A 144179-nucleotide genomic window follows, 5' to 3' on the forward strand; every position below is an offset into this window, starting at 1 on the left:
GGAAAAGATGTGTGCGGACAATTGCATAATTTTTTGTTACCTTCTCTTTCTTTGTTTTTTGCCACCTTCTCTTTCGTTGCTTTTTGCCCTTTCATGGTCTTGGATCTTATCGGCTTCGTATTGCTTTGGTGTAAAATCTGGTTTGTTTCACATTATATCCATTTGGTAGTTATCTGTTATTTTTCGGTTCTGTTTTTCTCTGTGAAGGATGGTTACTTCTTTGGTGTAAAGATGTGTGGGATTGAAATATGGAGGGGGAGGAGAGGGCATCCATTGTTAACTTGCAAGAGTGTGAATAACGTTTTTTTTTCCTGGGTTTGGGGCACGGCCTTAACTGAAAGGTGCCAGGACGGCCGTAAGGTTGGGAGTGAATGCCCCCTATGGGCGAGGGGGGAGATCTCTGGAGATTTGTGGTTTTTGTGGTTATTTGTTCAAGTTAGGAGTAGTGGTTAGTTTCTTAGTTCTCGCAGTGTTTGTCGGAATTGTTTTTAGATTTGATAAAGTCTGTGTTTTTTCTCCACTCGTCGCACATTGAATGGGCTTCTTCCGCTTGGGAACCACAGGCTTCAGGGTGCGGTCATGGCAAGCGATCTGTTCAGGTGGTGCACCTGGAATATAAGGGGGGAGCCACTCCCTCATTAAAAGGAAAAAGTTACTTTCAAATTTTAAGAAGAGTTGATATCGCTCTGTTGCAAGAGACACACTTAACTGATCGGGAACATCTGAAGTTACAGCGGTTGGGGGGGGTTACAATAGAGTATTCTTCTCCTCCTTCAACTCCAAAAGCAGAGGAACTTCCCATTCCACGTTATAGATCAAATGAAGGATGAATATGGATGGTTCATCATTCTCAAGGCTCTGATACACAGAGACGAGTATGGCATCCTGAACGTTTACTATCCTCTGGCGCATCCCCTCAAATTTTTAGTTAATGCTGTTTCTAAAGTTATGGCGCTTGAGGTACACTGTACGATTATAAGAGGAGACTTTAATCCATGGACCCTGGGGTAGACAAGATGCCAAGGGGTCTGCTGGGTACACCTCTGTAATCTAGACAGTTAGTGGACTTGTGTGAGGAGTTGGGCTAGTGGATGTGTGGAGGTGTCTCCCCCTAATGGGAGGGATTTTACCTTATACTCCAACCCACACAAGAATTGATATGTTCTTTGTTCCGTCGGTTCGTTGGACTTGGCCTGCAGGATTGGGAACATAACTATTTCAGACCATGCGGCAGTGTACTTGGATGGTAAGACCAAGGGTAGTGGAACAGACACATGGCACTGGCACATGGATCCATTTCATGGCAACTTTGTACAGTACATTACAATGGAGTTCAGGGTTCTTTGGGACATCAATTGGGGTACGGCCAGTAATCCAACGGTGCTTTGGGAGACCACCAAGGTATATTTAAGGGGTCTGATTATTTCATATTCAACATCGAGAAAGAGACAGAGAGGAGAGCAGCAGCAGAGGCTTGAGGTTGGTATATTAAAACAGACCATCTGTGGTCAAGTTACAATGGGCATGGCTCTCTGGGCTGCTCTGGACTCAGGGCTCACACAAGCGGCAAAGAGAGGGGCCTCCTTTGCAAAGCAAAGGCTGTTCAAATACGTGGATTGGCTTATCCGGCTAGGATGAAAAGTGCTCCGCGGTCCATTGTGTCTGTTAGGGAGAGAACTGGCAACATCGCTCGCAAGCTGAAAAAGATAAATGCCAGATTTTGGGAATTCTCTGCAGACTTATATGGTCGGAGGGCTGCGGGGATGGACTCGTGAGACTGGAATCCTTTTTTGAAAACCTGGACCTCTCCGGTATAAACGCAAATCAGGCCTCCCTTTTAACTGCATCGCTGATGATACAGGAGGTACGAGTGGTGGCAAGGCACCTGGTCTAGACAGGTTCCGAGTGAGTTTTACAAGGAGTTTATACACGTTAGCTGAACCGCTTCTGGAGATGTATAGTCACTCATATAGCCAGGACCACCTGCTGCACTCTCTTAGGGAGGCCAATATCGCCCTTATTTTAAAGAAAGGGAAAAACTCCAAGGATTGTGCATCATACCGACCCATTTTGCTGTTGAGTGTAGACTTGGAAAAGGTGTTGCCCTTTATTATAAAAGATGACAGACGCGTTTCATCAAGGGCCGGAGGTCTTCCAATAATAGCAGGAGGGTATTGAACATAGTGCAAGTATGGCAGCAGAGATAGATGCCAGGCTTGGTAGTGTCCCTGGATGCAGAAAAGACTTTTGATTGGGTGGAATGGTCATATCTCTGATGTTCTAGATCACTTTGGTTTAGAGGGACCTTGGCCAGGTGGGTGGCAGTGTTATAGAGAGACCCCAAGGCGGCGGTTATCACAAATGGTGTCAAATTGAGCAATTATACTGTGGGGAGAGGCAGTCTACAGGAATGTCCCCTCTTGCCACTATTATTTACCTTGGCAATTGAGCAGTTGGCAGAGGCCATCTGAAAGGATCCTTAAATAGTGGCACCAAAGGTGGGAATTGGGGAACACAAAATTACTCTTTATGCAGATAATGTCCTTCTGTTTCTAGCTAATCCGGAAAAGTCCATACCCCAGCTAACACAAAAAATTATTCAGTGGTTTTTCAAGATACAGGATAAATTTTGCAAAGTCGGAAGTCATGCGCGTGGGGGGATTGGTGGAAGTACTGAAGCTGGAGGACGGAATGCTGTTTCCTTTTTAGTGGTCACAAAGGTTTTCTCAATCCGGGAATTTTTATTACTCCCTACCTTCCGTCAGCTGTACAGAGCTAATTTTGTACAATTGTTTGAGAATAAAACATGACTGGCAGCAGTGGGAGGGGGTACCCATATCAGCCATATAGCCTTGATTAAGATAAATGTTCTTCCTTGGTTATTATATCCTATAAGGATGCTTCCGTTGTTGTTCCCCAGACAGGTGCTGTGGAGGTTTATCGGTTGGCTTGGATCCTTTATTTGGTGCCAGACGCCCCCTCATTAAATTTACCAAGCTGCAACTTCTGTGGAATATTGGGGGGGGAGGGGGGGAGGGGGTGCGGGGCACCCTGCTCGGTGACTGGGTGCGTAACAACCCGAGGTTGATATGGCTTTATGTTGAGGCCTTGCAGGCACAATGTCCCCTCATCACCTTTATGGACAAGATGAAAGCTGGGGCTGTGTACGGTGAGAGCCCAATTATCATAAGTACGGTGAAAGTATGGAGGATAATGCAGCAAGCAGAGGGCAATTTGCTTAAGACTTCGCCATTTAACCCATTAGTGGGACCCCCAATGGACTCCAGGTTTAGAGCATAGGAGGGTAAGGGAATCTCCTGTTTGGGAGATTTGAGAGAGCAGTCTTGATGTTTTTCAACCAGTTAAGTCAGAAATACAAGATTCCTAATAGGGACCTTCTCCTACACTTCCACGTTAGGGATTATATACAGAAGACGACCACAGTCTTGGCTCAGCCCTATGAGTCAGATATAGAGAGAAGAGTGCTCTGATTGGGGGGGGGGGGGTGGGGGGGGGGGAGAAAAAGAGATGCTCTCTCAATTAGTACCATATACCATCTGCAGAGAGGGAGCGCCTTGCGGAATATGGACAGACACCATGGCATCAGGAGTTAGGGGAAGAAATCTCATCAGAAACATGGGAAGCTGTATGGAGGAAATGTAAAGAAAGTTTCAATATGCAATAAAGCACAAACTATGCAATTGAAGATCCTTCATGGGGCCCATATGACACCAGAGAGACTAGCAAAGTTTAAGAAATGTCCCAAATGTAAAATCAGCATAGGCACCCTGACATTGCTTTTGGACCTGCTACAAGATTCGTGGAGACTGGGTTGCCATAGTGAATGAGCTGGAGAAGATCCTGGGAATTGATGTTAAGGAAGATCCGGTATCCCTTCTTTTGGGACTACCGAATCTGCCCTCTTTGGGTGAGCACAGGAAGAGGTTACTTAACATTCTTACACACTGTGCAAGAAAGAACATTCTAATGAACTGGATTATCAGAAAAACCTCCAGGTCTTGCAGGGTGGTGCAGACTTGTAATGCAGCATGTCCCCCAAGAATACTTGACAAGTATGGTACACCATGGAACAGAGCAACTTTGTAAAGACATGGCAGCCATTTCAAAATTACATAGACATGGACCTATCGACAGTACTGATTAGGGACTTTCTAGAGTCATGAGGGCCGTATATGGTGGTCTGGGGCCCCATAGAGGATGAGGCCTAGTAAATACGGGTATAATAATTGTTGCTCCTGCTTCAGTGGATGTGCGGCAAGTGGAGTAATGTAACGTCATGCAAGATAAGATAAATTTAATTGGATTGTAATTTAATTTACCACTATTTCATTTAATTAGAGTTGGTTTTAACCTGGGTTAAGTAAATGAGAGGATTGTATATCAAAGAGTAGGAGGTAGTTTATCATTAACATTACTGAAATATAATAGGAATATTTCTACTTTTCAGTATTTTTGTACTTTTACAACTGTTTTGTAAAAGAGTAAAAAACGTTCAATAAATATATATAAAAAGCTAAAAAGACTTAAGACTCAAAAGTAAACTGTTCCTAGTGCTCTTGTAGCACAGTGGTAGTGTCCCTATCTCAGGCAGATGGCCCAGTTTCAAGACCTACAATATCTCTGAAGAGGTTGATTAGAAAATATCAACTAACTGTTCCTTAAGTGATGGGCTATCTACACAAAAGTTGGGATGTAGAATTCGAAAAGTAGAGACATCAGGAATGGAGGAAGCTCCCAGAGTTCAAGAGGGTGTTCACATTAATAACAGTGATAGCTGTGAAATGGGCAGGGGGGGTTGGTGGGGTGGGGTAGAAGAGACATATTTTAAAGAAAGGTACAGAGAGGAAGAAACACTTCCAAAGGAGCATCAGCACAAACTACACCCACAGGTTTGGAGCTATTGCACCAAAACAAGGATATTTAAAGAAAAGTGGTTATATCTGCTTAATATTTGTTAACAAGATAAAATTTGTAATTTTGTAACCTTCAAATTTAGGTTGATCAATGTGATTTATGTACTGTAAAAGTTGTAAATAATCTTTCAAAGTTTCTCTTATTGTGATCTGGAGATAGGTCTTGTATAGAAAAGATTAGATTTTTTTAAAAAAATAGCAAATGCATTTTATTACCAAAGATTGCATAATTTTTATTTTAAGCTTTTGTCACTGGCACTTTGCTCCCATACTCAGGGCAGAGCGAGTAGTCAGTATCTCAAGTCGACCTCAGATAGAACAGGAATCGAACCTACACTGTGTCATTTTGAACTACATACCAGCCAGCAAACCAACAAGGTTACTAGCATCCATTTTATTTCGATATGATATATGGTGACAACTTACAAAGTAAACGAAGTATTCGTGCAGATTCAAGTGTATGGTTATTGAATGGATTGAATTTGAACGGCGTTAAATTCTTTGCTCAAGGTTAATATATCTACCTTGCCTAGTCATTTAAACCTGAGGGTTTGTGGTTTGATTACTGACTTTTCAACTTTGCTTTTTCAGTTTCTCCTTAATCAACTTATTAAATATTGAAGTAATAAGTAATCAAACACAGCTTTCTTTAGCCTCTGCCATTCATTCCTCTGCATCAAAAGGTGATGCTACTTTTGAAGTTCTTCAGCTGTGATGTTGTCCTGAGATTTCCTAGGGCTGTTTTTGGTCATTCGCAAACCCTGGCCCATTTTCAATTACTTTCCCCTCAAGTAAAGTAGTTTTAGGACGGTTTTCCTCTGGAGGGTGAGGTTTGGGTGGTGAAAGACTGAGATGATACCTTAAGCTTAATAAATGTTGAGGCCTCGGAAGCTTACCAATCAATTGTGACAGCCAGGTGGAGCTGAACAGGATATATGACTGTAGATTCCACTTTCACTGTGAACACTAATCACACCTTCACTATCATAAAAGGTGTTCCATTACCTGGAATGCACATCCATACCTGCTTGAAAGCATCTTGTTGTGTTCAATCCAGATTAATACAATTCACTCCTTAAAATGATTAGAAATACTTAGAAGCAAACTGTCACCATGCAAGCAAAATAGTTATCATACTTAACACCCAACTTCCATATCCATTCATCATCACTTCTTTCAGTCCCAATATCCAATATAATATTCAATGTTAACAGCTAAGGGATATGACCGCATGATGGTTATGTTACTGAGTTAGTAACTGGGAGTAATGATCTGGATATAGGAATTCACAGCCCACAATGGAAGCCAAGGAATTTAACTAAATTAACCAAATAAATCTTGAAGGAAAAGCTTGTGTCAGGAACATGAAACTAACAGATTCTGGTAAAAAAGATAAAATAGGACTACAGATCCCAGAAATCTGAAACAGTGCTGGAGAAAATCAGCAGGTCAGAGAGCATCTGTGGAGAGAACACATTTTAAGTCTAGTGACCGTTCTTCAGAACTACTTAACTCTCAGTAATTACCTTCAGAATGGTACAGAATGCATCAAGTTATACCCACACACTATTGCCTCATTGATGCTTGGTGAAACACTTAGTTGTTCCTGCTATGAATTCACTAAAAGAACCGTGGGGTCACATCCTCTATCCTAACCTAACACTTGCAAATACATAAATGTTTGTCAATGGATCACTGAACTTAAAACATTAACTGTTTTCTCCCTGTAAGACCTGCTAAGTTTCTCCAGCAATTTCTCTTCTTGTTTCTGACAAAAGACTTTGATTTTCTTCCCACAAATAAATGAATGAACCATCATTCCTGGCTTGGCCTACATAATGACTCCAGACTCTCAGCAACATGGCCAACTCCTGTGTTCTGAAATGGTCCATAAAGCCTCAGTGTTAAGAATTCTGTGCCTCCATCACTTTCCATAAAAATGGGGATTTCACAAACTCCTTAACAGAGAGGTTTCTCCTGCTTTAAGTTCCAAATATCTCATTTACTTCCTGTCAAATTCAAACAAAATCCCAACATTTGGGCATCATTTTATCAGAATACTTACCAGCAGAATTTGGCTTGGATTTTGAGTGAGCACCATAATTCTTTCCTCCACTTATTAACCAACATGCACTGTACCATAGATTCCATGCTTTTCAATGCCTCTGTCTTTTATAACAGTTCACAATAAAAACAGCAAACAATGGAAGGTAGACAACCTTTCCTGAGACATCTGGTCCTTCTTACTTCAGTTGAAGTTTTTGGGGAAGGCACAGCAGTAGGTGCAATTGGGCAGGTGTGTGTCAGTTAACTCTTTTCTGAAGGTTTACATCTGGTTCAGAACCTCTGTACAACAAAATTATCCATTTTGGTGACATTCAGTAAGGATTCATTAACATGGTGGCACAGTGGTTAGCACAACTGCTTTACAGCACCAGAGACCCAGGATCAGTTCCAATCTTGGGTGACTGACTATGCAGAATTTGCACATTCTCCCCACGTCTGCAGGGTTTGTGCTGGGTGCTCTAGTTTCCTCCCACAGTCCAAGGATGGGCAGATTAGGTGGACTGGTCATGTTAAATTGCCCATAGTGTCCAGGGATGTGCAGGCTAGGTGGATTAGTCATGATTAATGCAGGGATTGGGTGGGATTCTCTTCAAAAAGGGTCAGTGCAGACTTGATAGGCCAAATGGTCTTGATCTGCATTGGAGGGATTCAATGATTTACAACAAGCAAGTGCATATGGAAGTCCTGTTCTAATTACTGCTTCCTTTGATAAATACTCTTCAATCTCAAGAGGCAACAGAAGAGAAACATCAGTTTGTCTGCACTTACCGTTGTTATGGTGATGTACCCACTCATTTGCAGGTGTTAGGATAGATGTCTAAGGGCCCGAAGGGACTTCCAGCGAGTTCACTGCAGGAAATAGCTAAGTATTTCAACAGTGTGGTCAAAAGCAGTAACTTCCATTTCCCCATTGTGGGTACAATTCAATGCCATCAGAACCACACAAAGTAATTACTGGGAGTTAAATAGTGTACCTTGATTTCTAATATGCATTTTTTGTAGGAAATCTGCTGAGCACACAGTCTCATTACAGCATAGCAGTCAATTCCTGCAGCAACATCCTACAAATATCAGACAGCAGGAAGGGATCAGGACTCAAACTCTTAGTTTTCCTTGAAAAGTTTAATGGAATGCATTTGAAGAGGCAGAGTTGAGAATTCTTCATGCTGTCACACACAAAGATAGAACATCTACGTTCTACAGGATTAATTTGTGCCACATTTACCGAACACTGGCAAAGATGGGACAAGCTCCCAAATAGTTCTGGTCCTACTACTGAATCCAACTATTGAGACAGAACAAACTCATTCACCAGGCCCAATGTCCCCTTAAACACACACTTCACAGCCTGCTGGATATGCCAGCCAAGTTTCAGTAGTACACAGAAGAGACTTATAAATTAACAACTCAAATGTCATTAATAGAGCATGCATCCCCTGCCTTTTCAGCCAGAAATATATAGATGAAGCACTCATTTCACACACGCTTTGACAATTCATTCATTTAGAACTGTTCAAATGTTAAACCTCATGGATCCATTCCTTACCAATTCCACCACTCCTCCAGAGGTAGGTCTTTGTTCAGAAACAGATTATTTGTCACCAAAGTAGACTTGGCAAATGAAAACATAAGCTTTTTATTTAAAGGGCACAAAAGGAGTGCATGTTTGTCTTCAATTTATATATTATTTAATGTCTCACAGATAAATGATTTAATAATTGCACTTAAACCCAATAAACAAATTTACTTCTCTAATAATCACATTAATAAATTGAAATTAGCATATAATGTAAGGGAGCACACACACAATAATGAGACTCAAATTATGCAAAAATTAAATCAAACATACTTTGAATTCACAAAAGTAAACCAAAGTCACTGACAGGAGGTATTAAGCTCAGAACCTAACCAAGGAGGCATTTCTGCTGGATATAGCCAGTGAAGTGAAAGTAGCCTGCAGCGTAGTGGAATTGACTCCATGGTGATGGCAGTGTTTACCAGTCTTTAGTCTTTGACAGATCCACACTCTGGAGGTAATCCTTCTGCCTGTCTCCACTTTGCATAGCGCTCCTTAAACCATTGCTGAAGAGGCACAAACAAAACAGATTGTTACTCTCTAACAACATAAGCACCATTAACACAGTAAAACAATTCAAGGTGCATTAGCTAACAAAATTTAACACTGAACCATTGAAGATTATCTTAGGGCAGATGACTTATTGGAGGGGAGTTTTAAGGCATGCCCTGAAATAACAAAGCAGTAGCAAGGCAAACAATGTGGGAGGGGCTTTTAGTGCAGTGTAGCTGAAACTCAACTATCAAACAGTGGAGCATTTAAAAATCAAAAGATACTCAAGTGCCAAGAATTAGAGGAAAGTAGATCTGAGGACTGTAGGTCATTAGGGTATTGGAGAAAGGGCATTTTAAATTTCAGAGGTTTGAAAACAAGGCAGAAAATTGCAAAAAGGGAAGCATTATTTAGTTAGGTCAGCAGCAGGTCCAATAGGTGAACGGAGAATGGTGAGAGTTATGAAATGGGTAGCTGTGGTTTAGCTGTCCTTATTTACATAGGCTAGGGAGGTAGTTAGGCAGGAACACGGCAAAGAGATATGTCCAGAAGTAGCCAAAAAAAGGTATGAATCAAGATTTCAGCATCAAATGATCTCAGCTGGCAGCAGAATTGGCGAACATGGTGTGATGGTGCAGATAGATGATCAAAATCTCAAATAATTCAAATATAACATTAAGTTTTAGAACAATCTGGTTTAGCATCAAATAATTACCTTTAAATAATCATTAGAAGTAAGGCTTCAGTCATGCTAATATTTAGTTTGGGAAATTTCTCCCTCAGTAGGACTGGGTGTCAGACAAGCAGTAGAACTACTTATCGATAGTGGAGAGAAGGTAGTGGCGGTGAGGCAGAGTTGGCTGTCACCTGTCTAGTGGATGTTATGTTTTTGGATCATGTTGTACAAGTGCAGTAGATGTGAAACTGGAGGGGAGCTAAGTATAGACCTTTGTAGAGACACCAGATAGAACCGTGCTGAAGCAGAAAATAAGCCTTTGTGATTCATTTTGTAGTTAAAATTAAATAGAAAAAAATGAAACCAGGTGAGTACGATCCCTTAGAGTTAGATAACAGTGGAGAAGTGTTGCAGGAGGAGGATTAAATGATTTATGATCAATTGTCAGCTCATGTTACTGTTAGATTCAGGTTTAACTGTGAGTCATCAGTTAGTTCACACTTGGATTCAACCATGCAATATTGTCAGAGACCATCATCTACAGGTATTACAAATCTGATAGTGAAATCTCTCAAATACATTTTAAAGTCATTAATCCAATCAATGCCCATTGACTTAATTTGTTTGCATGTTAAAAATTTAAATTGAACGATATATTGTAATCCAGTTCAGACAGTTCCTTGTGAAGACTGAACAGTACTCCCATATAGGGTATATATTTGGTATTTACTGGTTTAAAACGGGAATTAAAACATATGAATGAATAAGGCATTGATTGGTTTAAACAGGAATCAATAATAGCTGGGCATAACATATACTTTACCGTTAAATAATATACTATGGTAGTCTGGCTGTCATGGTAAACCACAGAGGCACTTTGGCTAAACCAGTTCCCTGCATCACTTCTGGTGTCTATTTAATAGCCTAAGTCACTGCCAATTTATCTAAAATAAGAGTTTCCTTCTCTGTTCTGAGCATCTAATACTGGTGCCATTAAGATTTTCTAAACAACTGGATTCTCCCAACTTTCATGGAGGTTTCTGAACTTTATTCTCATGGATATTTGCAGATATTTTTTCCTCTTAGGTGTATGCACAATAATGCCTCTGATGCCACCTATGGGGTGATTCAGTTACCTGGAACACCTACTTTGGGAAACATCAGGCCTGCAATCTATGGTTTCCTGTCCACTAAAAAAGTGATGTATTAAAATTCAATGGATGGATAATTACAGCCTCCTTTGATGCTACAAATCATAAATGCCGTTCAGGTTTTGTAGACTTTGGGCAATAGTTTACCTTAAAGTAAGCAATGGTTTTAAGAACACCAGCTAGAACAAAAAAAAAGGGTGGCATAGAACAATGCCACTGAATTCATCATCTGATGTTCTGAGTGGTAAAGGCCTATGGGTTCAAATCCCACTATAGCAATTGATTCACAACTCAGATTTAAAATTGCCTCAGCAATAACACTTCTTATTGATTGCTGTTAAAAAATAATCTGTTTTACTAACATACTTTAAGAAAGCATATCTGCCATCCTTACCTGACCTGCAAATGACTCCAAAACCACATCAATGTGATTGATTCGTAACTGTCTCCTGAATCCTAGCAAGTCACTCAGTTCAATGGATAATTAGAAATGCCTTGTTTTTTTTCTCCCTCAACTGCAGGAAATACCAAATCTCAATGTTTGCTGAATAGTCATGTGTAACGACTATACAAAAATCTTCAGTAACTGTGCATGCTTTTGTTTAAAAGTGAATCAAGTATGTTTTTGCAAAAAAATTATTATAAACAGGCGACAAATGCTGGTCTTGCTAGAGTCTTGCAGAATGGGACCACTCCATTGAGCCACACGTGGGTAAGACACATTCCTTGAGATTTCATCCCAAAACAATCCACCTCTGACCTGGTCAGTCCTCCCTCACCTCCAATATTTTTCTAATATTAGAAAGAACAATGTTAATAAACTTAACATGATATTTTATTGTTCCTGGTATCCACCGATTCAGAGCTAAAGCTTAACTTCCTGTAAAAAAAAATCTGACAATCCAAAAGGAATGGAGAGGTTGTGATGAAATGGGTAAAGTCCCTGGAATGGCTATCGAGAAGCCCAAGCTAATGCTTTGTTTTGATTTGATTTATTATTGTCACATGTACCTAGGTACACAGTGAAAAGTTCTGTTTTGCACAGGCATATCATATAAAGATCATAGAGCGATAGAACAGAGCGAGGAATGCAAAGTTAGACAAAAAGCACGATCAGCATTAGATTTGTTCTGGGGACATGGGTTCGATACCCACGAGGGCAGATTATATAAACATCTGGAATATAAAGATTCCCTAGGGGAAGCTCTGTGACCACTTCTGATTATCTTAAAAGCTCCCCCATCCCCAATATGGTTCACTAATATCCTTTAAATGTGCGCGATCCCAGACTCAAAGCTCACTGGGGGAAAGAAAATAGTTGATTTTTTAAAATAAAAAGTTGATTCTAAAGACCAATAATTAAAACTGGTCAACCAATAATCTAATCGACCAATTAAATACTGAATATGAAAATTCAAGGCTAGAAGAAGTTTACTAGAAAAGTTGGTGGACAGATAGCCAACTGTATTCGACTTGGATTAATTGGGAGCTTCCAGCTCTCCCCCCTCCATGGGATTTTGAGGTGACTGTTCACTTACCGCTGTCTCCTTCTCCGATAGGCCAATCTCCGCCGAAATCAGCATCACGGTCGAGGAGTCTGGCTGCCTCATTCGGGTGAAGGTCTCCTCCAGCAGTTGAATCTGATCCTCTTTCAGGTCCATAGTGCCTGCTCCGTGCTGCTCCATCGGGGCTGCCTGTGAACGGGAACAGAGAGGGGAAGGTTGCACCCTGATGAGTATTTACTGAGCAGATGACACCGCCCTAAAAGCAAAAGCACCGACTGCCTCTGTCTGGCGACAAGTCTCCACACTAACAATTATCACAACCTGGCGAAATACTTCATATCGTGTGTGTGTGTGTTTATTGAGAGACATGGGAAGCCACCCAGAAACTGCCGGAGGAATCTCACAGGCACATATTAAATTACAGCTACCTGGCTCTGCCGTCTAATTCCGCAGTTAACCACCCTTCCCAATAAAAACAAGGAGAGTTGGGAATCTATGTTGTCGAGTGTCCAGACACGGAACAAGTTAATTGGCTCAAATTTTGCATCCCAATTAAACAAAAACCGACTGCCTTCATTTCACGTTGCTAGAGCACGACAGAAGCCAATAGCAGAGGACTACGGTTCCCTCAGCTATTCCCAGATCGTCCCGGTTACCAGGCAAAACTGTTTTTGTTTGTTGCAAAGCTTCAATACAACATTGAATGGGGTGAGGGGGAGCTAGCTTAGAGCACAACTCGGCACCACAGGTAGCAAATTTGAGAGCGAAGTCAGGTTCATCAGAGATTGGACCTCATCCATTAGAAATTATACATTTCATTCCACCAGGCCCTTGATTCTCCTCCCAGTGGCTGAACGATGAGTGACCTGAAGTGAAAAGACAGACTTGCATTTATGTAGCGCCTTTCAAGACGTCAGGAGGTTCCAAAGTGGCCAGAATACCAGTGTTTCATTTTGAGTTGCTGAAAGAAAACTACACTGGAATAATGATACAGCTTAGGTCTGGATAAATATTCTGAAGACCAGGCTTCAAATCCTACGAGGCAACAGGGCAAAACTTAATAGACCTAGAATGAAAACTTTGCTTTTTTATTAATGTGAATGTCACTGGGCAGGCCAGCATTTACTACCCATATTTAATTGTCAAGAGGGTGGTTCAGAGTCTTAGAATCCCTACAGTGTGGAAACAGGCCCACACCTACCCTCCAAACAACCTTCCACCCTGTAACTTTTCCATGGCTAATCCACCCAGCCTGTGTGTCACTGGACACCATGGACAATTTAGTATAGGCAAACCACCTCAGTTGCACATCTTTGGACTGTGGGAGGAAACCTGTGCACATTAGTGAACCAGATTCTTGTAAATATTTGTAAATATCCATCTTGTTCACCTAGTAGACCTTCGAGTGAAATCAGCCAACCTTGCCTTGCCTGGCCTATGGGCGACTTCAGACCCCCAGCAATGTGATTTAGTCTTGACTGTTCAGAATTGGCCCAGTGAGCTGTCCAGGCCCTCATCTTAAGAAAAGCTTTTGCAGTACCTTTCTAGAACAGTGATGATCACAGACAAACAACTGGAAATGTCATGCACAGAAATGGAAGGAAAATAATTTGGAAAAAAACAAAAATGATTTTAAAGGGCTGGACGTATTTACTGAATACTTTGCAGAGTCTGAAAACCTTACCACCTGCTGACTTGCTCCGACAATATTAATGAATCTGCTGGATACTTCGCATCTAGTATATCCATAGACTGAAATTAGATTCATTTATCCTTCCCCTTTATATGTGCATCTTAGTGATGAGTTATGTTCCGTACATTGGTATGGAATCCTTTTACTTCCCAAGCTTCCATCATGAAGAAATAATGCCAAATGCCATTCTCAGAATCAAGCTGGACAATCTCCCACTTCCCCACATTGAACTCCGATCACTATAGTTTTCCCACTCACTTACTTTGTCTTTGGCTCTGTTACTTCCTGCTCTGCACAACATACAGTGCTATCTTATTTCTATTGCTTCATCTAAGCCATTAATAAGCATGATGAATTCCTGAGAGCACTACTCAGTTTACTAGGTATATCACTTCATACTTGCCAATTAGATAATGAACCCTTTATCTACCTGTGTCTGCGTGGGTTTCCTCCAGGTGCCCTGGTTTCCTCTCACAGTCCAAAGATGCGCAGGTTGGGTGAATTGGCCATGCTAAATTGCCCATAATGTTCAGGAATATGTAGGTTTAGTGCATTAGTAAAGGGTTAATATAGAATAGGGGAATGTGCCTGTGTGGGTTACTCTTTGGAGGGTCAGTGTGGATTGTTGGGTCAAAGGGCCTGTTTCCACACTGTATGGATTCTATGATTCTTTATCTCCACCCCCTGTCTCTGATACCCAACAACCAAACCAAGGCACAAGGTCATCTCCAACTCCTTGAGCTGTCACTTTTGTTAATAATCTCTTGTTCACTGATCCACTGAGTGGCCTCCTCAAGAGATAAAACTAGGTGAGCTTGAGATGGTTTTAAGCACAAGCGGTGGCACCACCATGAAGGTGGCAAGACCATGAAGGCCTTTCCGCCTTTGAGTTGTGATATAGCGGGCCCAGACGTAGAACAAGCAGTTCTGTCCCTACAAACGGGATTGAGAGGTTACAAGAATTGCTGAAGATATGGAGATATTTAGAGAGCGAGACTTTTGGAGAAGCTGGATGTTGAGGCTGACCTTTGCTCATAGACAGTAGCACATAGGAGCAGAATGCAGACAGGGAGGTTATCTTGTCGCTGTATAGGTTGCTGTGAGGTCACCCCCAGAGTATTGTGTACAGTTTTGATCTCCTCACTTGAGAAAGGAGGTACTTGCACTGGAGGGGATGCAGAAGAGGTTCACTAGGTTGATATTGGAATTGAGAGGTTTGGCTTATGAGGAGAGATTGAGTCGACTGGGACTATACGCATTGGAATTTAGAAGAATGATGGGGGATCTTATAGAAACATAAAGTTATGAAGGGAATAGTTAAGAGAGAAGCAGGGTTTAAAGAAAACACAACACCAGATTGTAGTCCAATAGGTTCATTTGGAAATACAAGCTTTCAGAGCGCTGCTCTTTTGTCAGGTAGCTAGTTGACTAGGATTGCCCTTTGGGTTTAAATACAAACTTGTATGATCCTCCTTTTGGAAAAGCAACCTTGATATCATTTTTTTTCCCATTTGTTTTTATAAAGCAAGGTTAGATTGTGGTGTTATTTGCCATGAATGTATGTTAATCGACATTTCTGTTACCTTTTGAAAGGGAATTAGAAAGTCGCGTTATAAAGAATTTCAAGGGATATGAATATCTAGCAGAAGATTGGGTTTCATGGACATCGTCCATTTACCTTCCTTGCTTTGGCTGGTTGAATAAACACTTTTTTATTCTGGGTCATTCTATGACTTTGTGCCCAGGATTTATTATGTAAAGGCCCAACAGATTCCACAGTTGCTATAGAAACCGCAAAGTGAATGTTCAGAAGCTGTCTCCCCATACTTACTGAAAGAAGTTGTCTTTAGTGGCAGAATCATCATCCCACATCATCACGGGTCTACAATGCCTTCAGTTCCGAAGACATGGGATATTTTTCAAGTATAAACTGTGACCATGGGATACCTCATGCATTTGGCTGTTTCTCTGAGTTGAAAAGCATTTCTGGAGAGCCGGAGAGAGGGAGAGAGATGATGACCAGCTGATTGAATCTAAAGCATATGAAATAGAACCTGCAAACATTGAGTCGTATCACAAGTTTTTCTTCAACTTTCTCATTCTTTGAAAGACTGCATTATCCCTTCAATTGAACAAATCTGCTGCCAATGGTGTTGTAATTGTCTAGTTTTTACATAAAGCTTCCGGAATCCAATGAATGAATAGCCATTAGATCATTTAGTTTTCCCAAGACATACTTTCAGTGAATGTTTACAAGAAAATCAAACCCATTGTACTTGGGAAATGTTTCAGAAATCTGCAGTGCTAGAAATGCGACCCAGTTATTCTGCTTCTCTTGTTTCAGGGTGTGCCAACAGTGAAATGCAAAGTATGATAGTTTAAATAAATTGCTTTGTGGAAAAACCTGCAGTACAGGCTGAGTGTGGACCTTGTCACAAATAGAAAATATCTAGAAAATTTAAGCACTGAAGGATGGTTCAGAGACTCCATTTCAGGAACTGGGGTGTGGTGACAATCAAATGTTTTGTGGCTGCTCAATAATCGAAGTGGTGAACATTTTAAAAGTGATTGCACAAGTTGAAGAATAAGCCAGTTAAATGTCAGCTGTGACCCCTGGCATTCACACCCAGTGAGGTGGAAATGTCAGAGAACTTTAACATAGCTGTCGGAACCAATGTGGGCATTGCATTGGACTGAAGACCAACCTTGTAGTGAAATAAATACTTTTCACAATTGCAGGACATCTTCAAGGCAGTGAAGCACTTTCTGCCATTTGTAACACAGCAAACTACCATAATAGCAGAGAGTGATGTTACTTGAATAATAAATATTGGCTGGGAACTGGGGTAGTTCGCCTGCTCTTTTTTAAACAGTCTCATGTGACCTTTTACGTCCATCTGCAAACACAGATAGAGTTTGGGTTTCATTAGCCATCTGACATACAACACCTCCAATGTTAATGCACTGAATTCAGAATAGATTATGTGCTTGGCTCTCTGCAGTGTTGCCTAAGTGCTATGATTGAGCCAAGACTGAAACTTATGGAGGTTGTTGGGATCTCCATCAGCTCATGCTGAAGAAGATGCTAAAGGCCAATTAGTGCAAGTATAGAGTCCAGCTCTTGAGGCAATCCATGGCAAAGCAACCCAGTTGAATGGCACTTCATCCACTAACTTTCCCTTCCTTCAGCACTGACACACATTGGCAGCATTTTATACCATCTACAAGATACAATGCAGCAACTCATCAGGGCTCCTTCAGCTACACCTTACAAACCTCTTAGCACCTCACCCTTGAAGGGCAGCAGATACATGGGAGCACTACCATGTCCACCAGGTGCAAAGTCTCCCCACCATCTTGACTCAGAACTATATTGTCATTCCCTCATTGTTGCTGGGACAAAATCCTGGAACACACTCCTTAAAGGCATTGGAAAGGTAGCTACACCATATATAACAACCTAAGCTACAGATCTTCTCAAAACTAGCTAACATTATATATAACTTACCAACACCTTCTCAAGAGAATTTGGGAATGAGTAATAAATGCGGTCCTAGACAGCTATGCTCATTTTCAATGAAAGAACAAAATAAAGGGACAATTTGAAAGCTTTTAGATGTGTCCAAAATACACTGCCTTTCAAGGCATTCAGGATCTGACAATGTCAGAGAAGAGATCCAAATGATGTTTTTTTGGGTTGGGGAGGGGGGGCAAGGAGTAGGGAGGAGTAATCCCTACTCAAGTAAGTAGATAAATTCCTACTCAAACTTGAAGGGATAATTCTCCTCAAATGCTATCCTTACACATCTCTTTAATCCCCTGTTGCTTCTTGTTCTTCATTGTTGTGAAAGTTGACTGGAACCTCCATGCCTCGAACTTTACAGGTGGCAGTGAAAGTACCTGTAGCTTTCACCTTCCTTTAGGTGGGCTGCTTATGCAGCAGTCTTGACCCTGGGTTCAGTTACACCCCACTGCAGCAGCATATAACCACTGCATTGCTGCACATTTTACATTGCAAAATTGATAATGAACCGAGGCCCGAAATGTCTGACCAGGTTCAAGTTACCGAGAGCTCTTTCCTAGCCCCACGACCAGTTCTGCTGATCTTCCAAGGAAGTTATAGTAGATAATTATAAAACAATCTCCCTACTCCTCCCAATTCTTGATCCACTCAAATCATGGAAATCCGAGGCAGCCATTCTGTTTCCAGTGCATTGCACGTGTGTAGAGTTTCAGTGCCTTGGCACTCATCTAATTTATAGCAATGAACGCTGCTTGGGATTTATTTGATGGGTGGGGATCACAGAGTGAGGTAATCTACAATTGCAGATCCTGCTGCATCACGCACTTGGCAGAAAACTAACAGCAATGCCTAGTGCTCCAATTTCCAGGTTAAGATATGCAACGCAGCTGAATGCACACTGAAAACAGCAAGCAAGAAACATTTAGCTAATAGTGGTAGGACCTTTTATAGAGTGAAATTCTAGGAATCTTGATTGCCTAAATAGCAAGACTAAATTATTTAGATAATGCCAGAATCAAGCTGCAAATGACTTTCTTCTGTGAGAAGCAGGTGGTCGCCCCACTCATTGTGCCTTCTATTTATATATAGTAGATAAGCCATTATTCCTGCCAGGAATTTGCATTGAAAGCTCTCAGTTGGAATGCCATTTGATCAGTGTATAAATATATTGGATTGTTGTTCCAGATTGTGCAAAAGCTAGATGAATTTCAGCAACTTCTTGGTTCTCATGATTCTGCCAAAATCTGCTCTGAATTTCTTATCTCCAAAAGAACCTTTTGTTGACGGAGATGCTGAAAACCTATTTCTGCCTTGTTTAGACTCGTAAATTGCAATAAAAAATGTTTGCACATTGACATTCCCCAGCTGTGTTTGTGAAATAATTATTTTCTACATTCTTTGACTGAGTTGTGTATTCATCCACTACTTGTAAACCCCCAGGAAAACAGTGCAAAGCATTAATATTTATTGTTCCACAGGGTCACTTTTCACAGGAAGAGTAGGGGCTGATCTTCCCTGCGGATCTTTCCAAATTTACCCGGTAATTTTCAGCAGGAAATTGCTGAGACAACAGGAGTCACATGATTTCCCTGTGCCATTTTGGTTTACCTGAATCACTGTTTTCAACTTTAGTTGAGTGTATTCTTTGGTGATTTTATCTCTCTGTCAATTACCCAAAGCACTAAAACAGCATTTTCCCCCTTCGCTAATATTTCTGTACACAAGCAATGAGAGAAAAATGAAAAAGGGCTCATGTTTTTCAATGCCCCAGTTGATTTTAGTTTTGCTTATTCTGCTTGTAGCAAAAGGCAGAAGATTAATCTTTAATTATTGAGAACACCAGGACATCCAGCAATCCTAACCTGAATAGGCAAATGGAACTTGAAACATAGAATCCCTGTCATGTGGAAACAGGCCCTTCAGCCCAGCAAGGCCACACTGACCCTCTAAAGAGTGACCCACCCAGACTTATTCCCCTATATTAACCCTTAACTAATGCACCTAAACAGTATGGGCAATTTAGCATGTTTAATTCACCTAAACTGCATATTTTTGGATAATGGGAGGAAACCAGAGCACCCAGAGGAAACCCATGCAGACACGGGGAGAATGTGCAAACTCCACACAGTCATCTGAGGCTGGAATCGAACCTGGGTCCCTGGCACTGTGTGGCAGCAGTGCTAACCACTGAGGCACTGTGCTACCCCAACTTATTATCTCTTTGAAGGACAAAATGTGGCACTTCAGCCAACCCTTCAAGCTGCTCTGGAATATCATCTCAGATTAGCAACTACAAACCTCACAATATTCTCAAACAAAAACAGAAATTGCTGGAGACATTTGGCGGGCCTGGCAGCATCTGTGAGAAGTAAGCAGAGTCAACGGTTTGAGTCCGGTGACTCTGCTGATATTCTAATGAAGAGTTGAGGTAGGAGGTAAAATGAAACCAAGGGGAAAATACTAACTTGGACTCTTAATGTAATTGGATTGCAATGAATAAAAGAGCTGGAATTTTTCTAACACCTCTCTGATTTCACAAGCATGTTATAACCAGTTAAACCAGTTGAAAAGTAATCTTTAAGACATCCTGAGGTCATGAAAGATGCTATAGAAATGCAAGTTCTTTCATTTTAAATGTACCATCGTAATTGCAGCCAATTTATACACAGCAAACTTCCACAGACCAAGTATTCTGTTCAAACAATGTTGACTGAGGGATCGATATTAGCTAGGTGTATGATCACAGCTGATGGTAATACTGGAAAAGCTAGATCCCAGTGTGAAATCTGGCTTGATAGTTCATAAGTTTCATAACACTTAATCAATTAACTCCATTGTTAGTTTGCTAACCATTTAGCTTCAGTCATAGGCTTTCTTGGAAATTATGTTTTTGGGTCACTGTTCCAAATTACTTTCTGATCCTTTCTTTCTAACAAAGTTACTTTCACAGAACTGAAAAGTAAAGTCTATTTTTCTTCCACTTTCATATTCTGGTTTCCAATAATAATGTATTACAAATCTTCATTGCAAAGAACTCTTGTGAATAATATAGCTTTAGGCAATTATTTGCATCACGTTGATATGATGAATTAAACACACCAAAGAGATGTACAGGATGAGTTTGGGTGTTCCATTGGGCTTATCCCAGACTGTCACAACACATCTAAGTGTACCAACACCCTTCAGTTTCATTCCATCCATGCTAATATACTGTAATCTCCTGGGAGAGGCAAAACAAAGGCGGATGAGAAACATCCTAGCCTAGAGCAATTCGAGGGAAGAAAATGTCTAGGTAATAATTTCCATCTCTTTAAAACAAACAGAACAAGCTCTAGAGATTGTAGTGAGCAGAATATACATAACCAACTTCCCATTGAGCTTTTGTGGACAGTGCCATTAGCCACATAAGCAACTTATCCAACTCCTTTTTGAACTGATGCAGTGGATCAACATCACACAAATCAACATTGCTCCCTATATTGATAAAGAAACCTACTTCAAATACACACACAGGCACTGTCTGCTTTAGTCCTTTGTTTCCTTGACTTCTTGTCCCTATTTCACATTTTTAAAATTTATCTTTCTATCAATCTTGATCCTTGTCTTTGCAGCTTTTGGCTTTAACTTCTCTATACTTGCTTGTTCTTCCTTGAGTCCCCTTTCTCCAGCACATTTCTCATCTTTTCATAAGCACTTGGTTCATGAGGACCCAACCTTGACCCAGCATGAGTAACCTCTTATCTCTGAGCCTAAGGGTCATGGACTCAAATTCCACTCTGGAGAATTGACACATGATCTAAGTTGACACTTCAATACATTTATCTTATTGCTGTTGGGGCCTTATGGTCCATAAATTGGCTGATAAGTTTCCTTTTGTTACAACAGCAACCACTTCAAAGGCTGTGAAGCACTTGAGACATCCTGAGGTTAAGAAAGATGCTATATAAATGTAAGTTCTTTCATTTCTCTGTGGTTCCTTGTAATACTTCCAACATCTCTCTGCTGTCGTGTTTTTTTTGTGTTTCTGAATTGGTGCACCCCTATTGAGTTCTACAGAATAATTAATATTGGGGGAGTAACTTTTGACTGGTTGATCATTAAGGCTTCTTAGCCAAGAATGTGCCTACAATTATCTTCAAGTACTGGGCTCCTGGGACCACAGCTGCAGACCTCATAGTAGGAAGTTATAATTAAGGTTAACACGTTAACAAGGAGCAGATGTGCCTCTTGACGGTACAAAACACCAAGGGTGGATAATTGGGATGTGCTGATTGAAAAATCAAGACTTATGATGAATTGGGTGAGGTTCAGACTTGGGTGGGGCTGCAGCGTGTACAGACTCAGCACAATACTGATTCACAGGAAGATTTATAAATCACAGGTATAATGGGGTTGCTGACAGGAGAATATATTTGCCGGAAGTTCGCTCACTCATCATTTTCTTTCTCCATTTAAGAATCTAATGGTTAACACGAAGTCTCAGACCCGTTTCCATACCTGGTTGCATTTTCTCATGAGTGAAATGAATGGAACCACATATTCTCAACTATGTAAAGCAAGGTATACATTGGAATAAATAATAAATGTGTTGATTAGACAACTTGAGCAACTTAACTTTACTCAATCCAAGAGGAAGATGGTTTTCAGACTAGCACTTTGTTATCTCAGCTGGACCTGAAGTTACCTTGTGATTCCCTTCAGGATATCTTCTCAATCTAGGTGTAATCCAAATAAATGACACTGAAGATTTTAGGCCTCTAAGTGCAAGTGAGGTATAACCATACCACCACCTCATGGAATCATCATGTTCTTTTCCATTGGCTTGTAAAAGTCCGTTCACCAGACATAGTCCTCATGCCTAAAAATGTCTCACGTTATTGGATAAGGATGACACATTTTTACTGATTTTAGTGATTCTTGCACATTGTACGCAGATCCTTGGGTGAAGAAGGGTCCCAGTGGTAAGAGTCGAGCATGTGGTGCTGGTGCGTGTGCAGCATCCGAGGAGCAGGAGAATCGACATTTCAGGCACAAGCCATTCATCAGGAATGAAGCCTGCTGTGCTTTTCCAGCACCACACTCTCGACTCTGATCTCCAGCACCTGCATCCTCACTTTCTCCTAGTGGTCACATCAAACATCTGGGCTGCAGTGACAAGCAGTCAATTGAACCTGGGAACATAGGAATAAGTTACTCAGCCTCTTGTGCTGTTCTGCAATAGGCCTGTTTTCCCATTGCTGTAGCAATATCTTCAAATTACTTAAACTTCCCTTGGTTTAGTTTAAGTTCAGTAAATTGATCTTCCCTTAGTACATCACAACCTTATGTCCACCAGCCTCTTGGAGCCACACTAGTGAGTCCACCCTGCTGCAGTAATTACTTAATTGAAGGCAGCAGTGACTAGCAGTCGATTGTAAGCATCTTATTTTATAAACCTCTGAAGGAAATATTCTTTTTCCTTTCCCTTATGTACAACCTGACTCAGCACATGAGACCCTATTGGCCCGCATCCAGTCACAGTTGCTTGAATCATGAGAAATCGTACATGCAGGTTTATGACAGTGAATCCTCACAGAAACTTTCACATAACATCACGCCTGCAGGACTTGGTTTGGTGCAGAGTTGTGCTACCAGTTGCGGCCAAGTGAAAACTCCACACCTTGATGTCTTTGATTGGCTCTACATGATGAGGTAGATATGGTTCTGCAAGGAATACTGATGAGGTGTCACAGTGAAACCCGAAACAACTTCACCCCTAATACTAATGATTATAACAGAAAGAAAGGACTTAATTTTGATTGCATCTTATCTTTATTGTATAAAATGTTTCAATACCAATACCTTGTAACAACTCTGAATATTGCTGCAAAGAGAGAAATGTTACAAAGCTTTTTAACTTTGCACACACTGAGACAATTACATGAATGCCAAATTTCTAACGATAATAACAGTTTACAGTGCAAAAGAGTGCTGATTGGTTGGCAGGTTAACTCAATTAACTCAGTTAACTCAATTCCTGATGAAGGGCTTTTGCCTGAAACGTCGATTTTCCTGCACCTCGGATGCTGCCTGACCTGCTGTGCTTTTCCAGAACCACTCTCTCGACTCTCCTCTCCAGTATCTGCAGTGCTCACTCTCGCCTGGTTAATTTAGTTAACTGAAGCTTTGCTGTGGAGAAACCATTGTTAGCTGTAGGCTTCCCAAACTCAAAGATTATTTTTTTTAAAAGATATATAAATTGGTAATACATTCCTTTTATTTGCCAAGAATGGGTCCTCACATATGAACATATATCACCTCAAACAATTGTAAATGAGCCATATTAGGAGGTTAAATAATTATTTTAAATTGGTTACAGTGTAGTTATGAGAACACTCAGGCTTGTTCAGCTAGTGCTGCCTTGTTACAGAATCACATCTAACAACAGATTGCTTAGCCTACAGTTCCAATAACATTGCATTATGGGTTTAATCAACAATGCCACCATATGTAGGAGGGTGATTTCTACTGGCAGGTTTGAGTAGGACTTGGGGGCATAGCCTCAAAATAAGGGGGAACAGATTTAGGATTGAGTTGAGGAGGAATTCTTCATCCAAAAGGTGGTAAGTCTGTCAAATTCCCTGCACAGTGAAGCAGTTGAGGCTACCTCATTGAATGTTTTGAAGACAAAGATAGATTTTTGAACAATGAAGGAATTAAGGGTTATGGTGAGTGGGCAGGTAAGTGGAGCTGAGGCCATGAAAAGATCAGTCAGGATCTTATTGAATGGTGGAACAGGCTCGATAGGCCAGATGGCCTACCCCTCCTCCTATTTCTTATGTTCTTATGTACGTTTCTACCCAGCCCCAGCTTTCCACCTCAATCTTTTCTTCTTCATGGACCTCCCCTCTCTATACAAGGCAGCAACTTCCAGAACCGCGATCAAAGCCGTGATTTGCATTAACACGCTACTCGCCATGTGCAGAATGTCGGAGGAACTGTGCGTGCATCATTTGTCTTACAGTGGACATTGCCCAGCATTGCGAGGTCTCATTGGCCCAGGTCCAGTCACAAATTCATGATCATTGAGAGATCTAATTCATTCTACGTTCGAAATTCATTCATAGGCTGAGAGCATCACTGGCTAGATCAGCATTTATTGTCCAACCCTAGTTTCCCAGAGAGTATTTAAGAGTCAACCATATTGCTATGTGCCAGGAGTCATATGTAGACCAGGCCAAGGAATGATTACAAGTTTCCTTTCATAACGAATATTAGTGAAATAGACAGATTTTTTAAACGACAATCAACAATGATTATATGATCAGCATTAGACGAGGAGATAGTGGGAACTGCAGATGTTAGAGATGTCAGAGTGGATAAAGAATGGAGCTGGAGAAAGCACAGCAGGACAAGCAGCATCAGCCCCTCTCCTTGTCCTAAACCTCTGCCATATCTGTTCCCAGGATGAGCGATTCCACTCCAGGCCATCCCAAATGTCCTTCTACTTTGAGGACTGCAAATTTGCCTCTCTTGTGATCAACAATGCCCTCAACTGCATCTCCTCCATTTCCTGCCCTCTGCCCTCCAACCAAACCCCCCATAATTACAACAAGGATAGAGTCCCACTGGTACTCACATTCCACCTCACTAATCTCCCCCCAAGTCCAAAGCATCATCCTCCACCATTTCCACCACCTGCAGTCTGATCCTACCACCAAAATGATATTTCCCTCCACACCCTTACCTGCAATTCGCAGGGACCATTCCCTCAGCAACTCCATTGTTAGATCCCCACTCCCCACCAACCCCTCCTCCACCCCGGCAGCTTCCCCTGCAACTGCAGGAGGTGCAAAACCTACCCCCACACCCCCCACCTCACCTCCGTCCAAGGCGCCAAAGGATCATTCCAAGTCTGGCAGAGAATCACCTGCATTTCCTCTAACCTGATTTACCATATCCATTGCTCCCAATGTGCACTACACTGGAGCGCAAACTCAGGAACTGGTTCAGGGAACATTATGGCCCGTACACTCCAATCAATCCCACCTTCTGGTTGTCAGCTATTTCAACTCCCCCGACAACATGTCCATCCTGGGCCTCCTCCACCATTAACACAAGGCCACACCCAAAGTGGAGGCAGAATACCTCACCTTCTGTCTTGGGAGCTTACAATCATATGACCTTAACATAGAATTCACAAGCTTCCAAATCTCCACCACCCTTCACCTCATCCCAGGCCCAGCCCTCCCTCTTCACCACACCCCCTTGACCTGACCTAACCTGTCCATCTTCCTTCCCACCTCTCAGCTTCACCCTTCCCACTGACCAATCACAGCCACCTCCTACCTGCATCCACCAATCACCATCCTGCTTACCTTTCTCCCAGCCCCACCCTCCTCCCTCTAATTATTTTTCAGCCCCCCTTTCCTCTCCCCCATCCTGATGAAAGATTCCGACCTGAAACATTGTCTCCCCTTCTCCTTTGGTGCCGTTTGACCTGCTGTGTGTTTTTTTCCAGCTCCACTCTTTATCCAGCATTAGACTAGCCCTTTTTGATAAATTCCAGATTTTGTTTCAGGCTTATGCCAATGAATTTTCACAGAAAAGTCACCATCATGTCATCTATGCAAAACTGGTGCACTGTCCAGAACATTTTGAGTGCCCTTCACCACTTGCATCCCAGTGAAATGACATAATGTCAACGCCATATTTTAATTTTCACTTGGATGGATTCTAATTGTTAGAGATCCAAGTTACCCTTTTATGGGACATTGTTGTATGCACCTGTCATATTATGAGCTGTCCTCATGTAAAAAAATGTGACAGCAACAATTTTGCATCCTGTTATAACACCTCTGACATAAAAACAAACAAGGAACAAAACTAGGTCACTTGACCCTTAAGCCCGCTCCACGATTCAATAAGATTGTGGCTGATCTGATCTTAACCTCAACTCTATATCCCTGACAATGTTCCATCCCCTTGGTAATCAAGAATCTATCTATGACTGCCTTAACAATATTTAAATACTGTATATTGTACATGAAACAAAGAGCTACGTGACTTGCAGTCTGCAACATGGTGCCTCTGCTGAGTGGTAGAAATGGTTGCAACAATGTCAGAACAATGAACCTTTCAAAGCTGTTTTTTTTCTGGAAGAGGTGTAGTAGGAAGGATGGGGGTTTTGAACTAGAGTGGGCCCCTCTTTGGAGTGTGTCTAGAATAGATGGGGTGAGCAGAAAGAGTGAATGCCTAGCACTGATTCTAAGAGTAGGTGTGGAACAAACTTACTGATCTCTGGAAGGTCACCAATATATATGGAATCAAACTTTGGTTAGCATTAGTGTGTTGCCTTGCAATGCCTCCTAACCACACTTCACTGATAGTTTATGCAGGGGGTGATCACTTAGCTCTCTGACAGCTGTCTAATTGTATACCAAATCTACAGATGTACTATGCTTTAGCATTGTATTCTGTTTTTCTGCTGTGTCAACTCAGTTTTCATTGTGGCCATGCAACGTAGCAGAAAACAAACAGCAATGTCAACAAAAGTAGCTATAAACAAAACAGAAAATACTGGAAGCACTCACACAGCAGGTCAGAAGCCTGTGCCAGCAATGCACATTGTTTATTTCATGCTGACCTTGAGCTTCACTAGTTTCTCCTCTTTACATCTACGTCACCTTGTTTACTGCATGTTCACAGGTTCTCACGAGGTGGATGATAGCTGTGTCCATCTGGGATTCAAACTGAAGCCAATTTTTCTTCTTACACTCCTCTATTCCAATGCCCTGCTGAATGGCATCATCATGCATCATAGAGTCAACGAGTCATAGGGATGTACAGCACGGAAACAGACCCTTCGGTCCAACCCGTCCCTGCCAACCAGATATCCCAACCCAATCTAGTCCCACCTGCCAGCACCCGGCCCATATCCCTCCAACCCCTTCCTATTCCTATACCCATCCAGATGCCTTGTAAATGTTGCAATTGTACTAGTCTCCACCACTTCCTCTGGCAGCTCATTCCATACATGTACCACCCTCTGCGTGAAAAGGTTGCCCCTTAGGTCTCTTTTATATCTTTCCCCTCTAACCCTAAACCTATGCCCTCTAGTTCTAGACTCCCTCACCCCAGGAACAGACTGTGTCTATTTATCCTATCCATGCCCTTCATGATTTTGTAAACTTCTTTAAGGTCACCCCTCAGCCTCCGATGTTCCAGGCAAAACAGCCCTAGCCTATTTAACCTCTCCATATAGCTCAAATCCTCCAACCCTGGCAACATCCTTGTAAATCTTTTCTGAACCCTTTCAAGTTTCAAACATCTTTCTGATAGGAAGGAGACCAGAATTGCATGCAATATTCCAACAGTGGCCTAACCAATGTCCTGTAGAGCCACAACATGACCTCCCAACTCTGGAAGCATACCAAATGCCTTCTTCATTATGTTATCTATCTGCGACTCCACTTTCAAGGAGCTATGAACCTGCACTTCAAGGTCTCTTTGTTCAGCAACACTCCCTAGGATCTTACCATTAAGTGTTTAATTAAGCAAACTAAGGTTTGGTTTCCCAAAATGCATCACCTCACATTTATCTAAATTAAACGTTACCTGTCACTTCTCAGCCCATTGGCCCATCTGATCAAGATCCCATTGTAATCTGAGGTAACCTTCTTCGCTGTCCACTACATCTCCAATTTTGGTGTTATCAGCAAATTTACTAACTCTATCTCTTATGCTCACATCCAAATCATTTATATAAATGATGAAAAGTAGTGGACACAGCTCCGATCCTTGTGGCACTCCACTGGTCACAGACGTCCAGTCTGAAAAACAACCCTCCACCACCACCCTCTGTCTTCTACCTTTGAGTCAGTTCAGTATCCAAATGGCTAGTTCTCCCTGTATTCCACTATATCTAAACTTGCTCGCCTCTCTCCCATGGGGAACCTTGTTGAACGCCTTGCTGAAGTCCATATAGATCACATCTACCGCTCTGCCCTCATCAATCCTCTTTGTTACTTCTTCAAAAAACTCAATCAAGTTTGTGAGACGTGATTTCCCACGCATAAAGCCATGTTGACTATCCCTAATCAGTCCTTGCCTTTCCAAACACATGTACATCCTGTCCCTCAGGGTTCCCTCCAACAATTTGCTCACCACCGAGGTCAGGCTCACTGGTCTATAGTTCCCTGGCTTGACCTTACCACTTTTCTAAAACAGTGGCACTACATTAGCCAACCTCCAGTCTTCCGGCACCTCACCTGTGACTATCAATGATATAAATATCTCAGTAAGAGTCCCAGCAATCACTTCCCTAGCTTCCCACAGAGTTCTAGGGTACACCTGATCAGGTCTTCGGGATTTATCTACTTTTATGCGTTTCAAGATATCCAGCACTTTCTCCTCCGCAATATGGGCATTTTTCAAGATATCACCGTCTATTTCCCTACATTCTATATCTTCCATGTCCTTTTCCACAGTAAATACTGAGGCAAAATATTTGTTTAATATCTGTCCTATCTCCTGCGGCTCCACACTAAGTTTGCAATATATTTGGAAATCTAAGCTAGCCTGCATTGTTTGTTCTGATCCCATCATTCCTTAAATGAAAGTAACATGTCCATCAGATTGGTTATCAATTTAACTGATGCAGTGCTCAATCAGAAATCTACTGGCTCACACCTTACAAATGGTGACCACCTCTAAGAGAGTGTGGATAGCACAATGTGGAAACCCAAGGATATGATGAAATAAGCAGTGAAATGCCAGGATCAACCTGCAATAAATCACTGGAACTGGACTCCTCTATGAAAAGCTGAAATATAGATGAATGAGGCAACCATGCAATATTTGTTTTATGTGGGTTCTCAGCTACAGCAGTGCCTTCCACATCCAGATTACGTTGTGTGAATACGATGTCTTATTTATAAATTTTGTCTGGGGCCTTGGTAAGTGTAATCCCTGGTGAAGAGGCACATTCCCATCGCAGTGCCAAGTAAGTGATTGCATAGCTTGCCTTAGCACCTGATGGCCCACGTTATTAGGGCCCAACGCACATCAGCTCCATGGGTTTTGAGCATAAGATCACAACCTTCAATATTTTAAAATTATGAATTGCAACTTGCCCACTTAAAGCTGAACTCACTGTACGATGGCTTTATTTTACTTAATGCATCCTGGAACAGATAAAGATTTAAAACCATCCGATTAAGCAATTAAGTAGGTGACATGTTACGCAAGATTCACCACGATATTACTTCCAGTACATTGGTCTTATGCTATGATTGTACCAAAATTAATCAATTGAACAAGAATTTGCTTATGCCAGCCACCTCCTCGACCTCCCCAGGCAATCTTTTCTATATATCAACTCCACTTAATAAAATACTGCAAAACTGAGAAACTGTAATTGGGCATTTAGCAAGGGTAAGTGGGTAATTAATGGTGATAATGGAAAGAGGTGAATGCCACTGGGAAAATTTACATTGAAATGTCTGCCAGCAGAAGAACAAAAAAAACACATTACAAATTAAAGAATAAAGCTTGTTGGGAACATTTCCAATTTGGATAGTATTCATAGATTGAGAAGTTTCTTTTTATGATGTAGCCAAAAAGTTAATAATAAGATCTAGATGTATGGAAGAAATAGAGACACTCACCCCATTCTCTCGAAGTTACCATGTATAATTTGCAGTGCTATAGTCTCGTCTATAAAAAATCCATATTAATCTCCCTTCCATACTTTGCAATGTGTAGCATCTCATCCAGCTTACTGTCCTTATAAAAATTAATTACATTTGATGCTGTGCACAGCTATAGGTTTATCTTACGAGCATTTTGTTCCATGTGGTCTGTAAGTTCAACCAAATCCTCCTTTTTTAATCAACCATCCTGTTCAAGATGTTATTAAACACTTCTGGAAAAGTTGGGACCTGAACCTGGGTGTCCTGACTCAGACGTAGGGACACTGCCACCATGCCACAGGAAGCCTAAGCGAATCTTCCATTCTTACAGCCATCATTGTTAATCACCTGTTTTTCAATCATTGACGGATTTGCCCTCTTGTGTAACAACGCATTGTTTTTATTCTTTCATGTAACATGAATATTGCTGATAGGACCAACATTTATTGCCTGTCTCTAATTGCCTTTGAGGTTCTACTGCTCTCTTGTACTGCTGAAATCATTATAATAAAAGTTTTCCCATTGTCCTATTAGATGTAGAATTCTGGATATTTCACCCAGTGACAGTGAAGGAACAGTGACACATTTCTCATTCAGGACAAGTCCGGTTCAGATATATGGGAGCACCATGCAAGTTCACCTTCAAGCCACTCACCTAGCTGACTTGGAACCATGTGACGGTTTCTTAATCTTGGAACTCCCTCCCTAATGGCACATGGGTCCATGTACATCATATAGACTGCAGTTCAAGAAAGGAACTCACCACCAACTCTCTAAGGCAATTAGGGATGGGCAATAAATAATGGCCCACCAACAGCCAAGTCCATATCCACTCAATGAATAAAAGACACTTTTGTTTCTATTTGCTAAATTTCATATTTATTATTCATTCTATGATTTTTCATATAGGTTAATTTTAGCCATTTATATCTTTAAAACATAATGGCTCACATCAGCTCAAGCCTACCAAATTGATCCTTTGCAATTCACCTACCGGCGCAACAGGTCCACAGCAGACGCCATTTCCCTGGCCTACACTCATCCTTGGCGCATCTAAATAATAACAATACCTACATCACCTCTGACTTATTGACTACAACTCCATCTTCAACACCATAATTCTAAACAAATTCATCTCTAAACTCTGAGACCTAGGTCTTGGCTCCCCTCTCTGAAACTTGATCCTCGACTTCCTGACCCATAGACCACAATCAGTGACAACACATTCTTCACCATAATCCTCCACACCAGTGCCCCAAAAGGCTGCATACTCAGCCCCCTACTATGCTCCTTATGCAATCACCACTGTGTGGCCAAATTCCACTCCAACTCCATTTACAACAGCGACGCAGAATACAGGAAAGAGATTGAATATTTTGTGGCATGGTGTAAAGACAACAATCTCTCCATCAACATCAGCAAAATGAAGAAGCAGGTCATTGACTTCAGGAAGTGGATTGGAGGGCACGGTCCTGTCGGTATCAATGGTGGAGATGGTTGAGAGCATCTAGTTCCTGGGAGTGATGATCACCAACAATCTGTCCTGGTCCACCAACGCTCACTTGACGGTCAGGAAAGCACAATGTCTCTATTTCCTCAGGAGGCTGAGGAAGTTCAGCATGTCCACAAAGACTCATATCAGTTTTTATAGATGCACCATAGAAAGCATCCTATCACAGCGTGGTTTGGCAACTGCTTTTCCCAAGACTGCAAGAATCTACAGAGAGTCATGAGCGCAGCCCAGCTCATCACGCAAACCAGCCTTCCATTCATTGACTCCATCTATACTTCCAGCTGCCTCAGGAAAGGAACCAAAGACCCTTCTATCCCAGTTATACTCTCTTCCATCGGGCAGAAGATATATAAGTTAGAATACATGCACAAACAGATTCAAGAACAGCTTCTTCTGGGCGCTATCAGACTTTTGGATGGATCTCTCAAATGTTAATGTTGATATCTCTCTCTGCATTCTGTTCTGCTACCCTGATGCACTTTGTATGGTCTGATCCACCTATATAGCATGCAAAACAACACTTTTCACTGTCTACATCTCGGTACATGTGACAACAGTAAATCAAACTCAAACTCAAAAAAGTTCAAATACTTTATAAGCGAACATCTGTATTGATGCAGTATTCCTGGTCTCATCGGCTGCAGCCTGTAACAGGGATTCAATGAGTGTAATTTTGTTCGTGTGATGGTGCAGAGCAAGTGATAGCAACTCGGCAGCCTGCTTTCAATTTTTCTGATTCATTTTCATCCAATTCAGTCAGCTGCCAATTTACTGTCACCTACTTTATCGCACTAAGTGAAAATGACTGCAATCAGTGTATCTGTAGAAGCACAGGCTAAAACTGTGAAACAGTCAAGGGTATCCCTGCAGTTCTCTTTGCAGCGAACTGATTATTCTAACTAACTGCAAGGCAAAACAATTGGTGTAGGCTGTTAAGTAGACTCTCTATCTCCACTTCTAGCCTTTGAGAATTCATAGTTTGTGAGAAGATTTGTAGCTCGGGTGCTCGTTGTTGTGGTTGTGTTCGCCGAGCTGGGAATTCATGTCCATGGTAATATGCAATATATGGCAACTTCTGACAGCACAGTATATTTACTGTTTGACATCATGGTTCTTGGGATTAATTCTTGCAGCTCTCTCACTGGTGAGGGTCAGACGTATAATGTAACCAAAGCTTTCCATATTGTTTAATTGTTTTTACTCATTGAGTCATGTTATAAATGATACTGATTTCAGTGGAACTAAAGCTAAAGACTCTGGGTTCCAGAAATCCAAAATGATATCACAAGATACTGGAAGTACTTAGCAGCAATGATAGCATTTGTGGAAGTGGGGTGGGGCGCGGTGGGGGGTTGCGGTGGTGGAGATGGGTAGAGAGAAAGGAGGAGAGAGAGAGAGAAAGGGAGACTTATTATTTCAGGTCTTGGGAATTGAAGGATTGTGGAAATATGAAATGCTTTGAGCCAGCAAAAGTAGGAGGAGTGGGAGGAAGAGAAAAAGGAAAGTCTGTGTAGAGGGTGGTAGGGATGAAATGATAAAAGATTCCTTGGGATAAAGGGAGGGGTAACACCTCTAGTAAAGACAGGAAAGCTTTGTCCAGAGTAGGTAGGAATGGCAGAGTCATGGACAGTCATGTCTGAAGGCAGCAACTTGAAAACAAAGTTAAGACAGAACCATGCGAATAAAAATAAAACAAAATGAGTAGATCGTTTACAGTTGTTGAACTCAGTGTTGAACTTAGAATGTTGTAACCTGTCTCATGTAAATGTTAATTCTCCACTGTGCTTTCATGATGACCTCTTTGTCCCTTTCCCCGCTGCTATGTTCTATTGATATTCAATCCAAGCTTGAGGAACAGCATCTCATCTTTCGATTAGGACATCAGAGCTCTCCGGGAACAGCCAGCTGCTTTTTTTGCATCACAAGAGATTCGGTTCTATAAACATTTAAGTCATCTGCAATTATAGAAAATGTACAATGCAGGTGTCTGCACAATTCCTGAGCTCTCATGACTCATGCATTCTTTAGCACTCACAGCTCCCAAAGTTATTTAAGGTCCCTGCACAAGTGCAAGGTTGGATCTAGGATGACAAGCGATATCCACTGAAGACATTGCCTCATGACACCAGTCCAGCATGCCCAGAGACCCACAGAGGAGTGTTACCAGGGCTGTTATTGAGCAATGCATTGGTTTCATTAAAATGCGATTCTGCTGCTGGGCTGCTCAGGGAGAGCAATCTATGCACACCACATAGGATGCCTTGGCTATTTGTGGTATGTTGTGCATTGCTTTTGATCTTTTGGCAGGAGCTGCAATCTTCCACTAATGAGCAAGAAGACACAGAATCTGAGGAAGAGGCCATAAATGTCAAAGCAGTTTTTTCCAGATGCTAGGGCAATGGAGAGATAAGTCAGAGAAGTCTGAGGAAACTTAATTTTTCATTGATTTTCACAGAATGAGGCAATTAGTTAATTTATACAACATGGCTCCAACTTGTCCATGCCAATCAGATATCCTCAACTAATGTAGTCCCATTTGCCAGCACTTGGCCCTTATCGCTCTAAACCCTTTCTATTCAGATGACTTTTAAATGTAATTATACCAGCCTCTAACACTTTCTCTTGCAGCTCATTCCATACACACACCATCTTCTGTTAAAAACGTTGCCCCTTCGGTCTCTTTTATATCTTTCCCTTCTCACCTTAAACACGTACCTTCTAGTTTTGGACTCCCCTACCCTGGGAAAAAGACCTTGGCTATTCACCGAGTGGTCTTAGCTAAGACTTGTAAGAAAAAGTTACAACTGAGGTTACAGTCAAATATGAACTTATTCCCCCTTTACCTGCAATGATATGTGATTGGTTGCAAGACATTTAGGAAAAACTGGAGCTCACATGGATTTTATTGTCATAGTTGATTTCAATACCTTAAAATGGAATTGAGTCCTGATTGTGCGAAATTTATTTCCTATTGAATGACATTCCACGAGAAATTTTGACAGGCCATCTTTCCTGGTGTTTTCTCCATCCCCTGGGCTATGCAGCTTGGTTTCAGCTCCTGTGTCCAGTCCTCACAGACAAATAAACCAGATTGATGAATATGATTCAAGAACATAAATTGAAATTGAAAAAGCTAGTGTTTTGAGTAACATCCTCTTGCAAGCTGATCTCTGCATTGTTCTAAACATCTCAGTGTAGAATGTTTCACTTTGCTGCATAAAGTATTACAGCCCTGCTAGTTTAGAGTTAGTCCTTATTAGCACCAAACCTGGCATTAGTGTGTTCTATTCTAAACATTTATGGCATGAATTTCTAGCTTCTGTTACATAAATTGTTACTCTATTTCTAGGTGTGAGTTTTATCCTCTGAATTAAAACTTGGGAGCAATACTGGATTTCCCCAATACTGAACAGGTTTGGTTTTTCTGACGAAGGGCTTATGCCCAAAATGTCAATTCTCCTGCTGCTCGGATGCTGCCTGACCAGCTGTGCTTTTTCAGCACTGCACTCTCGACTCTGATCTCCAGCATCGGCTGTCCTCACTTTCCCCTGCTTTTTATGACAGGCTGACAACACCAATGGTCCTTTTTACTGACCCCACCTTTTATTTCTATGATTTATGAACTTAATTCAAAATACTGCTGAAGAGAGAGACATGACACTGAAGATGTTTGCCTTGCACTCATCAGACCAAACACAAAGCAGAAATAGATTACATTTTATTCAAATTCTCTTTTATTTACTTTTGCAAAAACAATGTACACCGTAGAAACATGATCACAAGGATATAGTGAAAAACAAAATGCTGGACTTAAGTCAAATTAACAAAATACTTCCAAGCTTCCCAAGGCGTGGCAAGTGGAATAAAGTGTAGAAACAGCATAATACTTTTCATGTTGCAGCATAATGGACGCATTGTGTCTGGATCATTGCTCAATCCTTCCAGTTCCAGGGGTAGCCCTGAAATTAAGTATTTCCCAAATCTTAATGAACATTTATACACACTTTGTTGCACTGATGAATGCTGAACTGCACCAAGTGCATGTTTGAAGTAGGTCACAAGACACTCCATATCCAGTGTTAAAGTGCACCCATCTCCTTCTCACACCCACCTTCAAGTATTGCTGGCTGTTAGCCTTACATTGAACTCTAACATGGGTGAGGAATGTTTAGTTCCAAATGCAAGAAAACGGAATTGGGAGAAGTGACCTGCATGGTCAGTTTACCTCCTCTGCTCTACTCTGGGACATTCCGTTTCTGAAAGGGTAACAGGCATTCCTAAGCCTCCTGTCACATGATCCTGAACAAATGTGTGTGGTCCTTTGAACCAGTACCCAGCCCACTCAAATTGAATAATTATAGAGAAGGATTTGCCATTGGGAAAATTACACTCTTTAAGAAGGCTTCAAGAACATTTTCAAGCCTGGAGGGTTTCTGGTTTCTGTGTTTGGATAGCAGCGGGAAAGCACATTGTAACAATGGCTACATTGCCTTTCTTCCCTCTCCTCCTGATACTGAGTGTTGCTAGACTCCTTCAAGTGATACTTACAATAATGGTAAAGTCATGAGTGGACTGAGATGCGACAAAAATTTGCAATTTGAAGCTTGAATATACAAAATGCTCACAAACATTGTATTTGAGCATTAAGCGCTCTCATGCAGAGAACGGAACTGAATCAGTTGGTTGCAGCTTTATAAAATTGACCATCTCTATGGCAATCCCAAAGGAGATCCAAGAATGTCTTCACTGCCTTTGTATACCCAAGTCACTGGCACTGAGTTTAATGTGCATTTTTAAATAGTAGAAAGAGCTTTCTTAGTCATTATCACTTATGTATCTTTCTATTCACTTTGAATGTTCTGCATACATCAATATCATTGCCCGGTAAATAACGGATGGGTAAAGTCTCATTTTCCATCATCAGTTAGGCTATGTTAGTTCATCTTTGCAGGATAGTAATATAGTTCTGATAATGGACCTCCATAACGCTGGGTGAAGGGGAGGAAGATTAAGATTCCTCAAATCACTCAGTTCAAATCTGAGATTCCTGAAGAAGGGCTTATGCCCAAAACGTCGATTCTCCTGTTCCCTGGATGCTGCCTGACCTGCTGCGCTTTTCCAGCAACACATTTTCAGCTCTGATCTCCAGCATCTGCAGACCTCACTTTCTCCTCAAATCTGAGATGGAAAAGTCATGGAATCTCCATAGTGTGGAAAGAGGCCATTCAGCCCATCGAGTCCACACCAATCCTCCAGAAAGAATCCCACCCAAACTCAACCCCAACCCTGTCCCCATAACCCCATGGCTAATACAACTAGCCTGCACATCCATGGACACCATGGACAGTTTAACACAACCTAAACAGCACATCTTTGGACTGTGGGAGGAAACCCACACAGACACGCGGAGAATGTGCAAACTCCACACAGACAGTCACACTATGCTGACTTGATCCCATGTCCCTGGCATTGTGAGGTAACAGTGCTAACCATTGACCCACCATGCTGACATAGCAGTATTGGCAAATGTTGCATCTTATTGATGACTGTTTGACTCCAATCATCATTCTGACAACACGAGATTGATAAAACCTTTTCAACTTCATGGCAGCTTTTGCAGTTTTTTTTCCCCCATATTTTCCTCTAATGTTGTCCATTTTCCCACAGACTGGAGTCTTCCCAATTTTTACATCACAAACCCTAGGCTGCCTTACCTGTGAATCACAGAACATTGTTAGCAACTTGATCCATCATGTCTGCAATGGCCCTTTACTGTAGCAATCCAAAAGCATTGCCATTCCATAATCAAATATCCAACCAATTGTTCTTTCAAAATTGCAAAATGGAGTCTGTCTGAACCATTCCTTGTGATTAAACATTCCATTCAATTTTTATCTCTGTAAAGAAACTTATTTTATTCTCTCCTCTTATGACAATTTGACGTTGATAATCCCTTATCATTCACTTACTATCCATCCAAAATACTTTTGACTATTCATTAATTCATTGTATCAAGGTACACCAGACTGTTTGGAGCCTGTGTGACATTTTTGACCCTGAGGTAAATTTCCAAATACGTATCTGCACCATCACGATAATGATCTATTTCCACCTCCATAACACTGGTCAACTCTGCCCCTGCTGTTGAAAATTTTATCATCGCTTTTTTTTAAACCACTAGACTTGACAACTCCCATTATTCTTCACTAGCCTCTCCCATTCTCCACAAACCCAACACCATCCAAAACTCTAATGCTTGTGTCTGAACTCATGCGATGTCCCATTCTCCCATCACACCTGCCCCTGCTGACCTACACCAGCTCCCATATTTTAAAATTTTAAACTTTATTGTCAAATCTCTCCATGGCATGGCCCATTGTTATCTCTACAATCTCTTCGAGTCTGATAGCCCTGTTGTTTATCTCCCTTCTTCGCCTGAGTAGGACTAGAACAACAATTGTTCCACACAAACCAAGGAAATTCAGGTATGTCTAGGGCCCATGTGCTTTCTGGAGATACACAAGTAATTTTGAAGCAGGTGTGTACAGTCAAAGAAGACATTGTTCAATGGGAAGGCAGCTTAAGCCAGGGAAAGGGTAGGGTAATAGGGAGATGTTGAGGGCCGCTTGGGTCTTCATTTAAGGTCTGGGGCTGTAGTGGAATTGGACATTTATGTTGCACATTAAATGACTGGGCCAGGAACTGAAAACTTAATGTAACAGAGGGTGTCGGAGGAGTCACAAATGTAAAGAGGCAGATAGTGGACAAAGGGAAATAATCTAGAGTTGAGATAGGAACAAATCAGTTCCTTGAAACAAGAGGCTTACCAGGGCATCTTGTTTGTGGATATTATAGATGTTGGGAAGGAGGTAGAAGTGAGCCATTTGGTGTTGAGGGACTGTGAGGTTGAAAGCCATGGAGGAAGATCTTTGGAAGAGGTAAGATCATTGGTGACAGTCTTGGAAACAATGGCTTGACATTTAGCTGTGGAGTCATGGTCGTTAGGAACGATGATTCTGTTTTGGTCAGCTTACTCAATAGGCAAGATGAATGCAATTAGCATTATATATTCCAGGACAGTTATAAATGCCCTCCAGTTAACAACAGGTCTTGAAGTCTACTTTACAAGAGTGACCCTATTTGGCCCTGTCATATTTCTATAGCTTTGCCTAAATATGATTATTCAATGTGAGCAGAGTTCCTTTGGTTTTGGGTTGTGATTTTTACCCACTAATTAAGACTATTTTAACTGATTTTAAGCAAATGCTTTTCACACTCAGCTGACTGTAAACTTTTGTTGTGTCCTGGATTAACCCAAATTTCTAAAGAGAAATGGCAGTGTACTAACCAATTCCTCCTTAGTGTTCACAATATAATGTTGAGTTTGAAAAATATATGGACTCTGCATAATTCCTTGAGATAGCAATTAAGGTAAAGTATTGGCAAAGGTAGCAGCTGATGGATAGCTTATTACACATCTTCAATAGCCATTGTCTTTGCAGCAAATGGATAAAGCCTTCTCAGGTCGTCTTCAGTTTCTGCTTGTTCTCCCTGTTTCTGTAATGTTGCCTGTTTCTCACAACCAGGGAGCCTTCCCATTGTTTTCGAATGCAAGCCCAAGGCTGCTTCATCTGTGCATCACAACACATTGTTAGCTTTATAAAGTTAACAAGCTGAAATTCAATCAGTTCTCAAATTGACACAAAACATGAATGAAAAGCAATAATCATACTGAATTATTCCAACCTGTCAAAAGAATTTTGTGGTGATCCTGCTGCAGTCTTGCCTGCGTATCTAAAGCTGTCAACTAATGAAACAAGCTGTTAGAACTCACAAAAAGGACATCTGTTACTCAGAGAAAATAGGACATTAGAAATGCTGAAAATCCTGCTTGTAGGCACATTGAGCTTCATGCACCTAGTTCTTGATAGTTCCCCAGTGCATTATTTGTGGGCAGCACGGTGGCACAGTGGTTAGCACTGCTGCCTCACAGCACCAGAGACCTGGGTTCAATTCCCGCCTCAGGCAACTCTCTGTGTGGAGTTTGCACATTCTCCCCTTGTCTGCATGGGTTTCCTCCCACAATCCAAAAAATGTACAGGTTAGGTGAATTGGCCATGCTAAATTGCCCGTAGTGTTAGGTGAAGGGGTCTGGGTGGGTTGCGCTTCGGCGGGTCGGTGTGGACTTGTTGGGCCGAAGGGCCTGTTTCCACACTGTAAGTAATCAAATCTAATTTTTGGATACTGGATTGTTGAGCAAATTTCTGATATTCAAAACTTTAATAAGCTTTGGAAGAGGTTTCCAAGAATGTACCAAAGAAGAGTAACAGAGAATTACAATGCCTGTCCCATCGTAATATAGAAATTTACCATAGAGGTGAGCTTTGCGAGGAAAGTTAATGCTTTGGAAAATAGCTATCATTATTAGTTTCTAGTTTTAAGAAAGCCTCTGTTTGGGAATTTATCATTTTGAAGCAATAGGGATTAGTACTCTGCTGCAGTATTTAAAAGCTTGCAGCAACTTACAGAAAGCATCAGACAATGCAATAGCTCACATGAAAGGTTAAAAATATATAAGGTGAAAAATAATGTCTTTTTAAGGCAGAGGTGATGAACGCCCATTTCAAAGGCTTCAACCCACCATTGCTGGTGTTCAAACATTGGGGGTTCAGATTGTTGCTGCGTGGGATGTTCAAAAAGGATATTCTGTTGAACTTGCTTGGGAGCTCCCAGCTGTGGGAGTCACATCCTGATCTCACTCCACTGTGGCTTGGGGTCCTCACTGATTCTGAGCAACACTCATACCTCCCACCCATTCCCCATTCTGAGTGTACAGCAGGACATGGAGTAGGAGGGCAGTGGGTGGTGGGGAGATATTCCTGGGTCGCTGATTGTGGGTCAAACCCACAACTCACCACTCACTGCTTGGGTTTTCCTCACAGGAGGCAATGTAGGGCTCTCTAGCTGTTGCTTAGAGTAAATAGTGCCCATGCAGTTAAAAAGTATCGATAACGTCTGGAGAGAGCTCCATACTGCCAAAATGAAGCTGCCGAAGTAGTTGTGCAGAAAGTCTGGCACAGGAAGAAATTGTTTGCCTCATTCACCAAAGATTCTTAGAGAGCATCTTCCAAATCTACGATCACTTCCATCCACAAGGACAAGGGCAGCAGATTTTTGGGAACACCACCACCTTCAAGTTCCTCTCCAAGCCACACACTATTGTGATTTGGAAATATATCGCCGTTCCTTCACTGTTGCTGGGTCAAAATCCTGGAATTCCCTCCCCAATGACATTGTGATCAACCGACAACGGGTGGACTGCAGCAGTTCAAGAAGGTAGCTCACCACCACCTTCTCAAGGGCAACTCGGGATGGGCAATAAATGCTGGCCCAGCCAGGGATGCCCCACAAATGAATTATAAAAAAAAGTCTTAAGAAAAGCATCACAGTAAAAGGGGTTTGGCAGGTAAGATGCAGGGCAAATAATGTGCATGCGTTAAACTGGTACAGTTACTGAAAGCTAATGTAGTTCAAATTTTCAGAAAGACATAGACACACAGTTTGAGCACTGTGTGGACTCTGTTCACACAGAATATCCTTTTTGAACATCCCACGCAGCAACTATCTGAACCTCCATGGAGAGTTGGGAATCTTTGGGTAAAGGGGGTTGTGTTCTTTTACTAACATACAGCATTTTGCTTAATATTAATGCGAAGAAATGCTAAATAAATGAAAAGTTCTATCACTAAACTTTATTTTGCTCCTGGCTATTAGAGTGTTTTTTGCTGACCTATGTCTACACCTTGTCTAATTGGGACAAATTCCCACTGTTTACTAGCTGTCCCTGAGACACATACAAGGTGAAGGCATTGGTTATCATTCTGTGCTGTTGACTTTCTGTCCGCCCTGATAAGTCTGCGATTTAGTATTTGGTAGCTTTGCCAGCTCTCAAACAGTTGCTAACTGCCAATCTGATATTCACCCCAGCAGCACCTTCTGTTGATGTATTCCAGAAGTTTCCTTCCCTGTTCCTATTGGAGGCCATTGTTTCAAAAGATTACATTTGCGTCAAGTCTATGCCACCAAAACAGACCTTTCGGCCCAACACTTCTATACCAGTGTGAGCTGTGTGATTTCCCCCTCCCACTCTATGCCATCTCATCCTATTGCTCTCATTTGTGTATCTAGCTTCCCTTTAAATGCATCAATGCTACTTGGCTCAAACATTCCATGTGGTAGTTCTAAATTCTAGATTCTCACTATTTTATGGGTAAAGGCAATTTTCCTGAATTACCAACTGGATGTATTAGTGACTCTGATTAATGCTGGCACATTCTTTCGAACATTCCATGTAGGTTTCATACCTTGTGATTATATATAAACTTATTTCATGCCTATGTAAATTAATTTGAACACTGTTCCCTGTGCCAGTTACAACACTGTAATTACTGGCTTTGTTTATTGTCAAAGGCACACTATGAGGCTATTGAAAAGAAATTTAAGAAGACAACATTGCTTTAATATATTACGCAATATAATAGAATGAGGATAGTCTGTTTTGTAATTGGGAAATATTAGATCCAACCTATAGTTATATAGGTAGCCCTATTCTGTCTGTTGTATAACACCATTGAAACTTTGGTAATTATTATATACATGGCTGGTAGATTAGATTACCTACAGTGTGGAAACAGGCCCTTTGGCCCAACAAGTCCACACCGACCCTCCGAAGAGTAACCCACCCAGATCCATTTCCCTCTGACTCATGTATCGAACGTTATGGGAAATTTACCATGGCTAATTTACCTGACCTGCACATCTTTGGACTGTGAGAGGAAACTGGAGCACCCGGACGAAACCCACGCAGACACAGGGAGAATGTGCAAACTCCACACAGACAGTCACCCAAGGCTGAAATCGAACCTGGGAGCCTGGCAATGTGAGACACCGGTGCTAACCACTGAGCCACTGTGCCGTCCCAAATCTGAGCTTTTCCAACAATTTCTGTTTTTGTTTCTAATTTACAACATCTGCAGTTCTTTCAGTTTTTAAAGAATTTCTGATAACTGGTTAAATAGATTATGAAAAAAACAAACTCAGATTGCACGTATAAGGTGGTCATCAATGGTGGCATCAGGGTCTCGCCTGCCACCTGGATTGCAAGGGAGACCCTTGTCTCACCTCCTTTTATAAGGCCCACCACTGGACAATGTGAGCCCTCTCTAGAATTCAGGACCATGTGCGTTGAGGGAGATGAGGGGTGAGAGTTGAGGTGTTCCTGTCACTCAGCGATTATAAGTAATGCCATTTGCGGCAGTGGCTGCTGCCAGTAATTCACCCACCCAAGCCCAGGATCACTCAGGGAACCAGGCCACAGGTCACTAATGCTATGTCAATAGAGCATGGACATGCTCCAATTGTAATCAAGAGGAGCTGGCATTGTCTGGGGAAAGATGAGAACATATTTGTGAATAACAGTAACGATGGTGTGCCACAGTGCTAATGTCCTCACCTCTGGGCCAGAAGATCAAGTCCCACCTGACACAGAGATGTGTCATAACCCATCTATGCTGGTTGCTTAGAAATAACTAGTACTGATTGCATCTGTAACTGAAACACTAGAACTAATGATGAGAGCGCACAGCAGAGTGCATACTTCTATCATGCTTTGTTCAATCAACATTATTATTTAACAATATTTATTAATTTTATCAAAGTAATCCACTTGGAAATGGCTGGCCTTTGCAAGGGAGAAAGTAGTCTGCAAATATTCTGGGGTTTGGTCTTTTGTGAATAATTTTGATGGATGACTGATGCACCAGCTCCCGTTTCCTCTTTGGTCAGAAAGATTCATACCTGTGTCATCCAGGTGAGGTTCAATGGGATAGGGATTGTGCTCTCAATGGTTAACAACAGCCCCTTCCCTCAAACTAATTCTTGGTCAAACTGAGTGCTTTTGAATGGGACATGTTCTCCACCATCCTTGGGACCCCAAAGAGCAAACCCAACAGTTTTTATTTCTTGGGCTCCTTGTGTGATAAGTCTGCTGTAGGGAGAGACCCTTAGTTGCCTACTTAAGGTCTTTAATTTGAGGTTGGAGCAGGAAGGCTTCCAGCTCCAAACATCATTGGGCGAGAATAGGAAGAGGAGTGTCACCCTTTACTTTCCCACACAGTTATTTGCTCCCTTCCCACCTGTTTCCAGACCTGTCTTGGCAGTAGGCATGCAACTCTGTCCATAGGAAATGGACTGCCTTTTGAGCTGTTAAGACTCTTGCCTTGAGTTTAGAACAATTTTTGTGAAGTAAAGAGGGAAGTAATTGTCTGTTACTTTACGTTGATAGAAGACTTTTTCCTGTTATTCAATCACAAATGATTAATCACATGCAAATCAAAACATTACTTAAAGGAAAATGAAAATGCAATGAAGTGAATATTGAGAATTAGGTGAGAAGACAGATGAAATACCAGCTGACCCCCACCTAAAAGGTTAATCTGTCTTTTCTGTTCCAGATGCTGATGAAGTCATAATTATTTTGTGTATAACTTGCTTTTTCTAATTTCCTTTCTGGTTACCAAAAATTGTTTTGCTGCAATTTTAGAGATAATAAGTCAAATCATGGCCCAAGTCCTCTGCAAATACAATGAACAATTGCTTTGACCATGCATTGTTCTGAAGTTTCAGTTCCTAGTTTAAATTGTTCACGCACCTTTAGAATGTCCTTCTGTAATGCAGTTACTTTTGCTTCCATGTTCCGCAATGATTCACAGCTGGATTTTTGTGCCAACAGCTCGTTTTCCTCTTCCAAAAGCTTTAGCTTCTTCTGCTGGATTTTAAACTTTTCAATAATGTCCTATCAAGAAAGCAATCCAGTTTGTGACATTGAATAACCCACACCCATTGTCTTCAAGTCAGTCCACTGAGGTGAGTTAAACAAACATGCTTGATCATGGCTTGTGGGAGACAGACAAGCGTTAAATGGAAATCTTCAAGAGCTGAAGCTGAAATCAATGCATTACTCACTGACAACAAAAAAGACTAAATTAACTGGATTGTCTTAATGTAGGATCGTTGGGATCCATATTAAGAATGTTCTCTTCCAAACTTCATAAACACCTGCAAACCAGTGATTTTCAATAAAAAAACTCCACAATTTAATCACGAGCATGAAGTTTTATTCATATAATTTAATATAAATTATTTTGTAATGATAGTTCTGTATTTTTTTGCCATCTGGTACTAATTATCTCCATCAGGCACGTGTGAGTGTTCATATTCAAGCTGAAGTGGGGTTAGTGAGCTGAAAGCAACTATCAGGTAACCTGATTCTTGGACGCTGAGCTTACAAAATGCAAGAACAACTCAGCAACTTGACTGCAGATGTGTTCTTATTCTGGTAAACAATATCACAAACGCATTCCCTAAGGATACCCCTGTTTAAGGTGGGAGGGAGGATTGGCTGACTGGCAGAAAGTAGAGAGTGGGGAGAAAGGGGTCTTTTTCAGGATGACTAGTGGAGTTCCATACAGGTCACTTTTAGAACCTCAGCTATTACATTATACATTAATGATCTGGATGAAGGAACTGAGAGCATTGCTGTTATGTTTCCAGATGACATAAAGATAAGTGGAAGGACAGATGAGGAAGCAGAGAGGCTACAGAAGAATTGGACAGGCTAGGAGAATGGGCAAAAATGGAATACAATGTGACAAAGCGTGAGGTTATGCACTTTGTTGGAAGAATATGGCATAGATTACTTTCTAAATGGGGAGAATCTTCAGAGTTCTGAAGCACGAAGGGACTTTGGAGTCCTAGTTTAGCACTCTCTTAAACCTAACATACTGGTTAAGTTGGCAATTAGGAAGGCAAATGCAATGTCAGCATTAATTTCAAGAGGAATAGAATACAAAAGCAGAGATCAGGTTGTACAAGTTCTGATCAGACAGCATTTGGAATATTGAAAGCAATTTTGTGCAACATATCTAAGGAAGGATGTACTGGTATTGGAAGTGGTGCAGATGAGGTTTATAAGAATGATCCTGGGGATGAAAGTATGAGGAGTAGTTGAGGATGTTACGTCTATTCTTGATGGAGTTTAGAAGGATGAAGAGAGCTCTCATTGTAATTCACAGAATGCTGAAAGACCTGGATGGAGTGGACATGGAGAAGATATTTCCATTGATAAAAGAGACTAGAATCTGAGGACACAATCCCTTAGAACTGAGATGACGAAGAATTTCTTCAGCCAGAGGTTGATTAATCTGTGGAACTCATTGCTGCAGTGGACTGTGGAGTCCAAGTCATTGAGTGTATTTAAGACTGAGGTAGATAGGGTCTTGATCAGTAAAGGGATCATGGGTTGCAGGGAGAAGGCAGGTAATGGGGTTGAGAAACATATCAGCCATGATCAAATGGCAGAGCAAACTCAATGAGGCGAAAGGCCTAATTCAGCTCCTTCTGGTCATACGGCCCTATTTCTGGACTTATCCCTGGGGCATCTTTGAAAGACCCTGACACAGAAGCTGTGATGTAATATTTCAATGGTTCTAGCACATCGTCTAATCTGTTTAGGCCTCTTCGTTCAGTGTCCCAACCCTTCGCCGCTGGAATGATTTGGGATGCTGAAGAATTTCAGCTCTCTGCAGCACAGTTATTGCTTTCTCTTTCTTGATGGGTATCTTTCTGGAGCTCGCTCAGCGAGTGCTGAGGCCTAGCAGCTAAATGTTCGGGGAATGCCAGGAATTAAAAATCAAGAGGTTGAGTCCTGCTAACTGGTCCACGAAGCTCTTCATCCAGAAAACAAACCAGAAAGTCAGCCCTGTATAGTTGAGGACAACCATCTTCTAATTAACACGTTCGCTTTTACAAATGACTTAATTTGGCCTTCACCACTTTTTAAGAGGTTGCCACAGTCAACCTGTCTTTCACACACAGTAATGATACATTCATCGGTCACCCGCAGAGTTTATTGAAAGTTCCTCTGAGGCAGAATGCGCCTGGATGTCGTTACTTTGCAATTTTTAACACCGGCACTATTGTTTTTGCCACTTCAGTTAAAAATACTGAGGCAGAAGAATGTTGCACCAACCTGCCAAGTGTCTGCACACTAATGTCAAACAGTAAATCCACAACTGATATGTTTCTGGATGGTTGCTTCATCTTATTGACAGTATAAAAACGATAAGTTTCTGACAGATTTACAGTGAGATTTACTAACCTTAATTAATTGTAGCCTGTTTATCCAATCAGCTGATGAGTTGCCCTCAGGATGGTCCACATTTTGAGAGAGTGCTTGATATGCGTTCCTCAGATGGTGCAGTCCAATAATCAGGACTGTGAGCTGTTGAACAGTGCAGAGAATACAGACTGATGCATGTTCTAACCTTTTGTTTTGCTGCTAGGCCACCACCATTTTCCAAATGAGTACAACAAGCTGCCAATGTTGCCACAAATAGGGTGGCAAATGTTTTACTTTCTGTTTCACTGTGTCTGTCATTGGTTCACTTTTCCGCCTTTTGTTTTAAACCAGGAGCTGGCAGTAGGTGAGGAGATTGGCAAATATCCCAACCTCTGTCCAAATTCCTCAATAGTTTTTTTTAAAAAACATTAAATCTTGGGATGTTAATGTCATTGGCAAGGCCATTTATTGTCTTTTGAACTTGAGTGGCTTGCTAGGCCATTTGAAGGGGCAAATTAAGGGTCAACCACATCGCTGTGGGTCTGGAGTCACATGTCAGCCAGGCCAAGTAAAGATGGCAGATTTTATTCTTCAGAATATATTCGTAAACCAGGTGAGTTTTCATAACAATTCTTACTGAGGCCTGTTTACAATTCCAGATTCCTTTACCTCCAGGAATTGACTTGGCAGTCCACCAGTGTTGGAATTTGATCACAGATTCCCAGACCATTTACCTGAACTTCAAGATGAATAATCCAGTGAAATTACTTCTATGTCGCCATCTTGCCACAGATTCAGTTTGCCCACTGAAGGTGGGGTTATGGCTTTTGGGATTGTTCAGCAAGATGGCACAGAGAGGGTTCTCTTTATCCAACATCCCACCTACCCACCACGCCAGCCATTAGGGCTCACCTCCATTTATGTAGATATTAACCAGATAAAAGCCCATTTCAGACTACACAGGGTTTAGAGTCCACCTGCATGACTTGCTGATGACTCTAACCTTGAAGAAAATTTCAAGTCCATAGCCCTCAGAAGATAAAGCACATGTTTGCATTACATTTAGATGAGGAGAGCGCAACCAACTGCTACGAGCAAATGTGCCTCAAACCTGGTTGGCCTTTAACTGGTTGTCATGCCTGAGATGAATGTTCTTGCTCAGAAGATGTAGCAGTAATTTTCTGTTGCATACACTTGACACCTCAAGGTTCTAAGGACCATAAAGAAACATTGATAAGAACATGATTTCTGCCTTCAAACATTATGTTCAAATGTGTTACCTGTGCAGCAAGGTTTTCCTGTCTTGTGCCTTTCTATAGGAAATAATCACAGTACAGTAAACTCTCACATATTCTGCATGCATGGGATGGGAGGTGCTGGTGATATGAATGGACCAGTTGTGGCTTGTACCACTAATGAATACTATCAGCAAGGTTTGATTGAAAGGAGAGAGGGAGAGAGAGAGAGAGAGGAGTGGGGAGCAACCAATTTGTTATTCTTGTTATTCTGCCCTGCAAGATGGAAAACATCAATAGCAAGTCTCTTTTGTCAGCCATATTTAATTACGGCAAATATTTTATAATATTTACATGTTTCTTACCTTTATTTCTGTTGTCTGCATTCTCAGTTTGCAAACTGTCTGATTTCTTTCAATCTCCAGCTTTAGACTAAGCTTCACAAAACCTAAAAATGTGAAATTAGCTCAGCATTTATCTTTGAAAGACTGTTGTTATGTGAGCAGAGTATCTCAGCAGGACACCTTGAGCAATTATGATCTGCTAAACTCACACAATTGATATCAAGAGGTGAGTTTAGATTGATACCTTGGAAGCTGCGATGTCTACAGCCAATCTATAATTACAATTGATTTATACCACCATATCCTAATGTTGCAAGATAGGATCATTTTTTTAAATACCTCACTATTAGTTGAATAAGTGGAAACATATGAACCTATCTAGTTTAGTTTTATTAATAAATAATATATTAAATTTCTTCCCATAGGGTTAGTTGTTGCAGTGGTAGACAGCTGAATTACTGCAGAGAACTTTTTATTCACTAAATTAAGCCACTGAAAATAGAAATAAAGAACAAGCTAAGCAACTTGTAATTATCTTTATAATTTACCTTCTATTTTCTCCAATAATTTTTCAAATTGCAAGTTTATGTTACCATGGGTTTTTGTCAGATCTGCATTTTGCTGTTGTAATCTATTAAAACAAATGCAGTCCATTAATTGGGCAAGAAAATGGTTATTTTATAGAGTAAATCATGAGTGTTACAAACAGCCAGAAAGGTTGGAGCAAGACCAGACAATGCAGAAAGCCATAATGTTAGAGCGAGGCTGACCAACACAGCCATGTTTTAAAGGATTGTCCCTTATTTTGACTGATTTCTCCAAAAGCCACCTGCAGACTGAGCGTTCGCCTCTTGTTTTGTTTTATGATTATGCGCATTGTGGCCATTGGCTACGAGAGGATAGTCATAGAATCCCTACAGTGTGGATACAGGCCTTTTGGCCCATCGAGTCCACATTGACCCTCCGAAGCGCATCCTACTTAGACCCACCTCTCTACCCCTGTAATTCTACATTTCCCATGGCTAACCCACCTAACCTGCACATTTTTGGACTATGAGAGGAAACCGGAGTACCTGGAGGAAACCCACCCAGACACAGGGAGAACATGCAAACTCCACACAGACAGTCACCCGAGGGTGGAATCGAACCCGGGTCCCTAGTGCTGTAAGGCCACTGTGCCTATTCACAAGCACACCCCACCCCCATGTTAATGATAACCAGCAAACCCACAATCCCGTGGTTCCATAGTCAAAGTATCCCTTATTTTATGTGAATAAAAGAGTTGGTCACCTGGTCACATCCAACACTAACATATAGAGAAGCAAACAGAGTCTAATCCCCACGAATGATCAGTCCAGAGGGAAAACTGACAGTGAAAAAAAGCAACAATACTTGGAAATGAATGTATAGTACTGTTCTGAATTATACAAAATAAGCTAGGCCAGTCTGCAACATTTACAAAGTTTAACTTTTGTTTCCTTCTGAATATATCTTTAGTTCTTTGATGGGAAGCATAGATGCAGGAACGCAGTGACCCTCTTCAGTTGATCACAAGGAGGATTCATGTTATTTATTGAGAACATGGTGACTGGCTACTGGATTAGAATTTGAATTCAATTGCAAAAGCTGAGAATAAAACCAATTTCAACGAAGGTAACCATGAAACTACTAGATTGTCATAAAAAAGAATAATTAACTCACTAATGTCATTGAGAGGAGAAACTGATCATTCTTTTCAAATGTGATTGATATGGGACTCTAGACTATTCATGACCCAGTGAAGATAGCCCACCCTCACCACCTTATGGGGACAGCTAAGGGAAGAAAACAAGTACCAGCCTTGCCAACAATGTTCCCTCTAAACTGCTCAACTTTGGGCCATGCAGAAATCTCTATGGGCCACACATGGTGCTCCCTTTAAATAACGTGTACGTGTGCAGACCCGGAAAAGGATTTAAGGGGGGGGGCATGCACATAAGTCACCCCAGTCCTCCATAAATAAGTCAGTGTGAATATTGTTTGTCATTGATGCCTACATTCCAAAAATAAACAAAACACTGAACCCCAAAATTTTGATCTGAGTTATCCATCACTGTTTTCAGTTCCTTACTGGGATATGAGACAGACTCTTAGCATTTGAGAGGTCAGGGGCTCTTGGGAACCTGTAAAATTCCTTGGGTACTCTTCTTCATGGTCTCATGCCTGGACACTGCCTTTATTATAATGGCGGGAACAGGGGATGTGCAGGGGCAGGGGAGATGGGCAGTAGCCCTGCTCTCACCTTGATTGTGGCTGTTATGGACCTAGGTTAGGGTTATATTGAGTTGATGGGGAGGCAGGTTGAGGATTGGTTGGACGTACATGACAGCCATTTCAGCGATATCCTATCCACATCAGTAACTCCTCCAAGATCTCTTCCCACCCTCTGGCTGATCCTTCCTCCCATACCCTTTCCATCAAGGCTCTCCTCCCCTCCTTTCCTTCAGAATGGGTCTCCCTCTTGTCCCTGCTAAATAGATCCTGGCATTGGGATGTAGAATTGGCCCTGCTTGTAATCCCAGAAGTGGCCACCTCTCCTGATGGTGCTGCTGAGTCTATAGCTCCCAGCCAATGAGGTAGGACTTGTTCCTGAGTGATGGAAATTGCACCACCAGACAATCAATGCGGCTTGAAGGAACATGGATGTTGTCCTTGCTAACTATACAGGTGGCAAGGAAGAAGCTAAAAACCCTACTCATGGACCTAAAGATATTTTAATCAACCTGTTGAGACATTTTATGACACACCTCTGAAGCAGGTGCAACTTGAAGCACAGGGCAGCAAGCACTTCTGGTCCAGACATAGGAGCACTACCAGTACACTAATAGAGTCACTGATCCCATGCCCAGCAACATTAACGGAACTGCCTTCCCTTTTTGTTTTACCACTGAACCATTACCCTAACCTAGGCCCTTAACAACCTCAATCAGGGTGAGAGCAGAGATGCTGCCCATCTCCCCCATCCCTGCCCACTTCCCCCTTCCTGCAAGAATAATGAAGGCAGCCTCCAAGCATGAGGGCATTGGGATGGCTACCACTGAAGGCAAGGTGGCTTATTCTGATTACCCTTCATCAGAATCCTTTGACTCTGTCCATAGTCTTGTATTTTCTTGCGTAGCTTGATTGATCTTTGGGATGATCTTCTGCAGTAAGTGAATACAAACAATGAATGCTTAAAGTGGACACAATAAGTTTCTCCAACAAATACATTCAACATCTCCAATAGGCTTAGTCATTGCCAGTTGAGAGCTACCAGAAGTTGTGTTCCAAGCCTTAATGGGGCTCTGACTACAGGTATTTCTAATCAACCTGTTCAATGACATTATAACACACATCAAGAGCAGGTGGGACGTGAACCAAGATCTTCTGTTCAAGAGGTATGGACACAACCACTGCCCCACAATAGCCTCCTCAAGTTAGATTGTTGTGGGGTGGGGTGGGGTATGGTTTGCTTTACAATGAATTTTCTAATGAACCTGGTCAGAGATGTTATTACACACTTCTGGCGCAGGTGGGACTGGAACTTAGGCCTCCTAGCTCAGAGGTATGAATGCTACCACTGTTCCACAAAAGCCCCACAAATCATGCTGGTTCTCTGCACAGAATGCAGATTTGACACTAGCTATAAAGCTCATTTGTCATATATGAACTAATGAGGCATTTTCAATCAACATGCACAGACACCTCTGGAGCAGGGGGAAGTTGAACCCAGGTCTTGTGGCTCAAAGGTAAGTATATGACCAATGCACCACAAGAATCCCAAGGCTCTGGAAATCAAACCTAGATGGGTTGATTTTCATTAATGAGTGGCTTTGCATTTTTGCAATGGAGATTTAAAATAATGTTTTTATACTTGTTCTTTTTTGGCCAAATTTGAGCTTTGTACTTCTCTTGCCAGTGTGAGAGTCAACAGCTCAGTGGACAGATTCCCTTTTCTCCTTCTGATTTGTCATTGTAGGCATGGGTCAACTCTTGCTAGCTTCATTTAAATAACCCACATCTTGCATTTGGGACATGGTCAGCAGGCACAGTGATGGACAGAAGCATTGCTCTCAAATGGATATATCATGTCACACTGGTAGTATCACTAATCCTGGACATGGAGCTCGGATTCAAATCCCACCTGTTCCTGAGGTGTGAAATAACATCTATGAATATGTTGATTAGAAAAATATGTCCAATTAAAAAAACAAAAATAAATAAATATTTTGATTTCACTTAACCTGCCACGAAAGGATCCAACAACAAAGAATATTTAACTGGGAAGGGAAGGAAGGAAGGCTGAACAATGTATGGTTGTTTTTTGGTTTGGAAATGTTCTACTCATTCTAAAGTTGAAAATTAACATTGTATGTCCACATGCCCTTTTGGTAATACAACCAAAGATACCTTGCACACACTGGTCTGACTTCCCGGATCAGTTGTGGCTCTCCGAATTCCCTTTTCTGGAGACAGTGAGGTAGATTCTGAAATGTTCTGTAGAAACGTTCCACAAGATGTGTACAGACTTCCTAGGACACACACTTTGAGATAATTTTTAGAGTAAGAAAGAGGGAGGGCAAAAGTGTGTTGCTCCCCAAGGCAGTAAGGGACACCTTTGGTTTGTCTGGATAGAGTCAAACTCTATTTATTTGTTTCCTTTATATGTTACTGTACAGAACCGAATTGCATTTGTGACGATATATACCTAAAGATATTTTTATGAATAAAGTATGTTGTGAAATTAATAAAAAGATATCAGACCCTGTGATCAAAATCCAGTAGCATTATTCCTTCCATAACTGGATAATATGACCTCTACAAAAATATTGTGAACTGAATATATCTTTCCAAACAGCCTGTTACCCATCAATATAATGTTACTGTTGTTACAAAACCAGTGTGTCCAGCAAATTATATGATACATTAATGTATAAACCACACATCTTCATAACAATATTGTGAATGATAGAGTGTTTACAAACCTCTGGGGTGGAGAACTCCCAACATTCCCACTAATGCAACAACAAAATACTATGGATGCTGGAAATCTGAAATAAAACCAGAATTTACTGGAAATACTTAGCAAGTCTGACAGCATCTATGGACAGAGTTGATGCTTAAGGTAACCTCCTTCCCCTAACGTGCATCCCACAACCTACCTACATCTACTTAAAATCTACTACATTTCTATTTTCTTCAGTTTGCCTTAAAGATCATCAATTTATCTCCACAGATACTGACTGACACCCTGGGGTTTTCTCTTTTGTTTTGTTATCTATTTATTCCTTCCAAAATAATTCTCCTCCTACCTTTGATTGCAGGCCTATTTCTTCTGTCTCTGTGCTCAGTAATTCTGTTCCTGTAGCCATCACAGAGTTGCTGCCATCAGTCAGACACTCCCCACCATGTTCCATTTGCTCCTGGTGAACAGACAGTTTGTCCTCATCCTTGGCTAACTCCGGCTCCTTTGAAAGGCATTCACACTGTGCACATAATTTTGAGGGGCATTCCTGAAGGTTTATTGATGGTGTCCTATAGATTGAAATGCTACATATTACCATAAGTGGCATATTCCGAGGCTGAGCCAGGACATTTTACTAATCAACCTCATAAATTGGAAAATTATGGGGAACCATTCCCAATTTTCTGGTATGTAAGAACATTGGCCATGCTCCACATTTATGGAGAAGATCAGTCTTTTTGAGAGAGATTATATAAAAAAGACACAAGCAATATTTTTACATTGATGAAAGAAAGTGATTACTATCAACACTTTAGAGACAATATCCGATAAATTAACAAAGAAACAATTAACAATGCACTGATCGTAATCCATTGGCCTTCAGTAAATTGTATAAAACTGAAAATGTGAAATTATTCAGATGGAGTCTTTTATTAATGTAAAGATTATTCACATTGCTGGTAGAGATAAAGTAATTGAAGGTGCATTGTCCTAAGTGTTTTGGTCTGTGAAATGGTGATGTATTTTTGATGACAAAGGTGCATGTTGATTGCCAGCCAACAACAATGTGATTGGCTTCCAGGTAGCTGAACAGCTTGTTGGTGTAAATGTTTGGACCTCTGAAATAGAAGAGCTGTCTTTTCCACTGCAGGAAAGGAAAACTTCAAGGCTGAATGTAGCCAGTTTATTTTCCCTCATCACTTGCTGTGGCCTTTTACTAGTCAAGTCAGAGATTTTTTAAGTGTGGGCCAGTTGCTCTGTTCCTCCTGCAAGTGGAAGTACCTGGAGAAGACAGAGATCAAGAAGCAGCAAGTTCTCATTAGTCAAAAGGATCCCTCAGCAAACCCTGTGGATAGAAACCATTGAACTTAATTCCCAGACTTTCTCTATCTCTGTAACACCTGTGATTTGTTTTTTTCTTCACTGTCTGTACGTGTGTATTTAGGGAGATTTTCATAACGGGGTTAGTATTTTAACTAGTAGTATTTTAAATGTTGATGGTTCATATTTGTTTTGCTGTGGTTAGAATTTATGAAGAAAGAGTGATGATTGTTAAGTACAGATCCTGGTCCATGCTTTCTGTTAACCTGAGCCTAACAAACTGGCAAGCTGGGTAATTTTGCATACTTTTATAAAATCTTGAACTTTTGCGATGATGCTGGGAATAGTGGGGCTTGATTTCCATCTCTTCCTAATGAGTTGGGTTCACTTGCCTAACAAGAAACTATCTATTTCTGCCCTAAAAGTTTTCAATGATCCTATCTCCATCACCTTCTGAGGCATAGAGTTCCAAAGTCACACAATGCTCAAAGAAAATAACTTTCCTTCATTTATATCCTCAAAGGGTAACCCTAAATTTTAAAACAGTCACTCTCATTCTGGAGATACCTTAAGTATTCTTTTCATATCCACCATGTCAAGACCTTAGAAACTTCAATCAAATCAGTCCTCGTTTTTCTGTTTTTCAATGAAAGCATGATCAGTTTTTCCACTCTTCTTTCATAAGGTAGCCCATTCATTCCAAGTATCAATTGAGTAAACTTTCATGTGGAACCTTGTTAAATGATTTCTGAAAATCCAAGTACTGAAAATCAATAGGCTCCCTTTTATGCATATCACACATTACAGTACTCCTTCAAAGAATTAAGAAAAAGGTTATACACAGTTATCCTTTACAAAACCATGCTGACTATTCCAAATCATCTTAATTTTTCAACGTGCCCTGTTATAACCTCTTTAATGATTGATCCTAAAAGCTTCCTTATGACAGATATCAAGCTTAAACACCTACAGTTTCCTGTCTTCTGTCTGTCCTCCCTTCTACAATAGAGGGGTCATATTTGCTACTTTCCAGTCTGACAGAACCTTTCCAGAATATTACAAATGATGGCATCTAGCAATTCACACCAACACATGTACCACCTCATTAGCCACTTCCCTTAACCTAAGGATGAAATCCTGCAGGATTCAGGGGCTTGTTAGCCCACAGCTCGATTAGCTTGCTCAGTGCTATTTCCTGAGTGATCAGAATGTTTTATTTACTACGCTGCCTTTTCATTACTATCAACTATTAAGTCCCTGTTGCACCTCGAGAGGAACAGCACTCACTTTTCTTACTCTTAATGGTAAAACACAGCAGAAAACTGCAGCAGAGGTGACATTGAGGGTCCTTTTGCATGAATCGCAAAAATCTCACATCCAAGTTCAGCAGATAAAAGGGAAGTCTGGATTAGTGGTGCTGGAAGAGCACAGCAGTTCAGGCAGCATCCAAGAAGCAGCGAAATCGACATTTCGGGCAAAAGCCCTTTTTGCCCGAAACGTCGATTTCGCTGCTCCTTGGATGCTGCCTGAACTGCTGTGCTCTTCCATCAACACTAATCCAGAATCTGGTTTCCAGCATCTGCAGTCATTGTTTTTACCTAGATAAAAGGGAAGGCCTATTGGACTTTATTTTAAAGGTAATGAAATATAAAAAAAAGGGAGGTCTTGCTAAAATTGTACAAGGCACTAATCAGACCATACCTGGAATACTGTGAACAATTTTGGTTCCTTTATCTGAGGGAAGATATACTGGCTACTAGAGACAGTCCAGAGAAGGCTCACACATTTGATCCTGAGTATGGAGGGATTTTCTTATGAGGAGAGATTGAGTAGGTTAGTCTTGTATCCATTAGAGATCAGAGGAATGACAGAAAATCTTATTGAACCATTCAAAATTCTTAGGGAGTTCAACAGGTTGGATGCAAAGAGGTTGTTTTCTCTTATGGAAGAGTTTAGGATCAGAGGGCATAATCTACAAGTAAGAAGTCACTCATGTAAGCAGAGATGAAGTTGATTTTTTTCTCTTAGACAATAGTGAATCTGCTGAGTTATTTACCACATAGCACTGTTGAGGATGGGTCATTAAATATATCCATAGACAGATTTCTAAGAAGAAAGGAAATGGGGAGAAGTTAAGAAAGTGGAGTTGAAAAATATCAATGCATCAGTTATCTCATTGAAGGGGGAGCAGACTTGATTGGCTGATTGTTTAGATCAGAGTGGTGCTGGAAAAGCACAGCAGGTCAGGCAGCATCCGAGGAGCAGGAAAATCGACACTTTGGGCAAAAGCCCTTTATCAGGGATGAAGGCAGGGAACCTCTAGGGTGGAGAGATAAATGGGGGGGGGGGGGGGGGGGAGGGGAGGTGGGATGCGGGGGGGGGGGGGGGGTTGCTGGGGAGAAGGTAGCAAAGAGTACAGTAGTTGAATAGGGGTGGGGATGGAGGTGATAGGTCAGAGAGGAGGGTGGAGCGGATAGGTGGGAGGGGAGATTGACAGGTAGGACAGGTGATGGGGACAGTTCTGAGCTGGAAGGTTGGAACTGAGGTAAGGTGGGGAGAGGGGAAATGAGGAAACTGATGAGCTGATTGGCTTACTTCTGCTCTTACATCTTCTAGTTTTATAGTTTTTTTCCTTTTTAGATACCTACAGAAATTCTTGCCATCTGTTTGGATATTGCTAGCCAGCTATCTTCCATGCTCTAATATATTTGCCCCAATTAACATTTTTAATCATTCTTTGCTCTTCTTTGTAGCAACTGTCATCTGACCTGCCACTCGTCTTTGTGCAATTAAATTCCTTTCCTTAAGTTTGATACTTTCATGAAAGCAAAGCTTTCAAAATTTCTGCCTATGGAGGCAATAACTGCATCCTAGAAAGTAGGACATGAGTTCAGTTATGGATTCCTTGATGGGAACGTAACATGTCTAAAGGGAACAAAGCCCATAAAATCTGTCTTTCCCATTTTAATCATAATTTTTTAAAAAAAATCTCTCTTCTGTAAAATATTTGAAATGAATGATAACTTCTGATTCCTTCATAAGGTAGTGTAGTGGTTATGGGCACAGACCACATAATAATATGGTTATGGCTCAGTGAACAGCACCTGTGATAGGATTAGGGTCCGGGTAAGGCTAACTTGAACTTATCTCTGAAGCAGAAAATTATGGAATCAGGTTTTCACCCAGAGTCTTGAGCATAAATCTCGGCTGATACACCATATGAAGGGAGCACCATTGAAGTTGACACCTTCCAAATGCAATATTTTATTCTGAATCCTCAGGTGGCTTTTCAAGTTCATGTAAAAGATTCCATTGCATTATTTCAAGGAAGAGTAGGGGAACTTGCCCTACTGCTCCAGTCAACACTTATTCTTCAATCAACATCATTAAAACAAATTATGTTATTCTGACATTGCCATTTTCTGTCAGCAAATTGACCGCCATATTCCTTACATCAAAATGGTGATGATGGGTGAAAGGTACTTTGCAGACAGCGAATCTTTTTTGGGGTGCAATAAAGTCATAAAAGGTGCTATATGAATTCAAATCTTTCTTTCAATCATGAACCTCTGTGTTCATAATCTTACTACAACAAGTTAAGAAACCTGAATTCAATAGTAATGTGTGAGCGAGCTTCATTTCTGTAAAATTACAACTGGTTAATCATTGTGTGTATTATATACAGATTTTGGACTAAGTTTCCTTATTGACAGAATGCCAGATGTGCATCGGAATTAGCCTTCAATGTTAACAACATGGAAAACCTGCCTAATGTTCCTGATGGAACTCTCACCATATGTATTTATGATGCGTTCTACACACAGTTAGTACCTGTTGCAGACAGGGGATTGTAGAAAACAAATTTCAGTGAACGAAATAAGACAGCCATTTTACAGCTGCAGCCATTTAGCAATATTGGGACGGAGGCTTCTTCAGGGCTCCATGCTCACAGAACACTCTTCAGTTGAGAGATTGCTGACTTAACCATGGAAAGGAAGACACAGTTTGTGGTCCCCAGGGGAAGAAGGCCCACAGATTGAACTGTGGGGGCTTCAGAGTATGCAGCACATTGTCACCTTCAATAGGGAATGTCTTCTGAAACCTGGGTTATCTTGCATATAGCACTCAAGAAATGCTTCCAGTCTCTCATTATTCTCAGGGTAAAGAACTGAATTGAATTGAATTGAATTTGAATTGAATTTATTGTCATGTGTACCAAGGCACAGTGAAAAGCTTTGTCTTGTGAGCAATACAGACAGGTCACATAGTCAAGTAGCATAGATAAGAAAACAGTGAACTACAAACAAAGACCAGTTCAATTTATAACTGTGCAACAAGTGATCAACTAAGACTACAATGAGATCTTGATCAGATGGACCAATGGGTCATGGAGTTACAGATGGAGTTTAATTTAGATAAATGTGAGGTGCTGCATTTTGGAAAGGTAAATCAAGGCAGGACTTATACACTGAATGGTAAGGTCCTGGGGAGTGTTGCTGAGCAAAGAGACCTTGGAGTGCAGGTTCATAGCTCCTTGAAGGTGGAGTCACAGGTAGGTAGGATAGTGAAGAAGCCGCTTGATATGCTTTCCTTTATTGGTCAGAGCATTGAATATAGGAGATGAGAGGTCATGTTGCGGCTGTACAGGACATTGGTTAGGCCACTTTTGGAATATTGTGTGCAGTTCTGATCTTCCTCCTATGGGAAGGTTGTTGTGAAACTTGAAAAGATTCAGAAAAGATTTACAAGGATATTGCCGGGGTTGGAGGGTTTGAGCTGTAGGGAGAGGCTGAATAGGCTGGGGTTCCCTGGAGCGACGGTGGCTGAGAGGTGACCTTATAGAGGTTTATAAAAGCATGAGGGCCATGGATAGGATAAATAGACCCTTGGGTTGGGGGAAGTCCAGAACTAGAGGGCATTGATTTAGGGTGAGAGGGAAAGATTTAAAAGGAACCTAAGGGGCAACTTTTTCATTCAGAGGGTGGTACGTGCATGGAATGAGCTGTGGAGGAAGCAGTGGCAGCTGGTACAATTACAACATTGACAAGGCATCCGGATGGATATATGAGAAGGAAGGGTTTACAGGATATGGACCAAGTGCGAGCGAATGGGACTAGATTCATTTTGGATATCTGGACGGCATGGACAAGTTGGCTGAAGGGTCTGTTTCTGCATTGTACATCTTTATGACTATAATAACTGACAATCTCTTTGATCTGAACAATTGATATGGCTCTTGAATGGATACATTGTGAATTAAACATAAGATTTGTTTGTCACTGATTGGCTAGAATTTCATAGAATTTTACACACTGGATCTGTAGATCTGTACTGGAGCTTCTAAAAGACCATAAGATGTCAAGGCAGAGGTAGACTATTCAGCCCATAGAATCTGCTTTACTATGCGATGAGATCATGGCTGAATTGATCATCCTGAATTTTACTTTCCTATCTTTTCCCCATAACCCTGAATCCTGAATGATTAAACATCTGTCCATCTCTGCCTTGAACATACTTAACGTCTCAGATTTGGCAGTCCTCTGTGGTTAAAAAAAATTATAGATTCACTATCTTTTGTGAGAAAAAAAATCCTTCTTTTCTCTGTCTTAAATTAGTGACTTCTTACTTGGAGATTATGCCCTCTGGTTCCAGACTCTCTAGGAAGGGGAAAACAACATCTTTTCCACCTAAATCTATCAAGCCCCCAAGAATCTTGAAAAAATAGAAATTGCTGGAAATGCTCAGCAGGTCAATGAAGAGAAATCAGAGTTAGCATTTCAGATCCAGTCACCTTTCCTCAGGTCTGATTTCTCCTGATTCTGATTTCTCCTCACAGATGCTGCCAGACCTGCTGAACTTTTCCAGCAACTTCTGTTTTGTTTCTGATTTACAGCATTGGCAGTTCTTTTGGATTTTATATCCTCAAGAATCTTTTACGTTGCAATAAGATCTCTTCTCATTCCTCTAATCTCCCACGAGTACAAGCCCAAATTATTCAACCTCCCCTCATAGGAAAAACCCTCCATACCCAGGATTAGCTTAGTGAACCTTTTCTGGACTGCTTCCAATTCTCCACTCCACATCATTTCATCTTACCCTTTCATTCCTCTGTATGTGACAGGAAGCTGGATAATTAAAGCACCTATGATAGTCACATCAAACATTCCATATTACGGCGTGGCCACATGCTATTCTTTGAGTAAAAATACTTACAGAGCATCTGAAGTCTTTGTGACATTTGATCAATGGAGTTCATTCCAGGCAAACGAGTCAGTTCCATTTCCCTGCTTTGTCCCACACATTGCTCCAAACCTATTTAGCTTAATTTGTACCCAATCTCCTTCCAAAGTCATTAATCAAATCTACTCCTGCTGTACTTGAGGTTTTAGCATTTGTGGAAGAGGTTCTTCTTCATAATATCTTAAATCTGGTGCAGAATGATTTGGGATAATCTAGCAGACTGCCCATGTGAATTCTTTCACCTTCTCCATTTTTTTACTTTCTATTTAAAACTAAGAAGGTGACACTGTACTATAATCACAAATTAAAATGTTTAATTTTTAACTTTGTTCTTTCTTTCTACTTTGTTGTTAAGATTCTGTACTTGTACATAAGATGGTGCCTTGTGTGGTGACATTATACAGTTTTCACTGCACTCCTGTATTTTTATGTTTGAGTACACGTGACAGTAAAATCGAAATCAAACTGAATCAAATCAAATGAATGCTCTGGTAGCTCCACAGAAGAGAATTAGATTAACCAGTGACTGAGTTGTGTTTGTTGCTGTAAAAGAGGATTGTGTTGGTATCACTTAGTTGGCAGTGACCTCTGACCTTACTCAGATGAAGCATTCCTCAGAAGGTCAACTCACACATGTCTGGAAACCAAGATAACTAATTTACTACTTTATGAGGGAAGCCCCATCTTTGGACACACTGCCAAGGGGTCCCAGCTGTACCTACCCACCTGTACCTGCTTTGAGGTAAGGGGTAGGGACTTGAGTGTGTAGCAACACTTATCCTCCTCTCTTCATCAAAGCAGATGGGCTTGGGGAAGATGAGAGTGCCAAAGTCCCAAACTGCGAGAATAAACTTCAAAATATGTTAAAAAATAGTACTTTAAAATAATTAATCTTCATTTCAGAAAGCGAAAGTTAAATTAACTTTCAGAAATGAAAGCATATACAATTGCAAAAATTAAGTAAAATCAAGTTTAACTAACAATGTTGTGGAAGTTATTTAACTGATTCCTATGGTTTTCACCTGGGAAGTATGACTCATCCACTATAAACAGATTGCTGATGTGTTTTCCTCTTACGCGTTCTCCATCCTCAGGTGCCAAATAGCAGAAAGTAAGAACAACGTGTCCCTGAAACAAATCCCGCACCGCTCTACTCACTTCATCTGCTGCCATCCCTGCACTACTAATGCTCAGTAGCAGCAGTGTATACCATCGACAAGATGCACTGTAGAAATTCACCAAAGATCCTGAGATAGCACCATCCAAACCCATGACCACTTCCATCTGGAAGGACAGGGGCAGAAGATACATGGGAACACCACCAGCTGCAAGTTGCCTTACAAGTCACTCACCATCCTGACTTGGAAATATATTATTCCTTTACTGTTGCTGGGTCAAAAACCTAGAATTGGCTGCACAAGGGCATTGCATATCTACTTACAGAATATGGAGTGCAGTGGTTCAAGAAGGCAGCTCACTAGCACCTTCTCAAGTAAAACCAACTCTAAATGACAGCAATATGGAGGATACTTAACTGATCCTCATGGTGTTCACTAACATTTCGTAAGCTCAAAGAATAACCAGCAGACTTAGTTCAAATGTGTTGGAGTCAGGCACCAGTGACCACTGCTCTCTCAGTCTTTATTTTATTCATTTATGGGACGTGGACATTGCTGGCTGGGTCAGCATTTATTGACTGTTTCTAGTTGCCCTTGAGGAGGTGCTGGTGAGCTGCCTTCTTGAACCGAACAAAATAGTGCCCATCCATCTCGTTCGGATAATCGAGGTTCCCCTGTATAGTGGATGAGTCATACTCCCTAGGTGAAAACCAGAGGGATCAGTTAAGTATCTTCCACAATGTTGTTAGTTAAACTTGATTTCTGCAGTTTTATGTGCTTTCTTTTTTGAAAGTTAATTGAACTTTCACTTTCTGAAAAGAAGTTTAATTATTTTAAAGTACTATTTTTTAATAAATTTTTAAATTTATTCTCACAGTTTGGGACTTTGGCAAAGTGTTTACTCTCATCTTCCTTCCCTTCCCAAGCCCAGTCTCAAATCCCTACCCCTTGCCCGATAGCAGTTGCAGGTGGGCAGGTATAGATGAACTGACAGTGGACTTCAAAAGCCTCTCCTCCACCCTCTATATTTACACCTCCACGATTCATTCAAAAAATAACAGAGGGAAGAGCACTCCTTAAAGTCTGTTGCATTAACTACTTGGGTGTAGAAGTGACTGGTTCTCAAGAAGGTGCCAGTCCATTATTTGTTTGGACATCAATGTTGTCATCCACATCATGAGGACAAATAAGCAGTTGGCATTAATCAGTTAGAACCTGGACGTGGACATCATGAACTGTGGAGGCTTAAGACCAACACTGACAACAGTCTGCAGTCCTTTCCAATGCAGAGGAATATTATCCCGTATTGAGAGATTGCACCCAGTGCACTTGCCTCCTCCTGGATTTGCTTACGATGAGGAAATACAGGGTGAGGCACAGCAAACTGTATAGCATAAACACTACGAAATGTTACAATTAATCGCTGCTTTCTTAAATATGAGTTTAACATGAATGGCATAATAACTCAATCCTTTTCAGGATGGAAACCAGGGATTTCAAAATAGCATGAGATATAACTGAATAACTGCATAATTCAAATGGCTGAACAGAAAGAGAATATCTGCCTCTGACTGTACCAGTGCTATCTTCTCGAATCCCCTTTCCCTGTGCCCTTTTATAGTCTTCTGTCTGAGCCAATTCCCTTTTCAATGATGCTAAAGACTCTGCTTCATTAGCCACTACATTAAAATGTTCCTTTTTCTAAAGAGCCTCTACATGAAAATATCCTACTGACATTCCCCTTCAATGAAAAGTCCAACTCTACTACCCTTTATTCCCCACTTAATGACCAATGTAAGCAACATTACCTGTCATCAGAATTAATTTGTAACAAAGAATCTTCATGCTTGTGACATTTCAATTTTTTCAATGTTTTCAGCAAAAGTTCTTTTTGATTGAATATCTGTTGCCGTTCACATTCTAAGGTCTTCAGACGTGAAGTTAAAATTTCCTTTTCACTCTGCAGTTTCAGCATCTGCTGTTCTGAAGCCTGCAAGCTTTGTTTCAATCTTGTTACTTCCAACAAAAGGCTTTCGTTTATCTGTCACACAGAGAAATTGATGTTTGTGTGTGCATTTTGGAGATGACATTAAATTAATTGCTCCTTCTTACCATTGTTACTGCGTTGTTACAGTGTAGTAGAAATACAGTGATGAGATGTTACCCTAGATGCTGCTGAAGTACCTGCCTGTTCTCTGTTGGATGGGAGCCTTGAAGTTTGACTGAATTTCCCTATTGCTGAAATTCTTGGACTCCATTGCATATCTTGCTAATTCAATTACTTAGCAAGGTACAAGCCAATCAGTTGGACAATCTACTAATGACTAAAGCTTTCAGACTGATTAAAATTCAGACTGGGGTAAATTTTGCCTGTGTGTGGAAATATAAATTGCAAATATAAAACCATTGAAAATTTACACCAGAGATCGATGCCATTTGGCCCATTTCATTTTTGCTAGCCTAAAAAAGAGAAATCCAACCTGATCCTGCTTTGTACCACTTGATTCACAATGCATATTGCAGTATTTCAAGTCCAGATCCAGGAGCTTTTTAAATGCAATGGGAATATCTTCCTTTGTCACTCTTTCAGGCAGTGAGTTCCAGATCCATACTACCCTTTGGGTGACAGTAAATTGATACCACATCTCTTGTTTACATCGTTCCCAATTTGAAGTCAGTGGGATAAGAGATGCTTAACAGGCATTTTATGCACAAAACTTTTCTAAAAATGTAGAATTAGCTCAGATGCCTTTTCCCACACCAGTTTGGAAACAGAAGCATGCATTAAAATACTAAATGGAAGAGGCTGCTGTCACACAGGCAACTGTTTCCACACAATTACATGAAAAACCTCTACATAGCTCAATTATCTATTTCACACCAGTTATATTACACACAGTTTCCATAAGGCCATAAGTTATAGGAGAAGATAAGGGCCAATTGGCCCATCAAGTCTGCTCTGCCTTCACCCATGGCTGATAGGTTTCTTAACCCTACTCTCCTGCATTCTCTCTGTAACCTTTATCCCCTTACTAATAAGAGCATATCTATCTCTGTTTTAAGTACACTCAATGACTTGGCCCTCACAGTCTTCTGCAGCAACAAGTTCCACAGATCCATCATCCTCTGGCTGAAGAAACTCCTCCTTGACTCAGTTCTAAAGGACCCAGCCTTCACTCTGAGGCTGCGTTCTTGGGTATTAGTCTCTCTCTCACTAGTGGAAATATCTTCTCCATGTCCAATCTATCCAGGCCTTTCAGTATTCTGTAACTTTCAATGAGATCCCCCTTCATTCTTCTGAGCTCGAATACAGACCCAGAGTTCTCAACCATTCCTAATATGCCAAGCCTTTCATCCCAGGAATTATTCTTTTAAACTTCCTCTGGACCCCTGCAAAGTTAGTACGGGGATAGATACGTGACCCAAAACTGCTCACAATATTCCAAAGGTGGTCTGATCTGAGCCTTATATAGGTTTATCAGTACACTTCTGTGCTTGTATTCTAGTCTTCTCAAAATGAACTTTAACATTGTACTTACCTTCCTAAGTGCCAGCTGAACCCTGATCTTACAGATTCATGAACACAATTCCCAAATAACTTTGTGCTTTCTGAAGCCTTTTCCCCATTTAGAAATTAGTCATTGCCTCTATTCTTCCTAACAAACCTCTAGTTTTCCCACATTGTATTCCATCTGCTACTTCTTTGCCCACTCTCCTAGATGTCCAACTCCTTCTGCAGTATCCTCACTTCCTCAACACTACCTGCCCCTCCACCTGTCTTTGTGTCATCTGAAAACTTAACAAACATAATTATGTCCTCAGTTCCTTTGTCCAGATCGTTAACATATATCATGAATAGTTATGGTCCCAACACCTTGTGTGGATCTCTACTAATCATCGGCTGCCATCCTGAAAAAGACCCCTTAATCCCCACTCCCTGCCTCCTGTCAGTCAGCTAATCCTCTATCTATGCCAGTACCTTGTCCCAACAACATGGGCTGTTACTTTATTTATTAGCCTCCTGTGTGGCTCCTTGTCAAAGGCCTTCTGGAAGTCCAAATAGATCATGTCCCCTGGCTCTCCTTTGTCCACTTGCTCATTATCTCCTCAAAGAATTCTGACAGGCTTGTTGGGAATGACCCCCCCTTGACAAAGCCATGTTGAGTCATCGCTATTTTACCATGCACTTCCAAACACTCTGCAATTTCATCCTGAATAATGGGCTCTAAAATCTTACCAAAACCAAGGTCACACTACCTTGCCTATAATTTCCCATCTTCTGCATCCCTCTCTTTTCAAAAGTGTCACATTTGCCACTTTCCAGTCCTCTGGGACCCTCCCTGCTCCAGTGATCCCTGAAAGATCACCACCAATGCTTCCATTGTCTCCTCAGCTATGTCCTTCAGAATTCTGGAGTGTAGTCCATCTGGTCTGGGTAATTTATCCACCTTCAGACCTTTCAGCTTCCCCAGCATGTTCTCCTTAGTGATAGCCACTACATTCACCTCTGCCCCCGATTCTCTTGAAGTTCTGGTATGCTACTGGTGTCTTCCACCATGAAGACTGATGCTAAGTACCTACTCGGTTCCTCTACCATTTCTTTGTTCCCCATTACTACATCTCCAGCCTCATTATCTAGTGGTCCAATATCCACTCTTGCCTCTTTCTTACCAAAGAACAAAGCAAATTTATAGCCCAGGAACAGGCCCTTTGACCCTCCAAGCCTGAGCCAATCCAAATGTACTGTCTAAACCTGTCGGTCAATTCCTAAGCATCTATATCCCTTTGCTCCCCACCTACTCATGCACCTGTCCAGATGCATCTTAAATTAATCCACCTGTACCACCTCTGCTGGCAATGCATTCCAAACACCCACCACCCTCTGTGTGAAGTACTTGCTGCGTGTATCCCCCTTAAATTTTCCACCTTGAAAGTATGACCTCACATTATTGAATCCTTCACCTTGGGAAAAAGCTTGTCTCTATCCATCCTGTCTATACCCTTCATGATTTTGTAAACCTCAATCAGGTCCCCCTCAATCTCCTTTTTCAAATGAAAATAAATCTAACCAATCAACCTCTCTTCATAGCTAGCACCTTCCATACCAGGCAACATCCTCAAAAACCTTCTCTGCACCTTCTCCAAATTATCCACATCCTTTTGGTAATGTGGCGACCAGAACTGTACACAGTATTCTAAGTGCGGCCGAACCAATGTCTTGTACAATGTTAACATGACTCGCCAGCTCTTATACTCAATACCCCGTCCAATGAAGGCAAGCATACTATATGCCTTCTTGACCACTCTATCCACCTGTGCAGCAACCTTCAAGGTACAATGGACCTGCACTCCCAGATCTCTCTGCCCATCAACTTTTCCCAAGGCTCTTCCGTTCATTGTATAATTCGCTCTAGAATTAGTCTTGCCTAAATGCATCACCTCATATTTGTCTGGATTGAAAACCATCTGCCACTTTTCTGCCCAACTCTCCAGTCTATCCATATCCTCTTGTATTCTTTGACAGTCCCTTATGCTTTCTGCTACTCCACCAATCATCGTGTCATCTGCAAACTTGCTGATCATACCTCTTCCAGATCATTTACGTATATTACAAACAACAGTAGCACCAACACTGACCCCTGTGGAACACCACTGGTCACCTTTCTCCATTTCGAGAAACTCCCTTCAACTACTACTCTCTGTCTCCTGTTTAGATTAGATTACAGTGTGGAAACAGGCCCTTCGGCCCAACAAGTCCACACCGACCCGCCGAAGCGAAACCCACCCATACCCCTACATTTACCCCTTACCTAACACTACGGGCAATTTAGTATTGCCAATTCACCTAACCTGCACATCTTTGGACTGTGGGAGGAAACCGGAGTACCCGGAGGAAACCCACGCAGACACGGGGAGAACGTGCAAACTCCACACAGTCAGTCGCCTGAGTCGGGAATTGAACCCGGGTCTCTGGCGCTGCGAGGCAGCAGTGCTAACCACTGTGCCACCGTGCCGCCCACTGTTGCTCCACCAGTTCTTTATCCACCTAGCTAGAACACGCTACACACCATGTGACTTCACTTTCTCCATTAGTCTACCATGGGGAACCTTACCAAACGCCTTACTGAAGTCCATGTATATGACATCAACAGCCCTTCCTTCATCTATCAACTTGGTCATTTTCTCGAAGAATTGTATTAAGTTGGTAAGGCACGATCTCCCCTGCACAAAACCATGTTGCTTATCACTGATAAGCCCATTCTTTTCTAAATATAAATAGATCCTATCCTTCAGTATTTTTTCCAGCAATTTTCCCACCACTGACGTCAGGCTCACTGGTCTGTAGTTACCCGGAATATCTCTACTACCCTTCTTGTTCAGGGGAACAACATGAGCAACCCTCCAGTCCTCCGGCACCTCACCTGTATTTAAGGATGCCACAAAGAAATCTGTCAGGGCCCCAGCTATTTCCTCGCTCGCCTCCTTCAGCAACCTGGGATAGATCCCATCCGGTCCTCGGGATTTGTCCACCTTAATAACCTCTAGCGTACCCAACACATCTTCCCTACTTATGTCAACATGATCCAGATTAATCAAATTTCTATCTCTAATCTCAACATTCATCATGTTCCTCTCCTCAGTGAACACTGATGCAAAGTAATCATTCAGAATCTCACCCATTCTCTCAGGTTCGACTCATAGCCTTCCTTCGTTATCCTTTAGTGGGCCCCAGCGTGATTCAAGTGGAGCCCATCCCATTGGAACCATGCCTCCTTCGCCAGTACTGGGGCCAATGTCACATGAATTCAAACACAATTCTCCCACACCACATTTTGAGCATTTATCTCTTTAATCTTGTGATCTTATGCCAATTTGCTCGTGTCTCAGACAGTAATCAAGAGATTATTATCTGTTTGACACTGCCTTTTAATTTAGCCCATAGCTGTTCATATTCCCTCAGCAGAAACTCTTCCCTCTTTCTACCTATTCTGTTGGTACCTACGTGGACTATGACGTAGTCCCACTCCAAGTTTCTCTGCAGCCCAGGTGATATATCCCCAACCCAGGCATGAGGCAGGTAACACAGTCTTTGGGACTCTTCATCCTGGACACAGAGAACCGTGCCCTGTTCTGCTGACTATACCATCCATGATTAGAGCTATATTTCTCTTTTCTATATCTCACTTGAGTGGCTTCCTGCACCATGGTGCTATAGTCAGTTTGCTCATCCTCCCTACCACCCATGCTCTTATGCATGCAGGGAGCAAGAACCTCAAACCCGTTTCTGGATGTTTACAATTCCAGGAGCAATGGTACAAAAACAATCGAAAGGGTATCCAAATATAGGTGCTGATAATGACCTCGTCCTCAGCCGGCAGAACTATCAGAAAGCATCAAAATCAGAATAAACTTAAAGACTGAAACAAACACTAGTGTGTGTGTGCCATCAAGCCTCCCAGGGCTATCACCATATCAAATGGAATAAGAAGGTAATGAGCACCAACAGCCCTAGTAATGAGGAATGAAGCCCAATGAAGTTCAGTGACCAACTAACACCAACTCCATTCACCCTGACCCCCACACCCACCACGATGGCCAGCAAGAGGTGCACACATAAAGGAACAGTAATAATACTGTTTGGTTCCTTGACCCTGATCGTGCCCTCCCCCCAATTAAGTCATTCTTCATCTTAATTTGCATTCTTTGCTCCCTATCACTGCTCCCTCCCCATACATTCTACAAATTATACAGAATTAAAGAATGTTACAGCTCAGGGAGGAGGCCCATTTCTGTGTTTGCTGACCAAAAACAAGAGTGAACAGGCCCTTCCGAACCACTTCATCCAGGAAGCTGGTTATTTATACATTTCAGTTTGATAACCCCATCAGCCTTCCTCATGGCCCAAAGGTTTCAAGACTTGGTAACATCCTCATACATCTCCACTTTACAGTCTCTAGTACAATCATATCTTTTTGTAATACCACAACCAAACCTGTAGTGCTTGAGCTGCGACCTATCATTTTATACATAACCGCCCTACTCTTAAACTCTGGATTAGAAATTTCCCAAGAGTAACAACCACTGAGAGAAGAGGTTCCTTCTCATCTCAATCTGACAAGGGAGGCTCCTTATTTGGAAAATGTGCTACCTCATTCTAGATCCTCTCACAGAGGATCATATGCTCTCAGTATTTACGTTGTCAGACCCCCTCAGATTCTCACCTGTGCCAATAAAATCACCTTGATTTTCAAACATCAATGAGTACTGAACTAACCTACTCAATGTAACCAGGGCCACCGTTTTATTCCAGTTAACAGCCTAGTGAAGCTTCTCTCAACCACTCCCAATGCAGCTGTAAGTAATACAATGGAACTGCCACTGTGCACCTCAATCTAGAAATAGAAAGAGGCCAAAAGTAGTGTGAAACTTCGCTGAGCTGATTTCTGTTCCCATTGTTGCTTGAATGGATGGAATGAAGTGTTGAGCTATATTAGTGGAACTGATTTCTTGGATGGATATGGTAATACAAACGGTCTCTATATGGTCTTACATTTCTATTAGCAGTTAGCTGTGATTCAGACTTGAGGTATTGCTTTTTCAGTCCATAGCTCTCACATTTAGTTTGGAATAGTTCAGAGTGGAGGTCTGCCATTTGGTTTTCGATTGATGCTCTTCCTGTTTCAGCACTGACAAGGCAAGATGGGATCTCTTGGAGATCTCCTTCCTACAATAATCAGAAATCAAAGTGAAGTTAATAATGGGTTGTTTTAAGCTCTGTCCAAATCTTGTAAATTCTGCTGTTCTTCTTGGTTGAGTATTTGTCTTGTTATAAACATTTACTATTTCCATAAGTTTTGAAGGAAAAAAAAACAGAATTTCACAGAAGTCCACAGAATATGAACAGTGGATATTTTAAAAAAACTGTATTACTTATAAAACTGCTTCCACTCACAGATAAATAAATGGAAATATGCAATATAGTTCCAAGTGAGAAACTCAGCCGGTCCAAATTTAAATGCGTTTTGATATAAAATGTTTAAATTAACCAAGTGCAATTTAGGATGAACGATCATGCATGAATTTCACAGACCAGGAGAAAACCAGGGTGAATGATCTCTGCCTGGATTTTCCCAGCTCTCCAACACCCATTCCATTATGGTGACACAAACTACATGACTGGAAACTGAACACACTTAAGTGGGAGGCTTCCTATAATTCCTGATTGTTGTCTGAGATTTGATGGGAGTGGTCCTGATCCCTTGTCATAACTTGGCTCCTGTCACATCTTTAGCCTTGACATAAACTGGATCCTGTATTAACTTTAGTCCTGACATCAATTTTGCAAATAATTTGTGGACCCCTCAGTGAAAAACTGTACAGAGTGGAATGTTTGGTAAGGTATTGGGGGAACCTCTGCAGACATTCAGGGAACTTGTCTTTTCCTTAGCAAAAAAACACCAAAAGCCTTATATACCTTGGGACTTATCTCTCTCCCTACCCTGTTTGTTAGCGTGTTTGTAGTTTGTTACACTAAAGGTGAGTGACATATTTTAATACTTACACCGATGACATTGTCCAGATTTACTCCACCATTCTTTTCCTTGAGATTCCAGTCTCTGTCTCGATACCAAGCCAATGAGCCATTCAGGGTGTGCAGGTAGTTTGGTGGCTGTTCTTTAGCCTAATATTCATTAAAATAATGTTATGATTGAGTAAGGATTGCGACTTTTAATTTCCAAACGGTCAATTTTATGGGTTCTTGATCTCAGTGTCATGAAAACATGCCTTATGTTAACTTTTAGTCCAATATTTAGAAATATGAATTGTACTTTTAAAAGCAGAAACTGTTTAAGAACTCAGATACACAGGAGACTTGAGATCACAGCCAAAGATGGCTACCTTAACTTGCACCACCACACATTCCACATTCCAAGCCATTGGAATGGAGACACAAACCCAACCAACGACAATGACCTCCTGGGGAATGTGACGAACCATCATCTCCTGACCCACTGACAAATCATGAAGGTAATTACCAGAGGTATTTCAATGTTGGAGATGAATCATTAAGTCTAACGTTGCCTAAGGGGACCCTGGATAAGAGCTTCCCAGATATCACCTAATTAAATTATCCTTGGAATACACTGCCAAATACCTTATCTGTATTCTCCTGGGTAGGCGAGGGAAGGTCATCTGGCAAGTCAACCCTTTGTATGTTAAGCAACTGTATCCTTTCAGAACTGAGACAAGCAGCTAAGATAGAGAGTCAAGTCCCTTCTGTCTCTCTCCCTCTCTATCCTACCCACCTGGAAGTTCCATTTGCTGACTGTGCTTATTCAGGAGCTCCAGTGTTACAGACAGCGACTTCTTAAAATAATTCAACCCAGTATTTTCCCTAAAGAACAAAATTAGCCATTTAGATCTTAAAATCAGAAGTATCAGGATTACTGAAGGATAGTTGCAAAACCAAAATGAATTCAGCCTGAAGCCAATTGAGTTACCAAACTGCAGACTGCGTATTCCTATCTTTTTCTGATTCTAACTTTGCCAACCTATCTTGCCTACTTTATAGTCTGTATTTGCTGGTATGCAAACATCAAGTGTGTGAGAGTGTCTGGCATATATTCATGTAGGTTAGAGTATAGATTTTTACTTTTCATAGATTGATTTAAGTATAAATAAACAAATGCCTTCCTTTGTTGAACTCAAGAGAACCTATCCAATTGTTTCTTGTTCAATCAGAGTATGTTAATAGTTAACTACTCTCTAAATTGACCCTCTTCACCACATAAGTAAAACAACAATTGAACAAGAGGGAACTACTTAACATATCACCTAATTGTAACACCAGTTCTAAGGTTTATCTAGAACTTTGGGAATTTACATTGGGAATTCAAATACAAGTTCCCTTAACTTAATGTGCAATAATCGACAGAACACTGTCGCAAGCATGGACCTCAGTTTATGACTAAACTAATTTTAAAAATGGGGATGCTGGAAAACAGAAGCAAAAGCGGAAATTGCTGGAAAAACCCAGCAGGTTTAGCAGGTGTAATGCTGCCAAACCTGCTGAGATTTTCCAGCAATTTCTGTTTTTGCCTCATTTTTTGACATAAGACAAAGGAGTAGAAATTAGGTCATTCAACCCATCGAATATGCTCTGCCATTCAATCATGGCTGATAAGTTTCTCATCCCCATTCTCTCGCTTTCTCCTCATAGCCTTTGATCCCCCTGATACTCAAGAATATATCTATCTCCACCTTAGATATACTGAATGACCTGGCCTCCACAACATTGATATGTCATTCTCTGCATTGGAAGAACAAATCAGTAATACTGTCATTTTAATCTGATAATCCTATTTTGAACAGAGTGTTTCTGTGAAAACTATATCGATTTATGAACGTATACAAGGTGTTTCAATTATATTGCAGTGTGCACTATTTCTGATGCGAAAGTGAGTACTGCAGATGCCAGAGGTCAAAGTCAAGATTAGAGTGGTGCTGGAAAAGCACAGCAGGTCAGGCAGCATCCGAGGAGCAGGAAAATCGCTTCATCGGGAATGATGCATAGTTTTGATGCATCAATGTATTGCAAAGCTTTACTAATAATGGACAGAAGTTGGAGAATGAGGTCCATCTGTACACTAGACTCTGTTTCAAACAAGAAAAAATAACTATGTCAATAATGTCCACAGAGGTTCATGACTTCAGGAGTGTATTAAACCTCCCACTCAATTCCTAAACCCTCCAAAGGCTAACACACACATCACTCATTTAAATGGTGCTGGTAGGGGTGCAGGCATGGCTCACTTTCTAATGTCTCATACATCAACATTGCTGTTGTTTCATTCTGCATTTATGTCCAGTAATTGATTTTGGCAGTGCACGTTTCCTCACCTGCATACTGAATACCTTATTCATTTTTTAATTTCCATCCATAGTTCTGATTTATGCCAATGTTTTCAATTTTGAAAGCTACACTTGGCAAATTCTGCTGAAACCTATGTTGAAGAGAATAAGTTTGGGAGGAGAGGAACCATTTTGGCTGTTTTCAAAATGACGCCTGACTTGCATGAAAAAGATCAATTGAGAAGGTCACATCTTCAGGTCTAGCAACACAGCATTCCTGCTTTTATCAACATGCAAGGGTGTGGGATAAGAAAACTGCAAGTTGAATTGAAATGCAGATCAGATTGAGTCCAATGTCATAAGGCATGTGAGAAGGATAAGACAAATATGACTGGTGCTCCTTGGTACAAAATCGTTTGGGTTAGATGCAAGTGTGATTTCTACAGAAAAACAGAACACCAAAACATGCACTGGGCATAGATTTCCTGCTGTCCAATTTAGGTAACCGATGTGTATCAGAACTCACTATCCTTTAACAATGCTACCTATAAAAAATCAATCCATCTCAGTTTTGAATTTTTCAGTTGACTGTTCGACAGTTTATTGAGAATGAGAGTTCCAGATGTAGAAGGAAGGTTCAGAGTTAGGTGGGGATAATGAGGAATGATGAGGTGGTGCAGTGTCTTGGAACTTTACTTAGAAGAATATTGTCCCAGAGCTTTTCCCAAATTGGGCAGAGGATTTGATTTTTGCATTCTTTTATATTTGGGAGATTACATGCTTAGAAAGAATAGTGGGTAGACAATGTACATCTTTCAATGTCAGGGCCATTAGCGCAACTGTTCAGAGTACAATATAGACAGAGATCATTTCATAAACTTCTCATCCACTAACTGGCAGGCAGACATGCAAGTGAGTATAGTGGAAGCCAGGAGATAGATGAGAAGATGGGCCAAAAATGAATACGGTTCAAAGATGCACAAGTAGCAGAAGGTTTAACCCGAGCTTGCTCACTATACAACGTTCCTTCATCTCAGCCGATATTATGCAGAAAATGTGAAGGAAATTCAGATCCTAGCTCTTCTAAATCCAGGAATGCATGCCCATCTCTGAAGTACAGTGCAGATAAAGGGTTAGTAGTCTTTAGAAATGGAAGGCAAATCAGGGCAGGACTTAAATACTTAATGGTAAGGTCCTGGGGCATGTTGCTGAACAGAGACCTTGGAGTTCAGGTTCATAGTTCCTTGGAAGTGGAGTCTCGGGTAGATAGGATAGTGAAGAAGGCGTTTGGTATGCTTTCCTTTATTGGTCAGGGTGTTGAGTATAGGGTTTGGGAGGTCGTGTTGTGGCTGTACAGGACATTAGTTAGGCTATTTTTGGAATATTGCGTGCAATTCTGATCTCCTTCCTATCGGAAGGATGTTGTGAAACTTGAAAGGGTTCAGAAAAGATTTACGAGGATATTGCCAGGGCTGAAGGGTTTGAGCTACAGGAAGAGGTTGAATAGGCTGGGGCTGTTTTCCCTGGAGCATCAGAGGCTAAGGGGTGACCTTATGGAGGTTTATAAAATGACAAGGGGCATGGGTAGGATAAACAGACTAGGTCTTTTCCCTGGGTTGGGGGAGCCCAGAACTGGAGGGCATAGGTTTAAGGTGAGAGGGAAAAGATTTAAAAGGGTCCTACGGGGCAACCTTTTCATGCAAAGGGTGATATGTGTATGGAATGAGCTGTCAGAGGAAACGTTGGAGGCTGGTACAATTACAATATTTAAAAAGCATCTGGATGGGTACATGAATACGAAGTGTTTAGAGTGGTATAGACCAAATGCTGGCAAATCAAACTAAATTAATTTCGAATATCTGATTGGCATGGACAAGTCGGACGAATGGATCTGTTTCTGCGCTGTGGCTCTACAACTCTATAAGTGGGATTAATGTATAACAAGGTTAGAAAGACTAAGTTCATTTTTTGTTTATACGTTTGTGGGGTGTGGGCATCGCTGGCCGGCCATCATTTATTGCCGATCCCTAGTTGCTGTTGAGAAGGTGGTGATGAGCAGTCTTTTTGAACTGTTGCTGTGTATCACACATTAGTTTCACAAATCAGACTAACAGCTCTGTATTCCTTGTATGATCTAGGAAATAGGATTGCAATAAAAGCAGGAATCTCAAATGGTCCTGACAGGAGTAGAATTTGTAGTCCTGATTCTCCTATCTCTTGTTTGTGTTTGAGGTAATCATGGTATTCCTCTCACTGACACCTAGCAATTGCCCAACTCCAGAATTATCTGCCCTCAGATTATCAGTTCCACCTTGGCTCTAAATCAACATTTCAAGTTTGAACCTGTCCTGATGTTTAACAACACAGCAAAGCATCCCTTAACCAATAACAAGATGAATTCCCCCTTTCAAAACCAAGACTAAATTGTATATACATAAGGTCCCTGCTGTCCTGCACGATTGAGTCCTCTTGCAGGGTTCAGGAGATATCTGGGAATTCTGATACATTTTTCCCACAATGGTCAGAGTGAGCGCAGCTCAAAACGTATATTCACAAAGAATATTTATTTTAGTTACCACACTAAAACTCAAGCTAAACAATAAAACTGCATGCCCTAGGAATGTTGATACAAATCCGCAGCGTCTCTGAGGGCAGAATGAACCTGTCCAGGCTTGCTGTGTTTGTATAAATTCTGTGTGATAAAAACCATAAGACAGAAGCCTCACTCCTTCACCAAGATAATCTCCGTGCACACCCTGCCCCCCAGCAGTAACTGTAACACTGGCTTCTGCTACATGGACAATGACCACAGTGTGTGTGTATGTGTGTGAGTCATTACGTACAAAGCCAAACATGGAAATGGTGTTAATCCAATGAAGGAGCAAAAGTGGCCATGACATAATGTGTTGCAGGCTGAATCTAATTAATTTCACCTATGGTGAAAATTCCAAGTCTTTTACAATGTGGGGTTATAAATCACACCCAAGTGGTCTGAGTAAGTGTCTGTGAATACAGCCTGTGTACAATTCAATTAAAAATATATCATGCCACATTAACCAGACAACACTAATCTGAGCTATGTGGAGATACTACATTTAATGTTGTTCACTATACACATTACAATGTATGCTTCAAACACAGGGCTCTATTTTATATAGAGAGTAATTTGTAGTATTCTGATGCCCGATATTAGGTATAGATAAAACTACATTAAATTTTTAAGCGGAATAGGAGTCCTTGCTTTGAATCTATTAATATCCATGGAACACACATGACAAGATGGTGCATCGAGTCAATAAATATTTCAGAAACTACAATTAGGGTTTTGCAGTATTAATTTTGCATGTCAATTAGGGGTGAAAGAGCAGAAGTAGGGGGTAAAGAAATGCAGATGATTGAATTAAACACTGTATCTACTGTTTCAACAATGGACAAAGTATGAAAGGAAATAAAGGACAGAAGTTTCCATTTTATTATTTCTGGCACATATCAAGAGCTCTAATTGAAAATTTCTGGTCCTGGGCTGGGTGTGTGGAATTTGTACAATCCCAGCAGGCAGGAAAAGCACCAGGGTAGACAATCCTGTCCAAAACATCAATACTGATTTTAAAGGTAATGGGATGTGTGTAAAAATAAATATACAGTAAAATTTATGTTATGCAGCACATATTGGGACAGGTGGTGCCAGTAACTCAAGAACGGGGAGTTCACTATGGGAAGGTAACAGGCAAGAGTAGGATGTGAACGAGATCAATGTTATTCTTCTGGTATTTTGATCAGGATTACACTTCTATCATGTACTTGATGATACACTATGACACATCTGCGTATTCTTTATAGACTGGTCGAGGAGAACCAAAGTCAAGCTTTATCTTCAGGTTTGAATAATATTATCTATTTTTTATTAATACTGAATACTGCTGTACACGGCAATGGCTCTGATCTTATGGTTAAATTCAGTAAAGACTAATCTATATTCTTTGCGTGTCCATGTCTGTCTTATAGTCTGGTCTTCTGCAAATTCCATAGTTCCTTTAGAGCCCATTCTGTCTATACATGCAGCTTCAAGACACCATCACATGGTTGCTCCCTGGTCTCAATGCCCTTACACAACAGTTCCTATCAATGTGCGAAATAATTTGAAGACTGTTTTTTTTGAAAAACATGCATCTGTCCATTTAATTGACCCTTGGTCCATGAAAATGTCAAAAACAAAATCATACCCTCAGAAGTTAATGTTGCTAGAAAATGTTGGTTCAAATAGTGACGAGTACCACAAATTTTAACTGCATCTCCATTATCACCTCAGTAATAATGAAGCGAATGGGTATACACAACAAATGTGGCTAATTTGGTGCAGTGCCTAAAATCCAATGATCATTGTGTGTAACTTACGCAGTGATTCCAGAACTGGTGCTTATAGATTAGGTAGATGGAGAGGGTAGAGAGCTGGATCCTAACCCTGAGTGTCAATAGCTCAGTGAAATCCTAATGGTATCATTCAGGGATGACATGAGGAAAACTTGCTTTGTGTTAGAATGCCAAGTAGCTCAACTTAAAATGCTCATTTGGATTGCACATTAACTCCAAGACAATGTTGATGTCTCAAGAATGGTCACAGCCCACAATCCTTCTTAGAGTCATAGAGATGTACAGCATGGAAACAGACCCTTCGGTCCAACCCCTCCATGCTGACCAATTATCCTAACCCAATCTAGTCCTATCTGCCAGCACCCGGCCCATATCCCTCCAAACATTCCTATTCATATACCCATCCAAATGCCTTTTAAATGTTGCAAATTGTACCAACCTCCATCACTTCCTCTGGCAGCTCATTCCATACACGTACCATCCTCTGCGTGAAAACGTTGCCCCTTCGGTCCCTTTTATATCTTTCCCCTCTCACCCTAAACCTATGCCCTCTAGTTCTGGACTATCCCACCTCAGGGAAAAGACTGCCTATTTACCCTATCCATGCCCCTCATAATTTTGTAAACCTCTATAAGGTCGCCCCTCAGCCTCTGACGCACCGGGGAAAACAGCTCCAGCCTATTCAACCTCTCCCTATAGCTCAAATCTTCCAACCCTGGCAACATACTTGTAAATTTTTTTCTGAACCTTTCAAATTTCACAACATCTTTCCAATAGGAAGGAGACCAGAATTGCAAGCAATGTTCCAACAGTGGCCTAACCAATGTCCTGTACAGCCGCAACATGACCTCCCAACTCCTGTACTCAACACTCTGACCAATAAAGGAAAGCATACCAAATGCCTTCTTCACTATCCTATCTACCTGTGACTCCACTTTCAAGGAGCTACGAACCTGCATTCCAAGGTCTCTTTGTTCAGCAACACTCCTTATGACCTGACCATTAAGTGTATAAGTCCTGCTAAGATTTGCTTTCCCAAAATGCAGCACCTCACATTTATTTGAAGTAAACTCCATCTGCCACTTCTCAGCCCTATAATAGTGTGCAGAGTGGGTTCTTTCTTGATTATATGTTCAATTGGGATCTGTCCCCATTAAGTTTTTAAAATATAAGCCTTAAGTATTAAGTTAGTCTAGAGCAGTGTTTTAGATTAGATTAGATTACTTACAAGAGCAATAAGATGGTATTATTTTCTGGGTCTGTAGATTGTGAAGGAGCAAAAATGGCCTTTAGTAGAGTAAAATGCTCTTCTTGTCTGATGTGGGAGTTTCAAGAGAGTATATGTATTACTGAGGAGTATATCTGCAATAAATGTCATTGGTTGCGAATCCTATCAGATCGAATGGATCAGTTGGAGCGACAGATGCAATGAGGAATTTACAAGAGGAAGGGGGTGTGATGGATGACAGTTATAGGAAGGGAGAAAAGCCACATATACAGTCACATAGGTTAACTCCAGGAAAAGTAAGAGGTAGGCAGGTAATACAGGAGTTTTCTATGGCTATCCCCATTTCAAACAAGTATGCTGTTTTGGAACATGTAGGGGGTGATGGATTCTCAGGGGAATGGAGCACAAACAGCCAAGTTTCTGGTGTCAAGACAGGCTCTAATATAATGAGGGGTACGTCGGGTTCCAAGAGATCGATTGTGTTAGGGGACTCTCTAGTCCGAGGCACAGACAGATGTTTCTGTGGCCAGCATAGAAAAATCAGATTGGTGTGTTGCCTCCCTGGTGCCAGGATCATAGATGTCTCAGAGAGAGTGCAGAATGTTCTCACGGGGAAGAGGGACCAGCAGGAGATCATTGTACACATTGGAACTGATGACATAGAAAGGGAAAGGAATGAAATTCTGAAGGGAGAATGTAGAAAGTTAGACAGGAATTTCCTCGAGGGTACTAATATCTGGATTACTCCCGGTGCTACGAGCTAGTGAGGTTAGAAATAGGAAGTTGGAGCAGATGAATACATGGCTGAAGAGCTGGTATATGGGAGAAGGATTCATATTTTTGGATCATTGGAATCTCTTCTGGGGTAGAAGCGAGCTGTACAAAAAGGGTGGATTGCACCTGAATTGGAAGGGGACTAATATATTGGCAGGGAGATTTGCTAGAGCTGCTTGGGTGGGTTTAAACTAGTAAGGTGGGGTGGTGGGAACCAGGGAGATAGTGAGAAAAGATTTCAATCTGAGACTGAAAAGAAGTGAGTCAAACAGTCAGGGCAGGCAGGGACAAAGCAGAGAACAAAGTAGGACTGATAAATTAAACTGCATTTATTTCAACGCAAGAGGCCTAACAGGGAAGGCAGATGAACTCAGGGCATGGTTAGGAACATGGGACTGGGATATCATAGCAATTACAGAATCATGGCTCAGAGATGGACAGGACTGGCAACTTAATGTTCCAGGATACAAAAGGTACAGGAAGGATAGAAAGGGAGGCAAGGGAGGAGGAGGAGTGGCGTTTTTGATAAGGGAAAGTGTTACAGCTGTGCTGAGGGAGGATATTCCCAGAAATACATCCAGGGAAGTTATTTAGGTGGAACTGAGAAATAAGAAAGGATTATCACCATATCAGGATTGTATTATAGATCCCCTAATAGTCAGGGGAATTTGAGAAACAAATTTGTAAGGAGATTTCAGTTATCTGTAAAAAAAAGTGTGGTTACAGTAGGGGATTTTAACTTTTCAAACATAGACAGGGACTGTCATAGTGTTAAAGGTTTACATGGAGAGGAATTTGTTAAGCGTGTGCAAGCCTGATGTTCATGGTGGACAAGTTGTTGGGGGGAATCCTGAGGGACAGGATTTACACATATTTGGAAAGGCAAGAAATGATTAGGGATAGTCAGCTTGGCTTTATGTGTGGGAAATCATGTCTCATGAACTTGATTGAGTTTTTTGAAGAAGCAATAAAGAGGATGGATGAGGGCAGAGCGGTGGACATAATCCAAATGGACTTCGGTAAGGCGTCGACATGATTCCCCATGGGAGACTGAATAGCAAGGTTAGATCTCATGGAATACAGGGAGAACTAGCCATTTGGATACAGAACTGGCTTGAAGGTAGAAGACAAAGAGTGGTGGTGGGTTGTTTTTCAGACTGGTGGCCTGTGACCAGTGGAGTGCCACAAGGATCATTTCTTGTTCCACTACTTTTTGTCGTTTGTATAAATGAGGTGGATGTGAACATAGAAGGTATAGTTAGTAAGTTTGCAGATGACACCAAAATTGGAGGTGTAGTTGACAATGAAGGTTACCTCAGATTGCAACGGGACCTTGATCAGATGGGCCAATGGGCTGAGGAGTGGCAGATGGAGTTTAATTTAGATAAATGTGAGGTTAGCAGTGTGTCAGTTAGCAGTGTGGGTTTCTTTCCCTCTTTCTCCCCCCTACACTGATCTCACCATGTGCTGCCTATTGTCTGTCCTTCTCCCTTTAAAAGTGCTGTTGTTTTGACTTTTTTTCTCCAAAGTTCCAAAACAATGCAACAGCATATAAACCCATATAAAGCTCCTGAAATTCGAGGAAATCACCTCCAATATCTAAAATACCTCAAAAAAGGAGCAGCCTGTTACAGCCATAAATTTTTCCCATCTTGGATTACCCAGAATCATGCAGTTCTTTATCCAAATGTGTCTTGTTGCTGTCCCACAAGTCATCCGTAGCCCTCTTGAGAGTCAGAGAGCTGCATGGCCACCATCTCTTCACTGGAGAACATGATGACATTTGCAACATGAGAATTTGTGTGCCGGAATAGCAACTGACTGTTGCAGGCATTAGAGAGGTAGCGATATCACCAGACAATGAGCTGCCATCGCAAATTCATAGAGGACTTTCTAAACGTGACTTCATAAATTGTTATTCTAGTAAACTGGACATACTTTGCTGTGTGGTGGATGGACAGCATAATTGAGAAGTTGCACCCAAATCTTTGCCCATTCTGCCAGTATACATTGTCGCCCATTTTGCCAGTTAGACATTGCCACCAAATTTCTGGCATTAAATATTTATATTTGTTCATTTTGACTCCTTTAACAAACAATCATTTTTGTCTGCAGGGTAATGAAAATGTTTTAAGTAAACACACTTTAGAATATATATTAAACACATGTCTTTATGTCCAGTACAGAACACTGTGATATATGCCTTCTGGCAGACTGTTGGAAAGTTGCATTGAAATTTCAAAGAAATTACAGCCAGTACTTTGGGTGGCACATAGTAACCTCAGAACATTTGTTTCACAACGATGTTTGCTAAAAGTAAACAATAGTTTCTGTAAAATTTAAATGCCGATAAATTTAACAACACTATGTTGTTAAACGACCTAACGTTTGTGAAGTTACGTCTTTGGGATTATGAATCACATAATCAGTTTGACAATGTAAAGGGATCTAATTGCAATTTGTGCTCCCTTGAATGAGGCTCTCACACTCTGACAGCTGAACTCCCTCCACTGTGCTGTTCATCATTGTTCAGCAGGTAGTATTCTTAACTGATTCAAAAGGTTGCCAGTTAAGTCCCAGTCCAGAGACTTAGAGTCATAGAGTCATATCCAGACTTGTGGATGTAATCACAACTGACACTCCAGTGCAGTACTGAGGGATTATTGCACTGAAGCCCTCTTAGATCAACTTAAAAAGTGGCACTATGTTGAAGGAGAGCAGAAATCCTTGGCATCCTGGTAAAACCCTCGGCTGGTATCTAAAAACCTGGTCATTATTATGGTGCGATTGAAGGTATTTCAATGGCTGTAAGAACTTTTGAGGCACCCTGACATTGTGAAAGGGGCTATGAAAATGCAAATCCACCCCTCTCCTCCTGATGGAATGAAATTAAGCACTAGTTTATTCAAGATGTAAAAAGCATAACCACCTCATTTCTTCCATCCCCCAGGTAGCAGGAAATCGGAGACAAAGTAGTTCTTTTCTTCAGAGCCATTTGTTCCAGTTTGAGATTTATATTTTCAATTTCCTCTTCTAAGCACCAGATCCTGTCAATAATTAATGACAGCCACGTTACTCAATAACATTAAACGACCTCAGCTGGTTTCTCAGTGTTGGACACAGACTTGTTGAAATGACTGAATAAGGAGTCATTTTCCAATCTTACACTCATGCTAAGTAGCATTGTGCGTTGGGGAGCTCCTTAGAAACCCTGGTGCCTCTTTGCACTAGATTTTCTAACCAGGAATGTGCTGCATGTGCCAGCATTTATGTTTTCAAGCAGCAAAAGACCTCTTTTACTACATGTGTGTTGGCAGTATGGACGGAGCAACATTGCCTGAGAATCGGGTCCTGACAAGTCTGAGGAAATACAACGTGCAAAAAAACATGCAGAAGTTCTCTCATGTTGCACGGAGGCCAGGGAGTAAGCGCAGCAATATTCCCATCGCCAATAACTAATTTTTAAAGTAAAATGGATGGTACATTGAAACTGAAGAAAACATCACAGGGGCTTCAATTACCAATTACAGAGTCCAATGAAATTCAAATCCAATGAGTTAGGCATCAGCTGAATTCTACAACAAGCCAGTGACTCCACTGCATCATGGGGGCTCCTGTGGTGCAGTGATAGTGTCCCTGCTTCTGAGCGAGGAGGACCGGGTAGAAGTCCCTGCTCCTTGTGCATCATAACACCTATGGACAGGCTGATTTGAAAGTATCTCCACTGCATTACAGTAACCACTGTATGGTGAAAATGAAAATACAGCCCTATTCAATAAGGTTCATGTGGCACAGTGGTAGTGTCCTTAACTCTGAGCCAGCAGACCAAGGTTCAAGTCCCACCTGCTTCAGACCTGTGACTTAACATCTCTGAACCGATTGATTCAATGTATTCTACCCCCAACAGAGCACATCGGAAATGTTTCTTGAAAAATAATTTAGTGTATGCTCCCATCATAACCTGACGTGGCTTCCTTGCTATCTAAGGGTGGTTAATTAAGATTCACATCATGGTATCACTAGGAAGCAAAGCAAGGAGACATGCTCCAAGAATTACCTCAGCTGCCAGGGTGACTCAACACACACTGGAACTATTATGTTAACCACACTCTAGCCAACTGAGCTACACACATGTCCATTGGTGATACCAATTTCCATATCCACGACAATATAGAAAGAGGCCCTTTGACCCAACCATTTTGATGTTTATCTTCTACCTGAGTGATATCCTAATGCCGTGTGTCCCCTCCTTTCACCATACCCCTTTATTTGCCCCTTTCCTTCTAACCTACTCCAGCCCTGGAGAGCAGTCGTGTAGGCAGGGTCAGGGACAAATAGGAAAAGTTGTGGGAAACCTGATGATACACCTCCCTATCAAAATCAGCCAGGACATGCAGGCCCAGGAAGAAACTGATGGAGGAACATTGCAGCTTGTGTCTTCTGAATACGTAGGATTCATGGAGCTTTGTTGTAAGGCAGTCACCCTGATCCCACATTCAGTTCGAAGAAAAACATCCCCAAAATAAGCCACAATGTTAAACTTTGTTTGGAACTGTACTGAGGTACAAGTTTCAATCCATTTACCGGTCCTGGAATTCTCTCTCTCTTTCAGCTTCATCCAGTTTGACTCCCTTCTGTGTCCCCTCCTTCTCATGAAGTAGTTTCACCTTAGTTTCTAAAAGCTGGGAATATGAAAAGAATATTCAATATTTTGTAATAGAATCCCTCACCCATACCATTCCATCACATTTATCATGCAGGGTTTTCTTTGTTAATTGATATCTTCTATCTATCCATGAGAAAACATTAAAATGACACGAACGCCAATACCAGCGAGGTAAGATATTAAACAAACCTCAAAAACAGTTTTGTTCCCGAGATCGGCAGTAATGGATGGCATGTATTTTACCCCTACATGAATTTGGGCCAACTCAATATTCTTCTGGAGTTTATATTTGTTTATTCAAAAGTAATTCTAACTTAAAGCATCACATGAGGCTTTACTGGTTGAATAAAGACATCCAGAGAGCTAAGAGGTAGAGCCCAACAACGTAGCAGCAATGGTGAGCTAACCAGTCTCTTGGAGGCCTGGTCCACAATTGCATCAAATCATGGCAGATTTCCTATTTACCTTTTTATAACTTTTAACTCTCTTGTTGTCACTATCCTGTCTAGCTCATTCTGAAAAATATTCAATGACCCAGCCACCATCACATTCTGGGATAGAGATTAATCAAAATGTAAAAATTAATGACAGTTTAGGAGAAGAAATTCTTTTGGATGTCTCTCTTAAATGAACCTCCCCTTATTCAAAATCATGACCCCAAGTTCCAGATTCACACCCATCTCTGAGGAGAACTATCCTCCCAGTGTTTCCCCTATCAAACCCACTCAGAATCTTACATGCCTCAATAAGATCACCTTTCATTCTTCTAAACTCCAATGAAGAAGGGTCCAGCTAGCACTCCATTCCTTGTAAAACAATCCCTTCAACCCAGGAATCATTCTAGAGTTTGGGAGAGCTGCCTCCCAAAGCAAATAATTCCCTCCGTACTTAAAAAGAACAAATGGTACACAGTACTCTAGAATGGTCTGTATAGTTGTAGCACAACTTTTATATTCTGAGAAATTACAGGGGCTATCTTAGAAATAATTACGTAATAGCAGGAAACACTTCTGTTATGCTCCTGTGGCCTGATTTTATAGGATGGATGAGCCACTGTAAAATAAGTGAGCAAACATTGTCATTTTACTATCCATATCACAACAACATTCTGTCCTCTAACATTGCTTGCAGTTATTTCTAAGGTTCAGGCTTTACATTCTGAGAAAACTGAGAATGATTTCCTTCACTCCTGGAAAATTATAGACAGGGCATACTCATGTTTCTTACTTGTACATCATGTCGAAAAATTATTCCCATCTCCTTGAGCTCTGTCCCCCAGGTTTCAACCTGTACATTCACTCCAACTGCAAATGGAATCTGCTCTTATAGTAGTTTGCAATGATCACTTTACCTCAACCCTCCCTTCCCTAAAAGACCTTTCTTTTAATCAGATAATTTACCTCTTCAGCTATGATTTTATTATTCTACTCTTTGAGGAACCTTTCGTTTATTATGTTCAATACAGCTCCATCTAAAGGAAATTGGGTTGTAGAACAAGCTGTCTGATGGAACGAACTCACCTGGTAATCTCAGGGCTTTTCTGTGAAAAAGCATTTTCTGATTTCATATCTTAATGACCTCTTAATTTTAAAGCATTCCTCTCCCCAGTTCTGGGTAATTTCTCTACATCTCCGTACTTCGAACAGTTTAAACCACTCATCTAAATAATCCTTCAACCACATAAACACAAGGGAGTACATACCCCAAGTTCATGCTCACTATCCTCAAAACTTAAAGCATTACGTCCTCATATTATTTGGATGAATCTATGCAGTGAGCCCTCCAACAGCATTAAACCTTCCTGAAGTGTGGTCACCGCAATAGAATTCTGTGCTGTTGATAGGGGTTGAACCAAAGCTCTGTACAATTGGAACATCACTCCCAGCTCCCTTGAAATAAAGGTCATTATTCCAACCGGCTTTTGATATCTCTTTGTCCCTGTCTACTGCTTTTAGTGACTTGTGTACATGGACATGTCTACTGCGTTTTGGTGACTTGTGAGAATCCCATTGCTCCCCCATGCTTGCTGGTCCCTTGTCTTTTCCTGAAGAAGGGCTTATGCCCGAAACGTCGATTCTCCTGTTCCCTGGATGCTGCCTGACCTGCTGCGCTTTTCCAGCAACACATTTCCAGCTCCGATCTCCAGCATCTGCAGACCTCACTTTCTCCCCTTGTCTTTAAAAACAATCTCAAGTTGACTTAGAATGAGAGGTGTTAACAAAACCCTGGTCTCTTTGTACACCAGTCACTGAAAGGAAGCATGCAGATGCAACAGGCAGTGAAGAAGGCAAATGGTATCTTCATAGCAAGAGGGTGCGAGTACAGCAGCAGGGATACCTTGCTGCAATTGTTCAGGGCCTTGGTGAGATCATACTGGAGTATTGTGTGCAGTTTTGGTCTCTATCTGAGGAAAGATGTTCTGGTCACAGAGAGATTGTAACACAGAGAGATTCCTGGGATGGTAGGGCTAATAGATAAAGAGAGACTGGATCAGTTAGGACTATGTTCACTGGATTTTAGTAGAATGAATAGGATCTCAATGAAACCTATAAAATTCAAACAGGGCTAGACAGGGATGATCTTTCCGATATCCAGGAAATCCAGAACCAGGATTAAGGTCTAAGGAGATGGGATGGGCATTTAGATCCGAAATGAGGAGAAATGTCTTCACTGAGAGTGGTGACCTGTAGAATTCTCTGCACAGAAAGTGATTGGGCCAAAACATTGAATGTTTTCAAGAAGCAATTAAATATAGTTCTCAGGGCTAAAAGTATCAAAGGCTATGGGGAGGAAGCGGGAACCGGGGAATAAGTTTGGGTGATCAGCCGCTATCATATTCAATTACAGAATAGGTTTGAAGGGCCAAATGGCCTACTGCTGTTCCAATTTTGTATAGAACTTGACTGTATTTCATAATTGCTCTCAAATGTTCCCTGTGGCTCTAGCAATCAATATGAAGGACAAATCCTCGACTGGAATTGCTAATGCAATTGTGTCCATGCTTACACCCCCTAGTGTTCAACTATCATTATACAAGTATGATAAATCAACCTTGCTGTTCCACCTTGGAATTTCAGCATGATTATTAGTCACCTCAGAGAACAACCTGGTTAACATCTAGAAAACAAAAAGAAATGGAGCGACTACAAATACACTTTGTTGGAATGCAATTTCGCTTTTGTAACAACTTCCTTATCAAAGTCTTGAAGTCAGAGGGCGAAAAACAAATCGAACTAAGGCATCACCTGAATGCTGTGGGCTGATTTACTGGGAAGTACTGTAGCCTTTATTTCCTTTTCCCAAAGCTCGCATGTTAGTTTAAGAAGCTGAGAAACAAAAGGTTTCATTTTCTTTATAAGAGTAAGCAATGCATTTCACTCATTGAGTCATACAGCATGGCAACAGATCCTTCAGCATCTGAACTAACCAGACATCCACTCTCACCAGAATTTGCACCATTTCCCGCTAAACCCTTCCTAATCATACACCCATCCAGATTCCTTTTAAATGTTGTAATTGTAAATACCTCCACCACTTCCTCGAGCAGCTCATTCCATACTCACACCATCCTCTGCGTGAAAATGTTACACCTTTTTAAATCATTCTGCTCTTACATTAAATCTATGCCCTTTAGTTTTGGACTCCCCCCACCATAGGAAAAGACCTTGGCTATTCACCGTATCCATCCCACTCAGGATTTTGTAAACCACTATAAGGTCATCCCTCGGCCTCCAACGTTCTGGAGAAAAAAGCCCCAGCCCGTTTAGCTTCTCCCTGTAACTCAAATCCTCCAGTCCTGGCAACATCCTCATAAATCTGTTCTGCACCCTCTCAAGTTTCACAACATCATTCCTTGAGCAGGGTGACCAGAATTGAACACAGTACTCTAAAACTGGCCTCACCAATGCCCTGCACAGATGTCTCAACTCCTATACTCAATGTTCTGACCAGTCAATACTCCTGTTTTTACGTGATAATAAAAGAAGGCAAGTGAATAGCTGTGCAGTTTTTCTTGTTTTATGATCCAATAGCTACAGGAAAGACAAGATAGCCCCAACACATAATGTGCACATTGTATATCATCTGGAAATTCCAGGACATAACCTGTGCCCTGGAAAACCAGGGTGTAGGAAGGGTCATCAGCTGCTGCTAAGTTTGGAGTTTGGACATCAACAATCTCTGCAGCACATTCATGAAGTTGAGGGTTTCATTATTAACATATTTATAGATCAGTTTGCAGCTCAAGAATATACAGTGAGGGCACAAATGGGTGACAACCAGGCAGTCTAGAAGAAATTAAAGATACACTAAGGAACTCTTGGAGTCTCTCTCTCTCCAAGTCTAGGGAGTATAGCCAGGATCGAGACCTTGACACTATGGCTGCCCCTGCTGTACAGGAGTGAGGGGACAAAGAAGATTGGAAGAGCTGTAGTATTGGGAGATTTGATGGTTGGGGACGTATAGATGTTTCTGTTGTCACGGACATGAACTCAGGATGGCATACTGGCTCCCTAAGGGTGGGGGTGAACAGTTACAGAGCATGCAAGTAGGGCGAGTGAATGGACAGCTGTCATGGTTCATCCCGAGACCAACTACAACCTTTGAGGTGACACAGTCAAATTAGAGAGCTGGGTAAGAAATTAGCAATACCCCAGAACTGGAGATTACTCCTGGTACTACACACAAGTGAATATGGAAATAGCAAGACAGAATCATAGAGTCCCTACAATTTGGCCCATCAAATCCACACCAACCCTCCAAAGAGCAACCCATCCAGACTCACCCTCCCTTCCCCTATTCTGCATTTCCTATGCCAATCCACCTAACCGGCAGGAAGAAACCAGAGGAAATCCACATAGACACGGGGAAAATTTGCAAATTCCACACAATCACCCAAGGCTGGAATCGAACCCGGGGGCCTGACACTGTGAGGCAGCAGTGCCAATCACTGAGCCATGCTGCCCATACGCTAGACAAAGACATGGTAGGAGAGATGGTACAGGTGAGTGGACTTTAAATTGGGACATTGTGATCAGTATTGAGGAAGCTGAGTTCTGTACATGCCAGAAATTTAAACAGAGCCAGGACCAGTCTCCTTGTGAGATGATTTACTAATGCCATTGCATCGGATTGAAAACCAAAGTGACAGGGGTTGGGGACAAGCAGATAATATTAGGGATGGATTCCAACATGTAAAGAATATTAGCAGAGGCAGATCTATCTCATATGTTGGTAAGGGGTGGGTGGGAATGTGGAGTTGAGGTTCCAATCAGAACAGTCATCATCTTATTAAATAACAAAATGTTTGTATTTGGTGGCTTCAGTGCAAGAAGACAAGTAAAAAATGTTGATTCATAATGGCCTCCTTCTGAGCTGTAATCACTCCATGGTACTTTGTATGATGTTCCACCAGAGGTTACAGTGAGGATAATTTGACAGAATTGACATATATGAACTGCAGCTTGCCTATTACTACAGGAATGCATTAAGTGTCCATTTGAGCTTATCCTCTAACTTTTATTATGTCCAAATGACTGGCATATAGTTTCTGGATCATATGGTTTTGGAATTGGGTATGATAATATTAAATTCATTAAACAAATAATGATGTTGGATTGACAATTGATTTTGTGCCCACTACATCACTTTTTGTTTCTAATTAAACTTCAGTATTCGGGCAGCCATTTACCATATCATCAAAAGTCATGGGATTGCTGAATGGGCCATCATCAACATCCTAGAGATTACCACTGACTAGACACTGAACTGGACCAGCCATATAAATACTGTGACTCCAAGAGCTGGTCAGAGGCTAGGAAATTCAGGTGGCCGAATGCCCTTAATCTCCTGATTTCCCAAGCCTGTCCGTCTGTGGGACGATGCTGCCATGTTAACAAATTAATTTTGTCCTTCGCCTTTTTCAAGGTAGGGCATAAAGGCAGAGGTACCAGAATGTCAAATTTAACAATAGCAGGGGAGTGGCCCGTTCTCCCAGTTCAGGTTTTTTCTAGTTTGGTTTAGCTGTAGCAGTGAGAAGATGCTGGAGTGCAAAAAGGTTCTAAGCTTCAGCAGATGATTCCTGGCTGACCTTTCTCTCTGAAATCTCTCCTGCCTATAAGAAGTTATGTTTGAATTTACCTTTGCCTAGGGGTGTGTTTATGGGATGTTATGGGAACTGGAACAGCTCCTTAGTTAAGTTGCTGTGTTGGGACAGTTAAGTTTTCAATAGTTCAGTTATCTTAAACTCTGTTTCTTTTTTTCGAGTTTCAACTGTCATGATTAAATAAATTCTATTTTGCTTAAAGCCAAAGGTTTGACCAGCTGCAGTACACCTAGAATATCCACTTCACATCAGCCTTTAAAATAAGAAAAAGTTAGAGTCTTGGCTTCTTATTATATTTTGAGGGTGTCTGGCCTGGGCAATAACAACTGCAAGGCCCAAGTTATTTGCCTAGATGAGTGCCACTTCAACATAACTCAAGAGGTCTGACAGTATTTGGGACAAAGCCACTTCTCAATCAGCATCCCATCCACCAGTTGAGATGACCTGCACAATACTGTGCAATAATTGGCCAAGGCATCATCTAAACAGCAATAACTTGGGAACATCACTATCTACAAGTTTCCCTCAGGCATGCATCATTCTAACTTGGATACACATCACCTTTCCTTCATTGTCCTTAGATCAAAATCCAGAGAACTCCAACCTAACAGCAGCAGGACAGTACCTACAAGTTCCCCAAGCCACTGGAGATCCCAATATTTAGAACTGGACAAATGTCACACCAAGTGTCACTGCGTACTGAGCTTCTACCTCTCTCCAGTGTTATAAAAGGTGGGCCTGGTGAAGTAGTTGTACCATTCTATATCACTTGGCCTTCACGGAAATATTTACAAACAAAACACCTTTGACTACAAGTCCATCAGAAAGTGGTCAGCATGTAACATCCTCGAGACCCTGCGGGAAAAGGAGAGAGTAAATCCTGTCACATGCTTCCCTGAGTGGACTGTCAAAGTTACTTGGCAGAATGCCTCATCACCAGAATTTTCCATCAAGAACCAATGACATATCTTGACTGGTGGGGATAAGGACACTGCCTGTCAGATCTTTCACATATGCCTAGTCTGTGTGTACCACTGCATACTGTCCTCAAAGGTGGCTGTGCTAGAGAAGAGACTGTCACACATGTCCTTCTGGAATATGCCTTTGCAAAAGAGGCCTGGAGAGAGATGCAGTGTCCCGAGCAGCTCCATGATGCATGAATCTGCACTCTACGGTCTGCTCCCTGGGACGCACATTGAGACAAACATTGATTATGCCTGGGAGGACCATCAGCTTCATGAAAGGAGCTCTTTGCGCTGCCTGAAACTTGATAGTCTTCTAGCGTGTCGAGTTGATTAAGTGTTGAGGACTTGCACATCCCAGGTCCAGGACTATGTGAGGAGGGCCGCACTAAAGGTTGGGGCGGCTGCCGCCAAGGCACCCTGGTAACAGCGGTGTACTTTCTACCAAAGTACCACGCGAGTCCATTCAGTTGTCAGATCCTCTCATTGCCTCAAAATGAATGTAAATAGTGCCCTGTGTGAGTAGAAAATGCTTTTGTTTGCAACTGCAGGGACGCTCTGAAGAATGTCAAATTCTGAGGTACAGTAGAACCCCCATATCCACGGATTTGGTTTCCCTGATTTCAGTTATCTGCAGTTTACCACAGCCTGACAACATTACATGGAACATTCCAGATATAATTCCAGGGGGTTGCCTGGGAGGTAGGTTTCCCATTTAAATGATGGGTTTCGGGCATCCACAGTACATCTTGGAACCTATCACCCACGGGTACAGGGAGACACCTGTATTTATCTTTTCCCTCTGCAAAGGCTGCACAGAACTGTTTTAGTACCTGTTTTATGTACATAAAACTAATGCTTCTAAATAAAGTATATTTTTGCAATAAAAATACTTAATAACATCGGGGGATATTGAAGTCAAATGTTTATGGTGCGTTTGCTCCTATTAGGGTGCCCTCTAGTATTCAATTAGCAATATAAAGTACAATATGTATCAGCCGGAAATCTCGGGCTAAATTTTCCTGGCCTAGCAACCATTGTTTTGGTGACAGGGAACTTGGGAAGTTGGTAAAGCTCTGCACTGGGACAGTTCCCGAATGCATTTGCACCACTTGGGAACATTCCCAGAAGGCAGTCCATGAATTTGCTTGCTTTTCCTCGACAATAGGGGGCACTATTCCAGCCTTGTCAGCAATTTGCTGCAGGCAGTGTGGCCCCCTAGCATGTGCAGAAAGGGCAGGATAAGGGAGATGAACAAAGCCACAGGCTGTATAATCCCATTTGATTCAATTTGACTTATTTTTGTCACATGTACTGAGATAAAGTGATAAAGTTATGGACCAGACCAGAACCCTTCAAAATATTTTAAGAAGGCAGCCTCAATTCCAGCCTTTTCTTACTTTAAAGGTAGATATGAAGTGCATGTTCCAGAAAAGATGTGACTGGTCAAACTACTCCACATTAAGCAGAATGCTTTTAAACACTATAGCTAAAATACAAACAAAAGAAAGAGGAACTTATAATAACTTAGCTATTAGAAACCTTAATCAAATAATAGGTACAGTATCTATTACTAATTAACTGTTCTAATACATAACATCACATTAACACACCCCTTGGCAAAAAGGTAAATTCAGACACCAATTCTTACATGCAGTTCTCCAATCTAGGAGGAAACAACATCAAGAGAGATTTCAGAAAAAGCAACAGTTAGGATAATTTGTTGAAGCTTCCTTTCCTTCTGGGATCCCAAACAGCTTCTGATTGTAAAAAAAAATAACTAGAAGCCTGGACTGTTAGAGCTGGCCAGTCCTATTCAGGCTATATGGTTCTGACACTGGGATTTAAACCCAAGGCAAAATTTGCACCTTGCTTTAAGTCTGTACAGGTACCAAAAGATAAACATGAATAGAAGAGTAATCTCATACACAAGTGAGATATAAATGCAAGGTCACCTGGATGAACCCATAAACATATAAATGGACAGGCAGCCAATGCACATTGGTAGATACATATATAAAAATACAGCTGCTTTTTCCATTAGTAGTATCTGAATGTTGCTAAAAAGACAGACTTGTTATCAAAAGGTTTCAGCTTGCAATCTTCGGGGCAAATGCAAGAATGACAAACTTCAACCAATCACAACAATTTATACCACAGAAGGAGAAGGTGCTGATTGGTTGGCTGAAGTGTTGCCATGAAGAAAGCAACACGGAACCACTAGCTACATGAATATCCAAATTAAGAAAATTAGTTGAGCTTATAACATGGCTTATTTACACTTGCTAGACACACATTCATACACATAGTTAGCAAACAAAAGGAATGGTATGTTTATAATGCAATTAGTGCCTGAAAGGGTTAACTGACATTACAAGAAAATCTCTGTCCATCAGGCTCTAAAGCATTGTTCTCCATGTATTCATCAGGTGATGTACAATGATTCTTCTCGGTCTCAACAACACTTCCCCTGATGAAGGAGCAGCGCTTCAAAAGCTTGTGATTTTAAATAAACCTGTTGGACTATAACCTTGTATCATGTGACTTCTGACTTTGTTATCAACATGTAACTAAAGTTGTAATATGTGCTTACTCTTAAGTTAAGCCCAATGTCTCAGAAGAATCAATCAGTATCTTAGATATAACATATCCAGCCAGTAAATACAATGTAATTAATCTTTGCCATCTATAATGATTGAGTATCTTTGGAGTAGTATGCTTTGTGGATTTCCTTCCCCAATTGGTATCAGTAACTAGGCCAACACCAATAAGATGGATTGGTAGCAATAGATCTACCCATTAAAGTTAGTAGAACTGGCAATCCAGACTATAAGAGTAGAGTCATAGAATCATAGAGTCATAGAGATGTACAGTAAGGAAACAGACCCTTTGGTCCAACTCGTCCATGCCGACCAGATACTCCAACCCAATCTAGTCCCACCTGCCAGCATCCAGCCCATATCTCTCCAAACCCTTCCTATTCATATACCCATCTAAATGCCTCTTAAATGTTGCAATTGTACCAGCCTCTACCACTTCTTCTGGCAGCTCATTCCAGAGACGTACCACCCTCTGCATGAAAATGTTGCCCCATAGGTCTTTTTTATATCTTTCCCCTCTCACTCTAAACCGATGACCTCTAGTTCTGGACTCACCGACACCAGGGAAAAGACCTTGCCTATTTACCCTATCCATGACCCTCATAATTTTGTAAACCCCCATAAGGTCACCCCTCAGCCTCCGACGCTCTAGGGAAAACAGTCCCAGCCTGTTCAGCCTCTCCATATAGCTCAAATCCTCCAACCCTGGCAACATCCTTGTAAATTTTTTCTGAGCCCTTTCAAGTTTCACAACATCTTTCCGATAGGAAGGAGACCAGAATTGCACGCAATATTCCAACAGTGGCCTAACCAATGTCCTGTTCAGCCGCAACATGATCTCCTAACTTCTGTACTCAATACTCTGACCAATAAAGGAAAGCAGACCAAACGCTTTCTTCACTATCCTATCTACCTGCGACTCCACTTTCAAAGAGCTATGAACCTGCACTCCAAGGTGTCTTTGTTCAGCAACACTCCCTAGGACCTTACCATTAAGTGTATAAGTCCTGATAAGATTTGCTTTCCCAAAATGCAGCACCTCGCATTTATCTGAATTAAACTCCATCTGCCAGTTCTCAGCCCATTGGCCCATCTGGTCAAGATCCTGTTGTAATCTGAGGTCACCGTCTTCGCTGTCCACTACACCTCCAATTTTGGTGTCATCTGCAAACTTACTAACTGTACCTCTTATGCTCGCAACCAAATCATTTATGTAAATGACAAAAAGTAGAGGACCCAGCACCGATCCTTGTGGCACTCCACTGGTCACAGGCCTACAGTCTGAAAAACAAAACTCTTTGGATTCTCCTTAATTCTATTTGCCAAAGCTATCTCATGTCCCCTTTTTGCCCTCCTGATTTCCCTCTTAAGTATACTCCTACTGCCTTTATACTCTTCTAAGGATAAACGATCTATATTCAATCTTTGTGCCTCTTATTGAATCATGCAGATGCTGGGGAACGTAGCTTTTTCCATGACAATGTCTTTGCTAATCAATCAGCATGCTTTCCTACATAAGTTGTGAATGCTTGAAATTTGGCATTCTTGCATTTGTCCAGATGGGTACAAGATGAGATGCTTCAGCCACATGTCTCTCTTATCACCAATTCTCTAGTTCTGTACTACCAAACCACAATTAATTAACATTTCAAATGATATTCAACCTTCAATCTTCTGTTACCATCTTCTTCATGCATGCTGCTCCAAAATGAATCAATATTCTGAATGTTATTAACTGAGCGTAGAGTTAAATGATGGCAAATTTACTGTACCTTTTGTTTTAAGATCATCTTGTCAATTATAGCGCTGTGATTGATCACTTCCATATTTTTCTTGCTCATTTGTTCACGCTGTTCTTTTAAGGCACAGCAAGCTGTTTTAAGACTGTCAGAAAGAGCACATCTCCTACTTTCAGACTCCAATAAATTTAACTGCAGATCCCTCTCCAACTGAATTCCGTACTGATCTGTAGCACAGTTATTCTCACCAATGGCACTGGAAGATGTCCCTTTGCCCATACTGTAAATTTCAGAACTAGATCTGCTACTGCAGGAACTGAAATGAGAAAGATATTTAATGACATTCTTTACATACTATTTCAAGGACTGTATTATGTACACAAGTAAAAATATAACCCGAAACTCAGAGTCATAGAGTTGTACAGCATGAAAACAGATCGATTGTTCCAACTGTATGAAGGAATGAGGGTCAGAGTGCTGACCAGATATCTGAAATTAATCTCATCCTATTTGACAGCATTTGCCCCCTATCTGCCTAAACTCTCCTGTTCATGTCCCCATCCAGATGCCTTTTCAATGGTGTAATTGTACCAGCCTCACCATTTCTTCTGGCAGCTCATTCCATACACACACTGCCATCTGTGTAAAGGTGAGGGTTGGGGTAGATTCCAGTTTGCACATCTGTGGTTCTCAGAGGCATCCAGACATGTTAAATTACATTGGCCTCAGGCTGGCCTGATGTTTGCTAGTGGAATGTCCAGAGTAAGAATTAGACCTGGTAGTATACAGCTGCCAGAGTTCTTTGCAAAGGGTAAGGGCCCTTTTGAATATGGTTTGAAGATGCCTTTGGGGGAGACCATTTGCCCTTTGCAAGAGGTGAAGTGATCTTTGGGAGAGGTCAGATCTCCTTTCAGAAAGCTTCTTTGGGATTGTTAAAGGAAACTATACATGTGAATAAAAAAGTGCACAAACCTATTGCAACTGTCAAGTTCACTAGAGTCACCAAGATAGCCATCAACAAAACTGTGAATCTCTAAAAGTACTTTGACCTCCTGCCCTTTAAATATTTGAGAAAACTGTAGTCAGTCTCTTAAAACAAAAAGTGCTTGCTATTTTATTCTATCACTTAAACATTAAGATTATCATTATAGGATTATTGATGCATGGCTGCTTTCATAGCTTTTCATTGTTACAGTGGGGTGCCTTTCAGTTTACAGTTTAATTGGTAACTCCATATGGTTATATACTGTCAAGCAGTACTATAAATTAAAATATCTATTTTTGTAAGGGCTGAAAGGAAATTAAATATATTGAATGTCTTGTTTAATCAGTGAAAAAAAAGTGAATTCATTAATAGTCATAGAAAAACTTTATTTAATCTCAGCATGGATCCAGAGATCTGCCCACGACATATTCTGGGTGAGTTGACAAGGTAGGTGTATGAACAATATCTGGTGACTATGGGAGATGTTGGTTGGAAGAAATTGGCATAGACTCTATGGACTAGTGGGGTCAAGCGGAAATTGTAGGTTATCATAGAGGGTATAAGGGGTTATGAGAATGGGTCAGGTGACATGAAATGACATGTGTTGGCATAGATGGGGCACAGGAATGCATGAGGGAGTAAGGATCAGAGTATCAGTTTTTGTTTTAATCACTTATTCACATTTTCAACAAATTTCTGGTTTATTGAAGATAGCTTTTTGCAAAGCCCAGACATGAACTAATTCTATGGTTCTAAGAACCTAAACTCATTCTGGGGTCAGCTCCATGAATCCCATTCTCGATGACCACCCTGTTCTCCACTTGGAACAACAGTCTGACCTCCCAGGGCAGTTTCCCCCTGATCAGAATCATTCCCACTCTATCCAGCAGCACAAAGTCAGACCTGACTTCCTCCAAGTAACCGCTCCATGACCTTAAAGATTTCTTGGAAAACATGTTTTATTTTTAACTTGGATCTGTCCCAGCTGAGCTTAACAAGACTTGCCAGTTGGAAACCAATCTTGGTCAACATTAATGATCATAAAATAACCTTTTATTAAAGAATGTAACTAAACATGTCAGATATTTTGACATATATATTCAACACATACTGCCAGCAATACTTTCCACTTCAAGCACATGACTACACAGTAATGTCGATGCATCATAGATACTAACTATACTGAGTATGAGGTAGGGAAAGCACAGGCTTTAATGGGTAAGCTATTAAATGTGATAATTAATAATAATTAATGCATGATATTTGTATAATAATTTAAATAAATGCACATTATTCAAAATAAAAACAGGAGCCTAAGCTTTTTGAGCATTTGTCATCAGTTATCAACCTCGTTTATGAATATTGGCTGCTGTTATGTGAGATTGCCTTTGGCATGCAAGCATTGGGCAAGGCTCATTCACACCCTTGTTCTGAACATGTTGTTGCATGTAAGAAGACAGTTGCATTTATATTTCACAGTATCCTATTCATAAAATGTCCTAAAGCATTTCATGTTCAATTGATTAAATTTGAAGCCAGGCAATGACTATCTCTGACAAAAGCCAATCTAACTATATCCCCTTAGTTAGATTCTTTTCCTGAGGTTTCACACACGATGTGCAACTCAGACACACCAACCTCTGCAAACCGTTAAAGTTTATTACGGCCTGTACAAGTGAGGTGACCCCCTTTGACCCTCTTCGCAGGCGTGCGAAGTCGAGTCAAAAGATGCTCCGAATTAAGAAAACACATCCCCTTTAGACAGGTCAGTTGGTAATGCTCACAGATACTCTGGTCACTCGTCCCCCATAACCACATGTTAATGCAGGTACAATGGTAGAATGAGATTATCCTCAGAGATAATGCAAATCTGTGGATTTGGATCGGCTCAGGCTTGGAGGGCCAAAAAGCCTGTTCCTGGGTGTACACTTTCTTTGTTCTTTGGTCTTTGTTCTAAATGTAAATGCCCTAATCATAGGGAATCATTATGCAAATAATTTCCTGCCTCTGTGATTCCCCAAAACAATGTAGGTATGTGCGATATATCCTAGCTTCAGGGAATGGCTTTGAAAGCATGTCTGAATGGAATGGACTGAATGATTAGTTTAATTTGATAATAGTAGGGGAGTAGTAGCAAATGACTGTCTAAATGGAGTGGGAGTTGTCTGCATTCCTGCGTGAATGTCATCCCCACCCACTTCCAGAATGTTCAGTCAGTGCAGTTTAACCCTTTAATATTACATTAATGTTCAGAGAGATAGTCTAATTTAATCTTTTAACATTACACCTTGACATTCAATGGCATTGTCATTGCTGAATCTTTCATCTTCAACAGCATGGGATTACCATTAGCCAGAACTGAACTCAACCAGCTATACAAATACTGTGCAACTGAGAAGTTAGAAATTCTTTGGCAAGTAATTCACCTTCTGACTCTGCAAAGCCTTTCCAATACCTATAAGGCACGAAACAGAAGTGGAATGGAATATTCTCTACTTGCAGTTTCAACAACACTTAAGTAGCTCCACATCATTCAGGACCAAGTAACCCACTCCATCATCACCTAGTGCTCCACCTTAAATATTCACTGTCACCATTACAATGCAAGGTAGCAGCAATGTGTACCATCTACAAGATATGCTGCACCAAGGCTCCTTTGGTAGTGCTTCCCAAACGTCAGACCTTTATCACCAAGAAGGAGAGCAGCATATCCATGGAAACACCACCTATGTCCCCATCCTAACTTGGAAATACATTGCTGATCTTTAACTGCTGCTTTGTCACAGAATTTGGAAAACTCTTCTTGAGGAGAATTATGTGTGTAGTTACAGCAGACTGCAATGGTTTCTGAAGGTGGCTCACTACCTTCTCAAATGTAATTATGGAGGGCAACAAGTACTGACCTAGCCAACAAAGCCCATATGTCAGGAAGTGATAAAAAGAATTAATTGTTTTGTGCATGTGTGACAGCCAATTTGGAAGATCTCCCAAGCAACAAGCGAATCGCATGGATTTGTTGATAGTGAGGGAAGTTTGGATGAGGGGAAAATGGGGCTCACAACATTGTGTTGCAACAAATGGCAGAGAAATGGACAATAGCTCCTGTTCCACTACTCCATGAGTCACTAAATAAAATAAAATTACCTTTTCCAGTTACCAAGATGATCAATTAAAGACCTTATCTCGATCAGGTTTTAACGAACAATATCTTCCCCCAACAGGCTTCTCAAACAAAGTATTTGGCTTATTATTTGAATGGTTTGCTATTCAATAAAGATGCAATACTCAGTACACACACACACACACAGTCAGTTCTGGCAACACGGGCTGTCAGTTGTCTCTGAAATCTAGTTTGTTCAGGAAGTATATTATTAAGATGTTCTTTCAGCCATCCTTTCAAATGAACAAATAGATTTCACCCTAAGTTAAGAGGGTTTTCATATTGGAAATGGGAGAGATCAGCTGGACAGCTTGTTCTTAGCAGGCTTCCCTCCAACTAACTAGATAAAATATGCTCCTGTCCAAGTCAGTCACTGTTCCAAGAATATCCCCAGCAGGGATTGAAAGCATTTCAAGTAGTTATTACCATCTATGTGATTTACAGGAAGCCTCTTTAAAAGAATTTCAAAGTCCACAGTGAATGTTTAAGAAACATATGAAGTTAAAAGAGAAAAAGTATAACATAGCAAAGATAAGTGGAAAAACAGAGGACTGGGAAGCTTTTAAAGAACAACAGAGGGTTACTAAGAAGGAAATATGCAGAGAAAAAATGAGGTACGAAGGTAAACTGGCCCAAAATATAAAGGAGGATAGGAAAAGCTTTTTTAGGTACGTGAAAGGCAAAAAAATGGTTAAGACTAAAATTGGGCCCTTGAAGACAGAAACAGGGAAATATATTACAGGGAACAAAGAAATGGCAGAAGAATTGAATTGGTACTTCAGATCTGTGTTCACTGGGGAAGACACAAGCAATCTCCCTGAGGTAATAGTAGCTGAAGGACCTGAACTTAAGGGAATTTATATTTGCCAGGAATTGGTGTTGGAGAGACTGTTAGGTCTAAAGATTGATAAGTCTCTGGGGCCTGATGGTCTATACCCCAGAGTACTGAAGGAGGTGGCTCGAGAAATCGAGGATGCGCTGGTGATTATTTTCCAGAGTTCGATAGATTCGGGATCAGTTCCTGTGGATTGGAGGGTGGCTAATGTTGTACCACTTTTTAAGAAAGGTGGGAGAGAGAAAGCAGGAAATTATAGACCAGTTAGTCTGACCTCAGTGGTGGGAAAGATGCTGGAGTTTATTATAAAGAATGAAATTCCGACACATCTGGATAGTAGTAACAGGATAGGTCAGAGTTAGCATGGATTTATGAAGGGGAAATCATGCTTGACTAATCTTCTGGAATTTTTTGAGGATGTAACTCTGAAGATGGATGAGGGAGATCCTAGATGTAGTGTACCTGGACTTTCAGAAAGCTTTTGATAAAGTCCCACATAGGAGGTTAGTGAGCAAAATTAGGGCGCATGGTGTTGGGGGCAAAGTATTAACTTGGATTGAAAGTTGGTTGGCTTACAGGAAACAAAGAGTAGTGATAAACAGCTCCATTTCAGAATGACAGGCAGTGACCAGTGGGGTACCGCAGGGATCAGTGCTGGGACCGCAGCTTTTTACAATATATATTAATGATATAGAAGATGGTATTAGTAATAACATTAGCAAATTTGCTGATGATACTAAGCTGGGTGGCAGGGTGAAATGTGAGGAGGATGTTAGGAGATTACAGGGTGACCTGGACAGGTTAGGTGAGTGGTCAGACGCATGGCAGATGCAGTTTAATGTGGATAAAAGTATGGTTATCCACTTTGGTGGCAAGAACAGGAAGGCAGATTACTACCTAAATGGAATCAATTTAGGTAAAGGGGCCGTACAAAGAGATCTGGGTGTTCTTGTACACCAGTCAATGAAGGTAAGCATGCAGGTATAGCAGGTAGTGAAGAAGGCTAATAGCATGCTGGCCTTCATAACAAGAGGGATTGAGTATAGAAGCAAAGACGTTCTTCTGCAGCTGTACAGGGCCCTGGTGAGACCACGCCTGGAGTATTGTGTGCAGTTCTGGTCTCCGAATTTGAGGAAAGACATTCTGGCTATTGAAGGAGTGCAGCGTAGGTTCACGAGGTCAATTCCTGGAATGATGGGACTACCTTACGCTGAAAGACTGGAGCGACTGGGCTTGTATACCCTTGAGTTTAGAAGGCTGAGAGGGGATCTGATTGAGACATATAAGATTATTAAAGGATTGGACACTCTGGAGGCAGGAAACATGTTTCCGCTGATGGGTGAGTGCTGAACCAGAGGACACAGCTTAAAAATACGGGGTAGACCATTTAGGACAGAGATGAGGAGAAACCTCTTCACCCAGAGAGTGGTGGCTGTGTGGAATGCTCTGCCCCAGAGGGCAGTGGAGGCCCAGTCTCTGGATTCGTTTAAGAAAGAGTTGGATAGAGCTCTCAAAGATAGTGGAATCAAGGGTAATGGAGATAAGGCAGGAACAGGATACTGATTAAGGATGATCAGCCATAATCATATTGAATAGTGGTGCAGGCTCGAAGGGCAGAATGGCCTAATCCTGCACCTATTGTCTATTGTCTATTATTGTCTATTGACCTCTTCTGAAGAAATCTTTCCAGATATTTTTACAAATCTTGAAATAAATCTACCTTTTGCAAAACTCTTCAAAATGCAGTCCTTCCATGGAATGTTAGATATGAAGTATCTTCTCAGTAACTAGTATAATTTCCTGCTCTCTTTTCAAATGGTAGCCCAGGATCTCATGTGTACCTGATTAAGCGTGGATCTGAAAACCCCTTCAATGTACGGTCAGCAAGTTGCTCTAAAATCCATTCAGAGCTTCTCTTAATGAATTATGCTGAAATGTCCTGAGAATTTTATTTGCATGCCTCAGAAGGTATAAGCAGCTGGCTTACCATGGTCCAGCTTCCAACTAGGCAACAATATAAATGTTTCTGATTAATTATCTGAAGTTTTTGCATTTAAACAGTTCATTCTGCAGACAGCCATTGTACTGTTGACTCCACTTTGTTGAGTCCTTGTTGTCATGATGGCTTGAGTTAATAGTTCTCTGTTGATGAATATTTTCTGTGACCTGGGGTGGAAGTGTGAGTGTGTTGACAGTGTCAACCCCTTACTAATATGAGCAATGCAAGACATAAATGAACAACTTGCAGATAAAAAGTATTTTGTTTTGTCAGTGTAGCCCTTTTTTATATCACACTTAAATCTATTTACTCTCATAGTAACTTCTCTTGATCTACCATCTTACATTAAATCGATAACTTGAATATTTAAAAAGTGAATTATTTCTATCATTTGATACCTTAAAATTCCACTGTCCGTGTCCAATGTTTTATTCAGTCTGGTTTGAGAATATCTTGGAGAACAGCAGGAAGTTGGCCTTGATGTCTGTTAGAATTTTTAAAATATATTTGGTGAATGACAATTTTAATAAAGCAAATACTGCACATTTCAAAGTTAATATATTGGAAATATAACAAGGCAGTACAGCACTTGAAACTGATCCACAACAAAATTGCAGATAAAACATGATGGGGTTAAAGCGAATAACCTTTGAAAACTGAACTGGAGATGACAATGCTTGATTAACCCCACACTCTGCAATACAGGCAGATTGCCAACGACACACTGCTGCACATGTCAATGATTTTGCCAAGCAGCCAACCATGCCATTGGTTGACTGAGCACCTGAGCAGAGGCTCAATTGTTAGTGTTCTATCAATTGTGTTTAATTTTTATTCAGGTGGGGCGGTGTTAATTGAAGTTTTACTTAAATAGATATAAAGAGCCATTCCTTGAAACTGGGGTCATGGAGTTCAAAGGTGGTTAACTGCAAAGTTTACTCTGTGAATAAATATAAGGCTGAGTAAAGTTTGGATTTAGTTTAGGGTGTAGGTTTGCTCGCTGAGCTGTAGGTTTGATATCCAGACATTTCATTACCTGGCTAGGTAACATCATCAGTGGCGACCTCCAAGTGAAGCGAAGCTGTTGTCTCCTGCTTTCTATTTATATGTTTGTTCTGAATGGGGTTCCTGGGGTTTGTGGTGATGTCATTTCCTGTTCGTTTTCTGAGAGGGTGATAGATGGTATCTAGATCTATGTGTTTGTTTATGGCGTTGTGGTTGGAGTGCCAGGCCTCTAGGAATTCTCTGGCATGTCTTTGCTTAGCCTGTCCCAGGGTAGATGTGTTGTCCCAGTCGAATTGGTGGTTTTTTTCATCCGTGTGTAGGGCTACGAGGGAGAGGGGGTCATGTCTTTTTGTGGCTAGCTGGGGTTCGTGTATCCTGGTGGCTAACTTTCTTCCTGTTTGTCCTATGTAGTGTTTGTGGCAGTCCTTGCATGGAATTTTGTAGATGACGTTCGTTTTGTCCATGGGTTGTCTTTTAAGTTTGTTAGTTTTTGTTTGAGAGTGTTGGTGGGTTTGTGTGCTACTAGGATTCCGAGGGGTCTTAGTAGTCTGGCTGTCATTTCTGAAACTTCTTTGATGTATGGTAAGGTGGTTAGGGTTTCTGGCTGTGTTTGGTCTGCTTGTCGTGGTTTGTTCTTGAGGAATCTGCGGACTGTATTTTTTGAGTATCCGTTCATCTTGAATACGTTGTATAGGTGTTTCTCCTCTGTTTTCCGAAGTTCGTCTGTGATGCAGTGTGAGGTGGCTCATTGAAATAGTGTTCTGATACAGCTTTGTTTGTGTGTGTTGGGATGGTTGCTGGTGTAGTTAAGTATTTGGTCAGTGTTTGTCGGTTTTCTGTATACGCAGGTTTGTAGTTCTCCGTTGTCCGTTCTTTCGACTGTGACATCCAGGAATGCGAGTTTGTTGTCGGTTTCTTCCTCCTTGGTGAACATTATGCCTGTGAGGGTATTGTTGATGATGTTAAATGTCTCTTCTATCTTGTTTCATTTTGTGATGACAAAGGTGTCATCTACGTAGCAGACCCAGATTTTTGGTTTGATAGATTTAGTATTAATGGCAGTAGTCATGTCCTGAGGATTTGGATACAGTGCCATGAGAAGTTCAATGACATTACAGGAATTGTCAAGATCAGTGAATGCACCTTCCAGTACTATCTCTTATTAGTGCACTAGTCAAGACAATACTCAAAGCATCACACCCTCATCACTCACCTACCAACAACAATCTCTCTCAACCAGGCCTTATACCGATCATTCACCTCACCATCAAACACATAGCATGCTGCAAGCCTCAATACCCACACCTTTCAGCTTGTACACACTGCTTTCAGCTTTGACAGCCACATCAGCCAGATTGCAGCAGACTTACACTTCCCTCTCTTTTGCAATACCAAATGATGTAGATCCAGAGACAGCAGGAACTAACCTAAGAGGATACTGGTGCACCTGCAGATTCTAACCCCCATGGAGGTGGTGATACTGGTCATTACTGGAATTTCCATTACTGAGGCTGCAGTCAGTGGCAGAGTCGAAAACATCACATTTCCTGGATTTGCACACCAACTACTCCATCTCATATCTCAGTTCCTCCTCACCAAACACTTTTCTGATCCTGGATGTAAGTTTGCTCGCTGAAATGGAAGGTTTGTTTTCATGTTTCGTCAGCATGCTAGGTAACATCATCAGTGAGCATCCGGTGAAGCGCTGGTGTTATGTCCTGCTTTCTATTTATGTGTTTAGGTTCCTTGGGTTGGTGATGCCATTTCCTGTGCTGGTGATAATTTCCTGTTCTTTTTCTCACAGGGTGGTAGATGGGGTCCAAATTGAAACTTCCAGCTCAGCAAGCAAAATTACATCCAGGGCGGCACGGTGGCACAGTGGTTAGCACTGCTGCCTCACAGCGCCAGAGACCCGGGTTCAATTCCCGCCTCAGACGACTGACTGTGTGGAGTTTGCACGTTCTCCCCGTGTCTGCGTGGGTTTCCTCCCACCATCCAAAGATGTGCAGGGTCAGTTGAATTGGCCATACTAAATTGCCTGTAGTGTTAGGTAAGGGGTAAATGTAGAGGTATGGGTGGGTTTCGCTTCGGCGGGTCGGTGTGGACTTGTTGGGCCGAAGGGCCTGTTTCCACACTGTAATCTAATCTAATCTAAAAATCTAAACCTCAACCTGAGCTACATATCTTCTCAAAACTCACTAACTCTTCTGATTTACAAGCTGCAGATGGTATAAGAACGAACCTCTTACTTTGACCCAACCCCTCTGCCACACCCCCACAACATGACCCTGTGCCTTTCCCCATTAAGACACCCAAGAAGTACAACATGATCAAGACATTTCCCTAGATTGTACCCTCACAGCAACCAGTTCATGTACTACATGCATTATAGTCCAAAAGGATAATGTGGAGGTAGAAACAAAAATAGAAATTGCTGGGAAAGGCCAAGCAGCATCTGTGGAGAGAAATTAGAGTTCACATTTCAGGTTGAGTAACACTTCCTCAGAACCACCAACATGCCTCCATCACTCTGCCAGTGGTCTTGCTCTGAAGGTCCAGACCGCCGTCCCCTGCTGAGCTGGAGCATGTTGAGAGTCATATTCCAGACCCAAAGCTGCTCCATGGAGATTTACATTGGGAATCAGCAGCCCATTCACCAGGCTCGATGCAGCCATTGAGGTCCCATTTCATTCAGGAACACGGACTGGAAAAGGCAGCCTGAGGCCAGGCACGAATGGAACATTCAACATTGACTCACTTGTTTTCTACATGCAATATGGCATGATTTCAATCATTAATTTGACTTGGAATGTTTATTTTCTGGTGGCATTATAGCCAAGAATTCATTGTGATGCTCAGTCAGGGAAGGAAGGGAAGGTATGGAGCTGTTAGTGAATGGGAATAAGGCTGGTGGATCTTCATAGATGGTCCAGCCAGAGACAGTCAGTCCATAATGTCTCCTCTTTCCTCTTCTTTCTCCTTCAGTTCATGTTCCACCCTATCCACCTGCTCTCAATCCTCCACACATCAGGTGTTTGTAAAAAATATTCCTTTGTGATGTTAAGAATTATGTGCTCATTGGTTTGTTGTATTTTATACACTGTACTTAGCTCCAGGCAATGAAACGAACTGCAAGAGTGTCACAAGTTTATTTACACAGCTTTAAAATATCTCAGCAATCACAGGATTTCCAAATATACACTCACAACTCCAATTTCTCAGGTCTTTCTGGAAGCTTCTGTTTACTTTACCTCTCAGAAGGCTTAATCAATCAAGCACGGTGAACAGCAATGAGACAACAGAGAAACACAATCAAATATAGCTCAACTAAACCAAATCATTGATACAACGGCAGGCCAATATCAATACAGCCATTCAATTTGTGGGGTATTGCAGGGCTTCTCCAGAGGAGGCCAGGGAGTAACTGTTTCACCGTGCTAATGGTCTGTTCTATCACATGCTTTGCGGAAAGCATGAGAAATCAGAAGCCAGGGCCTAGCATATTGTAAGCCCTTTTCTAAACTGCTGATGACATCCTTCCTGCTGTTCTTGCCTATTCCTCTGTGTGAGGTTAAAGAAGACATGGATTAGAATGCTGAGTTCCAAGATGATACTGCTAGCATCAAATCAACGATGCACACTGACTGATATCACGACTTTCCCACTCTTTCTTCTGATGGACATATTTACAAATGTGTGAATGGCTTCATCAATGCCGTGTCTAGAACAATTCACCCCCTAGGTGTACACATTTTGGAATTCTAAAGGCAGCCCACAAGGATCAAGCAATCTTAGTGGTGTGGATTTTCTCTTGCATAAAATCAGCTTCCACTTGGTGCCAAGCTAAGATGATCTCCAGCCATTTAGCAAGAGTGACATAATCAACCAGGGTAAGCAGTCACATCAGAGTATTCTCACTGACTGCAAACCATGAAGCACATTGCTCTTAAAGTTTGATATTTGTATTAAAAATTTATAGAGAATAAAAGAAATGAGAGACACACAGTGAGATAAAGTGGAAGCTGAAGTACTGTAAACATTAAGAGTTTTTTAAAATTATGGAACAATTTGATATCCATAAAATCAATTTCCATGCATCATTGAAGTTGCGCGGCAGGAATCTTATTCAACAAGATGCAGGTCTGGAATGATTGTTCCAGCTTGATAATTATATCACAGGGCAAGTTCTCATCAGCTCAGTCATTTTTACTTGACTGCAACAAGGAGAGGGGGATCTTCAACTGCACACTCTACGATGAACCATTGAATCCTTGACAGTGGCTTCTGGATTTCCATGATTGCCTGTACATCTACAGTTTAGGGGTATTTAGCAGGGGAAGCATGGACAGTTCTGCCAAAATTACTACCACAAAATCCAGGCCAATATTTCTTCCATTAAAACAAAGAAGTGACTGCAATAACCCAAATTTCTATGTTATCCGATCCAACGTTTTTAAATTTTATTAAACAATACGCAGTTTACAAAACAGTTAACATTAACAGCTGTATACAGAGAAACAGCAATTTTACAAGGGAGAGGAATGGCAAAGCCAGCCCCAAACTCTACTGTTAAACCAGTTTTCAGGGAAATGAGGACAAACCTCAAATCCCAGTTTCAGTTATACAAAACAGTAAGTACATAAAAGACAGTCCAATTATATTAAAAAAGTACATATAATACCGACCTCCAGCAACCCAGCAGGCACCACTCTGCCCCCTACCTTCCAACCACTCTAAGGCAGCCCGCCCCTATGCCCCTCCTGGCTTACCTGATCCAGTTAAATTAACTAAAAGCTATAAATGTAACCTTTACAATAATTAGTGGCTATAATGCACAATGTATTAATATTCTAATTAGATAGCTTGCATTTCTTATTGAAAAGAGTGAAAACATGTTACAATAAGCAAAAATCCACTTTCAATAAGCAATAAATCCCTGGCTTCCTCTCTGTAATGAGACAACAGCAGGACAGTGATGTTGAACTTGTACAAGACACTTGGTAAACAGCCGCTGGAGTGCTGTGTACAGATGTGGATGCCACATTATAGGAAAACTCTGAATGCGTTGGAGAGAGTGCAGAAGCAATTTACACCAGTGGTTCCAGGAATGAGAACTTAATCACGAGCTAGCTGGACAGAGTAGGTAGGGAGAAGTTGTAAAAGATAAAGCAAAAAGGAAAGAACGAGAGGCTCTTGATTTAAAGTGATGTACAAACAAGGGCTGTTAGGGGTAAAATCACACAGTTTGTTGCAAGGGTCAGGAATACACTGCCTGAGATTATGATGGAGGCAGGTTCAATTGAGGCATTCAAGGGATATTTGGATAGAAATAGTGCACAAGGAATGTGGAGAAAATGCAAGACATTGGCATTAGGTAACAGAACTGACTTAGGTCCAACCGGCTGAATGGCCTCCTACAGCGCTGTAACGATTCTGTGATTCTATAGGATTCTCTTTTGCATTTGAGTTTCTCTTATGGACACCATAGCAACAATGACACAAGATCTAAAGTTCTTTTTCATTCCTCAAAACGCGAGATTTTTCTCAAATTGTGTAATTTCCTCCAGCTCCCTCTCCCTGTTCTGGCTCCGAGCCCGGAGCACGAGGCGCTGTTATGGAAACGGCTTGACAACAGTTCCAGTCCTGAACTCTTTACAGCCGTGCAATGAAAGGACCGAAATCCATGAAGGACAGGACTCACCGGCTGATAATGTCGACATTGTTCGCTCCCCCTGAACAAACCTTGATCAAGGGCTCCGGGTTCCATGTTTCCTTCTGGGGCTACGCGCATAGGGGTAGTGCTCCAAACAGACAGAGCCTGCTGGTGAACTCTCTCCTCCTCTGCAGCACAATGTTGCTCTGAGCTTGAACTCTGCCATTCCCGACTGCCAGTCTCTCAGCTCCTCCCATTGCGAGATCTACAACAGGGGGACGTTGAGAAGCAGAGAGAATAAGAACTCCTTTTCTGCACGTTATCAGTGCATTTGCAAAGGAGAATACTGGAAATCTGAAATTAAAAAGACAAAAGAACTGCAAAAATAAAAAGACCAGTTTTTGTTTTAAATCGCTCATGTGATGTGGGCTGTTACAGTCCCTAAGGTATACATACACTCCAACAGGGTGTTGTTATGGAGAGACCTCTGGGATTTTGATCAGATGTTCGAAGGGACAGTGACATGGTTCCATCTCAGATGGTCTGTGATTCGGAAAGAAATTTGAAGGCAGTAGTGTTTCCCGGACATGCACTGACTTTGACCTTGTAAGTCATAAAGCTATAGGGAGAGGCTCGATAAGCTGGGGCTATTTTCCCTCGAGTTTTGGAGGCTGAGGGGTGACCTTACCGAAGTTTAGATAATCATGAGAGTCATGGTAGGCTGAATAGTTGAGGTCTTTTCCCTAGGGCAGGGGATTCTGAAATTAGAGGCATAGGTTTAAGGTGAGAGGGGAAAGATTTAAAAGGGACCTAATGGGCAACTTTTTCGCACAAAGGGTGACGCGTGTGTGGAATAAACTGCCAGAGGAAGTGGTGGAGGCTGGTACAATTACACCGTTTAAAAGGCATCTGGATGGGTATATGAATAGGAAGAGTTTAGAGAGATTTGGGCCAAATGCTGGCAATTGGATTTACTTAGGATATCTGGGCATGGACATATCTTAGACATGGACCATGGTGGCTCAATGGTTAGCACTGCTGCCTCACAGCACCAGGGATCCAGGTTCAATTCCAACCTTGGGCGAGTGCCGTTTGTGCGGAGACTGCACATTCTCCCTGTGTCTGCATGGGTTTCCTCTGGGTGCTCTGGTTTCCTCCCATAATCCAAAGATGTGCAGGTTAGGTGATTGGCTATGCTAGATTGCCCATGGTGTTTGGGGATGTGTAGGTTTGGTGCATTAGTCAGGGGTAAATACAGGGGGGAATGGTGAGTTACTGTTTGGAGGGTGAGTGTGGATTTATTGGGCCGAATGGCCTGTTTCCACACTGTAGGGATTCTTTTAAATAAAAAATTGTACCGAAGGGTCTGTTTCTGTGCTGTATATCCCCATGATTCTAATAGAGGTGGTGGGTTTGGAAGGTGCTGTTGAAGGAATGCAACAGTGATGTATCTTGTCGATGGTGCACACTGCTGCGACTGTGGTGACAATCATCCATATGGAGAGCGAAATAAATGTTTTAAATCTGAGACGTTTCATCCTACTCACTTCAAAACTGTAACTGCAGAGGGCTAGCACAGAATGATAACCTGAATAGGCCCTGTGTTGTCACCATTCTCAGATTCTAGTTAAACAAAAGCAGAATACTACTGATATTGCAAACCTGGACTAAAAGCAACAGTTATCCAAGATCTCAGCAGGCCAGGTAGCTACAATGGTGATAGAAACGTCTCTAAAACTTTCAACTATGCCCTAGTTTTAGCTTTTAAGCTGTCTGAGGTTGTTAAAAATTCAATGTAATTGAGGTTAACTCTTAGTTAAGACCATTTGATACAGAAGCAGAAGTAGGCCAATCAGCCCAGTCATTTCCACCATTCTGTGATTCCATGGCTTCACCCATGGCTAACCTGAATTTCTTTTCTTCCCTTTTCGGTTGAAGGTCCAAATTCCTTTTGACTGATTATTCTGATTCTTCTTGATGAAACTTGTTCTTTATGGTGATGTGAAAAATATGCATCAGTCACAAAAATAGCCAAACACAACTGAATAACTCAATATGAACTTAAATGGGAGCAGGACACATAGCCATCTGAATCTGCTCTACAGTTTATTTTTTAATGGACCTGCTTCAGTGTGCTATGATCCACCCCAGAGCACATGGGACTTGAAGCTAGGCCTTCTGGCTTAAAGGTAGGAACACTACCACATCACCACAAGAGCCCCTGTTTGCTGTCACAGCTGATGTTTGATTTCAACACTTTTCATTAGATTAGATTACTTACAGTGTGGAAACAGGCCCTTCGGCCCAACAAGTCCACACCGACCCGCCGAAGCGCAACCCACCCATACCCCTACATTTACCCCTTTAACCTAACACTACGGGCAATTTAGCATGGCCAATTCACCTGACCTGCACATCTTTGGACTGTGGGAGGAAACCGGAGCACCCAGAGGAAACCCACACAGACACAGAGAGAATGTGCAAACTCCACACAGTCAGTTGTCTGATTCGGGAATTGAACCCGGGTCTCTGGCGCTGTGAGGCAGCAGTGCTAACCACTGTGCCACGTGCCGTCCTCAATTCCTGCAGAATCCAAAAATCTTATAACCTCAGTCTTGAAGAGACTAAGCACTTGAACTTGCATGGGCTGGAGAATTCCAAGACCTCATAACCTCCCGAAGGAAGATGATATCTAGTTCAAATGAGAAATGGCAAACCATGCAGTAATGATTAACTCTAGGAGTCCAAAACTCTCTCCCTACCAAGGTATGGTTCAGTGACCATCAAGGCCAATGATCCTGGAGAAGTGAGCAAAATGAGTTTCTCTATGTCTTATATAGAAATGATACAGTACTTCAGAATTCAGACCATCAGGTTAGATTTTTAGTAGGTCTGGGCAGTTGGGTATTTGTCCCTGCTGTCTTCAAGTCTCCCCCTTGCTAGTTACAGGGTCTTATTTTGGGATCAGCATGGACTTTGGATCTAGAATTAATACATTTTAAATTTTATTTTTAAAAGATGGTGTTAAAGATATTTTTTACCCATACCCATGTCCCCAGCAATCTGAATGTTGGATCAATCATACAAGACCAAGCCAATACGATAGTCTTCACATGGGCTTAATTTTGAGAGATGTGGATTCCTTGCACCTCCAACTCAAATTGGCTAAGACCCCACATCTGAGTAAGTAGGCTGTCTTACAAGCATTTCATGCTCGATGGGATGTTAATTGGCACAGGGCAAGATGTTCACTACCCCCAAATCGAGGAGGGAATCTGCCTTTGAGAGTTGTTGACTCATCAGATTACCCAGCAGCTCAGTAGTCCCAGTAGCACCATGTTCATGTGATAAATACTAAAAGATGAGAAACAAAATCAAACATTGCTGGAAAAACTCAGTCACCGAAGCTGCCAGGGCACCTGAGCTTTTCCAACTTCTGTTTTTCTGTTCATGTGGCAGCCATTATTGGGACAACCGGGAAACATCTAAGAGGAGAAGATAACAGATGTTTTATTTTTTAAACGTTATTCATAGGCTGTAGACACCACAAACTGGACCAACATTCATTGCCCATCCGTAGTTACCATTGAGAATGTTATGGGGAGCTGCTTTCTTGAACTGCTGCAGTCCATTCAGGATAGGTATCCCACAATGCCATCCAGGAGGGAAGTCCAGGATTTTGACCCATTGACAGTAAAATTCCAAGTCAGGAGGGTAAATGGCTTTGAAGGGAACTTGCAAGGGGTGGCACTCCCCATATATCTACTGCTATGTCCTTCCAGATGGTAGCAATCGTGGAGTCTTAATGAATTTCTTCAGTGCATCTTTTTGATGGTACACTATTAAGCATTGTTGGTGAAAGAGCTACATGTTTCTGGATGTGGTGCCAATCAAGCGGGCTACTTTGTTCTGCATGCTGTCAAGCTTCTTGACTGTTGTTGAAGCTGTACGCATCCAGATAAATGAATATTCCATTACACTCCTGACTTGTGCCTTGCAGATGGTGAACTTTGGGAAGTCAGAAAGTGACTCACTACTAAATTCAGGCTTGGAGGCCCATAAGGCTTGTTCCTGTGCTGTCTTGTTCTTTGTTCTAATCTTACTGTCTGACCGGTGGGGGGAGGGGAAATGAGGACTCCTCCATCGCCAGACCATAGCAACACAAAGGTTGGAGGAAGAACGCCTCATCTTCCGCCTAGGAACCCTCCAACCACAAGGGATGAACTCCGATTTCTCCAGTTTCCTCATTTCCCCTCCCCCACCTTGTCTCAGTCAAATCCCTCAAACTCAGCACCGCCTTTCTAACCTGCAATCTTCTTCCTGACCTCTCCGCCCCCACCCCCAATCCAGCCTATCACCCTCACCTTGACCTCCTCCCACCTATTGCATTTCCAACGCCCCTCCCCCAAGTCCCTCCTCCCTACCTTTTACCTTAGCCTGCTGGACACACTTTCCTCATTCCTGAAGAAGCGCTCATGCCCGAAACGTCGATTCTCCCGCTCCTTGGATGCTGCCTGACCTGCTGTGCTTTTCCAGCAATACATTTTCAACTGGAGATTATCATTACCTAGCACTTGAGTGGTACACATTTTTGCCAGCCCAAACCTGGATATTGCCCAACTGGACTGAAGATAACTCGGGGATATTTGCAAACCACAGGGAGAGAGTTTGAGGGAATGGAAGACCAGGTATGGGGGGGTAGATTTTTATAGGAGTTTCCTCCAATAGGTACATCAGGGGGGCCTTGGTGTTAAAACTCCAGAGGGGACCTCATGTATGATTTCAAAAGCAGTCCCCACTGCGAGGAGCCTTGAAATAACACTTGGCAGCTCTGTAACCCCTGCAGTTCCAGTCAGTTAGTCCTACCTTGCCGAAGTACCTAATTAAATCCACAGTCATGTGTATCAACAAGTAATGTGATGGACGTGAGAATTATGTGCAGGGGAAATGATCAGGGTGGGGCATTATCTTCCAACTGAAAATTAGATTCTTTATCCTTGCTCAGCCCTAGCCAGATGAAGCTGCTGGTGTTCCAGTATTGGCTACCCCAACCACAGTGATGAGACACTTAAATGGCCATTCGTTAGCTACTCCCAGGCTTCAATAGGCCCAAAAATCAGACAAACCACCTGACACCTCCCTCTGTACTCCCTCCCCATCGAGGTTTGGTAGGCAGAGAGTTAGGCAGCAGGATTTTACGTGACCCCACCTTTAAACCTGTCAGCAAAGAAGCAGAAAAACCAGCCCAGAGATTCATTTTTTTTCCCCACAGAAACACTAAGAAAATATGCTCACCAGTAATAGGGGAATCATACAAATAAACTATGGAGACTCCATTTGCCCCTAATCTTAATAGGACATTAATTTTCCAATTTAAAATGATGTCCATATGATACTCTGAAATGATATGACAGGACAGTATCAAAATAAAAATTGCTGGAAAAGCTCAGCAGGTCTGACAGCATCTGATGAGAGAAATCAGAATTAGTGACTGAGTCAGTCAACATTTTTTGGAACTAAGAGTACAAATTTGTGTTTCTGGTCTTTCCCCAATCATTGAAACTGCAATTAGTTGCAAATTAAAAAACAAAATTTGAGAGATGGGACTGTCACTGGTTGGACCAACATATCTCACCCATCTCTAATTACCCAGAGGATACTTAAGATTCAATCACATTGCTATGGATCTGGAATCACATTTATGACAGACCAAGTAAAGATAACAGATTTCTCACCTTAGAGGTCATTAATGATCCATATGTCATTTTTTAAATAATTGAGGGCTGCCATTCAACTGGCTTTTTACTCCACATGTAGTTAGCACCATAGCCTCACAGAGCCAGGGACTTGGGTTCGATTCCAGCCTTGGGCGACTGTCTGTGTGGAATTTGCACATTCTCCCCGTTTCTGCATGGGTTTCTTCAGGGTGATCTAGTTTGCTCCCACAATCCAAAGATGCGCAGATCAGGTGGATTGGCCATACTAAATTTTCCATAGCGTTAGGTGCATTAGTTAGAGGGAAATTGGTTTGGGTGGGTGACTCTTCAGAATGTTGGTACGCACTTATTGGGCCGAATGGCCTGTTTCCACACTGTAGGGAATCTAATAAAATTATTCACCATTTAACATGGCAGGATTTAAACCCATGCCCCCTGTCCCCAAACATCAGCTTGGTACTTGTAATTATAAGTCCAGTAACATTACTATATTGGCACCAGCTCTTCAGAATTTAAAAGGGCTATGCAAAAGGAAGAATACACAGTGGGGGAGAGGTTCTGTTCTCTTTTTCTGCTGTTGTTAAATACTGTTCCTCCGATAAGCAATATTTTTCTGGGAGTCACAACTCTGTGCAACTTACCTTTCCCAGAGAGCAGCACAGCAAAGGTCATTGAATATTTTCAGGCTGAGCTACAGCTTCCTGATCAGATGGGAGTCAAAGGGTATAGTTGACAGACAGAAAGCAGATTTAAGGCCAAATTGGGCTCAGCTTTGATCTCAAGGAGCCAGATTGGCTGCTCTTGCTCCTAAATCATATCAGCATTTCTTCACAACCCTGAAATGCTACTTTTATTATGGATGTGGTGTTTACTGTATTTGTTTTTCAGATTCCCAGAACTGAGTTGCTTTTAGTCTACTCTTTGAAGCTGATTTCGTAGATGGAGACAATAGTGTAAACACAATTTGCTACAGTTAAAAATTTTAGATTGCACTTATTTCAGCTTTGAGGTAAGCAAGCAGGAACATTCCTCTTGCCTCAGTGAACAGTCCAATAATATGCACTGAAAAGAGGTGCCTAATTATTCCAAATATTGCCAACATGTCCATAAACCCCAAATGTAAGGTTTTGGCACCAGGTTTTCTGCAGTCCCAATCTCAACTCCGACATTCCTAGAAGTCCACAAGCAAATTCCTTAGATTTTAAAATTACATTTCAATAAAGTTGGGTGATACCTTGGAAGAGAAACGCACCATTCAAGTACCTCAGATGTCATGAAATGAATGGAAAGACAGCATGGAGCTTAAAGTTAAGGTGCCCATTTAGCAGGAGTCATTAACAAAAACAACAGGCAAACCAGAGAAATTAACTAACATGCATTGAACAAATAAGGTCAAATAATATTGACTAAAGCACGTCTATGTAACAGGTAGAAGTGCTATCAAGTACTTTCCAGTAGTTCTATTGACACTCAAAACTTTAAAACATTGACCATATAGTTCCCACATACTTAAATGCTAAAACCATGTTTTAAAGAACGACTTGTGCCTTCCTGAAGAGCTTTTGTCCGAAACGTCGATTCTTCTGCTCCTCTGATGCTACATGACTTGCTGTGCTTTTCCAGCACCACACTCTCGACCCTTGTAGATGGTGGACAGGCTTCAGAATCAGGTGGGGAATTACTCACCATATTATTCCTAGCCTCCGACCTGTTTATAGCCACTGTATTTATATGGGGAGTCCAGTTGAGTTTCAGCTCAATGATCACTCCAGGATGTCGATCGAGTGCCAGTAAATTCAATGCCAGTGAATCTTTCCTCAGTTAAGGGAATTAAAACTGTCCGCAGTATTCCTGCTGTGGTCTGGCTAGTGTCATGTAGAGTTATATTAAAACCTACTTTTATATTTCATTCCCTCTAAAATAAAGGCCAACATTTAATTTTCTTTCCTTATTAGTTGAACTTCTTTGCTAGCTTTTGGCAATTTTGCACATATACAATTTGTATATGCATGATTTTGCTTTCTACTGGCTCTTGATCACCCTAAAAGTTCATGCCCTCATCACTGACATCCCTCCCAGTCGGAAGAGTAAATAAAACAATTAAGCCCACCCTCTATTTTGAACACATCTCAGTTTTCACTGTTCCAAGAACAAGGGTATTTTTAACATCTCTGATTTCTGATACCATTCCAGTAAATTTCCTCTACCATTTGTAATGCTTTGACATCCTTCCTAAAGTGGCTGATGACTCCTCAATACAATTGGAAATTGAGAATTAAGGATGAATTAGAGAGAGGAATATAGGAAATAGGCCATTCAGGCTTATAAGCCTATCCCACTAGGAGCGGACGGTTTGAATTAGGAAAGACTAGTTAGGCAGGGACTTTTCTTTCATTGCAGCATAGGAGGGTGACCTTATCAAGTTTATAAAATCTTGAGGAGCATAGATAAGGTGATTAGCAAAGGTCTTTTTCCTAGGGAAGGGGAGTCAGAAACTATGGGGCATATTTTAAGATGAGAGGAGATAGATTTAAAAGGGATCCAAGGGGCAACATTTTCCATACAGGGTGGTTTGTATATGGAAGGAACTGTCAGAGGAAGTTGTAAATGCATGTGCCAATTCAACATTCATGAGAGATTTGGACAGGTACACACAAGAAAGGTTGAGAGGTATGGGCCAAATGCAGACAAGTGCGATTAGTCTAGTTGGGAACTTGGTCAGCATGGACATGTTGGATTGAAGGCTGTCTTTCTGTGCTGCAGGACTCTGACTCTACAGTTGAGGATGGATCTGAAATGCATTTTTTTGATAATCTGCCAATTTTAAACAATGACAAAATTGACCACAGTTGAAAGTAGGCAAATTAGTTAAAAAACTCAACTTTCTAATGTTATTTTCAAATTCAGAGATAGTGAGTTAAATTACAGTAAGGCAGCGCGTAACTTAATTTATTAAAGACCTAATAAGGTATTCCCTAATTTTATTTCAAGTTGTATGGAGGTAGATAGTAAAATATTAGATCACTATGCTACAGAAACAAGTCAGGGGAGACCATAAAAAGTTGCATACTTGAAATATTTTGATAAGTTCAATTCTTGCCTGAGCTTAAAATTTAAAAATTACTTGTAGAATTAAGATATTTTATAACCAAAATATTTATTAGTTATCAAAACGTCAGACAAACTGTTCATGTTATAATCGAAATCATTTTTCTTCCAGTGTTTGTATCTTCAAGGACATTTATCCAAGTTCAAAACACTCATATTGAATATGATGAGTCTTGGATTTATGGCACATTTTCTGACAGTTTTTTGAAGACATGTCTCCTTTGTTCCGCAGTCATGTTCCCACAACTTTCCAATACATTAGCCACTAATAACGTATGCTTCAATGTTCTGGCTTTTACCCATATCCGTCCATTCATTCCAACCACTACTTCAAATGGGTACAATTCCCCGAGGTTCTTCATGACGTCACAGTTTGGAGAAAGCAGCCTGAAATTCAAAATGTAATTAAGACAGTTCACTGGCAGTAAAGAGCTCAGAGTCTTGACAAATTTGTGACATACTTGCGTGCAATACTCAGTGAAACTTTAAATAATAATCCATCTGGTCCAATCACTCCCATCCCATTAGATCGGCCACAGCTGTCAATGCAAACCAGTTCTGGTTCCATATCTTTATTGGCCACAACAAACTGTGCAAAAACAAGATCTCCAACCTAGAATAATGTATAAAGGAAAGATTTTAAAAAAACTTACTATTTAAAGTATGCATATTATTTATAGTTAATATTTGTGATCATATAATTTGGCATGTTTTAATGTTATTGCCAATATTAAATCAACTCAGATACACACAAAAAAAAACAAGTCAGTTGTTCTCTGTTTTTTTTCTACAGCAAGCCCTTATTTCTAGATTTTGCATGTAACTTCTTTGCATCAATTCCGAGAGACTCCCCTACAACTGAACATGTATTGTCGAATCAATCACCACCTCTAGCTACCTTAGCTTTGCTTTACCCCCCTCACCATGTGAAAACAAGGTTTTTTAAAATTTGAAGCAGAACTTGACATTACTGTGGGAATAGTAGGGAGTTTGATATTTCACCATGAGTTCAATTTAGTTCAGGTCGAAATATATTCAGTTAATCTAAAATATAATCCTGCCCAAGTGTGACCACAATAGACTTTTCTTCCCTTAATATCATGTGACTTCACTTGCTTCACTTGACAAAGAAAGAGAAAGATTTCAGAGAGCTACACTGCAAGAACTTTCAACCTCCAAGGTTGAACAGGCTCACTTTTTCCCCCCCAACTTGAATATTAATCAGAAGGCTTTGGTTAACAAAAGGAAGGCTGGAAGAGATTTACTGTGGAAAGTGAGGAGAAAAAGGAAATATAGGAGCTGTTCTACATTAGCTTTGTTTTAATTTTGAGGTTTAGAAGCGACAATGACTAAATATAATTATTAACTTTGTAACAATGTTTACATTTATGATTGTATAATCCTTTGAATTAAATTACTTTAGACTATGTAGGGACTGAATGTACAAGGATAATTCACCACCTCACTTTATATACTGCTCATTATGCACTTACACTTCTTGCTATTACCCAGGTTTTAAATTTGTTGGTATTAGAACTTTGCAACCTTTTGTTATTAGAATTATAGATTCAAGGTTACATGCAACTTTTCACTACATCCATTTTAAAAATTAAGAGACTCATTCCAGGCATCCACATCCACAGATCAAACATCCAAAATCATGGAGAAAAATATCACCTAGCAGTTGGGCATCTAACACAAGCATTCACTGACAAGGAGTTTGATTTAATGAGGCACTCTTACAATTAAGCAAAAACTGAGACAATGAGCTCACATAACAGCTTATGTGAGCCCCTATCCTAAATAACTGGGCTAAGATGGCATAAAACGTTTAATGGTAAGCTATAAAATTTGATGAACGGACAGGTAAAGCTATATGAGCTAGGATTACCTCACTGGTAAATCACAAGTTAAAAGACTAAACTGATCTGCTTCTGTGGTACAACTGTTCAGCGTGTTTCACTATCACTAGATTGGTAGCTTGAAATCACCCAAGGGCAATGTCATCACTTCATCAGCAATCACAAGCACTTAGATGTGAGCCGTTCATAGATAAAGAAAAAATGTTTAGAGTTCTTGAATGCACTAATTGTGCTCCTACTTCTGAGCCAGAAGGCCTGGGCTCAGGTCTCATTTCAAATGCGTGTAACAAAACTTCTGAAGAGGTTGATTAAAAATACCTAACATACCAATCAATAGATAATGAGAAGTGATGTCAGTAGATGACTATTCTTTTTAAAAAAAAACAAACAAATTGAGCATTCACCACCTAATTGACTCGGAACTATGGATGCATCAGTAAACCAATTAAGAATTTGATTATACCATGCCTGGACCAGAATTCAGATGCATCTCTGAGCAAAGGTTACCTCCGATTACAACAGGATCTTGGTGAGACGGGCCAATGGGCTGAGAAGGGGCAGATGGAGTTTAATCCAGATAAATGTGATTTTGAGAAAGCAAATCTGAGCAGGACTTATACACTTCATGGCAAGGTCCTCGGGAGTGTTGCTGAACAAAGAGACCTTGGAGTGCAGGTTCATAGCTCCTTCAAAGTAGAATCACAGGTAGACAGGATAGTGAAGGTGGCGTTTGGTATGCTTTCCTTTATTGGTCAGAGTGTTGAGTATAGGAGTTGGGACACCATGTTACAGTTGCACATGGACGTTGGTTAGATCACTGTTGGACTATTGCGTGCAATTCTGGTCTCCTTCCTATCAGAAAGATGTTGTGAAACTTAAAAGGGTTCAGAAAAGATTTTCAAGGATGTTGTCAGGGCTGGAGAGGCTGAATAAGCTGGGGCTGTTTTCTGTGGAGCAAAGGCTGAGGGGTATGGATAGGGTAAATAGACAAAGTTTCTTTCCTGGGATGGGGGATTTCAGAACTAGAGGGCATAGGTTTAGGGTGAGAAGGGAAAGATATAAAAGGGATCTAAAGGGCAACATTTTCACGTATAGGGTGGTGCGTGTATGGAACGAGCTGCCAGAGGAAGTGGTAGAGACTGATGCAATTGCAACATTTAAAAGGCACTTGGGTGATACAAGAATAAGAAGGGTTGAGAGGGACATGGGCCAAGTGCTGGAAAATGGGACTAGATTAGGTTAGGATATCTGGTTGGCATGGACGAGTTGGACCGAAGGGTCTGTTTCTGTGCTGTACATCTCTAATGACTCTGACTATAACTGGAGAAGTGTAAAGAGATACCAGTATTATAAACACCACACAGATGTGATGCGTTAACTTGTCAGAGTTAAAAGTCCAGGGTGATCAAGGAGTCCTGATTAAACCCACTGACTGCCCACTTCAATGTGCGGAGATGAGATTTTCCTGAAGAAATCTCACCCACATCATTAATCAGAATATTAGGATTGTTTTGTCAGTTAAGAGCAATTTACCTCTTCACCTCCTTTTGCACTGTATCCAAATGTTAAACTAGAAGAATTAACAAATGGGGTTTGGGATGTGCTAAGAATCGATCAGTTGAATTTATGCACAAACAAGCAGAGGAAACTCCACAGCTCATGCTGACCATCTGTATGCGATTTATAAACTGGTTCAGGTATCACCACAGAAATGTAGGAATTGATGAAGAATCATTCAAGGATATTTATTTAAGTGATTTGACTCATTCCCTTAGGAAAGCATTATGTCGTGTTATTAATATATACAATGATTGGATGGAAATCAGAACAGGCAACAGATGCCTCTAGGTTTAGAAAGGATTGAAACTGCACCAGGAAACGTAAAAAGAAAGACGAAAACCATGCAAATAAATGAGGGATCAAGTAAATTTCCTGCAGCAACCCCTTTCAAATGTTATTATTGTAATAGGTCAGGACACACATTGAGTATAGGGCACCAAGGAGGTAAGAAATTTGGGGCAGGAAGTGGACTTGGCAGAGTCCAATCCAATCTGATCAGTACAAAATAGGAAAGGGCCTCGAGGACTTCAAAATGACCAATCTGATTATATTCAGCATTGTCTGAATGGGGATAAGTTTGAAGTTTTGGCAATATTGTTCTTCACGTGCAGGTAATGGCCACTGCACAAGCTCAGCAGCAAAACTAGAGATCAGTTAACTCATGAGTTGCATCCGATCCCTCACCTCCAGAACAAGGGGAGCAGAACACTGATCGACCAGGACAGCCTCAAGTGCTCTGAAGAACCCACAGCAAACACAGAAGACTGGCAGCCACAGCTCCACTGCCAAGAGGCCAACAGCGATCAATGACAATCCATGCTGACTCTTCAGCGGCTGAAGTTTTTGTGGTCACTAAAAACATGATTGTAGATATTTCATCCCAATGTTCAAATTAATGGCAACAGATAGCATGTAAGCAGCATCCTCTGATTTGAAATCTCCCTAACATTAATTATATCAACTCCAAGAAAACTATTAACATACCTTGAGAAATTCTACAAACCTGAAATTCTTAGAAGGCATGGACATAGCTGGTATTATTCAATTGAGGACTTAACTTGTGAAACGGCCTAAGGTCTGCATGTGAATACTTTATGTATTAAAAAAAAACAAATGTGAATTTAATTCATCCATTTAATTGTTAGCACAAGACGTACCAGTATTCATATTGGTCCAATTTCTACATTAACAGTAGATGTTGAATCTTGATTGCACCAGCTCCTGTGTCAGAGAAATGATTGGTGTGGACAAGGCAAATCTATGAATCTGCATTCAGCAGCCCAGATTTTGGTCTTCTTGCTATTGAAGGGGCATGTATATTTCATAAAGTTCATATACACCTGAAAATTCCTTTTTAGAACGGCGATGTTAATCTGAAAATGGTTAAAAATTCTTTCCTAAAACCGGTGATCATTATGAACCCGAAGGGTCATGCCCGTAACGTCAAATCTCTCTTGCTCCTCGGATGCTGCCTGACCTGCTGTGCTTTTCCCAGCGCAATGTTTTATCAACTCTGATTTCTCCAATATCTGCAATCCCCATTGTCTCCTAGATACTTATGACCCTGGTCACCTTGTTGCAGTGGGTAGGTCATTCACTTCTATCAAGCTAAACCACTCACATCACTGAAGAACTCTCAAAACTACACAAAAATAAATCAATCTGCAGCTTAAGCATTAAAGATTACAATATTAAAATGTACTTATTAAAGCTTTACAAAAAACTATTCTTACTTGGACATTTGGTCGATTTCGTTTCGTAGCTCCTTCAAATGCTAAATATGACAATGAAGCTTGTTCACTTCCTCCAACATCAACTTTGAATATATCACCAGACTTTGTAGTCACAACTCCGATCACGTATTCTCCTTTAGCTGGTACATACTGAAAAAAACGCAATAAAATATTTGTAAATTCTTTTCCAATAAAATCTGCTCTGCATTAAGTTATAACTAAGTTATAGTTACAAATTCTGGAATAATGCAGCTGAATTTCTTAACTGTACACCAAGCAGCAAATAAATATTGGCAATAATGGAAATCTCTGCTTAAAAATCACCAAATTGTCCACGCAGTATTCTCAGGGTACCAGGTAAGTATTATTTAAGGCATGCATATCTACTTTGACCCTGGGAGCTTTTGAACCACAGCAGCCATCATAAAATCTAAAATTACCATGAATTTAACTCAAAACACAAGTTATTCACATAATTCTTCTGTGCTAATAAGCTGACTAAACTTGAGTTCTGAGGAGTTCCTGTACCTAATACATTAACTCTTCCTTCTCTTCACAGATGCTGCCAGACTTGGTGAGTTTTTCTAGCAATTTCTGATTCACATAAACTTTAGTAGTACCTTCCACATACTTTAAGGCTAAAGTCTGGGAAACAATCAAATTCCATCTCCTTATTTGCATGAATTTCTCAATAATTTGATTTAGAGACTCTTGTGTATCAGAATGAATTATCATGTCTTAACCAATCAGGTAACCAGAAAACAAAATTAAACACATGGGCTAGGGAGAGGAAAGGTAAAATAGCTGAATCTAATTTGACTTTGATCAGTACATGTCTACTCGCACCTCTGGAACTGCTCAAAGGATAGGAAGTTGATTTTCTCTTCATACACCATGGAATGGGTAAGCAAATCAGTTTGTAGAAGTGCTATGATTCATGAATAAACAACTTGAGTTCCACTGTAGTGCTCCTGCCTTAATCCCTACACCCAATACACCTCCCTCCCGACCATAAAAACCAAAAGAACTACAGATGCTGTAAATTAGAATCAAGAATATAAATTGCTGGAAAAGCTCAGCATGTCTGGCAACATCTGTGGAGAAAAATCAGTGTTAACAACACCCTAAACATTAACTCTGACTTCCCTCTACAGATGCCGCCTGACCTGACTGGAGACAAAAACAAACTGCAGATGCCAGAATCCAAAGTGGACAGGCAGGAGGCTGGGAGAACACAGCAAGCCAGCAGCATCAAAAGTGGAGAAGTCAACATTCCAGGTATAAAGCCTTTCTTCAGGACGAGCCTTTCCAGAAATTTCAGGTTTAGTTCCCTCCCCACCATCTCCTTCAGTGCCAACACCTCACAAGTTCCAGTACCCACTCCCCTAGTCCCTCTACCCCTGTGACCTCTGTAGCCCCATGACTTCCAGCCCGTAATCTGTTGAGGAGTTCCAGTACCCCCCAGAAACGATTCCCCTTTCCCCTAGTGACCCCCCAGGTCTATGTGCCCACGCCGCCTGGCCCTCCACTTCCCCGGGCTTATACTGCTCCAGTATCCCCACTCCAGGGCCCATTGTACCCATCCAAGGCCTGGCACCATCCAATCCATCCACCCACCGACCGACCACAGGGTGGCCCGGCTTCCCTCACCCGCTTCTGCTGCGACTCCACCCAGTAGACCGAGGGCTCTTTCTGCCGGAGCACGCCGGACTTGCAGGCCACCAGAGCTTGTCCGGACAGCTGCCCGCAGCCCTGGCGCCTCAGGCCGGGCCCGCACAGGACCCTGTCCCCGGAGTTGGGCGGGAAAGTCAGCAGGTCCCCGGGCAGCACCACCTGAGAGACGGCCTCAGCGGCGGCTCGCTCCATCATCGCCGGAGGGGGGGGCACGTGACTAAGCACGTCCATGCGTCACCGCGCTACGCGTAACGCCAGCACGCAGGCCCCGCCTCTTCACGACGTGTCCGGGATTGCAATGACGTCAGTGTAGCCGCCTCTTCATGACGTTAGCGTGCCTCTCGCCACCACCGCCCTGATCCTGGACAAAAACAACAAAGTGCATTTGGATAGCCTCAGGTGGGGAGCAATCGGCTGCAGTCAATTCCCGATTGATTGATTGCCACATGGACCGAAATACAGTGAAAAGCTTTGTTTATGAGCACCACAGGTAGATCATTGTAAGCAAGGATAGGTTGCTGGCAGGTGGGAGCAGATTGGGTTGAGATATCTGGTCGGAATGGACGGGTTGGACCGAAGGGTCTGTTCCGTGCTGTACGTCTCTATGTACGGTTAAAGAGACAGGGCGTGCGCTGGGTGAGATCAGCATTGTTTGAGGCTAGAGGATCCATTCATCACACTAATAACGGCCAGGGAGAAGCTGTTCCTGAATCTGCTGGGTCATGTTTTGAGGCTCCTGTATGTTCTGCCTGATGAAGAGGTTATGGGAGAGCATTACTGGGGTGCAATGGGACCTTTGATGTTGGCAACCTTTCCACTGCAGCGAGCTGTGTAAATGGAGTCCATGAATGGTAGATTGGTTTCCGTGCTGGTCTGGGCTGTGTGCGCACCACCTTCTGTAGTTTCTTACAGTTCTGAGCAGAGCAGTTGCCATACCACCCTCAAAAACGTCATGTTACGTTTCAGAGCGACTATGTAAATTTTAATACTAAAATAAAACAAAGATCTGCCTATGCTGGAAATCTGAAACAAAAACAGAAATCGTTGGAAAAAGTCAGCAAGTCAGGTAGCATCTGCGGCAAGAGGTTAAGGTTTTGAGTCTGGTAGGTCACTGATTTGAAACTTCGCAACTCGGGCTCATCAGAGCTAGCTCGCAAGAAACAGGTATGAAAAATAAACACCTTAAAAGAACATCAGAATAGGAGAAATAGAAGTAGAAGAGGGCCATTCATCCCTTCAAACCTTCCCCCATCCAAAAGGTCATGGCTGATCAATTCCAGGCTGCAGCTCCACTTGTGTGCTAGTTCCTCGTAGTCCTCAACTCTGCAATATTACAAAAATCTACATTCTCATAAAATCATTGCATGGGCCTGATGTATAAAGTTCTCAGTCTCCATGTTACTGTGTCTTCTTGCAGCATTATGCACAGAGGGAATTGTGCTGAAGTTTACATCTGAATTATGCAGCTTTATCCCAGACACACAAGTGTTTGTGATTGTGATGTGTGCTGATGCCAGGAGCTGTAATAAATGTCTATTGAATCCACATCTTGTTCTTATGTTCTTAAGTATCACCTCATCAAGTTTGAATACCTTGTTGAAGGTAACAGACCTGCAACTACAGGAGATTGTGAAAGCAAAACAGATTTGGATTAACAATTGTTTAGAAAGAAACTTCCTTCCTCCCAGATCACAAATATCATATCATTGGAGCTTGACCAGAGCTTTTTTTCCAAGAAGATTTATTCATAAAATTTTACAATATAAACATCACAACATTAAAATTACATAAAATGCAACAAAATTAAGTTGCTTCATGCAACATGCTTCATTCATACCTGCCTCAATCCATTTTTAATTTTGCTAAAAGGGTATCAGAAGCTTTTCAACTTGCACTTATCTGAACCGGGATTCAAGTAACAAGAGACTTGATATCCTTTTTTCAAGGAGAAAGTGAGGACTGCAGATGCTGGAGATCAGAGCTGAAAATGTGTTGCTGGAAAAGCGCAGCAGGTCAGGCAGCATCCAAGGAGCAGGAGAATCGACGGTTCGGGCATAAGCCCCTCTTCAGGAATCCTTTTTTCAAGCATGTTTCTTTCATCCTCGTCCCCATGAGTGCAAAACAGATCTTCAACTTTTAGTCTCCTTTTTTAGATTAGATTACTTACAGCGTGGAAACAGGCCCTTTGGCCCAACAAGTCCACACCGATGCACAACCCACCCAAACCCATTCCCCTACACCTAACGCTACATGCAATTTAGCATAGCCAATTCACCTAACCTGCACATTTTTGGATTGTGGGAGGAAACTGGAGCACCCAGAGGAAACCCACACAGACAAGGGGAGGATGTACAAATTCCACACAGACAAGTCACCTGAGGCGGAATTGAATCCGGGTCTCTGGCGCCGTGAGGCAACAGTGCTAACCACTGTGCCACCATGCCACCCACTTTGCAATGTTTAAGTTCTGTACTACCAAGTACTGACAAATAATACGCTTAATATTTACAATATACTTTACAAGTCAAGCATACAGACTGCAGGCAAATAATTTTAAATTCCAGAAAGTGTATTTGAATTAAACTTTGCTGTACACAGTGTATTATAGAATAGAAAGTTGTATCATAGAATTCCTATAGCATGGAAACAGACCATTTGATCTAACAAATCCACACCGACCGTCCGAAGAGCATCGCACCCAGACCCATCCCCCTACATTTACCCCTGACTAATGCACTTAACCAACACATCCCTGAACACTATGAATAATTTAGCATGGCCAATTCAGCTAACCTGCACATCTCTGGACTGTGGGAGGAAACTCTCAGACACGGGGAGAATATGCAAACTTCACACAGACAATCGCCTGAGGCTAGAATTGAACACTGGCGTTGGAGCTATGGTCTCTGGCACTATGAGCCACCGTGCCACCACTCTGACGCACTTCTTACAATATGAATTCTCTTGATATTAACAACGTACACTTTGTTGAGCAGAATTTCGGCAGAGAGTTAACACCTATTCCGACAAGTCCTGACGAAGCTATCACAACAGTCACTCCATGATAGGTCAGATCAGTTTTCCTTTGTGTGAATGCAAGGAAAGCGATGGGAACAGACGGAATACCAGGCCGTGCACTCAGAGCATGCGCAGATCAACTGGCAGAGGTTTTTTCGGACATCTTCAACCTCTCCCTGCAGCAGGCCACTGTCCCTACCTGTTTCAAGAGGGCCAACATAATCCCTGTGCCGAAGAAGGCTCATGCAGCATGTCTCAATGACTACCACCCAGTGGCCCTAACTTCAGTGGTCACGAAGTGCTTTGAAAGGCTGGTGATGGCATTAATCAACTCCAGCCTCTCCACTACTCGACCCACTCCAATTTACCTATCGGATCAACAGATCCACGTCAGATGCCATATCACTTGCCCTTCACTCCTTAGAACATCTTGACACCAAGAACAGCTATGTAAGAATCTTACTCATTGACTACAGTTCAGCCTTCAACACTATTATCCCCTCGAGACTGTTTACTAAACTTAGTGATCTTGGACTAAGCCCCACTCTCTGCAACTGGATCCTCAGTTTCCTGACCCACAGGTGATGATCAGTGAAGATTGGGGACAATATTTCATCCTCACTAACACTCAACACTGGAGCCCTCCAGGGGTGCGTACTCAGCTCCCTACTGTGCTCACTGTATACCCATAACTGTGTCGCCAAATACCAGACTAATGTCATTTATAAGTTCACTGATGACATCACCATAGTCGGTCGACTCTCAGATGGTAACGAAACAGACTACAGATGAAAGGTGGAAGTCCTGTAAAAAATGGTGCACTGAGAACAACCTAGCCTTCAATGCCAACAAAACCAAGGAACTCATTATTGACTTTCGGTGGGACGTTACTCATGCCCCCCCCCTACACATTAACAACACAGAGGTGGGAAGAGTGGAGAATGTCAAGCTCCTGCGAGTGGTTATCCACAACACGATTTCTTGAATTCTTCATGTGGACGCAGTAGTTACAAAGGCCCAACAGCAGCTCTTCTTCCTCAGGCAGCTGAGGAAATTTGGCATGACGGGGAATACCCTTGCCAACTTTTATAGGTGTGACATCGAGAGAATTCTGTCTGAAGTATCGCTACCTGGTATGGCAACTGTACCATTCAAGATTGGAGACAGTTACAGAGAGTGGTGAACTCAACCTGGACAATCACAAAGGCCAACCTCCCATCTATAGAATCCATCTACCAGGCCCGCTGTCAAGCAAAGGCCGCCAGCATTCTCAAAGAGCCATCCCACCCTGGCAATGCTTTTCTACAACCTCTACCATTGGGGAGAAGGTACAGAAGCCTGAACACATGCACCAGCCGGTTTCGAAACAGTTTCTACCCTACTGTTGTTAGAATACTGAATGGACTCACAAACTCTTAACATTCGCCTGTATTTTTGCTTTTGCAGCTGTTACCTATTGTTTACCTATCTATGCTACTTAACTCTGTGATCTGCCTATATTGTTCGCAAGACAAAGCTTTTCCCTTTGCCTCGGTACACTTGACAACAAATTCAATTCAATTCAATTCGATGTTATCAGGTACACAATCTAAGAGGTTCTACATAGTTTCCAGCCCCTAGGTGTACTTTGGGTGGAAGACCTTAAGGAGCTTGACTAGTGCCAGGAGGATGTGACTTTCAGGGAAAGACCAACCATCACCATTATAACTCCCTCACTCAGAACCATTTCAGTCTCTCCCAGCAGCTCACATTAATCCTAGAAACCTGTAGTCTGCAAAATTAAAGCAGTACAATAGCAGTTAGGTTTGTGTATTACAGATTCCTGATGAAGGGCTTTTGCCCGAAATGTCGATTTTACTGCTCCTCGGATGCTGCCTGAACTGCTGTGCTCTTCCAGCACCACTAATCCAGAATCTGGTTTCCAGCATCTGCAGTCATTGTTTTTACCTTGTGTATTATAGATCAACTTATAAAACAGTCGTACATTTTATTAAAATTTTTAAAATTCCAATACATTTGGTAAAAATATGACTCAATGACCTCACGTAGGTTTTAACCAAGCTCTCCCTATTTCCGAGTGATGGAATACTCGGTGAATCCTGCAGACACCGCAATCAGCCTCTCCTCGCTCCTTCCATTGCCTCTCACACGCACACACACACCACTAAACCCCTCTCATTCATTTACTCTCACAGTCTCTCCTCTCAAAACCCCACCTCCCTACACATTCACTCAATAGCCCCTTTCCCTTCCCCACTCTTGTTTTAACTGCTGGTACCTGAGATGCGGAGACCCCATCCTGTACAGCAAGCAGGTGGGAGCACAAACACAGTCAGACTTGAAACTGTCACGCACTGTTTCAGCTTAGCCACGTGTCCTGCTGGTTGTTCCCACCACCTCCCCACCCCAAATAGTGGCTGAGTTATGATTGCCAACCTATACTATGCCAAGTTAAAAATCACACACCAGGTTATAGTCCAACAGGTTTAGTTGGAAGCACGAACCTTCAGAGCACTTTGTCATCAGGTGGTTGCTAAGTATAAGATCGTAATTCACAGAATTTATAGCAAAAGTTTACACTGTGATGCAACTGAAATTATATATTGAAAAAGACCTGGTTGTTTGTTAAGCCTCTCATCTTTTAGAATGACCATGTTTGTTTCAGTTCTTACATATGTAAATCCCAAAACTTTAACAATAGGTGCCGTGTCAACCCAGATAATACATTGAAGGTGTAAGGTGCCCTGTGTGAGGCTGTCTGTGCCCCAATATTCAGACTGATTCTATTTCTAAAAAGGCGATTTACAGAATCTTACATGGATTCATGCAGTTTTTGAGCAAAATATAATGTAATTCTGCAAGCACAAATTCACCCCACAAATTTATGTGGGTATGTGTGTGGTTGGGGGAGGTGGGGGAGGTATGAGTGTTTGTGAGAGAGTGTGAGTATGTGTATGTGTGTGTGTAAAGGGGTATAAGTCTGTGAGAGAGTATGTGTGTGGATGTGTGTGAGAGTATGAGAGAGAGTTGTGTATGAGAGGGGGTCTGTGTGAGTGTATGGGTCTGTAGGATTGTGTGTGTGTGTGTGTGTGTGGGGTGTAGTGCAGTGGGGTCACCTGTAGTGTTGACATTGGGTTCATGTCACACTACAGATGACCCCACAGCACTACACATTCTCTCACACACATGCTTGCAAGCACATACACACTCCTACAGACCAATACACTCATGTAGACCCTTTCTCATACACAGGCTCTCACTCATACACTCACACATACACAAGCCCCACACTCATACCCACAAACGCATCCTCTCACAGACACATACTCCTCTACACTCACACACACTCTCTCACAGAGACTCACAATGCCCATCACACACACACACATATAAGTTTGTGGGGTGAATTTGTACTTGCAGACTATTTTGCTCAAAAACTGCATGAATGTTAAAGTTCACTTGAGAATGTAACTTCAAAAAATGTTTTGGAATTTACATATGTAAGAACTGAAACCAACATGGTCATTCTAAAAGATGAGAAGTTTAACAAACAATCAGGTCTTTTTCAATATATAATTTTAGTTGTTACGATCTTAAACTCCACAACTACCTGATGAAGGAGCAGCACTCCGAAAGCTAGTACTTCCAAATAAACCTGTTGGATCATAACCTGGTGTTGTGTGATTTTAATTTTGTATACCCCAGTCCAACACCGGGGCACCTCCAAATTGTAGCTATGCAGGGTTCACACACAAACATCCTAAACACCTTGAATTTGCCATTGAACTCACTGCCTGTCCCACGTTGCTCGGTGGAATTAATCCAGTGGACCAACAGCTGTCCTGATAGAGGTTCAGACTGAGCTGTCCCCTCTCCATAATAACTGGAGGAATGGCAACTCACAGTCTCGAATGTGACCTCTTGGACAAACTGGGATGGGGGGTGGGGGGGGTGGGGAGCGATAGTGGAAGGACTGAAAGATCTGTTTTAAGGAATTTCCTAAAGGAAAGAAGCAAAGTGGAATAATATAGATGGGCTGGTCGGATGGCCTGAACAGTGGCAAATGGCATTTAATCCTGAAAAGTGTGAAGTGATGTTTTTTGGGAAGATGAACAAAGGAAGAGAGAGAGTACATTGTTGAATGGTAGGACCCTTGGGAGGATGAGAGGGGGCTTGGATGCATCTTTTAAACACATTGACGGAATGAGGGAATTGCTGGCTAGGCCAATATTTATTGTCCATCCCAGAGGGCAGTTAAGAGCTAGCCACATTGCTGTGGGTCTGGAGTCACAGGTAGGCCAGATCAGATAAGGGTGGCAATTTCCTTCCCTATAGAACATTGACCTTTGCTCTTTCTGAGCATCCTCAATTGTACTTCCTGTGCCAATCACATCCGCCTTCAGTTGGCTGGGCCCCAATCTCTAGATTGCTCTCCCTACACCTCTCTGCTCCTGCACCAGAGACTCATTGAGTTTTTACAGCATGCAAAAAGGTCCTTCAGCTCATTGCATACTTGCTGCTCATCAAATGTGGATCTATCCTAATCCCGTTTTCCAGCACTTGCACTGGCATTTCAAATGCTCATCTATCTAGTTCATATCTATCTTGAGGATTTCCACCTCTAACACCCTTTAAGGCTGTAAGCTCCAGTCACCCATAAGTCTCTCAATACCCTCTAAGCCTCGTATTGCTTTCCTGAAAACCATGGCCCTGCCAGCACCACATTTTTCAACTCTGGTACTCCAGCAGCTGCAGTCCTCACTTTCTCCTGGTTATTGACCTGCCTACTGAGTGGAAAAGAGTTTCCCTATCTACCCTATCTATGCCCCTCATAACCTTGTGCACCTCAGTCATGCTCCCTGCTCAGTCTTCTCTGCTCTGAGGACAACATCCGCAGCCTATCTAGTCCGTCTACATAGCTCAATCTTTCCACCCCATGCAACATTCTGGCAAATCTCTGCATTCTCGACTGCATTCGACTGCATCCCTATAGTGTGGTGACCAGAACTGTACACTGTACTCCAGCTGTGGCCTGACTTTTGTTGTATACAGCTCCTTCATAACCTCCTTGCCCTTGTATTCAATGCCTTGACCAATAAATACAAATATCCCGTATGCCTTCTTAGGCACCTTATCCATCTGTCCTACTGCTTTCAACAATCTACGGGCATTATAGGGGAGTTGAAGGCTGAGTAATATTATCGGTGGACTATTAACACAGAAACCCAGGTAATGTTGTGGGGAGCCAGGTTCAAATTCAGTAAAAAAAAATCTGGAATTAAGAGTCTAATAATGACCACAAATCCATTGTCAATTGTTGGAAAAACCCATCTGGTTCCCTGGATAGATAGATATCTTGTAGCATTGTGAAGTTGGAGGGGATTATAGAGATGGGGAGGGGGAGACCATAAAAGGATTTAAAAACAAGAATGGGAATTTTATCAAGATGTTCCTTGACTCGGAGCCAATACAGGTCAGCAAGCATGGGGATAACTGGAAGATGGGTGCCGGTGTGTACTTGGATATAGACAGCAGCTTCGAGTCCCTCTTCAGACTCAAAACATTAACTCAGCTTCTCTCTCCACAGATGCTCTCAGATATGACCTGTTGAGTTTCTCCAACATTAGGGACATTTGAACAACTCTTGGATAGACACATGGATGATAGTAAAATGAAGGGTATGTAGGTTGTTTGATCTTAGAGTAGGATGAATGGTTGGCACAACATCGAGGGCCAATGGGCCTGTAACTGTTCTATGTTCTATGCTCACTGCTTTAATTTCAGATTTTCAGCATCCACGATATTTTATTTTAATCACTAGAAAGCAAAAGTTTGCAATGAGACCCAAAAAACAATGTCTTTGACCTTCTCGGTATTTAATTGGAGTAAATTTCTGCTTTTCTAGAACTGCACGTTGGACAAATATTTCAGAGCGGCAATTGCAATTTAGACTTTATTCTAGAATGAGAGGGGTCTTCAAAGGAGAGATGGAAAGATCAGGGAAAAGGTGGAGAGGAATTGGGAAAGGAGAGACTGTGTGAAACAGGTTTCAAATTGGGTACTTAGTCAGCTTTGGAAAAACAAACTGTTGAGCGAAAGAGGTTAAGTGAGAAAAAGAGACAGTGACAATGAAGAAAACAACAAGTTCAGGCGAGTGGTGAACTTGCTGTCAGCAACTTCACGCAAGATTTACTCATATTATTAAAAATTTTCCATGTGGTGTGGACTTCTGACTGACATTTTTGAGTCCTTCATTTAAGTGTAGATTTAACTTTGAATTTGTTTGTGTAAGCACACCAAAGGAGCAAAACCCAAAGGAAATATAAATGCAAAGTACTGCGAATGTTGGATTCATAAAATAAAAACAGAAAATGCTGGAGAAACTCAGCAGGTCTATCAGCATCTGTGGAAAGAAAGACAGAATTAAGATTTTATGTCCAAACGACTTGTCTTTCAAATCTATTAATGTTTCTTTGTTGATGAACTTATAGGATCCTGAGGAAATTGTTTGAATTGAAACACCTACCTTTCTGTTCTCAGTATCTGCATTTGCCGATTTCCAAAATGTAGCTAATGCTGCTGTGGAGAACTACTTGCTCATGTGAAAAATCAAACCATTGATATTCAGGGACTTTACAGTTGTAATGCTATGGCTAATAAATTAATTTAAAGTTGGACTCTACCAGCAAGTGGGAGAAGACAATATATATATATCCATAACCTATTCCTTGGTTTAAAGTAGAACAAGGTAATCATTTGAGAAAAGCAGTGATGTAGCTATGCCAGACGCACTTAATTGGAATGAGGCAGCAATCATGACAAATCTACATAAATACAAAGCTGCACTCTTACAGTGCACTACGTCTAAAACAGTGTAAAGTTACAGCAAACAGTTTCACTCCAGTTAACTTGGAGGACAGAACACCATCATAAATTCACACCAACAGTCAGATTGAGGCAAATCATATCATGGAAGTTGTTCAAGGAAGTGCAGTTGGCTCTTGGCGCCATCTTGATTGCGTTAGGAACAGATATTCTGTTCCAAAATAGGATTTTAAACAAAAGTAATGGCACATATTTGACAATGTTTTTGTAACATTTATGTTTCAAATCTACTTTTCAGTATTGATACGATCATAGATCTTATTGCCCTTCTGGAAGTAGATTATATTTTTGCAGAAAGGTGGCGCTGTTAGCTAAAGGCAATCCCTATAGCCTGTCACAGGGCAGTGTGGAAGCAATTCCTCAATTTAGCAGGATTATCGACGGCCAAGTGATTAAAGATTCTCACTCAGTAATTAACACAATTTATTTCGTTGTTTTACAAACATCTTTGAAGGGTAACATGAACATATCTTAAAAGCCTAAGTCAGATAAAATTTAATTTAACGAAAATAAAAAGTTGTATTCAAAAGAATGAATGTGTCAAAAAGCATGGCACTGGAAAAGCACAACAGGTCAGGCAGCATCTGAGGAGCCAGACAGTCGATGTTTCGGGCATGAGTCCTTCATCAGGAATGGTTGGTGGCGGGGGGGGGGGGGGGGGGGGGGGTTAGGGGAGGTGGGGAAGGGGGCTGAGAGATACATGGGCAGAGTAGGGTGGGTGGGTAGGTGGTGGTTAGAATTGGGTGAGGGGTGATAGTGATAAGTCGGAAAGGAGGGTGGAGCGGATAGGTAGGAAGGAAGATGGACAAGTAGGACAGTTAAACGGTTGAAACTGGGATGAGGTGGGTGGGGGGGGGGGGGGGGCTGGGGGGGGGGTAGGGAGAGATAAAGGAACTGGTGAAGTCGATGTTGATGCCGTGTGGTTCAAAGTGGAAAATGAGGATTTCTTTCTCCAGGTGCCAGGTGGCTTGGATTTGGCAGTGGAGGACGCCCAGGACTTGCATCCTGAATGAATCAAACTTACAATTACTGACAACAATCTTTACTGGAGTACAGTTATAAAACTCTAACAATTGCCGCAGAACATGTTATTGTAGAGAGACACAGGTAGGGAAACTTGTCCTGGTAGGAGAAATTGAGGACTGCAGATATTGGAGAGTAAGAAATGATAAAGTGTGGTGCTGGGAAAAGCACAGCAGGTCAGGCAGCATCCGAGGAGCAAGGTCCAGTAGAAGGGTTGTGCCTGAAACGTCAACTCTCTTGCTCCTCAGATGCTGCCTGACCTGCTGTGCTTTTCCCAGCGCCACACTTTATCAAAATTGGTCCCTACTGGAATTGTCTTGACCCATATCAGCTTTATCCTTCCTGAAGAAGGGCTTATGCCCGAAATGTCGATTCTCCTGCTCCTTGGATGCTGCCTGACCTGCTGCGCTTTTCCAGCAACACATTTTTCAGCTCTGATCTCCAGCATCTGCAGTCCTCACTTTCTCCATATCAGCTTTATGTCTGTCTTTCCCCTGTGTTTAACTTCACTCTTAAAATTGGCCCTGGTTATTGCTTGCCCTTTGTCAATTATGGCCCAGAGGCAGTACTGTCACTCCTGATTCAGAAGGTTGTATGTTTTAAGTTCTGCTCCAGACTCATGAGCATATAACCTAGGCTGCTTCGCCAGTGCAATACCTGAGGAGGTCACGCACTGTCAGAGATGCTGTCTTTCAGCTGAGAGACAGCCCCATCTACTCCGTTAGAAAAGATTCAGTCACAGTATTCTGGAGAAGACCGGAGTGCCCAGGCTAACCTTTAGCCCTCACTATCTGACTCCCATTATGGGATCTTGCTGTGATCAAATTGGCAGCCATGTTTCACACAACATTGCATACACTTAAAATGTTAATGACTGAAGTCTTTGGGATGGTCTGAAGTGACAGAATACACTAAAGAAATGCAATCCTTTTGTGTTTCCTTGTGGATATTAAAGCTTCAAACTCAATGTAATTTTATAGAAATTCTTCCCCAGTGCCTTTTGGGCCCCCAACCATTGCACTAACTATTACATTTTAATAGAAATTTGGCTCTGCATTTTTCCCAAGTTGGCCTGTACTCCAGCTGGCTCCACTCCGACTGTAAATTTTAAATAAAAATTCCCTTGTCATGCCGGCCACACTCCTGTTACAGAGGCTTGGCTTCCATTGTTAAGTTTAACAGGGCCCAACTGCTTCTGTAACATACGCAGATAACAAAAGCGGGGACCAGGGCAGGTTTCATCAGTTGTGGCAATGGAACTGAGTTAAGTGATCCTGCAAAGGGAAAAGTAACTCATTCTGGTGATGACATGACTCGTCTTGGTGATGGTTTGTGGGTGGAGTTTTGAAATTTAACTGGGCCTCAACTGATTCAGTCTGAGTGAGCAGAATGGAGGGAGAACGAGTTAGGGTGAAGGTAGAGAGATTTTGGCATGAGCCAAATAAGACAGATTTAACCTTCTCAATGTTTCGAGTGCCTTGATAAGAATGAGGAGCAAATGTCGGCAATTCAGCCCTTCAAGCCTGATTTGCCATTTGATCTGATCATGGCTGATCTTATCTCAACCTCAATTCCACTTTCCTAACTGTTCTCCATAACCCTTCAACCCATTGCTAATTAAAGATCTGTCTATCTCCTCCATAAATCGACTCAATATCCCAGTATCCACCACACTTTAGGATAATGAATCCCGCAGATTCATTTGGACAAACAGCCTGATATCCAGTTTATTACCATATATCCAGTAACTGATGTAGTTATTTCCGTAGGTGCCTGAAATAACTCCACAGAAGCTGGTACCCCATCACAACGTTACCCTTTATTGACGTGACTTGGAGGTGCTAGTGTTGGACAAAATATTTTTAAAAAATCACACATCACCAGGTTATAGTCCAACAGGTTTATTTGGAAGACTAGCTTTTGGAGCCCTGCTTCTTCATCAGGTGGTGCACAGTACATGCACTCTGATTAGCCAGCTGAGTGCCAGTCCCTAGAATAAGGAGACTCTCTGAGACTCCAGTTTACACCCAGGCTCCCTAATTGGCCAAGGTTAATAGCCCAAGTCAGGAATTTCATTCTCAATGAGGTCCGCCTCGCTAACCTTGTTCCAATCATTACGGTGCCCTAAACTAAAAGCAAAGTATGTCTTCATGAGTAAGTAACCCATAAGTCTGGCATATTAAATGGCTTTATAGGCAGCAAAAGCCATGACAGCTGTTAGCACTGTCTTGCAATTCACTGGGATTTGTTATATCAGCAATCTGTAGCTACATTTCATACATAGTCCAGGAGTGCACCTCTGTCACAGTTTGGTTTATGGCAGCTGGAAATTGCACAAAATCCTTTGAATTCTGTGAGAATCGTGAGAAAAATGTGAAACATAAGAGACTTGCCTTAATGCCAACCTGTCTCTTGATGGACTGCAAAGTTTTTTGATGCATTATTTTTGAAAAGATCTGTTGTGACCAACGAATTTTACAATGTGTATTCAAGTAGGAGTTGTGGAAGCTCAGGTTTACTGTGGGAAGAATCTTTATAGGAAACGTAGATTGAGACAAAATGCTGAAGCAATACTAACTGGCCAGGTATGGTAGCACCATGGTTACATTTCAAGGACAATATTCCAAAAACCTGGACTAATAATTTAGAGAGATGAACTCCAATCCTACCATTATAGTTGGAGAATTTAAATTTAGTTTATTGAATAAATTGGCTGGTGTCAGCAATGCTGCTTGAGTTGTTACAAAAACCTATCATCTTCAGCCATATTCTTTCAAGACGCAAGTTTGCTGGTTTTGGATTCCTGATGAAGGGCTTATGCCCAAAATGTTGATTCTCCTACTCCTCAGATCCTGCCTGACCTGCTGTGCTTTCCCAACACCACACAACGCTGAACTCCAGCATCTTTAGTCCTCATTTTCCCCAGTCAGACCTTTATGGCTCCTGACCCATTGCATTGTGGTTAATTCCTAACTGCCCTCTTAAATAGTGTAGCAAGATCTTTAGTTGTATACGTAAAGGTGGCACTTTTTCAATGTCACTTAGAAAATAAATGAGAAATGGACAATTAACAGCAGTGACCACATCCCAGGGAGGAATTAAATGGAATTAAATGAAGGCCCATCAATGCCATTAATGAGAATGTTTCTGAACAAGAAACATTTTTACTATTAGTCAGATTGTATCAGGACCTTACAGTCACTTTAGAAGGTCTATACATTTCCCAGATTTCAGTGTTGCCAGGTTACACCTGAAGATTTTAAAGTGTAGTTTTCTCTTTTTGGACCTTGATAGCGATTCCACCATCTTCAGAAGTTTATTATTTTCCTTTGCATTTATATGGTTCGGTTTTTGCTAGGAGTCGGAACTCTTTCTGATTCAGACAGCCAGTCACCAATGAAGCACTCAGAGGTCAAGGTTAGCACAGCAGGTAGAAAGTAAATCATCCTCTATTTTGCATCAGAAGCATGTTTAACTGCAAACTAAGGGAGAAATTGTAGCAGTTTGAAATTTTCCCCCTTTCTTTTCAATGCCAACCAACCTGTGCCTTCTCTGTTTGACACTGTCAATTAGCACTGTATTAGGGTGAACCGTGTATCGTAAACTTATGAGAACCAAGGACTGAACTCATCGCATCTAAACTTATTTCACAGAGGTTCTTAAAATCAAAAAGTGGAATAGACTCCCATTACACTGGCTTGAGTTGGGTTTGAACCAAGAAGCAATAAGCCCTTTTTCACAAATTCCATCACAGGTTTCTTTTCAGAAAGACGGTTGTATAAGGTAACAGTTCTGAAAGAGTAAATGTTGCATTTAGCTCTACCCAATCTGATGATATTACACACAGTCTTTAGGTGGACACTCAGGCAACCTAGCACAAGCTCCCAATAGCACAGACCCACCCTCTTATCATCCTAATCGTCTTTAAGTAACTTTATCTAACGAGTCAATATAACTTCTAGTTATTATCATCATGCAATAAACTGCCTTGTGTTATGTAAAACAAAAAGTGTCTTTTTCTTACAATTCATCCATCCTGTACTAGAGCAATTAAGCTCAGGATCTAAATGGGGATTGGTAACAGCATTTTACTACAACCATGCAGAGCTCAACAGGAACGTAAGAAACTGGAGCAAAAATAGGCCATCGGCCTCTCAAACCTGCTTTATCTTTCAATAAAATCATGCCTAATCTGATTGTGGCCTTGACTCCACTTTCCTGTCTGCTCTCTATAACTTTCACTCTCTATAACCTTTCACTCTCTTAAGAACATAAAAAAAAAATAGGAGCAGGAGTAGGCCATCTGGTCTGTCGAGCCCACCCTGCCACGCAATAAGATCATGGCTGATCTTTTCACAGACTCAGCTCACTTACCCGACCGCTCACCATAGCCCTTAATTCCTTTACTATTCAAAAATCTACCTATAATTTGCCTCAACTGCTTCACTGGGTGGGGAATTCCACAGATTCACAACCCTTTGGGTGAAAACGTTCCTCCTCAACTCAGTCCTAAATCTGCTCCCCCTTATTTTGAGACTGTGCAATTTAGTTCTAGTTTCACTCACCAGTCAAATCTTGTCAGTCAAAAAATCTGTTTAACTCAGGCTTGGGTATATTCAATGACACATCATCCACTGCTTACATGGAAGAGAATTCCAAATATCAGCTGCATTCTGAGATTCCTCCTCATCACTGCCTGAAATGGTAGACCTCTGATTTAAACAGTGCTCATTAGCCCTGGATGCTCCTTGAGGAAAGCACATGGGTGCCTGTTCATAGCAAAGGTGATAATTAATTGCCAAAACACCTTTGTTGAAAGACAATTGCAAACTAATGACATTTGCAACAATGTTCTGACGAAGTGCAGGGGTTTTAAAGAGTAAAAGATGCTGAATTATATCCAATTATCTTTCTTCAGCTCTTAACATTATTGATCATTGTCTGTGGCACTTGACAGTACTAAAGGTAAAGACAATGTGTTCTTTTTACTTTAGTGATATGGTCTTAATTATTAATGAACTGGTGTGCTTACATTTGGAAATAAGAAGACAAGCAAAACTATCATGTACATTCTGGGGATCTCAAAGTGTTATGCAACCAATCAAAGTATTTTGAAGTGTAATCACTATTGTAAAACACGAGATACAGCAGCTCAATAATGCACAGAAAACTTTACAAACAGCAATGAGATAATCTATTTTGTGATGTGGATTAAAGGATAAATATTGACCAGGATATCAGTGCTCTTTCTCAAAATAATGCCATAGCATCTTTTACATCCACCAGGGTGGGCATAAGGGGTCTCAGTTTAGCATCTCACCCGAAACATAGCATCTCTGTCAGTGCAGTACTCAGTCAGTACTGCGCTGGAGTTTCAGGATGGATTTCAACACTCAGTGAGGCTTGAATCCAGAACATTTATGACTCAAAGGTATACATACTTTCAACTAAGCCACATCTGACTCTAAATTAGTTTAGAGTCAAGGAGATAGCCTCGATCGTAACTTTTTCTTATGTTACAGGCAAGTGCTAGGCTTTGCATTCTAGATGCAATTCTATTAGTCAAACTAACACACTTTAAGCAAAACACACTTTATTCATGCACTGTAGTTAAAGTACAGACAAAACTAAAATAAAAGAATTGGGTAAACTGTAACTCTAGTGAAATACTTAACAAAATAATAAACTACTCATTAACTGTTCCAATATTGTAATATCCCATAAGCACATCCTTGTCAAGGGCTAATTCATTAAAGTAGATAGACTCACATGCAATTCTAACAGCTGGAAGAGAACCCCAGATTTTAGCTGTGACAAAGAGTGAAAGAGATGTAGCAGCTTTCAACCTCATCAGCTACTAAAAGCGAAATTAAAAATTATAGTTCTGTGGGAGCTTGGCCCTACTCTTTCAGGCTGCTTCTATTGTTCCAGCTTTCAAAAAAAGCAAGGCTTCACAAGCTGTTTATTTTATTGGCTTGAAGCAGACCACTCAGCGCCTCTGTCTCCACTCCTCTTCATAAAAGGTTAGGGCAATTTAAAGCCAAAGTATCATCACAAGTCTAAACGGAGGCAATTTCAAGTAAGAATTTCTTGTTTGAAATGCTTTTTTCATATATTGCACTGTAATTATTATGATTGATCATTATTGTATAATGATGCCATGCGCAAGTATTTACTGGAAAGTATTATTAAAGATTCAAGTATAATCACCAGAAGGAATTGGCAATATTGAGAGATTTACAGTATGGCTTTCAGAAGAAGTCTTTCTGGCTCATTAAACTGATTGTTAATGACTTCAAGTTTAATTGACTATGGTAGGAGAGCTGATGCTTAAGCCTTAATTTCCAGAAAGTGTTCAATAAACTTCAACACAGAAGGCTGTAGAGTAAAGTTGTAACATGTGGACTTGACAGTCAGAAATCGTGATCAATAATGGATTGGTTTCTCGCTGATAGGGAGTGACATCAATATAAGTAGTGTTGTAATTGCCAATTTAATGAATTAGAGACCCAGATGGAATATTTCTCTTTGAAATGTACCTAAATGATTTGACTGAAGGCATTTAGGGAATCGTTCAGAGGTTTGTTGATGATATCAACCTTTGCAGAGTGATCAAAAAAATTACATGAAATTATTGCAGCAGAGGTCAATTTAGATATTTTGGGGAATATGAATAAGTAAAATGAGATGCATCGTGGTGTGGCTAATTTCAGATGTGCGTATCAGTTAGGAATGCACTCTAAAATTTATGGGCAGGCAAACAATTCTGGTCTTTACAAATGTATGAAGGCTGTTGTGAAAGCCAATTAAATTTTCGATCAAGTGCCACACCACAATGATTGTGAAATTTATATTGTATTTAGTTTTCTGCATTTAGAGTCATGTAGACGTTTGTCAAAAAGGGAAGGAGATATTAACTGTTGGAGAAGATTCAGAGGAATTTGACCAAAGTTATTCCTAATCTAGTTCTCAGGGGAGACTCAGGGAATTGATGCCATTTTCTTCTTCAGTGAAATTAAGATTTAGAATATACTATTAAAGTTTTTAATATCATGAAAGCTGTAGGTTGTGGCCAGTTGACTGAACTATTTGTGTCGATAGAAATGGGAAAGCCAGGAGGCATGAGCAAAAAATACATTAGCAAAGAGTTAGTTTAAAGGAACCTCTGGACTTTATAATAAATTATTAACATGTCTTATAATTTTGGATTATTTGCATATCTGCAAAAGAAATCTAGTCAAGCTACTGCATGAAAAGTCAATAAGTTATAAATTGCGTTATTGCAGAAATTGGACAACAGTTGGAATCATGAACTACTGCATTCTGATGGAGTTTTGTTAAATTATCTTCATGTAAAAATATTCAGCAGTTTATTTTCTTAAACTGAGCTCTGGTTTCTTGGTATTTGGCTGCTTGTATCCCATTTGTACATAAACATCAGAGGGC

At 41.4% G+C, this 144179-nt stretch overlaps 3 protein-coding genes across 6 annotated transcripts; all 3 read right to left on the reverse strand.

The window, feature by feature from the left end:
• Window positions 1–8617: 8617 nt before the first annotated feature.
• hopx (HOP homeobox) lies at window positions 8618–20818 on the reverse strand. Of its 3 annotated transcripts, XM_087980007.1 has the most exons (4): window positions 20717–20818; window positions 16966–16968; window positions 12435–12590; window positions 8618–9083 (listed from the first exon to the last, which is right to left on the reverse strand). In XM_087980007.1, exons 1-4 carry the CDS (start codon window positions 20816–20818, stop codon window positions 9006–9008), a joined length of 339 nt encoding a protein of 112 aa, XP_087836133.1. In that variant the 3' UTR covers window positions 8618–9005. The 3 variants fall into 3 exon arrangements, with proteins under 3 accessions (XP_087836133.1, XP_087836135.1, XP_043530218.1); XM_087980009.1 differs by lacking the exons at window positions 16966–16968; window positions 20717–20818 and adding an exon at window positions 13058–13168; XM_043674283.2 differs by lacking the exons at window positions 16966–16968; window positions 20717–20818 and adding an exon at window positions 12830–12999.
• A 16297-nt stretch (window positions 20819–37115) lies between these two features.
• On the reverse strand, window positions 37116–110478 carry LOC122539437 (uncharacterized). 2 transcript variants are annotated; one of them, XM_043674277.2, is made up of 17 exons: window positions 110202–110478; window positions 103894–103979; window positions 96550–96832; window positions 85031–85128; window positions 83376–83493; window positions 71783–71902; window positions 70772–70945; window positions 64029–64261; window positions 53889–54111; window positions 51664–51740; window positions 49107–49189; window positions 48580–48662; window positions 48091–48189; window positions 47019–47141; window positions 44511–44654; window positions 39548–39608; window positions 37116–39432 (listed from the first exon to the last, which is right to left on the reverse strand). In XM_043674277.2, exons 1-17 carry the CDS (start codon window positions 110289–110291, stop codon window positions 39272–39274), a joined length of 2256 nt encoding a protein of 751 aa, XP_043530212.2. In that variant the 5' UTR covers window positions 110292–110478; the 3' UTR covers window positions 37116–39271. The 2 variants fall into 2 exon arrangements, with proteins under 2 accessions (XP_043530212.2, XP_043530211.2); XM_043674276.2 differs by having other exon boundaries at window positions 53889–54126.
• An 8530-nt stretch (window positions 110479–119008) lies between these two features.
• On the reverse strand, window positions 119009–126011 carry exosc3 (exosome component 3). The gene is made up of 4 exons (XM_087980010.1): window positions 125784–126011; window positions 124134–124283; window positions 119440–119591; window positions 119009–119365 (listed from the first exon to the last, which is right to left on the reverse strand). The coding sequence occupies exons 1-4, from the start codon at window positions 126000–126002 to the stop codon at window positions 119158–119160; spliced, it is 729 nt and encodes a 242-aa protein (XP_087836136.1). The 5' UTR covers window positions 126003–126011; the 3' UTR covers window positions 119009–119157.
• Between the last annotated feature and the right edge of the window lie 18168 nt (window positions 126012–144179).

Source organism: Chiloscyllium plagiosum, unplaced genomic scaffold (assembly GCF_037043375.1).
Source record: "Chiloscyllium plagiosum isolate Xiang-an unplaced genomic scaffold, Cpla_swu_hap1 HiC_scaffold_36, whole genome shotgun sequence".
Taxonomy (NCBI): Eukaryota; Metazoa; Chordata; class Chondrichthyes; order Orectolobiformes; family Hemiscylliidae; genus Chiloscyllium; species Chiloscyllium plagiosum.

Bases quoted from the DNA above. Each gene is read 5' to 3' on its own strand.
- LOC122539437 (XM_043674276.2), bottom strand. From the start codon at position 110,291: ATGCGCGTAGCCCCAGAAGGAAACATGGAACCCGGAGCCCTTGATCAA. The intron at 54,127-64,028 runs GTAATGTTGCTT...GGTAATATGTAG, and splicing joins CAAATTAATTCTGATGACAG to CATTTCAATCTATAGGACAC. The intron at 48,190-48,579 runs GTAAGAAACATG...TATGGTCCTTAG, and splicing joins TGCAGACAACAGAAATAAAG to AACCTTGAGGTGTCAAGTGT.
- exosc3 (XM_087980010.1), bottom strand. From the start codon at position 126,002: ATGATGGAGCGAGCCGCCGCTGAGGCCGTCTCTCAGGTGGTGCTGCCC. The intron at 124,284-125,783 runs GTGAGGGAAGCC...CGTTTTTTTCAG, and splicing joins TGGAGTCGCAGCAGAAGCGG to TATGTACCAGCTAAAGGAGA. The intron at 119,366-119,439 runs GTATGTCACAAA...TTTGAATTTCAG, and splicing joins TCACTGAGTATTGCACGCAA to GCTGCTTTCTCCAAACTGTG.
- hopx (XM_087980007.1), bottom strand. From the start codon at position 20,818: ATGGATGGAATGAAACTGAAGGGTGTTGGTACACTTAGATGTGTTGTG. The intron at 9,084-12,434 runs GTAAGTGAACAG...GTGCCTCTTCAG, and splicing joins TATCGGAGAAGGAGACAGCG to CAATGGTTTAAGGAGCGCTA.